This window comes from Callithrix jacchus, chromosome 15 (assembly GCF_049354715.1).
Source record: "Callithrix jacchus isolate 240 chromosome 15, calJac240_pri, whole genome shotgun sequence".
In the NCBI taxonomy this organism is placed as follows: Eukaryota; Metazoa; Chordata; class Mammalia; order Primates; family Cebidae; genus Callithrix; species Callithrix jacchus.
Genome location: NC_133516.1, coordinates 36,489,774 through 36,633,952, shown reverse-complemented (window position 1 = coordinate 36,633,952; position 144,179 = coordinate 36,489,774). Strand labels below are relative to the sequence as shown.

General features: G+C 42.2%; 1 protein-coding gene and 3 long non-coding RNA genes across 36 annotated transcripts in view; 1 reads left to right on the top strand and 3 right to left on the bottom strand.

Annotated features, from left to right (window-relative positions):
• The window catches only part of CACNA2D3 (calcium voltage-gated channel auxiliary subunit alpha2delta 3), a 923,853-nt gene extending 916,362 nt beyond the window's left edge, over positions 1–7,491 (bottom strand). For 24 of the 28 annotated variants that reach the window (XR_008476741.2, XM_078351195.1, XM_078351204.1 and 21 more), the window contains exons 1-2: positions 7,194–7,491; positions 6,438–6,519 (exon numbers count right to left, since the gene is read on the bottom strand). Coding sequence is in view for 11 of the 28 variants with exons in the window: in XM_054245760.2 (XP_054101735.2) it covers positions 6,438–6,519; positions 7,194–7,315 (204 nt within the window). In the remaining 17 variants the exon portion in view is untranslated. Of the gene's footprint in view, positions 1–6,437; positions 6,520–7,113 lie in introns of those variants that run through there. The other 4 variants (XM_078351196.1, XM_078351197.1, XM_078351206.1 and 1 more) reach the window with 2 other exon arrangements.
• LOC144579545 (uncharacterized) lies at positions 6,590–18,381 on the top strand. The gene is made up of 2 exons (XR_013527374.1): positions 6,590–6,972; positions 16,215–18,381. It is a non-coding gene; the product is annotated as an uncharacterized LOC144579545 (long non-coding RNA).
• Positions 18,382–22,950: 4,569 nt separating this feature from the next.
• LOC108588430 (uncharacterized) lies at positions 22,951–65,553 on the bottom strand. Of its 6 annotated transcripts, XR_013527370.1 has the most exons (5): positions 45,550–65,552; positions 37,243–45,375; positions 27,879–27,952; positions 27,307–27,378; positions 22,951–24,995 (listed from the first exon to the last, which is right to left on the bottom strand). It is a non-coding gene; the product is annotated as an uncharacterized LOC108588430 (long non-coding RNA). The 6 variants fall into 6 exon arrangements; XR_013527371.1 differs by lacking the exon at positions 22,951–24,995 and having other exon boundaries at positions 26,574–27,952; positions 45,550–45,745; positions 45,965–65,553; XR_013527369.1 differs by lacking the exon at positions 22,951–24,995 and having other exon boundaries at positions 26,574–27,952; positions 37,243–37,342; positions 37,772–45,375.
• A 16,439-nt stretch (positions 65,554–81,992) lies between these two features.
• LOC144579544 (uncharacterized) lies at positions 81,993–141,578 on the bottom strand. Its single transcript, XR_013527367.1, has 2 exons — positions 113,657–141,578; positions 81,993–113,576 (listed from the first exon to the last, which is right to left on the bottom strand). It is a non-coding gene; the product is annotated as an uncharacterized LOC144579544 (long non-coding RNA).
• Positions 141,579–144,179: the final 2,601 nt, after the last annotated feature.

The following is a 144,179-nucleotide window of genomic DNA, read 5'->3' as shown; positions in this document are numbered from 1 at the left end:
CATTTTGCACTGGGGATCACAAATTACATGGCCAGTTCTGGTCTCAGCAAGTCCTCAGATGCCAACTGCCTACAAAATCCCAGACGTTGAACAAATCCATGCCTGTTGGACTGGATGACTCAGTTCTGTCCTACTGCCCTGGTTCATTCTCTCAAGTCAGCCTCTCTAGCATCCAAGAGGACAAGAACAGTCTTCCCCATCAGCAAGCATTATCTGGCACGTTCCATGATGAGCAGCATTCATTTTTATTGGCACCAGCACACACACATACACACACTTAATAAGTATAATGGTAATGTCATGGGCAGGCCCTGATTATCAACTGGGTTGTTTCACCTAAAATGGAAAACTCGAGGTCTGTTTGTGAACCCACAGCATTTATAGCCTTGCCCACCTTGCCTGTCCAGATCATTTACATGCATAACAGCCCTTTTAACCTTGGAAGGGTACTGTTTTCCAATAACAGGAGCCAAGATGAACACTCTGAGGTACACAAAGTGAAGGAACAGCCATCCATTTCTTGTGAAAAGACAATGCTTTCCTTTCTAATACAGCCTTGAAATGTGCACTAATAGTTTGGCTTCTGAGTTGTTTATTTCCATAATCTTGATTTGGGGTAACTGGGAAGCTATGTAACATATAAATTTAATAAACCTTATAAATTTAATGCCTTATTTAAACAGCCTGGGAATGAGCACCCAATGAGGGCTGTTCAAAGCAAATGGAAGTTGAAATCTTTACCATTTATTAGAAATGAACTGGATTCTTTTCAAAGATGTATTTGTAAAAACAAAAATTCCCTTCTGAAAAGTAGATGTGCTGACTATGCATGCAGAAATCCCCTAAAACACATCAGCTATACAAATGCCTAATCTGCCAAGGGTGAGCTGTAAGCACTGGCCAAAGTTCTGGGCTGTCGAGGGGTCTCAGAGTCCGGCTTCACACTACAGAACCACCACTTCGGACAAGTCTGCTGGTCATTAAATACTCAGTAAAATCATGAAAAATCAAGCATCCTCCTCTTCCTCATATCATTTTCTTCCTTTGAAGGAGAAGCAAAATTTTGTTTAATGTACCAATGATGGCTGATTAAGGATTCTGTAGGTTTTACCAGAAGCCTGACATTAGGAACTTTTCCTTTCACTAAGTGATACACAGAAGCTTCACTGCAGTCACTGGAGATGAAACCTAGGCTGTTATGTCTCAAGTATAAAAAGTACATTAAAAAGGGAGAAAAACCTCATATGCTAATTCATTGGCTGGCATTTTATAATATCTATTTTATTTTTTTCTCAGTCTTGGCCACAGCAAACCTCTAAGTCAAATCACTGTCCCAGGGACACACAGTCTGCTAATACTCCCTGTGTAGAAGATGCTGTGGTCTCGACCCAAAGGCTGTACCAACAAGCACTGTGACCACAAAAGATGGAGGCCCCTCAAATAGCTGCTGCTCACATCCCACAGAGGAGATGCGCTGGAGAGAAGAAAAGGCCCACTTGCTGGCATCATAGGCATCTACAATGGTAAATCAGGATTCATGTCAGGCCTCAAACAAAGGCTCCTCGGTGAAAACTTACACTTCTTTAAGTAGGCCCAACGTACCAGACCATGAATTGATCAACGCAAGTGGGAACACTGAACACCAAGTGGAGATCAATACACGGCTGATAGAGGCTAGAATCCCAAAGCTGCACTTCCAAGAACATGTGCTTCAAACTGTAGGGAAATGAAACACCTGGAAGGGCCACAGGTGCCAGGGGTGATGCTTTCACCTCTCTTTCACTTTTGCTCACGCTGACAAATAGCTATGTCTTCATCAAAAACTGGAAGCACTAACTGTGCCAGCTCAGGCCCAGTGGATTTCAGAATTATCGGGAGGTTTGGTATTCATGTGTTTGCCTAAAATTTGCACTAGTGTTAAATTAATTAATTAAAATCAGCATGAGATCACCATGCTAATCAATCAAAATTATAACCACATGGGAATAAAAATGTGCAGTTTGCCTCCAACCAGAAAACCATGCCTATGTTTTCATTTTCCCTTAATTCTGACTAGCATCTGTCAATCTCCTGAGCAACACAGGCTGCAGAAGCTCCTAGTGGGAGAAAAGGCAAAGTAGAAATGTATCTGGTAGAAAAGAAATTTTAAGGAAGAAAAAAACAAGGAAAGTAAGAAAAAGCAAAAAAATGAACAAAAGGGCTCAGACATAAAGTTAGCAAGTGACTCTACAAGTACAATAAGATGTCTGCATAAGAAGCACAAACTGAATGCTCATTGGTTTGCCCTGCTCTGCTACTGTCTGGGTGATTGTGTCAATGACACCAATAAACTGCCCTGAACGATTAAAACCTGTTATTTCAGAGATTTCAAGACTTTTAAAAATCTCCTCCTATGGAAAAGTCCAGCATTTGAAGCAATGCTATGAATTAAAGCATCAGCAGCATAGGTTAAATGCATTTATCATTGGGGATGGCAAGTAGCTGTGTTTATTCAACAAAAAATGTTAGCAAAACAGCGCCTCCCCCACAAAAGCAATCTGAACAGTGCTGGGCTTCCCAGGAACAGCACAGCGCTGCTACCTAATTCCTGATAAGTGAATACACCTATTTAATTATTTAAACATCCATCGATTTCCACATTGATGAAAAGTCATAATTATAAAAATGGCTTAAAGCACCAACCTTTTACTTTGCTGACTCTGTCCTGTGGAAACAGACATCAACTTTATATATTAAAGCTGCTCTCTCAATAAATAGTTGATAATGCGAAAAACATGTTGTGCATTCCAAGACGTGCGTGTTTGGTAAGTGCTGCATGAGGCGTCCAAGGTAAATGTCAGTTCTTTTCTAGCATTACTGGCAGAAACACACATTACCTGTATTTCCATCGTGTGTTTATCATCATGATTCTGGAAAATGTAACTGTAACCCTTCATTCCTATGAACACCGGTTCCCCCAAAGCAGGTCTAAATAGAATGAAAAACCCAGCTCCTATCCAATTCTCCCTGAGGAGGATGAAATGAGAATCAGCTAAGTTTATTGCCTTTGATTGTGATTGTTAGAGGTGTGGAGACAGTGAGTTTAATAGCCTAGGTTCCCCGACCTACTAGAATGTTTCTCACTGAATCCCAAAATATACAGGTAATGAAACTCTGCCTCCTCAAGAGAAGCAAACAAAGTGCATTCTTTGGGGAAAATGAAGCAAGGTAGAGGCAGCTGAACACTGACGAGCATGGATATGTCAAATCGGAAACTTAATTAAAAGTTGAAGTGAATGGAAACCCCTGCAGTATCTGCCAGCTTAGCAAGGCGGCACACAGGCACACAGTGGCACACCAGCACTGTCCCTCCAGAGGCCTGCTCTTCTCTCACAGCATCTAAAACCCCTCAAGATGAACATACCAATCCCACAATCTTCCATTCTGTACTGAAAACAGACAAATTGGACCTAACAAGTTGCTATTCCTGTGCTCAGTAAAGACAAGCAGAAAGAAAAAAAAAAGGGAATTCTGGCACTGAATACCTAATATATTATAATAGGCTAAAGCAGTGAAAGCCATGGTATTAAACACAGAAACAACTGATAAAACACTCTGATTTCTGAAGCCATGACAACAAGGTACATTGCCAAATGTCTGTGTTTACATTGATGAAGTCAGTAACAATCCTGCTACCTCAAATTATATCACCTGATAAAAACATGTTACCAAAACAGCAGTTTTCCCAGTCTCTAAACACCTTAAAATAGATGCATGGCCAACGATTATTTAACGTATATTTACAATAACTACTTTGCAAAGTGTATGCCTTAGTGCAAAAATGACTAAACTTCCATTCTAAAAATGAACATACTACATTGATCCACAACATGAAGTGTCAATTAGAGACTACATAAAATACATAAAATTATATGGTGGTATACAGCACACCTTACTTAACCGAAAAGCAAGTTTAAAACATCCTAGCCTTAAAAGTGCAATTACACTCTATTATACAACATAGTATTGTCACCTTTGAGTCCCCTTAATACAGCGTTAATGCATTTTCCAACCAAATTTTCTAACTCATTTTGAAAGCACCTTAATTGTTAAGGACACAGTGATATGATGGCAGGTGCACAGAGTTCTGACTTAGAGGAGTAACTCCTCATGCAAATGGCCAGAAACTTGAGACTTAGCAAAAGAGAAGCAATTATCCCCTTGTTTTTCCAAATGGTGTTAAGTCTCCTACACTCTGAGCACTCAAGTCTATTCCCATTCATACTCTGAACTCTCTAAACCAATGTCCTCTGCTAATTTTAAGAACACAGAAACATTTGGGGATAGTGGACCAAGAAGGCCAAAGGGCAGCTGAAAAATGCTCCCCAAGTGGTCTAACATGCCCTTCCCACCACTCACAAAAGTCCCTGCCCAATAACCCAAAGTCATGAGTATTTCAGAACCCCCAGAGCAGACAACTGCAAACCACAGGGCTAGGGTGGACACCCACCCTGGAACTCAATGCCAAGCAACACCTCACCTTTCCCTAGCATCAGATTACAAAATGCCAGGCAGCAGCAAGAAATGATAACAAAGCCATAAACAGCTGGAAATAATTACACAATTGTCAAGCTGCAAACATGACAAAAGCAAAGCAAGGCTAGTGAATTCAATATCAGAAAGGATGCTGATGAGAAGGTAAGAGAAAAATTTTAGCTGTTTCCAATTTACTTTTATAGAGTACCAAATAATAGGGTTGGTGGAGTTTTGTGCAGTGTGAGCATGTGTGTGTGTGTGTGCACGCACGCATGTGTGTGTAACTTCAGAGAGAAAGGAAAAAACATATTTTATGTGTTCCTAGAAAATGTGAGATAAAAGATATGAAAGCACAACCAAAAAAATATTAACAAGCTCTGAAGGGATTCTTTTAGAGTTGCTACAACTACAACGTGCAGATGAGAAATATTTCTTAAAAGTTACACAAAACGTTATCTTCTTTAAAAGCATAAGAAAAATACACAGGCAATGCCACAGTCCAGAATTCATCACATCAAACACCTGACAAGTGGGCAAAATGCCAAAGCAGAAGACAGACTGGTCCAGATTCAAAGAATGCTAGGGAAAGAGGCAATTCCTTTAAGTGCCGAGGTGGGTCACAGGTATGTAAATTCTCTTCTTCCAGAAGGGCATTTCGTAGCCTCAAGTGTTTACCAACTGCCTACAATTCAAAAATGCCTTCCGAGACAACAGGGTCGAGCAAACAATCTTTCCATGGTTTCAATGAATAAGGCTATTGGCGATTTTTAAACCAAAATAACTTCGGTCATTCCATGGTGAGCCAACGCTTTATTACAATATTTGGATTTCATGGGGCAAACTGTTTCATACAATGTCCCCAAAAATGCTACTCTCCGAAGTGGAATGCCATAAATAAAATACGTACTTGGTTACCAGGCAGCATGCATAACACATATGGTACATTGGCCCAAAAATCATATTTTAAAAATGCTTAAAAGTTAATGTAACAATTTAAGCTGTTTCTACCCATTTTTAGAGAATTTTTCCCTGAAGGCCAATTTTATTTCCTATCAAGAGAATATTTGGATTAATCCTGTTGATCTGCTAACTTGAAATTCTTTGAACTCCTCTAATCTCTCCTCCTCGGCTCTTTTTTTTTTTTTTTTTACTTTATTTCCTGAAGGGGAGAATGAAGGACCATATATTTCACAATGTAATTTTAAGCTTATGCTTAAAATGCTGCCTGTTTGAATTAAAATTGATGCAGCTTCTGATAAAAGCCTAATAATCAATTCTCCGTTCTCATTACTCTCCAGAATTACATGGATGCAGACCCATTTCTTAAGTTTGTGGACTACTCTCATAGGTTATTACCCAGCAGTGCAGCTGAGTGGAAAGATAACCACATTCATTCTCCTTATCTGTAATGATGTAATGCATCCCAGCCCTGGGTCTAGATGATTGGGGAATAATGGGATTGTACAACTGCAGGGATGACAAACAATAGTGCAGCCTCTTTCTCTGGTACACTGAACCCCACGCCTCCAATGCAAGGTGAAAGGCATCAAAAATAGGCACCGAGTCTGCCCCTTGGATGAAGTTAGCATTTTTTGGCCCGAGGAGCATCTGCTCTGGCACTGAAACAGCAATACCAACACGGAGACAAGAGCCATGCAAAAACACTCAGTTTCCGAGCCCCAGCCAGGACAGTGCCAGTGAGTATCCTGCTTTTCTTTGTGTTTACAATCAAGTGTCATCTAAAAATAACCGGTTGGTAGGAAGAAGTCACTGCACAGTACCATGCCAAGAAACCCGGGGATCAGAGACTCCTCTGATAACTGATGCTGCTCGGGGCTCACGTTTGTTTGGAAAACTAAATCTGCCTCCATTTTCTGTGCCTGAAAAAAAATCATCGCTTCCTGCTACCACAGAAACCTTACCTTTTGCAGAAGCTGGGAGCCAGAGTACTTAGCAGCTATGGATTTTATCTCCCCACCAAAAGCCGAGGCCCAGAGCTTCACCCTACAGGGAGAAGGGGCACAGGAAGAAATGTAACACCCGTGTTACAGTCAACACGCACGCACACGCACACGCACACACGGGGCTATGGCTGAAGGAGCAGGGCGATGTAACACGTTTTAAAAGAAGAAAAGATAGAAAAAGCGCCTGGGTGGAAACTGCCAGCACCAAACTGCAGAGCGCAGCGCGGGAGGGGACCCGAGGGGGGTCTCGGAGTTGAGAATGGCTCAAAGTCTCCCAGGCTCTCTAAAAAGACCACTGAGTTTCATTTGAATCGTTGCCCGAGGACTCAATCCTCGAAACTGGGCATCACCTGGCAAATAGTCAGAAGAAATCCACCCCTCCCCCCTCCCAAAAAAGAAGTGGGGCGGCAGGGGAGTAAAGAGGGGGGTAATTCAGCGGCCCATGGAAGTTGGATTCGGTAAACAGGCTCCAAAGTTGGTGCCGTAACTTGAGGTGAGCCTCTCCAGATCTCACTCGCCAACCTGCCGCCAGGGGCCAGAGCATCCCACCCCGGCCTCGCAGCCCGCCGCCGGTCCCGAAAGGCAGGTGCCAGCGATAAGGCCGACGCCCGCGGCGGGTCCTGTCCAGCCGCACCTGCAGGCGCTCAAACTTGGGCACAGCGGGTAGCGGACGGCCGGGTCCCCTCCCCGGGCGGCGCAGGAGCCGGCACTTACACGGAGAGCGGTATCTGCTGCTCCGAGCGCACCACGTCCCCCAGCGCGGCGTAGAGAAGCGCGGCGGCGAGGAGCGCCGAGGCCCCCCAGGACGCGCGGCGCGACGAGCCCGGCCAGGCCATGCTGGGCTCCCTCCGACGCGCCCGCTGCGGCGGCGACGAGAGCGGCCACGGGGAGCTGCGCGGAGCGGGCGGTGGGCGAGCGCGCGGGGCTGCCTGCTTCGCTCCGCTCCGCGCCGCGCCGCCCCGCCTGCCTCTCGCGCGCCCGGCTCACTTGGGGAGCAGAAAAAGGAGCGGGTGAGGGGGCGGGGAGGGCGGAGAGGAGGAGGGAGGGAAGAGAGGTGGGGAGGGAGGCGGGCGGGGGAGGAGGCAGCTAGACGCGCCTCTAGCAGCGGCGGCCGCCCAGCCCCGCCTCGGCGGCCCCGGGGAGTCCGGCGGGCCGCGGCGGGAGGGCGGTGGGGCGGGAGGCGCTGCGCGGGCGGGGACTCGCAAACTCCACTGTCCTTGGCCGCGGCGGAGCGCGCCCTGCCCCGCCCGGGCCACTGCGGCCCCTGAGTTCTTTACAACTCCGCAGTCTGCCACCGCGGGCGCGACACTCGGCTGGCAGAGGGCCGGAGCGACCCGAGCGGGAGTGGGGGTTGGGGGCGCGGGAGGGAGGCCGAGGGTAGGGCGGGGCACTCCGCACTTTGCGGGCGGTGGCTCGGATCCGGAGTCAAGCGCGGAGTCCGACCCTGGGCCGGGCGGGGTCAGGGGCCACGGGGTCGACAGCCGCGGACCTAGAGGGGGCGCGCCCTCCACCCCCGCCACGCGATTCTCCTGCCGGGAGGGAAGAAGCCGAACGAAGTCTGAGGAAAAAGCATGGGTTCGCGGCGGCAGGCGGGGTCGCACGCGGGGCGGAGCGGGCCGGGGATGGGACTAGGTGGGAGCTCGGGGACTCTGGCGAGGGCAGCGCTGCGTGACCACCCGCAGCTGCTGTCGCCCGACAGGGGAAGGCGCGGAGGGCGGTGCTGCCACCGCGGCGCGGGCGCACCAGCGCGGGGCTCCCAGCATCCCGCTGCAGCGCTGCCGCCCCCGGCGCGCCCGACCCAGGCCCTGGGGCACCCCAGTGGCCTGAGCTCTGGCTCGCTGCGCTCGGAGTCTGCCCGGCTGCGGCGACTGGCGGGGACTGGGATGTCAGGGCTGGGAGAGAAAGCCAACGAGGCTCCCAGTCGATCCTGACCGGTGGACATCCTGGATTTCGGGATAAAAGATTTCTTCGAGCCTAGGGATTGCCTGCTCGCCTCTCCGGCGCCCACTGCACTGGGCAGGAGGCAGTGAGCACAGGAGGTGGCACCTTTTCGCCCCCCGCAGAGGCAGGAGCTAGGAGAAAGGAAGTCGGGGAAGCCCCTGCGCGTCCGGGGAACCCAGCCTTTCCCCCGCCTCCCTGGCCGCCGCCCCCACCCTTGGATCCAGCTTGCAGAGACCCTCTCCCCCGTGCGAGGTCTGGGGTGTGACTGGGAACTTTGTGGAGCCCTCGCGCAGGCTGGCGGTGAAGACCGACCTGAGTGAGGCTGAGTCATCCTTGCCCGGCGGAGCGCAACTCCGGTGACCCTAGAGAGGAGCGTGCTCCTAATGTCTCCTGGGGCTCCCGGCGCACCAGACGCCTGGGTTCTCATTTGCATGGGGGCTTTGCTTTCTGCCCTGTCACCCGCCCTCGGCCTCAGCACCCACAGGTTGCAGGGAAGTGGGTAAGGATGGGCTCCAGCTTCCGCCAGGTGGTGTCCGGCTAGGATCCAGGCCGGCTCTCCTGCCCAGCAGTCCCTGGAAAAAGTTACCCCTGCAGATGTTGGGCTTGATCTCAGAGTTGGCAGCGAGGGAGAAGGACTGCTACCGAGGGGCCCTTGGTGCTTTTTCCGAGTGCGGGCAGACCTCGAGCTCTCTTGGGGTCTGGCGGGTCGCGCTCCCACCTTGGGGGGCAGCGCGGGGGGCAGCGCAAGGAACAGGCCCCACTCCAGGAGCCCCAGGTGCGCCTCAAGCACGGGCAGTGTCTACGGTCTCTATGGATGACTAACTGGTTATAATGAATTCTCCGCTTCTGTGCATACCCTCCACCTGAGGAAGCGTGCCCGCCCTTTCCAAACCCAGCCAAGCGCGGCCTGAACCCCGAGGCAAGGGGTCCCAGGGCTTGGACCAGGGGGTTAGGAGAAAATTTGTTTCCTGTCAGGAACGCGGGATCATTCTTCCTAAATAAAAGCATAAGTGAATGAACTAGTGAGTGAATGCATACTAGCTCTTAGGAAGACACACGTTTCATTTATGGTATCTATATGATAACAGCCCTTCATGACTTCACTCATTCATGCAGACAATAACTGTCAATCATCTTCTATTGATAGGTACAGTAGGACATGCTAGGCAGCTAGTAGTGAACAAATCAGACGACCTGTCCTCACAGAGTTTACACACTACAAGGACAGGCTTTACTACTAAAACCATAATGGTAAATACACGATTATACACTTTGACAAAGGAAAGAATACTGTGTATGAAAAGTACCTGTGAGAGCCATACTGTTGTTATGCCTATTAATTGATGAGAACATGGAGGCACAGCAAAATCTTACAGCTTAGTCATATTTAAGCAACCGCTTGACTTCTGGACTATACTGAAGGCCACTTGGACATTAAGGTCATGAAGATATTTCATAATAAAGTCACTATGCGTTGCCAGCCTGACACAGGTGAATTTTGCAGTTGTTTCGGGGCAACTAGAGAGCAGGCATGAGAAAGGCCAGGCACAGGAAGTCATAGTCTCAGGTGGACAGTTTTGAGCATGTGTAACACACGCAGACGATCTTGGGCAGAACATTATGCACGGCACATTTCAGATGGATCCCGCTAATCATTTCCTAGTAACTCAAAAATAAAAAATGTTTGAACTATCTGATATTAATAAACTCAGAACTCAAGGTGTCCAAAGATTTGGGGTCTTACCACTTACATATTGTGATATTCTTTCCAGAACCACAAAAATCAGTGCTGAAAGGGGTCTATAAGCTATCTAATACCACAGTCTTATTTTAACCGAGAGGAAAATGAGGCCCAGAAGGATTTAGCCACTTGTCCAAAGACGCATACCCCTTAAAGAGAATGTTCTCACTTTGAACCAGGGAGTTCCAGCAGCTACATGAGGACAAGGGACCAGGAGCACCTTCCAGTAAGCCAAATGTAGTACCAGGGCATTGGGTGCTACTTGCCATTTTCACCCAAAGGCTTGTATTTCAACACCCAACTCTCAGTTGAAGCATGGAATCCAGCCATATAAAACTTTCATTGGTAGACCTATGCACTCCATCCCATCCAGCTGAGGATGTCCCACTTCGTCCTACAACAATGAGGAGTTGCTTGAGGAGTTTGGACAGAAGTGAAAGATGATGAAACAGAAATGAATTTTTTAGAAGCATTCACCTGATCCTGGCATACGGAAGGGATTCTGGAGGAGCCCATAAAGCAGTGGTTCTCGTCAGTGTGTGAGAGGGCATTGCCCCTGGCAGCATTTTGGACAGCTGGGACTTTTTTTTTTTTTAAGACTGAGTCTTGCTCTGTTGCCCAGGCTGATGTGCAGTGGCACATCTAGGCTCACTGGAACCTTCACCTCCTAGGTTGAAGTGATTCTCTTGCCTCAGCCTCCCAAGTAGTTGGGATTCCAGGGGCCCATCACCATGCCTGGCTACCTTTTGTATTTTTAGTAGAGACAGGGTTTCACCATGTTGGCCAGGCTGATCTTGAACTCTTGACTTCAAGCGATGTGCCTGCCTCAGCCTCCCAAAGTGCTGAGATTACAGGTGTGAGCCACTGTGCCCAGCCTAGTTGGGATTTTTTTCTGTTTGTCATAATAACTTGGGGTCCTACTGGCATTTAGTGGATAGGGGCAGAATGGGCCCATAAAAGGACTTTCAAATGCCCCACTGGACATTCAGGTAAGAGGAAAAACCCACTTATAACCATCTGAATCTAGAACTAAAAGCCATTTTACACATAAATTAAGAGAGAGTTTTTGCATGGCTTTAATAAAGACTAAATATTCTAGGAATGCAATCATGATGTCAGTAAAGGCATGGGTGTCTTCTGTTTTGTTCAGAATCTTACCAAGAAGTTGTTTGGTTGCTTCTTGAGGTTTGTTTGATTTGTTGTTTTTCATTTTGGAAAATCTCCAACACCAACTGTGCTCACAGATCCTGAGTTGCCAACACACACACCTGTATCAGTCTGCATCTGGGGTGTGGCATTCAAAGTTCATCTCCATATAGGCACAGACAGCTAATAACATCATTAGATATTGTAGTTAAATCTTGTGCAAGCATTTCACATAGTTAAATAATTCTTATTTTATTATAAATTACTTTTATTTTACTTCTCTTTGCTATTACCAAACAAGGCATCATATTGTCTTTTTAAAATTCTGACTTTAATTAAGTTTTATTGTCTCAAAATTTCATGTCAGGATAGTAAAGTGCATGTTGAGTCTATCTGGGTGAATATCTATTGTGAAAGGAATACCAGCTAAAAGGTTAAGATGTTGCTGATGAGGAAGCAAAATGGTTCAATCAAAAAGAGGAAAATGGCAAATGCTTTCAAGTTTAACCCAGCAATTTCTTTGCTGGAAATTTATCTTACAGTTACTGTATTAGTCCATTCTCATGCTGCTAAGAAGAAATACCCAAGAATTTATAAAGAAAAGAGGTTAATTTGTAAAGAAAATACCCAAGAATTTATAAAGAAAAGAGGTTAATTTGTAAAGAAAAGAGGTTTAATTAATTCACAGTTCCCCATGGCTGGGGAGACCTCAGGAAACTTACAATCATGGCAGAAGACACCTCTTCACAGGGCAGCAGGAGAGAGAATGAGTGCAAGCAGGTGAAATGCCAGATGCTTATAAAACCATCAGGTCTTGTGAGACTCACTCATTATCACAGGAACACCATGGGGAAACCACCTCCATGATCTAATTACCTCCACCTGGTCCTGCCCTTGACAAGTGGGGATTATTATAATACAAAGTAAGGTCTGGGTGAGGACATAAGAGCAAACCACATCATTCTGCCCCGGCCCCTCCGAAATCTCATGTCTTCACAATTCAAAATGCAATCACGCCTTTCCAACATTCCCCCAAAGTCTTAACTCATTCCAGCATTAGCCCGAAAGTTCAAGTCCAAAGTCTCATCTGAGACAAGGCAAGTCCCTTCTGCCTATAAGCCTGTAAAGGAATCAAAAACAAGTTAGCTACTTCCTAGATACAATGGGGGTACAGTCATTGGGTAAATACACATGCTCCAAATTAGAGAAAATGGCCAAAACAAAGAAGTTACAGGCCCCATACAAGTTTGAAATCCAATAGGGCAGTCATTAAACCTTAAAGTTCCAAAATGATATCCTTTGACTCCATGTCTCACGTCCAAGTTTTGCTGATGCAAGAGGTGGGGACTCACAGTCTTGAGCATCTTCACCCCTGTGGCTTTGCAGGGCATATCACCCCTGCTGGCTGCTTTGATGGGCTGGCATTGAGTGTCTGCAGCTTTTCCAGGTGCACAGTGCAAGTTGTCAATGGATCTACCATTCTGGAGTCTGGAGGACAGTGGTCCTCTTCTGACCACTCCACTAGGCAGTGCCCCAGTGGGAACTCTGTGTGGGGGCTCCCATACTACATTTCCCTTTCACACTGCCCTAGCAGAGGTTCTCTATGAGGGCTCTGCCCCTGCAGCAAACTTCTGCCTGCACATCCAGGTATTTCCTCTGAAATCTAGGCAGAGGTTCCCAAACTTCAATTCTTGACTTCTGTGCACCCACAGGCCCAACACCACATGTAAACTGCCAAAGGTTGGGGTTTGAACCGTCTAAAGCAATGGCCCCAAGCTATACATTGGCTCCTTTTAGCCATGGCTGGAGCTGAAGCGGCTGAGACATAGGGCACCATGTCCTGAGACTACATACAGCAGGGGGTCTCTAGGCCTGGCGCACAAAACCATTTTTCCCTCCTTGGCCTCTGGGACTGTGAAGAGAAGAACTGCTGTGACGGTCTGTGATATGCTCTGGAGATATTTTCCCCATTGTCTTGACAATTAACATCCAGCTCCTCATTACTTATACAAATTTCTGCAGCTGGCTTGAATTTCTCCTCAGAAAATGGGTTTTTCTTTTTTATCACATTCTCAGGCTGCAAATTTTCCAAATTTTATGCTCTGCTTCCTCTTAAATGTTTTGCCACTTAGAAATTTCTTCTGCCAGATACCCTAAATTATCTCTAGGTCAGGGGCAAAATGCTGCCAGTCTCTTTGCAAAAGCATACCAAGAGTGACCTTTACTCCAGTTCCAAACAAGTTCCTCATCTCCATCTGATACGACCTCAGCCTAGACTTCATTGTCCATGTCACTATCAACATTTTGGTCAACACAATTCAACAAGTCTCTAGGACATTCCAAACTTTCCTACATTTTCCTATGTTCTTGTGAGCCCTCCAAACTGTTCCAACATCTGCCCATTACCCAGTTCCAAAGTCACTTTCACATTTTTGGGTATCCTTATAGGAGCACCCCACTCCTGCTACCAATTTACTGTATTAGTCTGTTCTCACATGCTATGAAGAAATAGCAAGACTGGGTAATTTATAAAGAAAAGAGGTGTAATTGACTTACAGTTCTGCATGGATAAGAAGGCTTCAGGAAACTTACAATCATAGCAGAAGTCATCTCTTCATAGAGTGGCAGGAGAGAGAATAAGTGCAAGCAGGGGAAATGCCAGATGCTTCTAAAACCATCAGATCTTGTGAGACTCACCCATTATCATGAGAACATCATGGGGAAACTGCCCTCATGATCCAATTACCTCCACCTAGTCCTGCCCTTGACACGTGGAGATTATTACAATTCAAGGTGAAATCTGGGTGGGGACACAGAGCCAGGACTCCCAAAGAACAGAAGACTGGAAACAACCCAACTGACTACCAATATATAATTGGTTAAAGAAACTGATACATCCAGACAATACAATATTATGCAGCTGTTTTTGAAAACTGAGGAGGATTTCTACATATGGAGGTGAAAATATCTGTAGGATATACTAATTTTTTTAGAAGCAAGGCACATAACAGTGTACATGGTGTACTACTTTTGTGTAAGGGGCAAAAAATAGAATACATATGAGTATTTGCTTAAAGAAACAATGGAAGATACAGAAGAAACTGCTAATATTTATTCCCTGTTGAGAGACTGGGGAACAGAGGAGAAGGAGACAGGAGTGAGAGTGAAATTTTACAATGTTCATCTTTTAAATCATTTCGATTTTTTTTTTTTTTGAGGTTAAGTCTCGGTCTGTCACCCAGGCTGGAGTGCAGTGGCGCCATCTCAGCTCACTGCAACCTTCCACCTCCAGGGTTCAGGTCATTCTCCTGCCTCAGCCTCCTGGGTACCTGGGATTACGGGGCTGTGTCACCACACCCAGCTAATTTTTGTATTTTTAGTATACAACTAAATATATTTTAGAGCAACGGGATTTCACCATGTTGCTCAGGCTGCTGTCACACTCCTGACCTCATGATCCACCTGCCTCGGCCTCCCAAAGTGCTGGGATTACAGGCGTGAGCCATCACACTGGCCTCATTTTGATTTTTGAGCCATGTGATTATATTACTTATTGAAAGCGGTAAGAATACAGCTTCTCATAGTATTGGTAACAGTTTAGCTAGTGGGTTAGAGTGGAGGGTGCAGACATTAGAGTGAAGCAGAAGTGTTTCTCAAACCCTGAGAGGTCCTGATTCTGGAAGTCCAAGTTGGGACATGAGGTGCAGGGACATCTATATTTCTAATCAGTTTCCGGGAGGATTCTGATGCCCATACTCATGGAGCACAAGGCTTCCTTTACAGGTGTAGAGCCTATAGCAGTATGGACTTTGGGGTCACACAAACCTAGGTTCAAATTGTGGCTTACCCTCATCGTAGCTGTGTGATGTTGCTCAAGTTACCTAACCTCTCTGAACACCCTTTTCTCAACTGCAAAGGATGGATAACAAAGAACTGACTTCACATGAACATGAGGATGAAATGGGATAATGCAGCTAAGTAGTCAACAAGCATTACTCATTACCTTCATCCTGCAAACACAGCAAGCCTTTCAGCACCCAGGTACTGCTCTAGCTATCACTCTGCCTGGGCGTGCCAAAGCCACAGGGAACCCTTCCCTCTATCCCCCCACTGCTGCCTGGCCCAGACCTTTATCATTTTATTCCTATATTCCTGCGATTGACTCCTACTGGGTTATCCCTCCTCCTTTTGTCCCCTTTCAATACATCTTTCTTCCCACAGTAACCAGAGCCATCTTTTCAAAAACAAAAATCAGACCCTGAGAATTCCCTGCTCAAAATCCTCCAGCGGCTTCTGTTGCAAATTCAAATGCAGACTCCTCACCCAAGGTCCTTAGCTACCCCAGCAGCCTCCCTCTCCCTTGCCTGCTGTGCCTCCTTGCTTAGCTACCCTTGCAGCCTCTCCTCTCTTCCTTGCCTGCTGTGCTCCGGCCTCCTTCTCCTTGGAGTTCCCAGAACAAGCTAAGCTTGTTCCCACCTTGGGTCTGCTTGTGCTGTGCTCTCTGCCTGGATTGCGCTTCCTCCATGTTGCCCCATGGTTATCTCTCACTGAATTTGGATATCTGCTCAGAAGTCCCCTGTGTGGGGAGAACTGCCCTGAACACCCCAGGTTAAAAAGAAACACACACACACACACACACACACACACACCCCTCTGAACTGTTACCTTACTTTATTTTTCTTCCTAGCAATGATCACTACTGATTTATTTGTAATTTGTTTACACTGTGTCTCCCCCACTGGATGGGACGTGGCCACCTTCTTCATCACATGACCATAATGGCTTAGCAAGCCCTTAAATGTTGTGGGAGCTCAATAAATATCAACTGCATGCCAGGTCGGAGTGGGGGAGGATGCCAGCTTGGAATTCCCTTCTGCTCAGGTCCTGCCTCTTCCTATTCTTCCTAGGCTGTGGCTCACCCTAGACATAGGCCCTTTACAAAAAGCACTTGATTTGCCAAGAAAAAGCGAACCTGGGAAACCGTTTCTCTGAAGAGAATTCTCAGTTACATCCCTGTGGGAGGATGCTGGTTGAAGGAAGAGGAGAAGGAGGGATAAGGAAGACACTATAAAAACGCCACATCAAATGCGGTTTTTGAAGCTGTCAGAGGAATCTTTACAAAAAGCATGTAGAGTGGAAGATGGTATGTCTGCAGGTATTAACATGTGAAACATTCAAACAACATAGATGTTTCAAAAGGATGATTTGCATGTGATCACCTGTTTCTAAAATCATAACCTGGTGGGAAAGGAAGACCTATGGAAGCTAAAGAGCAAGGCAGCGGAAGAGGTCACTCCTCAGGGCTGGAGTGAATGTCCCATCAGCAGGAAGTGATACGTGTCTCTTAAATTGAGAAACATGACCACATTCGCAGACCCAAACCATGTAACGAGACCCAGGCAGTGGCCCCTGACCTCCTTACAATGCATGCATTTGCAGCTTTCCCTTCATTGAGTTGTTTTCACTGATAACAACTATTTTTTAAATGCTGAATTTTGGCCGGGTGTGGTGGCTCATGCTTGTAGTCCCAGAACTTTAGGAGGCCAAGCCAGGAGAATCCCTTGAGCCCAGGAGTTCAAGAACAGACTAGACAACATGGTGAAACCCTGTCTCTGTAAAAAATACAAAAATTAGCCGGGCATGGTTGTGCATGGCTATAGTCCCAGCTACTCAAGAGGCTGAGGTGGGAGAATCCTCTAAGCCTGGGAGGTGGAGGCTGCAGTGAGCTGCGATGAGGCACCACACTTTAGCCAGGGTAAATAAATAAATTTATTCTCTAAATAAATTCATTTATTTAGAGACCGAGAGCCTGTCTCTAAATAAACGAATGAGGAATTTCAATAGTGTAAATATCTCTTACTCATTAAAACATTTTTTTAATGGCTGCATTTGGGGATATACAGTATTTAAACTCCTATAATTTTAAAATATTGCCTTCTGCTGTATTACTTTTATAATAAAGATAAGTATAGTACTTAAAATTTTATATGAAATAAGGAGATTTAAAATATATATGAAGACCCTCTGTTTGAAGTCAGCTTTTGGACTCAATCTCTCATCCCAGGCCAGGTTCTCCAATGCTATTCAGCAATCCCTCACGCTATTCAGCAATCCCTCATGCTATTCAATAAGTTACACATGGGAAAACAAACCACTTTTAAAATAAGATAAATACAGTTATTGAGGGTGGTAAATGATCTGTTTAAATGCACATACATTCCAAAGGTGAACAGAAGTTTGCCACTGTTTTTAAGTACTAGTCCATCATTCTCTGTCTCAGTCCTTCTGTCTTTCTGCCTCTCAGCATGGACTGAGGTTGGCAGTAAGAACTGAGTATAGCTTGCTGTTCTGGAAAGAGAACTTTAAATCCTCAGCTTATTTAGAGAGCATGGGTTCCCTTAATTATGTGACCGTTTCATTCCATCATGATATTACCTCTACATCGTTTCCTATTGCATGAGCTGGTGAGAAGTTGACCCATCATCATGTAATAGCCTAGTTATTAAAAAATATTCTAAGTGGTCAAATAAACATGGACTTTTTTTCTATGGTAGATCTTTAGTAATCACATATTTAAGAAGAAATGTTTGAAGTTAAGGAGTACACGGCCTAATCCAAACTCACTGGAATAATTAAAGTTCATTTGACAGACTTGCTCTTTAGAATGTGAATTAAAATGACAATATCATCTAATCAAAAATTTTCTAACCCTTGCAAATTCTTTCTCTCTTGTTTTCTTTCAGGGAATGAAATGCGAGTTCTAATTTTAAGAATTTTACTTAGGGAAATAGAATGAGCATAAAATATTTAGCTGTAATAGTATTTATCATAGTATTGTCTATAATAGAATAAGGAACCACTTAACTGCCTTAAAAATGGGGTATTGTTTAAATTAATCATGGTTGAGTAATGTAATATTGTGCTGCTATAAAAATGATATTTATGATACCTTAACTACAAAAAAAACACAAGGATTTTAAAAATGTATTGATATGTAATATAAATTTATATACTAACCTAATACATTAAAATAGTTATTACCAATAAATACATATGAACAATATAGACATCTCAAATGTCTTTATAATCAGTGAGCTTATGTTTTTCATCTCTCTTTTTATTAATTATTTCTTTTAAATTATAGAAGCAATGTGTTAACATAATTTTTAAAATAGTTCACCTGGGTATGGTGGCTCATACTTGTAATCCCAGCACTTTGTGGGGGCCAAGGCGGGTGGTTCACTTGGGGTCAGGAGTTCAAGACCAGGCTGGCCAATATGGTGAAACCCTGTCTCTACTAAAAATACAAAAAAATTAGCTGGGCCTGGTGGCACATTCCTGTAGTCCCAGCTACCTGCGAGGCTGAGGCAGGAGAATTGCTTGAGCCCTAGAGACAGAGGTTGCAGTAGGCCAAGATCATGCCACTGCCTGCCAGCTTGGGCTATAGAGTAAGATTCCATCTAAAAAATAATAATAATAATCGAGGCCCAAAAGCCACATTTACAATAAGGAACAGGAATGTACTTATGGCAGCCAGTCTCTGTGAAGTAGTAAAGGGTGACTGCAACCACAGAGAACAAACAGACTCTTGGCATGAACATGGCTCTATCCAATCAGCCTTTTTTCCTCTCTCAGAAAAACAACTAAAAAGCAACAAAGATTATCTTTTTAAAAGCCACAAACCCCATTATCATCAAAACTTGAAGGCAGGTATAGTCTGCAGACTACCAAATATAAGTAAAGACTCCCCAAAGGAGCAGGTGATGCAGAAGCTGCACTGAGGATGTGGGGGGAAAAGGGACAGAGAGCTGTGAGGGGTCTGAGCATTAGTAGACTCCAGAAATTACAGCAGCTCCAGCAAAGGCCTCTCCTTAAGTACAGATGCTCTGTCTTTTGTGGCAACAATAGATACAGGACTGAAGTTAAACAAAACTGGAGGCAGAAGCCCTCCAGGACTTGGGGTGGTTCCTTGAAGCAAAAGAGATGGTACCACACAAGGAATCTCATGGCCATATTAAATTGAAGAGACATGCAGTCATGACAGCAGAAAAGGAAAAAGTCTGTGGGTTATGAAGGAAGGCTAGCTCAGCTTGTTCCCCAGTGTGTGGTTCCTATCCATATGCACATACTTAAAGCTCCTGCAAAGTTAGTAACCTAGGAACTCAAGAAGTTCAATGATGAGTAAGACGAGGGAAGGAGGGGAAGAGGAAGGAAGAGGAAAAGAAGGAAGAGGAGGAAGAAGAGAAAGAACAACTGGCCCAGCATCAGTACAGTCAATTTTTTAATGGAAAAAGAACAGCAACACTTAGCGAAGAACAAAGAAGACTCATCAGAAAAAATGTTACTATGGAGCAGACAAAAATCGTAACCATTTATTTCACCAACTTTAAGAGCATAAGAAGCCATCCTCCTCACTGATGAAAGATCACAACACAGAAATGCAGGACCTCAAAGATGGCAACACAGGAGGGAATGATACAGAAGCTGGTGGAATTCTGGGAAGAATTACACATAACTGATAAAACCAGCAAAGAAATAGAGATAAAACTGGAAAGGATGAAAGGGAGAATAACTATAAGAAAAAAAAAACAAGGGAAGTAGAGAATGGAAACTATAAAAGAAAGCAAAATAAAACGGAAATAAAGGAAAAGTTAAAATATTAGCTAGAAAATGAGATATTGAGGAGAGGCCAGGCTGATTTGACATATGCATGATAGTCTTCAAAGAAGGAAACCAAGATAATGAGAATATAGCAAATATTTAAAGATACGATTCAAGAAAATTTCATGGAAATATAAGAAAATGTGAATCTGCATAGAGAAAAGACATGTCGTATATTAAGGCAAGGTTATCCTGAATGGTTACCCTTGAGAAAGAAATTGGATTTTAAAGATAAAGAAAGAATCCTTTGGATAGCTTAGCAAAAGTATCAAGTTGTTTATAAGGGGAAGATCAGTCTGGCCTTCAGATATCTCCGTAACAAAACTGAAGGCCAAAAGATAATGGAGCAATTCCTATAGTATCTTAAAGAAAAAAAAAAAAAAAGTGTGAGATAGGTATTTTATATCCAAGCAAAGGGACTTTTTTTTTTTCTTTTTTTTTTTGAGATGGAGTTTTGCTCTTCTTACCCAGGCTGGAGTGCAATGGCGTGATCTGGGCTCACCACAACCTCCGCCTCCTGGGTTCAGGCAATTCTCCTGCCTCAGCCTCCCGAGTAGCTGGGATTACAGGCACGTGCCACCATGCCCAGCTAATTTTTTGTATTTTTAGTAGAGACAGGGTTTCACCATGTTGACCAGGACGGTCTCGATCTCTTGACCTCGTGATCCACCCACCTTGGCCTCCCAAAGTGCTGGGATTACAGGCTTGAGCCACCACACCCGGCCCAAAGTGACTTTCTACTGTAAAGGCTTCATACAAATAGTGGTAAACAAGGAAAATCTCAAAGAATGCTCTATATGTGAGATCTTGCAAAAGCTATCAAAATATAAATTTTAGCTCAACAAGAGATGCCTGGTGAACAATAGCAAAAGGACTGTAGGTGAGTGATGAATATATTTCACTATACAATTAAGATCAAACAAATGTGAATTATGGGAACACAGTAGAATGTAACTATTAGACAATGTAGAGAGCTAAGGCATCTAAAATACAGAAGAGGAAAAGAAGGTAGGAGCAACAGAAGTTGTTGATTGTCACATCTGAAGTAGCTAAGTGACAAAAGATATCATTTAAAGTCTACAAAGCTTATATTTCACAGCACAATGCTAAAAAAGATGGCATTATTGCCTAAAGTCAGGTATGGGATAGAGAAAAGGAGGGAGAGAGAATTTTAATTTTATCATCGCTCATTATATATTATTAAATAGATACTGCTCGAAGAAATAAAGAACCAAGAGTATTATAGAAATTAACAGTAATTATCAGAACAAAAATCCATACCTTCCTAAATATTGAAAGAATTACAGAGAGGGAAAAAAAGCAAAAAGAAACATAAAATAGCCCAGATACTGAAAGATTTATTTGAAAAAAAATCACATAAACCAAAAGGATGAAAATTTTTTGATGGGTTACTTCTTTGTGTTTTGTTTTGTGACAGTCTTACTGTGTCGCCCAGGCTGGAGTACAGTGGCAAGATCACAGCTCACTGCAGTCTTGACTTCCCAGGCTCAAGCGATCTTCTCACCTCAGCCTCCTGAGTAGCAGGGACTATAGGTGCACACCACCATGACTGACTATTTTATTTTTTATTTTATAGAGACAGAGTCTCACTTAATTCTCCTTTTTACAAAGAATTTCAAATTGAAAGCCAAAAAGTAAAGCCTTATTCTATATTCTATGACAAAGGACAAGATCATTCACAGAGGTTTAATAAAAAGGCGGGGGGGTTGTGGCAAAGAAAAGCGAAATAAATGCAAACAAAAAGAAAGCAGGAATTATAAGTTTAAATAAGAAACAAGGTAAAGTTATTGCCAAAAAGCATTTAAAAGGCAAAGAAAATCATTCTATGAAACTAAAATGGTGCCTGAAACCTAGGTAAGCTTAGGTTAGAAAAAAAATAAACCAAAATGATAGAGTTTACAATGAAGATATAATATTTATAAATACTTGTTTATCACATACTGTAGAACAACAGATATACAAACTAGAGAAATAGAAACACTATTACTGGAAAAGATGAACTCACCATGATAGGCCCAGTGGACAAAAAATATAAGAATATAGAAGTTCTAAGTAACACAATTAATGAGGTAGATCTGAATGATATATTTTTCATACTCTGCCCCATAATAGAGAGCACTTCTTTTCAAATGCTTTTGTAACACTCACAGAAATTGACTGTAAAGAAAACTTCAATAAAGCTCCAAAAATGAACACTATAGACAATATTCTGTGATCAGAATGTGAAAAAGAAATTGCAAATTTCCTAGGGAATAAAAATATTTTAAGAACTAAATAAAAGATTATGGGGATGTAGCTAAGGCAGTATTCAGAGGAAAATTCATCTATTAAATGTTTATAGCAATAAAAATGATAAAATGACAACCAATAAATAGACATTTGACCCCAAAATTCAGAAAAAGGGAAATATAGGAAAGCTCAGAAAGACTAGGTAAAGTTAAAGGCAGAAACTAATTATTAGAAACAGTATAAAAAATTACAAAGGAAGCACACATACATTTACACACAAAACAAAAAACTACAGGCCCATTTCACCTATGGTAATCCAAATCCCCAAATTATATATTAACAAATAGAATGTACAAAACATTGAAAGAATAATTCATCATGACCAAGTAAGACTGATTCAAAAAATTCAAGAATGGTTCAGTAGTAGGAAATCTTTTAATATAATTCATCCTGAAATATTATTAATAACTAACAAAGAAACCTAATAAGATTATCTCCATAAATGCTGAAGAGACAGTTGTCAAAATTCTGCAACTATTCTTTTTTCATTGTTGTTATTGTTTGGTTTTTGCTTTTACAAGTTTGTTTTTTGATTTTTGCTTTTGCAATTTGTGTATTCTGCATTATAATCATCACATAACTCAGTGTATGCATATGTATTTATATAAATTTATATATTTATGTATTACATGTATATAAATATATATAAATACATATGCATACACTGAATTATGTGATGATTATAATGCAACTGAAATTATACATGGAACTGCGTATGTATAATTCATATGATGATGCACATTAATCTTAAATGGCACACTGAATGACAACATCTATCACATCTTCTTTACTAACCACCACTATTTTTTCATTATATCTTAACAGAATATAATACATTATAAATTAAACAATGTGATTTTTGTTATAAAAACAGTACAATGGCTAAATTTTAATATAATTATTATAATGAAACAGAAAGGTCTTATGAGGCTAAGTGGATGGGCAGTTAAAGATTTTTTTTTTTTTGACGGAGTTTCGCTGTTGTTACCCAGACTGGAGTGCAATGGCACGATCTCAGCTCACCGCAACCTCCGCCCACTGGGTTCAAGCAATTCTCCTGCCCCAGCCTCCCGACGAGTAGCTGGGACTACAGGCGCGCACCACCATGTCCAGCTAATTATTGTATTTTTAGTAGAGACGGGGTTTCACCATGTTGACCAGGATGGTCTCGATCTCTTGACCTCGTGATCTACCCGCCTTGGCCTCCCAAAGTGCTGGGATTATAGGCATGAGCCACCATGCCTGGCCTAAAGATTAAATAAGCTTCAACAAATGTAAAATCATAGTTATAAGGAAAATAATCTATATGACCTTCCTAAGGCATAACTCTAAATTATGATTTGCGGTCCAGCAAGGAGATCTTGGATTCTCATCAGTCCCTGAAAGTGTGTCATATTCACTTTAAAGAGACAGCAACTATTCTAGATTCAAAAAAATACATAATATAGGATTCAAAAAAAATATTTTCTTAACATAATAGCATAAATGTATCTCAGCTTGAGATGCTTAATGAGGAAACCCCAGAAGCATTCTGATCAAAATTAAGTGCAAGATAAGGATGCCAACTAGCTCTTCATCATTTAACATAAAATAACCTGCTTCCTTGATGTTCGTACTTAATATACTAGTCAATGTAATTTGATAGCAGGGAAAAAAATAAACTGAAGTCATAAAATTAGAAAGAGAAGATAAAACTATCATTATTTGAAGATGATCTAATTGTGTACCTAGAAAATCAAAAAGAATCAACTGAAAAACTGGTGTGAGAATTTAAAAGGATACTGGGGTACTACCTGACGATGTAGAGGTTAATAGCTTTTATTTATACATATATATACAACTAGTTAGAAGATATAATGGGAAGAAAATACCTCATATACTATAGTAGCAACAAAAAAGACAAAATGCCTAGGGGCAAATTTAAAAGAAATGTGTAAGAAAAATTGTAAACATCATTAAAGGACAGAAGCGATGCCCTGAATGAAAGGAAAGATATCATTATCTTAGATATCTTTAGATAAATAACATCAGTGATCTCCAAGTTAATTTAGACATTTAATATGGTTTAATAAAAAGTATCCATAACTTTGCTTTAGAACACACGATTCTAAAGTTCACATGGAAAAACCAATTAACATACTTGGGAAAATCCTGAAAACAAAATGTAATAATGGAAGACTAGGCCTACTACAAGTTCCACAGTGTCCCCCATGCAGCTCCCCAAAGCACACACATGTTCCTGATCTAGAAACAGAGTGTCTTGACCTCTCTGTGACCTGGCCAGCTACATGTTCCCTGCAGGTTTGAACCCAACCAGGGGCTATGAACATTCTCAGGCACCAATAAAGCTGCTTAGATTGTTGCTGAAAAACACTGAGAACGTAACTCTTTTGGTAAACACGTAGAAATTAGCCAGTGTCACTAACCAAATTCCTTAAACTCTCATATAAAACCCCATAACCTGACCCCCTTAAGGCAGATGTACCTAGGTAGAACATCCCTTGTCTTACCATCTGACTCGATGATCTGCAGCGGACTCCTCTGTACAGGAGTTCCCCTAATGAATGCTCTGGACTGATCATCCTAGTATTCAGTGCTTCTTTCTTTGAAATGCCAACTGGCCCCATCTTAGGAAGATATGGGGAACTCCCTTGTAGGAATTCCTTTACTGCTGCTTTTCGGGTGACTACAGCCGTGGATTTGACTTTATAGAACACCTAACAAGTATTAAAATATAAAGCCTCAATAATTAAACCTTGTGATAGTGAAAAATGAAAAGATAATTAGACCAAAAGACAAAAACAAACAATCAAAAACAGCAGAGAAAATCATGCAATAAACCCAATAATATATGATCAAAGGCAAATCTCAATGAAAACGGAACCGTACTTGGTGTTGAGACAATTAGACAGTTTTCTGGAAAAGTTAAATTTGGGTTTATACCACACCCATGTCAGGGTATATTCATTTGGATATAAGATTTAAATATATAGAAACAATTCCCCTTCTCTAATATACCAAAAATATACTAGAAGAAAACATGAGAGAATTCCTTTTAAAACTTGGAATGAGAAAGACCTACTTAACTATGACCTCAAATCTAGAAGTCATAAAAAAGCTACATTACATAGAGAAGTTTAAATCACACAGCTAAAGGCTGGGGATAAGGCAAAGTTGTTGACAAACATCCCTCTATTGCAAACAGGGTCTTCCTTTATGTGCAAGGCAGAGACTTGCCCCAACTACAAGGCAGCAGTCCACCAAAGGTTGGTGTCAGGGCAGGTAAGAAACACCTTTAAAGCAGTGACCCCCAACCATTTTGCCACTAGGGACCGGTTTCAGGGAAGACAATTTTTTTTCCTGGACTGGCAGTTAGTGGGGTGGTTTTGGGATGAAACTTTTCTACCTTAGATAATCAGGCATTTGTTAGATTCTCATATGGAGCACATAACCTAGATTTCTTGCATGTGCAGTTCACAATAGGGCTCACACTCCTGTGAGAATCTAATGCCACCACTGATCTGACAGGAGGTGGAGCTCAAGCAGTAATGCTCACTCACCCACCACTCACCTCCTGCGGTGTGGCCTGGTTCCTAATAGGCCATAGACAGGGACCTGTCCATGGCCTGGGGATTGGAGACTCCAGGCCTACATTATGAAAACTTCAGCTACTCTCCTAAGTCTGAGGGTAGGATAGAAGGGCTGAGAGAGCTGAGAGCAATCCCCATGAAGCCTATGGACATTGGAAGAATAGTAAGTGTATATTATGAACAACTTTATGCCACCAAATTTGACAACGTAATTTAAATGGACAAATTCCTTGAAAAACACAACTCCATACAAAATAGAAACAAGAAGAAAAAGAAAACATAAAAACCCATCTATGAAATAAATTTTAATAAAACAGACAAAAAAAACCTCTAAGTTAATTCTATCAAAGTAGATAGAATTATCTTCACAGTAAATTCTATCAAAGATTGAAGAAATAAATAATTATAGACACAAACACTTTAAGAAAATGGAGGAAGGAACAATTCCAGCCTCATTTGATGAGACTAGCATAACTCTGATACAAAAACTTGACAAGATCATTAAAAGAAAAAATTATAAATCAATATTCCTTATGAACATAAATGTAAAAACTCTAAATAAAATATTAACAAGTTGAATCAGCAATATTTATAAATTTTATAAATTTTTTTATAAAAATGGTAATACATCATGACCAAGAATGGTTGTATCTTTTGAAAAATAATAGAAACATAAATTGTTTAATCCTATTAAAAAATCACCACATTAACAAAATAAAGGAGAGAGGAGAAAAAAGCATGTTCCTCTTAATGTATGCAAAATAAAATTGAAAAATTCAATGCAAATTTAAGATTTTTAAAAATAGCTTAAAACTAGGAATAGAAGCAAACTTCCTCAGTCTGATAAAGATCATCTGCCAAAAGCACCTACAGATAGCATCATATTAATGGTGAAGCATTGAATAATTTCCCCTACAACTGGGAATAAGGCAATATTCTCACTTGTATTTAACCCTGAACTGGAAATCTTAACCAATTCAGTATGGCAAGGAAAAGATTGGAAAGGAAGAAGCACAATTTTCATTATTGGCAGATGACATGATTGTATACATAGAAAACCCTGTAGAATCTACAAAAAGTAAATTTTTTAAAAATCTCATAAAACTAATAAGTGAACTTAGAAAGGTCACAGATACAAAGTCAATATATAAAAAGCAATGAACTTCTATATATTTGTAACCAATAAAAGTGTATTAGTCTGTTCTCACATTGCTATAAAGAACTGCCTGAAACTGGGTAATTTATAGAGAAAAGAGATTTAATTGACTCACAGTTCTGCAGGCTACACAGGAAGCATGGTTGGGAAGGCAAGAAACTTACAATCATGGCAGAGGGTGAAGGGAAAGCAGGTGTGTCTTACATGGCCAGAGAAGGTGGAGAACAAAAGGGCAGGCGCCACACACTTTTAAACAACCAGATCTGATGAGAATTCACTCACTATCATGAGAACAGCAAGGGGGAAATCCACCCTCGTGATCCAGTCACCTCTGACTCAACCCCTCCTCCAACACTGCGGATTACAATTCGACATGAGATTTGGGCAAACATACAACAAATCCAAATCATACTAAAAAGTGAAATTTAAAAATAGCATAATATTAACAACAGACAGCAAATGGGTAGGAATAAATCTAAGATGTACAAAACTTCTATACTGAAAAAAAAAAGATTCTTGAGAGAAATTAAATAAAACCTAATAAATAGAGGTATATCATCAATATTGTTAAGATGTCCATTTTCCCAAAACTAAACAATTTAATTCACCATAGGCACAAGCAAAATCCCAGAAGAAATTTTTATGCAAGTTGACATGATTCTAAAATGCATAGGGAAATACAAAAACCTAGAGTAGACAAATTTATTTTGAAAAAGAACAAAGTTGGAAGACTTACATCAGTCAATTCTAAAACATATTATAAAGCTACAATAATCAAGACAATGTATTCATTTAGGCATAGATATGAAGATAAATAAAATGAATAAAGACCCCAGAAATAGACCCATACTTACATGGTTAATTGATTTTGAACAAAGAATCCAAGGTAATTCAATGGAGAAGGAATAGTCTTTGTACAATTGTGTATCTGTATTTTTTTAAGAAAAAGACAAACCTCAATCCTTGCATGACACTATCCACAAAAAGTAAATGAAATGGATTATAGATATTAGCTTAAAAGCTAAAACTATAAAACTTCTAGAAGAAAACATAAGAGAAATATCTTCATTACCCTAGTATAGGCAAAGATTTCTCAGATTAGATACAATAAAAACTAACCAGAAAAGAAGGTACTGATAATTTGGACTTCATCAAAATTAAACATATCTGTTCTTTGAAAAACACTTTAAGAAAATAAAAATAAAACAATATTTAATAAAAGACTTGTATCTAGAATATATAAAGAACTCCTACAACTCAATAGTAAGAAAATACACAATTTATAAATAGACAAAATATTTGAACAAACACTTAAATGAAGATCTATGGCCAAAAAACGTGCATGAAATGATGCTCATCATCATTACTTAAGAGGAAAATATGGATTTAAATTCACAATGAGTTATCACTACATACCCCTAGAATAGTTAAAATTAAAAAGCTGGACAATATTAAGTGTTGTGAGGATATAGAGCAACTAGAACTCTCATGTACCACCAATGGGAGTGTAAAAGAGTACAACCATCTTGAGGAACACTAGAGCAATTTCTTATACTCAAATACCTACCTTATAATCCAGAAATTTCTAAGTATATACTGTCTTTGGATAAACAAATTCGACAAGTCTTTGAATAAACAAATAGTGGTATATTCATGCAATGAAATACTATTAAGCACTAAAAATGAACTGTTAACACATGAACAAATGCAACAAACAACAAGAATAAATCTCAAAAACATTACGCTTGAATGAAAGAAGCTGGGTACAAAACAGTATATACTATAATGATTCTAAAATATGTGAAGTCCAAAAATAAAATCATGGCAAATTAGAAAATGCTTGCCCAGTTGGGAGTCATTGGGTAATTGACTAGAAAGGACACTTTCTGGGATTATACAAATGCTCCAAATTTTGTGTTAGGTGGTTTTTGCACAGATGAATACTCCTGCCAACCAAAAACTGAATACTTTAGATATGTGCATTTTATTATGTGAAAATTATGCCTTGATTTTTAAAAATTATGATTAGATTTATCTCTATATATTTGTGCCCAGCAATAATAATATCATTTTCAATACATGCTGGTAGATTCCTTTGCATTGTGATAATTGTCTTATTATAACTATCTGTAATTATATGAAGTCTTCATAAATGTGACCAACTGCAATAATAAAGTTATGAAACACTTAAAAATGATAACTGGCAGACTGGGGAAAATATTTGCAACTCATCTCTTAAAGGGCTAATGACCCTCATATATAAGAATTCATAAAAATATATCTTTAAAATGATATAAATTCAACATCCCTTCATGATAAAAATTTTCAACAAATTAGGAAGAAATGTACTTCAACATAATAAAGGTCATAGATAACAAATGCACAACTAACATCATACTGAATGGTATCAGCTTTCTTTCTAAGATGTGGAACAAGACAAGGATGCCTGCTTTCATTGGTCTCACTCGATGTAGTACTGAAAGTCCTAGCCAGAGCAATCAGGCAAGAGAAATAAATGAAGGACATCCAAATTAGAAAAGAGGAAGTCAAGTCATTCCTTTTTGTCGATGACATAATCTCACATATAGAAAACCCTAAAGATTACACACACACACACACAAAAAAAAAACACTAAACCAATAAACAAATTCAGTAAAGTTACAGGATGCAAAATCAATATTAAAAAATCAGTAGCATTTCTATACACCAATAACAAATTATCTGAAAATCAAGAAAGTAATACCTTTTACAACAGCTATTAAAAAAATTAAATACCTAGGAACAAATTTAACCAAGGAGGTGAAAGAGCTCTACAATGAAAACTAGAAAATATTAATGACAAAAATTGAAGACACAAGAAAGTGAAAATTATCTTATGTTCATAGATGGGAAGAATTAATATGGTTAAAGTTTCCATACTATCCAAAGCAATCCCTGTCAAATACAATCCCTATTGAAATACCTATGACATTCTTCATAGTTATAGAAAAAAAAAAAGTCCTAAAATTCATATGGAGCCACAGAAGACCTCAAAATAGTCAAAGCAATCTTGAGCAAAAAGAACAAACCTGGAGGCACAACAGTATCTGACTTTAAAACATACCACAAAGCTATAGTAACCAAAACAACATGGTACTGGCATAAAAACAGATACATAGACCAATGAACCAGAAGAGAAAGTCCAGAAATAAACCCATGCATCTACAACCAATCAATTTTCAACAATGGTATCAAGTACACACAATGGGGAAAGGACAACCTCTTTAATAAATGGTGCTGGGAAAACTAAATAGGTAGAAGAATAACACTAGACTCTTATCTCTCACCATATGCGAAAATTAACTCAAAATGGATTAAACACTTAAGTGTAAGACCCAACACTGTGAAACTACTGGAAGAAAACATAGGGGAAAAGCTCCATGACATTTGTGCAGGCCAGGATTCTTTGAGCAAAACATCAAAAACACAGGCAACAAAAGCAAATATAGACAAATGGGATTTACCTCCAACTAAAAAGCTTCTGCACAGCAAAGAAAACAATCAACAGAGCAAAAAGACAATCTATAGAATGGGAGAATATATTTCTAAACTGCACATCTGATAATGAGATCATATTCAAAATATATAAGAAACTCAAAAAACTCAACAAAAGAACAGATAAACCAATTTAAAAATGGGTACAAGACCTGAATAGACATTTCTCAAAGAAAGACATACAGATGACCAACAGGTATATGAAAAATTGCTCAGCATCACTAGTCAACAGGGAACTGCAAATCTAAACTATAATGAGACATCACCTTACTCCAATCAGAATGGCTACTATCAAAAAAATCAAAAGCAAGGATCTGGAGAAAAGGGACCCCTTATACACTGCCAGTAGGATCCAGTGTGGAAAGCAATATGGAGGTTCCTCAAAAAATTAAAAATGACAGCAGGGCACAGTGGCATGGGCCTGTAATTCTAGCTACTCAGGTGGCTGAGGCAGGAGGATAGCTTGAACCTAGGAGTTCAAAGCTGTAGTGTACTATGATAGTGACTGTGAATAGCCGCTGCACTCCAGACTGGGCGATAGAGTAAGACTATATCTCTAAGAAAAAAAAATTAAAAATAGAACTACCATATGATCCAGCAATCCCACTAGGGGATATACATCCAAAGGTAATGAAATCAGTATGTTGAAGAGATATCTAAACTCCTTTGTTCATTGCAGCACTATTCATAGTGGTTGAGATACGGAATCTACTGAAATGTTCATCAGCAGAAGAATAGGTAAAGAAACTATAGTACATTTATACATATTATAGTTTACACACACACACACACACACACACACACACACAATGAAATACTATTCAGTTATAATAACAAAATGAAATTCTGTCATTTGTGGCAACATAGACGAACCTGGAAAACATGTTTAAACTAAATAAGCTAGGCATGGAAAACAAGCCCCACAAGGTCTCACTTAAACGCAGAGTCTAAAAACTTGTTCTTACAGAAGAAGAAGGCAGAATAGTGGTTAGCAGAGGATGGGAAGGATGGGGAGAAGTGGGGAAAGGTGAGAGATTGGTCAGTGGGTACAAAGCTCTAGTTACACTGGAGGAATAAGCTGCAGTGTCCTGTTGCATGGAAAGATTACTAGAGTTAACAACATTGCATTGTGTATTTCAAAATAGCTAGAAGAGAGGTTTTTTAATTTCTCATCACAAAGAAATAACACATGTTTAAGACAATGGATTTTTTTTTTAGAAAGAAAGAAAAAGGAATGAAGAAGAGGAAAAAAGAGGAAGAGGAGAGGGGGAGAGAGAACGGGAGTGTTATTTAATTGCCCAGGCTAGAATGCAGTCTAAAAATGGGTATTGAAAACCTCCCTGACAATGGATATGTTAATTAAACTGTGATCATTATACAATTATATATGTATCCAAACATCACATTTTACCCCACAAATATGTACATTTATTATGTGTTAATCATAAATAAAAATAATAAAAATGAAAGTCATAGGACTGTTAAAAGAAAACATAAATTACCAAAGTAAAGACTGCTTTACTCTGGGAGTGCAGTGCTTTCATCACAAGTGGATTTCACTTTTAGGTGTAGTCACTGTTTTCTATTTCTGGTTTGTTTTCACATTTAATGGTGGTGTGAAAAAAGGGAACAGAGGAAGAAGGGAGAAAGGAGGAAAAAAGACAGATACATACCTATGCTCAAAGAAAGTACTTGATAGAACTATACAAACATATTAATAATGGGCTGGAATTATGGAAGTTTTTTCTTCTAATGGATTATGTTTGTTTGTTTGTTTTGTTTGTTTGTTTGTTTGTTGAGATGAGTCTCCCTCTGTCAACAGGCTGGCGAGCAGTGATGCAATCTCAGCTCACTGCAACTTCTCCCTCCCGGGTTCAAGAGATTCTCCTGCCTCAGCCTCTCGAGTAGCTGGGACTATAGGTGCATGCCACCATGCCCAGCTAATTTTAGTATTTTTAGTAGAGACAGGGTTTCACCATGTTGGCCAAAATGGTATGGATCTCTTGACCTTGTGACCCTCCTGCCTCAGCCTCCCAAAGTGCTGGGATTATAGGTGTGAGCCACCATGCCTGGTTGGATTACCTGTATTTTTTTTTTTTTTACAATGGACATATTACCTTCTTCTCATTTATTGGAAACGCTATCATGCAAATAAGAACTATTTCTGGGGAACCTATTACATCTAGAAGTACTTTTAATAATTTTCATGAAGTTCAATTTATGAGTCAAAATTTTATTCCTTCAATAGGCAATGCTTTTATTATTCTTTTATGCCCACCCACAGAACATAGGTGGGGATAAATGAAATAAGAAGCTTCATGAACTTTTTACTTATAAATGCTGCATAATTTTGTATTTTAGTAGCAGATAATATTTTTTAAAGTTCATTTAAATCTATCTAATTTATATTTGGAGTTTTATTCCACAGTTTTCATCAGAGATGGTGCCCACATTGGTTCCTTAAAATAGATGTAGAAGCTGGGGAGGTGGTGCACGCCTATAATCCCAGTCACTTCAGTGGCTAAGGCAGGAGGATTGCTTGAGCCCAGGACAAGTTCAAGTTCAGCCTGGACAACATAGCAAAGCTCTGCCTCTAAAAAAATAAAAAAGAAAAACAAAAGTAGTAAAGGAATCCACTGGCAATTTATATGTCCTTTTCAAAAAGTCTTTGTATTATAAAATCTTTAAATGTGTATAAAAATAGAGGATTGTCTATTTAACTCTGTATAACCATCACGTAGACTTACATTTTGCAATATTTTCTTAGTCTTTTAAAAAACACACAGATTATAATCTCGGGAGTTTGGCTGCAGTGAGCTATGATTATACCACTGCACTCTAGCCTGGGTGACAGAGGGAAACCCCATTGAAAGAAAGGAAAGAAAAGAAAAGAAAAGAGAAAAGGTCCTAATTTCATTTCATCCTAAATACTTTAGTAAGGATTTCTAAAATATAAGGACATCTTATAACCACAAAACCATTTTTTACACTTAACAAAATTAACAATAATTTCTTAGTATCATCTAATTTGTAGACCATATTCAAATTTCCCCCATATATCCCCAAAATGTATTTTACAGTTATTTGTTTGACCTAGGATTCATATAAAGTCTGACTGATCATTTCATTTCTAAAATCTAGTCTTTTAAAAATCTAAAATAGTTTCCATCATTACCACTACTTCTTTCTTTCTTCTTCTTCATTTCTTTTTTAATGTTATCAACTTGTACTTGGTTGTTTCCTGGAAACGTAAAGAATAATTTGACACCACCACCAAAGAACTCATTGTAAAAACAATTGTCTCAAAAGAGAAAATCAGACTCATTTTTTAACATCAAAATCTTGCAAATCTTCATCTTGAACATCAATACTATAGTGTGGGAGGGTGGGGCAAATAGGAATATTAGAAAAATTCCATAAAACTAGCATATTTTAAGAGCTGGGTGCCGTAGCTCCTGCCTGTAATCCCAGTTCCTCTGGAGGCTAAGATGAGAGAATCACTTAAACTCGGGAGTTTGGCTGCAGTGAGCTATGATTATACCACTGTACTACAGCCTGGGTGACAGAGGGAAACCCCATTGAAAGAAAGAAAAGAAAAGAAAAGAGAAAAGGCCATAATTTTAGAAAGCTGCCTTGCCTTTGGAGCCTCTCAACCCTCAAGAGACATCACAATTTCCCTTCTGCCCTGGAGGGACACATGCTTAATGTAGCTTGCAGGAAGCCTGACTTCAGCTAGCTTTAACACCCCCAGGAGGAGTTAAAATGTGAAAGAACTGCACTTCCCCTTTTAGAAGGCTCATCTTATCACAGACAACAGAGGTAAGAGAAAACGTTTTAAGCTAATGACATTTACTGCTAACCAGATCTGGTTGAAGCAATCCACTGGACTCCAGTTTGCAAGTCTCATTTCTTAGAAGATTCACTTATCTTAGAATGCTCAACCAAAAGCACCCACCTTCACATTTCTCTGAGTATTATGCTAGACAATGAATTATTCTCCCAGCTGGTTAACTATCTTTAACCCCCCAGGCTGCTACAATATTGTGTGTATGTTAATTCAACTGCATTGCAAATTCTCTGACATTGAACAACAATAATAAAAGAGACAAATATTAAGCCTAATGGAAGAAATGTTGCTAGGGAGATTTTTATAAGCTAGAACCAAAAAAATCCTTCATGTATATAAGGAAAATTTCTGAAATCATCCAACATGCAAGAATTGAGCATCCGCCAGCTGGGTCAGCTGTTGACCCATTTCTATACTGGTCAGTGAGGTCTAGAAAGGCTGAGGCTTTCCTTGACAGGTTTGGGCCCATACCCACTCCTCAGGTCAGAGGCAAAGTCAACTTCCTCCAAACCTAAATCTAAGAGTCATGAACAAAGCCTTCTCCAAGGAAAATCAAAAGCAACCACCAGCAGAAAGGGGAATGAATCCTGGACAGCAAAGCCAATAGATAAATGGGCATCTATAGAGCCAGAGCTAAGTGAAGTCAGAAATATAGAAAAGGGGCCATGAGTGTGTGTGTCCCCTGTCTATTAGAATGCCTGGGTCCCTAATGCTTTTTACTAGCTCTGTTCCTTCCCCAATCATATCCCAGTCTCTCAGGTCTCTGAGTCCGTTGAGTTTGTTGGCCTATTGCTCAAGCTTCCTAATATATTATCTCTCTTGTCCAGGAAAGTTTTGTCTTCAACTAGATGCATTTTTCTAAAATCCTTAATGGAATGACCTTAATGGAAAGAGTTTTTTCAGTCCCAATCCCTGGAAACATATCACAGTTCAGCTATATAGGCTGTTGAATCCAGCCTTAGTGGGAGAAATTACGCATTTCTTTATTTCGCTCTTCTAGATGTCGAAAGGCAGCATAAAAAGCAATCATTTAATTTTCAGTGGAAGACGAAATGAAGGCAGGGATTTTTCAAATCACTAAACAGATTCCCCTTTCTAGTAAAAAGAGATTCCTCTCAGAGCTTTCCTAGCCCAGAGAGGTTGCTTGGTCCTCCCTTGTGGTTCTTAACTTCTCCTCCCCTCCTGCAAGCAGCTCAGAAACAGAGGGAAAACTTTGAAAACATGGGCACAGGACACCAATCTTCCTCTGGCCCTGCTACAATCACTTACCAGAGCCCTCCAGAGAGGGCCACATGTGTGCTAAAAGATGCATGGCAAATATTATGGATAATACATTAAAAAATAAATGGGAAATGAGTCATGTTTGCAAGTGAATTTATGTTTATACAAAATATTTGTGGAAACATGCCTTTCCACTTTGGAGATTCTCCTAATCCATCACCATGACACTAATGTTGCAAGAAGCAAATCCGTCAGACGGTGACCATTACTTTTTAATAGACCACTCCATTTTCAGCAATCACGCTAACAAAATCAGGACATAGCCCAGTCTGCTTGCATGAGATGAAATACTTGCAAACACTTCACAAATGCTACCCTACACAATGAGAAGGCTTGCTCACAGGTAGTCCAGATGCAGAACAGGAGGGAAGTGCCAAGGGAACTCTGCTATGCAGATTCTTCTAGGGCCTGACCAACATCTGAGTGGTGTCTGCACACCCAGTGCTGAGTTTGTTTTTCAGAAAGCTGTTCTCATTTTGCCCAGAAAGGCTCTGCTTGAGGGCTAGATGTATGGCCTTTGCTTTCAGATTATATAAGATGCAAAAACACATGATCTGGATCACATAGACCAAAGTATGATTTTTTTAAACTGCTTATCAAAGGACACTGAGAAAGAGCCTTAATAAAAACACACACACACACACCTCCCTGATACATTTGTGACTGCACTACACCAGAGCACAATTCATTCATTCACTCTTTGGACAATTATCTCCTAAATGGTGGGAACTGTGCTTGGTGTGATGAAATATGAATATTTATAAGTCATGGTCCTTGCTCTCAAATGAAAGGGAAAGACACAATTGGCCATGCTACATATCAGAACTAATTAAGTACAAATAAGGAGCTATGGGAGCATAAAGAAATAAGTGATTTATGAAACTTCATGTGAATTGAGAAAAACTTCAGGGAGGAAATTTTTGGACCCTGACCTTGAAGGATAGCTAGCAGTTATTTTTTTATGATGATGATGATGATGAGGATTTTCCTTTGTTGCCTTATTTCAAAAACAATATATATGCATTATAGAAAATATACATAAGCTTCCTACTCAAATATAACTACTGATATTCTCAATGTTATTCTAGCAATATGCACTTGTTACAAAAATTATTCATATTTCATGGTTAGACTTGTAGCCTGCTTACCCTAGCATGCATGTGTGTGTGCGAGTGCATGCACATATCTAATACTGTAACAGAAGCACTCTTATCTGATAGAATTGGATGCATTAGATCAATTAAAAAAAAGCAGTCAATGCAAGGAATCCTCAAATAGGATAAAAACCAACCCCTGAAATATCTTATTTTAATTTAAAGCAAAGTCCTGTGCCTTCATTCACCACTCTTCTGCTTTCAGACCAGCACCTTTTCTCTGGGCACAGCACTGCTGAGGGCTGCAGTCTTCAGTAAGCCATCTTCCCCATGCACCATGTGTAAAGTCTAGTTTTGAAGTCTTTAACACAGAGGAAGAACTGAGACAGGCTGGCAGAGTAATGTGACTCCAGAAACATTCTAAATCTTTACAATTCTCTGCTCTTTAGTTGCCTCACCCACCTAATTCCATAGCATTTTTCAGTGATACATCCAGTGTTTCCAAAGTGTTCAGCCTGTGGTAGAAAGATCAGCTCTCTTTATGTTCACTGTCTTACGTCCCCTGTTGACATAGTACCAAAATGCATATAAATAAATGGATAATTATGATAAGCAATAGAATTAGCACCAGCAAGTTTGGAAGCATACCACTCAGCCCACCAAAGCAGAGAGGACAGGAATATGAGTCCCTGGCAACCATATCATTCAGGCTGCCCTGGGCTTCGGTCAGCAGTTGTTACCTGTGAACTCTCTCTCAAGTCCAGCAGGTTGGCTAAAATTAATGTTTATTATATAAGACAAATTTCTTTCTATATCATTGTATCTGTTTTCTGTTGTTGCACTAACAAATTGCCACCAATTTAGCAGCTTAAAACAACATCCTCGTTTACTTCACAGTTGTGTGGGTCAGAAGTCCAAGTGGGCTCAGCTGGGTTCTCTGTGTAAGGTCTCAAAAGGCCTAAGACAAGATGTTGGCCAGCTCAGCCCTTACCTGAAAGCTCCAGGGAAGAATCTGTTTCCACGCTCATTCAGGTTGCTGGCTGACTGCAGCAACAGGTCGAAGTCGCCATTTCCTTGCTGGCTATTAGCTGGGGCTACTCACAGCTCCTGAAGGCTGCCCACATTCCTTGGCACGTGGCCACCTCCATCTCTGAGCCAGCAGTGGCATGCCAAATCCCTCCAAGAGCTTCAAATCTGTGACTTTCCCTCTGCGATCAGAAAAGAAAACTCTGGGCTTTTAAAAGAACTCCTGTGGTGAGGTCAAGTACACCCAGATAATCCTATCTTAGAGTCAACTATGCCATATAACAAAACATAATCATGGGAGTGATAGCTTATCAAACAATGAGTTCTGGGGAGTAGAGCTGGGAATCTTGATTTTAGAATTCTGCCTACCACAGTCATTAAAGTGGGGACAAAAGGAAAGGGTTTTCCAAGCTAAATGGAGAGCATAAGCAAAGACACAGGGAATGACAAGGCACTGGGTGAATGATCTGCAGAACAGTAACACCATATCCCCCTTTCATCCCAGCTGGGACCCCTTCTGCTTCTAACATCCCAACTAGAAGCAGAAAAAAGAAAGTGAGAAGATGAGAAAATAGAAATTAAATCATGCTAAGATTTCTATATAATATTTCCTTGGGTTGTAACCTAATTATTAGTTTATGAAATGATGAGTTAAGGATCTAAAGAAGTGCCGTCACATTCTTTCCCAAGAGAGCGAGAGACAACATTCCTTGGTCTACTGACAACAGTATAATGATGTCAAAATATACCCACTTTCTAACTGTTCAAGTAGAAAAAAATTCAAATGAGAATTCCCAATGCTAACAGATAAAACGGATATTGTCAAAAATTAAGTGTAAATGAGTACAACTCATTAAGAATACCATTTTGTCATATACTAAAAAGAATCAAAATATTCATACCCTTTGATCTCACTCTGAGGACTTTATACCTGACCTCACTTTGAGGACTTTATACCAAGGAGATAACCCAAAAGATTTTTTTTAATTATACAATAAAAATACACTTCACAGCAACATTTATATACTATGATTTTTAATCTAAATGTTCATAAATGAAAAAATGGTTAAATTACAGTCTCACTATTTAATATTACACAGATATAAGCATTTTAATTGTGAAGAATATAATGTAATACTGAAAATGTGTATGGTACCTTACATTTAAAAGTGAAATACAAAATCTTACCTATCTTACCATTACAACTGTGTAAAAAATTCTCCTGTTCATAAAAAAGATTTGGGAGAAAACTTGCAAAATGAAAACAATTTGATTAAGACTGTGGATAAACTTTTTCTTTCACTTTGATTTATATTAATAGTGCCTTACAGTTGTCTGTGCAATAAACAATAATGGTAGTAAGCTTTAGAAAAGTCATATGTGAACTCCTAAAGATTCTGACTACTGTGAATGTCACTGCACTCTCACCAGTTTTAAAAGGACCAGGGACAGTTAATCAAACAAAATATAGATTACAAGTCAAGGCCACTGTAAAATGAGCCCTCAACCTCTGAGCTCAGGCTCAAAGCAGTCCTACAAAAGGGAATCACAAGTACATTTCCCTTCTATGCTGTTTTCATTTTATCTTAAGTAAATAAGCACATGTGATATTGAAAATTGTATCATCTGCTGCCTGAAGCATTGAGGAATGTGAAAAGGTAAGAGAATTGCACCAATTCACAATTCCTAGAAAGAGAAAAAAGTGGCTATTTGTAAGAGTGTGTCACAATGAAGAGAGATTAAAGACTCCTTAATCAATCCTATTATCTAGAGAGTTATTAATTTAAAAGGGCTTTGTTTTTCACTCATTATTTGGTAATTCTGATTAAAAATAGCTCTGAAAAGAATTCACATTCTGAACCTGAACTGGGCAGATATCATACTCAACTGCTGGAAAGTGACTTAAAAAGCAAACAAAACAAAAATCACAGCTTTTAGCCAAAGGACGAGATGAACTAAGCTGTCCCTCCTATTGTGTGGATTTCATTATTTGCAAATACACAATAGCATCTACCTCCTCTAAGAGGAAAATTGTTTTAATTCTGTTTCACGGAGAATTGGCTCATTTTTATAATGCATTGCAGTGCCCTGAATCTCAAGTCCAGAAATCCACTAGAGGACCTGTTATGGTGGAGAAAAGATCACAGTCCCCATTAAGGTCTGTGATTGATCAGGTAGCACTGACCTGCCTCACCTCTGTTGGCTTCTAATTCCCTCTGGTTTTATTTTCATCAAAGAAGCAAACATTGTGAGTAAGCAGTTCTATTATCATACTTAAAATTCCTCCACTAGTCAGCAGTACTCAGAAAAAATTCATGTCTCCTCCAGCTCTAGGGGATCTACTGCAAATCCTTTAAATTGTCATATTATCCTCTCATTTGTTCTATTTTAGCAAAGCAAATGATTAAAAATTAAACTTTCATTTAGAAGTGTAATTATTATAAAGGGTGTCAGAGCTTCATGTTAAACAAATTTACCTCAGCAAATAGAATGAGGCTTTGGAATTTCGATTGGAGAGTTAATGAAATAACCATAATTTGGTTAGGTGAATCAACCTACATCATCCTATTTAAAGAGATTTCTCTCCTTATTTATTCAGTTGTTATGTATGTAGCTGCTACTTACTTTTTCAGTAAATAGCTGTGATTCTGACTGAATCAGAAAAACATTTTTGTTTTAAAACAGGAAGAGAATTTTCTAGATACATGAAATGAAAATTAATTGCTGTGATTTCCCTCAAGAGAGTGGGAATTTATAAGTTTAAAAAGTAGCAGTAGTACTAATCTGAATTTCTAAATACTTAAATATTCCCCACATAATATAAAAATCTGTTCGAGGAAAATTAGTGTTAGGAGTTGGAAAACCAATGCCTGGCCCAGCGCCTGAAAATCTTTAGGTTGAGTGAATGAACACATGAACTGTCAACCTAAATAACAGAGGGAGGCTCTCTAAAAGAAAGTGATATTTATTCAAAATAACTTTGGGAATAGAGGGGCTCTCAGAGAGTCTCTCTGTTTGTTATTTAGGTTGACAATATGCCAATCCAGTCAACTGTCTAAGCAGTTGGGCACCACGGAGCTCATGGAGTCCAGGAGCTTGTGCGGAGGGAGGCCACTGGACATGGCCATGATAAATATGCAATGGAAGTGCCACCTCTTTGTCTCTTCCACCTTAAGATTGTACCCCCACCACCAGCACAATAGGCCTACTAGATTTCATTGCTGGGAGGGAAGGATAAGGAAATGGTGGTAAGTCTACCCCTAAATGTATGGGTATGGACCAAGAATGTTTACCTATCTACACGTGATAACCAGACTACAGGAAGGCACGTGTTTTCATGGAGAGCTCTCCACTCACCCCCACAGCCCCTCTTCCTACGACGCCAAAGGAGCACTCTGTGCTCCAGGGCCAGCCCTTTGTCCTGTAAGCCCTCGCAGGAGCAAAAGTACTCTGGGGCAGGGCAGGTGTGAGCCATGCTTACTTAGTTGTTCCTAGACTGACCCCACAGGGAACAACCTAGTCAAGCTCCCCAGGCAGCTAGCCTGGCAAGGCAACTGGCAATTACTCTTACGCTGAAAGACAGGCCAACGGACGGCTGTCCCACCTTCCTCTCAGGGAGAGAACCATGTAAAGCCTCCAGTAGCCCTCAGCTGAGTAGGGCAGGTTAGAGGAGCTCTGCTCATCCCATGCAATCACCATGCAACCACCGTCAGAATGAGGTCCTCCCATCCAAACTGCTTGGCTTGGAGTAAGGGAAGCAAAGTCCCCAGGGAAAGACCCAAGGGATGATCGCTGGGGAAGCCACAAGCACCACCATCACACTAGGTGTGCGCTGGGGCTACTCTTGATCCCCTGAACCTCAGCCTCTTCACTCTGGCCCCAAAGGGTGATGGCCTCGCCTCTAAGAGGTTTGTGGGGAGGACTCCATGAGACGCCTTCAAGTCAACACGTCCAAGGCCGGCACAGAGAGCTCAGCAGCCCTGAGCCTGGCACGCTGTCTGTACTTGGAAAGAATGCGTTCTGTCCCAGAAGGCAAGAATAGTTTGAGGCTGGCGGAGACCCCTGGCGGAAGCCCCCGATGTGGGGGTAGCGGTGGGGACACCCACAGGAAGGCTCCATGCTGCATCCCAGGGGCCCCAGTGCGTCAGGTCTCCTCCGACCTCCGGCAAGCTCGAGCAGGCGGCGGCCTGGCCCGTGGCCGCTCCCCCACGCATCTGAACGCACCGGGCTCTGCTGGCTGGCAAGGGTGACAGAGAGACAGTCGGGCGATGCCCTCGGGGAGGGGCGGGACTCTCCTGCCGCGGTCCCAGATGAAGCGGGAAGAAAAGCCATCAACCAGGAAATGAAAAAAACAGCAGGTCAATTAGCGGCGGGCCTGTGACGCGAGGGGCCACTGAGGCGGCGGGAGCTCCGTGGGGCCACCCACCCTCAAAGCGTAGCTCGTAGAGGGCGCCGCCAGTTCCGCGATCCCAGGACCCCAGCCCCATGTCCCGGGGACTGGGAGCCCCGCGCGGACACACAGACTCTGGGCTGCAAAGACGCGCCTCCCCTCTGAGCTGCCTGCCCAGAGGTCATGGGCAAAGTAGCTGGGGATCTGGCTCTCGCTCTCTCTCTCTTTTTTTTTTTGAGAACTCAGCAATATGGAGCTGGTCAGTCTGGTGCACAGCTCTTTTTCCCCTTTCTTTTCAATGTTTTTCTCATGGTAGCCTCCTTCACCCCTGCCCCCCTGCTCTCTTAAGTGCTTTTAGTTGGAGGGAAAATTGACCCGCAGAAATCACTGCATTGTACCCAAGACATTATTTGAACTTCCTAATAGCCCTAGAAATCCCCTCAGGGCTCTGTTTCTAATAAACCAAACCTCTAAAGTGGAAGAGAACAGTTATCTCACCCTGCCAGCCTTCTTTATAATTAGCCTCAACTAGAGGGCCCCACTTGGACAGCTGTGCCGCGCAGGCCTGGAAACTGGGCCCTCAACAACTGGGCAGAGAGAACAAAGGGAGAAAGCGGCTGCCACCACAAAGCCTGGGCTGGGGGGTTCTACAAAGCCCTCTGGTGCCTATGGACTAGTAAACCCATTTTACAGGAAGGGAAGGGAAGCTCATGGGGATGACCGATCCTCCCAAGGCCCCTTCCTTTGTAAGCCGTAGAGTTAGGTCTGGAATCCTGGTCTAAGGGTCTCTAAATGTTCTTGTACTTCTTCCTGTGCCACACAAGATTCTCACTGGGTCATCTATTTTAGTCACTGCTTGATTTAGTGAAATCAGCTACAGAGCATCTATGATTTTCACTCAGGGGCTGTGTTAATCATTCACCCTTTATAGGCCACTTGCAGGCACTTAGAGTTTCTGAAAGGCCACTGTAAAGATCATACTTTATTTAGTTGGCTCTCTATAGTAGACGCTATAGCACTGGTAAATTTTCCTCAGACTAATAAATATGGGTGCTGTCTGGCACTCAAGGGGGTGCAACTTTACACAGAAACGCATCTGCCCACCCTGACATCACACCACAGAAAGTTTAACATCATAAAAGCAGGTTTCCTTGCCTACATTTTCTAGTGTAGAAATTTTCTCCTTTTCAATGTCCTGGGTTTAAAGCCTTCATAGAACATAGTAATCTAAAGTCACAATGAAAATGTCTGTTTCCTTTTCAAATGCGAGAAATGAGAAAAGCCGTAATCATAGATTAACACTGCAGAGTTTAAACTGGCGTGCCCTGTCCAAGTGAGATTTACAGCAACATCTTTACCAGTGCTCCGGTCTTTCCCTCAAAGAAAATGTTTCATTCTCCCGGGACCTGCTGATTAAGTCAGAAAAAAAATATATCGCTTACTTCTTCAGCCACATTTCTTCGTTGTTTTGCCTTGATGTTGTGTGTAAAAATGAAATATACTAATAAAGAAATACCAAGGTGTCACAGAAACAAGGGAAAAGAAAGGTTAAAAATTCAATCCAAGGTTAAAAATTCAATTAAATTAAGACCCATAACTTCTAGGCTGTAAGGAACAGAACTTTAACCTCCCCAATGTTTAACAAGCACCTTTCACGTGCCAGGCCCTGTGCTAGATACTGGTGAACAAACCAGTCTGCAACTTCACAAATCACAGAGTAGTGGGAAAGACAGGCCTGCAGCCAGTGGTTACAAGGTATTAATTAAGCCATACAGGGAACTGTGAGGACATGTAACAGGAAGCTCTAAGCTAGCCTGGGGTGAGGGAATTTCCCAAAAGAAGACCAAGTCTTTGCTGAATTGAAAAGGAGATTGCCAGGTAAGACAGGTGTTTTAATCTGGTTTACGTTGCTTATAACAGAACGCCTGAAACTGGGTAATTTATAAAGAAAAGGAACTTATTTCTCACAATTATAAAGCCTGAGAAGTCCTAGGTGCAGGGGCTGTATCTGGTGAGGGTCTTCTTGCTGGTGGAGACTCTCTGCAGCGTCTTGAGGCAGTGCAGGGCATCACATGGTGAGGAACTGAGTGTGCTAGCTAAGGTATCTTTTCCTTCGCTTATAAAGCCACTAGTCCTAATCTCAGGATAACTAATTAATCCACTAATACATTAATGCATTCATTATGAATGGATTAATCCATTTATGAGGGTACAGCCCTTATAAACCAATCACCTTTTAAATGTCCCACCCCAAAATACTGACACCTTGGGGATTAAATTTTAACAAGAGTTTTGGAGGGGACAAATATTCAAACCAAACTACCGGGCACAGTGGCTCATACTTATAATCTCAGCACTTTTGGAGGCTGAGGTGGGAGGATCACTTGAGCCTAGGAGCCCGAGACCAGCCTGAGCAACATGGCAAAACACCATATCCACAAAAAATACAAAATTAGCTGGGCGTAGTGGTGCACACCTGTGATCCCAGCTACTCGAGAGGCTAAGGTGGGAGGATCACCTGAGCCCTGGGAGGTCAAGGCTGCAATGAACCATGATTGTACCACTGCACTCCAGCCTAGGTGAGAGAGCAAGACCCCATCTCAAAAAAAAAAAAAAAAAAAACCATAGCAAAGGGGAAAAGAGCTCTTAGGCAATAAAGAGTATGTGGGCAGCAGGAGACCCTGGCAGGCTGGAAGAACTGAGAAGATTCCAGAATGACTGATGAGAAAAGATAGAGAACAGAGTGGTACGAGGTGAGTTTGCAGACGTCTCAGTCTATCAGTGGACGTGACCTTTGCCTCAGAAACCTAGTCCAGTAGTGTAGACTGCAGAAGGTAAGCTCCTTGAGAACAAGGACCAAGCCTGCTTTTACTTGTTGTACTTGGTACACCTGTTAGCCCAGCATTAGCACGTAGTAGGTGCTCATTAAACAGGGGCTATTTCTGTATTATCATCACATCTTCATTCATTTCTCCCACTTTCTATTTCTTTCCCTATGCTTTAATTAAATGCTGCACCTGTTTCTCTCGTTGTCCTGTTCCTTACTTAAAGGTTATGGATTAATCAGGCTTCTCTTCCTTCAATGTTCTTCCCTGTTCTTTCTTTCCATTTTGCCATATAATGTATTCAGCAATTCCTTGCAATGCCAAATAGAAGGGAGAAATCAGCCAGCCAGATCACTAGGGGGGAAGAAAACCAAGGACACTTGCATCTTAAATCTTAATCCATTCACTCTAGGGTGGATCAAATCTGAACAGGGCTGGTGGGTATTTACACAGCCAATTAACAAAGTGAGGAGGACTTTCTGCTTTAAATGGCAGATAATTTATACCAAAGGGAGTATTTTAACTCACCATTAAGCTCCTCTTCATTGATTATGATGCCAAATCTTGAGGTGGCACATGGAAAATGTGTGCCCTGAGTGCCAAATTGGTCCCTCTGGGACTGGAAAAGCATTTTAGAAACCATGCTTAAGGCTGATGTACATACTATTTTGAGTTGTCAAAGCTTGTTTCTCTACTGTGGCTGAATCACCATTAGTCTTGCCTTCTGAAAAAAAAAAATGTCATTCTTAACTCTCCAGATACTCGTGCGTATGCTCTATTTTGTTTTGTTTTGTTTTCAGGTAGTTTGGATCCCAAGAGACCTTCCTGGAAACCTAATTAATAAGCAAATCATCCTGAGGGTTTATTTCAATTTGTTTATTTGCATTCCTCAGCCTTCTGGGACAGTAACCCTCTGTTTTAATACCCAACTAAAATGACTCACCTCATTGCCCCATGGTTGTTCCCAAGGGGTAAAGATGCAGCTCCTGTTCCCTCTTGCTCTGAGTTTGTGCTCAGAGTTCATCTCCAGCCCTTTTTCCTTAAGCATGAGCAAAGTCTCTCCTGTTTCCTTGCCCAAGCACTACCAATCCAAGATTGTGTGTATAAAAGACATTTATGAATTCTGGAGTGAACAGAGGATAATTACAGCTCAGGACTGGGGGGAATACTTTAAACTTAAAGCTTGACACAAATAGTTAACTGAAAATTTATCACCTATCCTCTGACCATGAGATCTATGACTGTTGTAGTCTCCTTGGGTCACTGGCCCTATCTTTCTACTTTTCCAAGAGCTTTTCTCCCTCTCTCTTGCTGTCTCAATTTTGCTATTCTCTTATAATTTAATAAGCAATGATAGACACTTCATATTCTCAAATAGCAGAAATAATTATTTCTTTCCTTTGCACATTTGCTGGAGATGCTTCAAGAAGAGCCTGTTGGCTGGGCACTGTGACTCATGCCTATAATCCCAAGAGTTTGGGAGGCTGAGGTGGGCAGATCACTTGAGGTCAGGAGTTTTAGATCAGCCTGATCAAGACCAGCCTGGCCAACATGGTGAAACCCCGTCTCTACTAAAAATACAAAAAAGTTAGCCAGGCATGGTGGTGGGTGCTTGTAATCCCAGCTACATGGGAGGCTGAGGCAGGACAATCGCTTGAACCTGGGAGGTGAGGTTGCAGTGAGCTGAGATTTTGCCACTGCACTCCAGCAGTCTGGGCAACAGAGTGAAACTCTGTCTCAAAAAAGAAGAAGAAGAAGAAGAAGAAGAGCCTGTCTTTAAAGGTCAAAACTACTATTTATTCAGAAATTCATCTCCTTAGACTTCAGAGTCTTTCTGCCTCTTGCCCAGGCTGGAGTGCAGTGGTGCGATCATAGATCACTACAATCTTGACCTCCTGGGCTCAAGTGATCCTCCCACCTTAGCCTGGGACTACAGGTATGCACCATCATACACAAGTAATATTTTTGGTAGAGATGGGATCTCACTATGTTGCCCAAACTGGTCTTGAACTCCTGGGTTCAAGTTGTCCTCCTGCCTTGACCTCCCAAAGTGCTGGGATGACAGGCATGAGCCAACACACCTGTCTGAAACTTCTAACATAAAGAAATAGCCCTTAAAACTATTCGATGAGCACTTTCTAGGTACCAGCTATGTAACAAGCCTTATTTCATTTAATCTTTATAACAGCTATATATGATTAGCATTATTCTCTTCATTTTACAGATTATCATCATCACATTGAGTGCTTACTGTGCATCAAGGTCTATGTGAAGCACTTTACATGGTCACCCTGCTGAATCCTCATAATTCTACGTAAAGTTACTATTGCCATGCTGTTTCACGGAGAAAGAAACTGAGGTTGAGAGGAGCAATGATGGGTTAGCAGCATTCAAACAAGAATGGAGCACAGGTCCCCATAATCCCAAGGCCTGTTAATTTCATCCACCATAGAACTTCAGTACGGCTGAGCTCCTGAAATTTTAGGAACTTCCCCTTGGAAGACCACAAGCAATGGTCTTCACAGTCTATCTCTGAGCTAACCCATGGATGGTCTCAGAGAAAGACCTCAGTAATTAGATGTTGAATGAATGAGGGATACTGGTTCTGGATTCTTCTGCAGAGACTTTCAGGAGCACCACTCCCAGCTGAGGGAGCTTGTTCTTCCCACTGGGCCTTCTGTTGGTTATCATTCCACATGGATTCAGCTGATGAAGTGCCCATCAATCAAGGAAAAGCACCCTTGCTGAGAGTGCAGCATTAAACTTTAATGGGGAGAAAGAAGGAAGAATAATAATTGTGGCAAGAATAAAACTAGGCTTTTTTCTTTCTTTTCTTTTCTTTTTTTATTGTACTTTGGGCTCTGGGGTACATGTGCACATCCTGCATCCTGCAGGATTGTTGCATAAGTACATACATGCCATGGTAGTTTGCTATCTCCATCCCCCTGCCCCGCCCCATTGCCTACATCAGGCATTCCTTCTGGTGTTATCCCTCACCATCCTCCCCACCCCATGATGTCCCTCCCCTCCACTCCACCCACCCCACGTACCCCAGTGAGTGTTGTTCCCTAGTTCATCACCCACCTATGAGTCAAAACATGCAGTATTTGGTTTGGTTTTCTGTTTTTGTACCAGTTTTCTGGGAATGATGGTTTCTAGATTCATCCATGTCTCTACAAAGGACACGAACTTGTCATTTTTTATGGCTGCATAGTATTCCATGGTATATATGTGCCACATTTTCCTTGTTCAGTCTATCATGGATGGGCATTTGGGTTGGTACCAGGTCTTTGCTATCGTAAACAGTGCAGTGATGAACATACATGTGCTTGTGTCTTTATAATAGAATGATTTATAATCCTATAATTACTGGGTATATACCCAGTAATGGGATGTTATCTCAATGTGGTTTTGATTTGCATTTCTCTAATGATCAGTGATGATGAGCATTTTCTCATATGTTTGTTGGAAAACTAGACTTTTCTCTAACAAAACCCCTGCCAGTATCATCCCTGATTTCCTAGGACTGTGGCATGATAAAATGACCCTACTGTCATTGAGAAACATAGGAGCTCCCAGTTCTTTCCTAAATCAGCTGACAGGACCTGCAGTTTCATTTTCTCTCTGTTTCTCCACTGTGTCAAGAACCTGGCGTCCTAAGCACTCAGAGGAACACTGACCTGGGATTAAAGGGAAAAGGAGGTAATTTTCCTGAAACATGAGACTGGCAAAGTGATGTTCCTAGCCCCTTCAAACTTAGAGGCAAGGTTCACAGACGGGGTGCCTGTTATTCTGCTCAGATCCATGTCCAGGAGAAAGGTTTGTTTGTCAGAGAGTCTCTCTGGGAAGGGAACAGGAGAAACCAGCATGACTCCTCATCTGACACTCTTAACACAAGTCTGTATGTCCCCATCCTTCAGATGGCCAAAAAAAGAAAAAGAAAAATCGTAACACCCAGTATCGGGGAGAGAAAACAGCAAGAGTCAATCTGGCCACATGTACCACAGAGCTTTAGAAACATGCATCTCAGTTGACCCAGCAATTGCACTTCTAGGAATTTATCTGAAGAAAATTATTTAGAATGGGACTATTTTAGCTATAAGGATGTTCATTCACAGCAGTGGTTTTATAATAGCATGAAACTGGAATAATCCTAAATGCCCAACAACAAAAAATTGGTTCCATTAATTTTAGTTCATCTCTACAATAGAATATTCAGCAGTCATTAAAACAATAATGTACATCTCTATTTGTTGACATGGAAAGACATGACATAACGTTAAAGTGGATTAACTTTAACATCAGAATGTTCTCCTTTTTGTATATGCATGCATGTGTGTGTGTGTGTTTGTATGTGTGTGGGCGTGTTCATTAGAAGTGGTTATTTCTTGGTAATATAATTATAGAATTTGTTTCTTCTTTATGGTTGAATGCATTCCATGAAAATTTTGTAAGCATAGAAAAATTATAGTCAGAAAATAATTAACAATCATATTTCTGTTTCTTCAAAAAGGATTATTTATCAAGAAATCTAAAGACAAAGACAGATCCTAGGAGGTTCCCATTTAACCAAATGGATAGAAATGAGATCACTGCTGAACATCTAGTTGGAACTTATTTTGCTGCTCTATTCAAACGGTGAAGCCTTCCTTCTTCCAACAGACTGTGTGGCAGCATGAATTCTGGGCAGGGATCTATGATTGCTCACCTTTTGCCTGGAGGCATGGCTCAGGGGTTCAGCTGTCCTGCTCCTCAGTGCCACATCTTCCACAAAGCCATTCACCCTTTAAGGATTCACTGAGCACTCATCCTGTGCCAGGTGCTGAGCTGAGCCCCTGGGCTTTGGAGGACAGAAGATGCAGTCTCACATCAGAAAAGAAGCCTTTCTCAAGCCTTCTCTCAGAGTGTGCGCTCCCCTGGGACCCTTTAGCCTATGAGTTGCATCTTTTGGGTACCTTTCCTTTCCACCTGGTTTTACCTTTGTCTTCTTCTTCCAGTCCTCTTCCCACCAGGCCATCTGTCCCTTGAGGGCTGCCTCAGAATTTCCCATAGCAATGTAGCAGAATGAGTGGCAAAAAGCAAAAGTTCCATAAATATTTATGGAACGACTGGCTAAATGTAATTACTACCAGAGAAGCATATTTCCTTTATTTAGATTGACGTGAAAGTGGTGCCTGATATCCTACATCAGTTAGAACTTTTTTCAGATGTAAGTGACAGAAAATGCAACCCTAACCATCTTAAGCAAAAAGGAAGATTTTCTGTCTTCCATAACTGTGAAGTTTATGAGCAAGCCTCAGCAAGATCCAGGGGCTTAAGCAATGCAGAATGTGGTCTCCCTCTATCTCTCTACTTGACTTTTCCATGCCGGCTCCATTCTCAGCTGGCTCTTTCCTTATGAAACGAAGATGCTCACCATAGCTCAAGGCTTTCACAGACCCAAGGCTTGTCAGGGGAAGTCGGGGAGAGAAGAAGGAGTGGAATGCATCTCTTTTGAAATCCAAGCAAAGATCCCCAGATTGGCAAATTGGACCTGACTGCTTGGCATGGGTTTTGTGAGCATCCCGAACCAATCACAGAGCTGGGAGATACTGTGTCCTGACTGGCCAGGGCTGGGTGGTGTGCCTAAGTCTGCAGCAGCTGGTGCACTCATAGTGAGGGAGGGGAGAAGGTTGGCTGACCCAAACACAATCAATGTGCTGTCACCAGAGAGAGAGAGTGAGGATCCGGGGATGTTGAGCTTCCCTGAACAGTCATTTCCCTCACAGCAAGCATATCTTGCCTACATTTCCTGGGCTAAAACTCAACCGATTCCCTTTAAGCAGAAACATCTTAGTTTTTCCCCCTACTTAGACAGCAGAACTGCACCCAAGTCTACTGTGGGGAAGACAGAACCACCTCAAACTAAACCTCCTCACTTTAGCCAAGTGTGGTCCATGGATGTGTGTTTGCATCTCCCAGGGAAGTCATTCTCCACCAACCCCAGCTGCACATGGAGATCATTTGGAAGGAAGAGGGCATTTTAAGAACAGGTGCCTGGGTGTGCCTCCCCCCTTCTTATTCAATGGCAGTCTAGGTGGGAAGCCCCAGATCACACAATCACCTCTGCTGTGAATTGTAGAGCAGCAAAGGGGACACAGCCTTGGTTTGCATTCTGAAAATGCTGAGAGCCAGACCCTGATCTGCCAGGTATTAATCCTAAGACAGTGGGCAAGTTAACTGCCTCGCTGAGCCTCACTTTCCTGTCTATGAAATGGAAGTGATAACCTCTAGGTTGCAGGGATGCTAAGAGGATTAGATGAGATGCGGCAGACAAAATTCTGGTCCCAGTAGGTGCTTAAAGATTCATAGATGCAGGTTCCAAACAAGATTGCCAAGGGGTATCTATCACTTCTCCCTGCAGAAGCAAAGCTTGCTTTGTTCTTGGCTAACTTGTTTTTCAAATGACAGCTACTCATTCCACGCTTTACCAAGGAAGAGCAGTTTGTCAGGATACTTAAATTAAGAAATTCCTCTTAATATTTTTATAATGTGAAAGGATATTTTTAAAAATGTTAGCATGTGCCATGCTCAGATAGCATGAAGTACAAAAGAGACATGCATATGCAAATTAACCTTATTAGAAAGGCTCTCTAAAGACACTTCCTGAATAATGAATGTGAATAATGGCGAGAAGGTTGGTTAGCCAAGCACCAAAACCTGTCTCAGAAACTTCAAACATTTGTTTTCTATATTGTTGACATTATATGAAAGAAAAGGTCACAGGTGAAATGTAAAGAGATTTTACTACTTGAAACTATGTTGCAAGAACAGCCTCCCCCTAGGATAGGAATATCTAGAAGGGTTTAAATGTCACTAACATCCTCAAAATTATTGCAGTAGATTTGCCGGAAAAAGAGATATAAAGGGCCTTTTTCATTAAAAATGTTCTTTGATTTTCAGTTGTAGCTTTGGTGGTGTTATTGGCAAGGGAGCGATTGTAGGAGAATATGGCTCGGATGGCGGTGGGGGCCAAGTTGAGAAGGCACTTGGGGCAATTTACACATGAAAAGAGTTTCCCCTCAAAGAGGAAGTGCAGACCAGTCAGCTGAGCTCAAAAGAAGTCACGTCGTTAATTTCCAGAAAGAAAGGGGATTGAGAATACACTGGAGCACTCTCCTGTGCAAGGAAACCAGCTTTGAAACCATCCCCATCAGGACTGCAGACTCTAGTCTGCTCCTTCATCCCACAAACATTGAGAGATGCTTGTGTGGGTCACACTTAGGCTGGGCTCAGGGATTATATCCCCTGCAGGCGATGAGGCAGGGCACTGTGGGACCTCAAAGTCTGGAGGAGTCTATGAAGCCACGGGATATGCCTCACAGACCCTCAACTACATTAAGAGTAAAGGACACAGGAAACCCATCATGGCATTTGCACTGAGTTTACTCCTTCTGCAGGCAGTGCCAGCCAACTCAGTGCAGCAGGGGTATTGCTAATGCAGGCCCATTCCAGGGAAACCCTGGGAGTCCTCTGTTGCTATTGATGCTGTTGTTTAAAAGGCAGGGTCTCCCTACGTTACCCAGGCTGGCCTCAAGCAATCCTCCTAAAATGGCCTGCTTTGACTTGAGGTCTTTCCTATGGCATGGGGGTCTAAGGGCTTCCACTCAACCTTCCTTCCCTCTTCTTCACTGGCATTGTGGTCCAATGTGTCTCCTGGTCTCCCCCACTTCCCTGACTATGTTTTCTCACTGGTGTCTCCCCTGATAAAATCCCATCTCAACATCTTTTTCTTGGAAAACCCAGAGCAGCACAGGCTCCCACAATCAAGAAACATGATAGAGAAAGTAGAGAAGAAAACATGAGTGTAAGGAAAGCTTTCTGTGTTCCAGGCCCTGTTGAGTGCCCTGGGACAACCTCTAAACATTCCCACATGCTCTAAGGTGGGTCCTGCTGCCATATCTGTTTGATGCAGGAGACGCAACAAGGTACGGGGAGGGCAAGTCACTGCCTGGCTGATAAGCAGTGGCACCAAGGTTTGCCTGCATGGTTAGCTAGTACACCTAGCAAAGCCTTCAGGAGCACTGCACGGCCATGGCCTTCTGCGGCTCTGCCATCTCCAACATGTCCCCGTGGAAACAGACACAAGTCCTCATGACACATAACAAAGACTAGCAAGAACATGCTGGCAGGACGGGGAGGTTCCTAGCTGCCTAGACAGGGTGGACAAAGGTAGTGCTTATGCCTGGGGCCAACCCTGAAGCTAAAAGCTAAACCAAAGCCACCTGATCAAAGAACAACAGATGGAAAGCCGAGGAGGCTCTGGGAATCTATGAGAGAAAAGGGGCACCACATACTGTTAACTCCTGACTTTCTGGGCTGGCCTGTGCAGTGGATGCTGCCATGTTTTCACCTGTTTATCCTTCTCCTGTTGGTGGCACCTCAGTTTCCTTCTGGGAAAGTCTCCCCTCTCCCACTGCAGCCCACATGGTTTTGGGTGGAGTTCAGTCAAACACTGATCAGGCTAACCTGGCATCAAATCCTCCTTGGAGGGATGATTGGTGCAGGAATGGGCTTGGGACCCAATCAAGACAAAGAGATGTGGTGGGACTGGCCAGGCGCGGTGGCTCTCACCTGTCATCCCAGCACTTTGGGAGGCCGAGGTGGGCGGATCACTTTAGGTCAGGAGTTCAAGACCAGCCTGGCCAGCATGGTGAAACCCCATTTCTACTAATAATACAAAAACTAGCCGGGCATGATGGTGCATGCCTGTAATCCCACCTACTCAGGAGGCGGATGCAGGAAAATCACTTTAACCCTGGAGGCAGAGGCTACAGTGAGCGAGACAGCGCCACTTTACTCCAGCCTGGGTGACAGAGCGAGATTCTGTCTCAAAAAAAAAAGAGAGAGAGAGAGAAAGAAAGAGAGAGAGAGAGAAGGAGGGAGGGAGGGAGGAAGAAGGAAAGGAAGGAAAGGAAAGGGCAGGAAGGGAGGGAGGGAAGGAGGGAGGGAGGGAGGGAACCAGGCCCTCCTTTCCCACTGTGTTTGAACCTCCCAGGGTGTTGCCCTGGAGCCACAGGCCATCAGTCACCTTCCCTGAGAAGGAAGCTAACCCACGGAACAGAACTAAGAAATGTTAACATTGCTTGACCGCCTGCATTCAACTAAGCCTGAAACCAGCATGTCTCTGGATTTTTCAGTTACCTAAGTAAGGCAACAATAGCCCATTTATGCTTCAGGCAGGCTGAGAAGGGTTTGCTGTAACATGCAATGGAAAGCCTTTTACCTGTCTAAGCCAGCCCTCCCACACTTTATCTGTGCTTCAAACTTTCCTGCCTCACAGAACTCCCGGAGCTCCCTTTTGTCTTCCTATGCAGGTAACCAGAGTAACTTCACTGCAAGCTTCACTGCAGGTAACCAGAGTCAGGACCAGCTGCAGCTCTGAAGCTTGCCTGCTGACCACCTTCCTGGAACTGGGAGCACTGGAGGCATTGGCCATCCCGCCAAAGGGCCTAGATTCAGCACCAAGGCCAGAGGTTCCCACAAGGACCAGTTGCAGGGCTTCCCCTGCTGAGGACTGGCCCCTTTCTGTAGAAATCCCCCTCCGTACTGGGCTTGAGAAAGGCGAACCTAAGGCTAGAAGAGCAGGCTATCTGCATGGCTCAAGGTTGTGAGCTGGTCACCAATAAGGGGCAGATATACTTCAGAGCAATGACCATATCCCTGGCATAGGGCTAAGCCCTTATCCTCACAAACACCTCAGGACGTTGGTGCCATCATTACCCCATGTTATAAAAGAAAACATGACACTTATAGGAAGATTTGTGGACTTTTCTTGTCCTTTTCACAATCCATTAAAACTGCCCACTGTTATTTTTCTCACCTTTAAAAATGTAGGTAGGAAGTTAAACATTGCATGTTCTCACTCATATGTGAAAGCTAAAAAACTTGATCTCCGCGCCATTGCACTCCAGCCTGGGTAACAAGAGTGAAACTCCATCTCAAAAAAAAAAAAAAAAACTTGATCTCATAGAAGTGAAAAGTAGAAGTCCAGACACAGTGGCTCCTGCCTGTAATCCCAGCACTTTGGGAGACTGAGGTGGGTGGATTGCATGTGCTCAGGAGTTCGAGACCAGCTTGGCCAACATAGCAAAACCCTGTCTCTATTAAACATTCAAAAAAGAAAAAATAAATTACCTGGGCAAGGTGATGGGCACCTATAATCCCAGCAACTCAGAAGGCTGAGGCAGGAGAATCGCTTGAACCTGGGAGGATGCAAAATGACAGCTAGATAGGAGTTTAAATTCTACTATAGGATGACTGGCTAACAAAGTTATATACTAATAGTTTCAAACAGGTAGAAGGATATTGAATGCTCCCAACACAAAGAAAGATGCACATTTAAGATGATGAATGTGCTAATGACCCCGATCTGATCACCATACATTATATGTATCAAAATATCACTGTGTATCCTTGCCTAAGTCTTCAGTGCCCTGGCCACCTGCTGCTAAGTGCAGGTGGCATGTGGACCAAACTGGGCTTTGTGAGGTAGTAATTCCACACTTCTTTTCACCCCACTGAGAAGACAATGCCAAGGTCCCTTCTCTACACTACCAACTGTGAAGTGGAGGGGTGGCAGGATACGATCTGCTGGCCCCTCTGCCCAGAGGGAGAGGATGGAATTGTGCCAATTTGCCAATATTATTGACAAATAATTATTATTTGTCAATTTAAAAGGTATTGACTTCTTAAATTAAAAAGTTTAAAATAGGTGACATAGTCACTTTATCTAAAAATTTCAAGCTGGGTGTGGTAGCTCACACCTGTAATCCCAGCACTTTGAGAGGCCAAGTTGGGAAGATCGCTTGAGCCCAGGAGTTCAAGACCAGCCCTGGCAACACAGAGAGACCTTGTCCCTACAAACAAATTTTTAAAAATTATCTGGATGTGGTGGCACATGCCTATAGTCCCAGCTACTCAGGAGGCTGAGGTGGGAGGGTCACTTGAGCCAGGGGGTCAAGGCTGCAGAGAGCCATGATTGTGCCACTGCATTCCAGCCTGAGTGACAGAGTGAGATCCTGTCTGAAAAAATAATAATAATAACATAAAATGAAATAAAATTTCAAGCAGTATGACAAAGCTTAGTGAGAAATGTCTCTCTCACATTCCTGTCCTGGAGCCCCAGGATTTACTGAGTGTTTGCTAGACCCCAGGCCCTGTGCTAAACTTTTTACATTCTTCATGTAATTCTCCAAATGACTCTATGTGACAAGTGTTACTGTTATTATCCCCAGTTTAAGATGATGGAAGTTAGGCAGGGTGAGACATTAAAAACAGAGCTGGGATGCCAGCTCCACTGTCAGACACCAAAGCCCATGCCCTTGACCTCACCTGCACACTGGAGCCCCTCTCATTTGGGCCAGGACTTTTGTACCACAGATTGTTCACAAAAGACACTCTCAAGCCTCAAGGTCACTTGAGGGCTTATTTCAGAAATAAAAGCAAATTGTCCACTGCAGAAGGAAGATCCCTGTGTAGCTCATGTCATTTCCAGTGCTTCAGTCTAGCCAAGTCTGCCTCTGTCCCTGACCCAGGTCAGCTGATCCAGCTCAGGGTCATGGACCTGAGGCTCCATTGTTCGTTCCTTATAAGAGATAAGGCTCTGCAATGACAATCAGGGCCTTATTTTAAGGCTGCTGGGCACTTTGCTCTCTCTACCCACTCTGCAGCACAGGTATGCATCTGGAAGATTGGAACAGGCCAGCTCCTTAACGTCCCCCATGACATTGGGCACAATTCCATCCTCTCCCTCTGGGCAGAGGGGCCAGCAGATCGTATCCTGCCACCCCTCCACTTCACAGTTGGTAGTGTAGAGAAGGGACCTTGGCATTGTCTTCTCAGTGGGGTGAAAAGAAGTGTGGAATTACTACCTCACAAAGCCCAGTTTGGTCCACATGCCACCTGCACTTAGCAGCAGGTGGCCAGGGCACTGAAGACTTAGGCAAGTGGGAAGAGAGGGAGGAAGGAGCATCCTAGCTGCTCTGTATTCATTACATTGTAGAGTCAAATGAGAATGCAGTGATGATAATAGGTCTGTGGGTGGTGGATCAAGAGTCTCTGCCTCTTAGGAGCAGGCTGAGAAACCTTTGCTGTGAGAAAATTATATTAATAAATGGGTGACAAATACAGAACAGTTTCCAGCCTTTAGCCATGCTGACTTGCTGGTGGAATTGAGCACGGCATGCTGTTCTCCAAAATGCACATGCAGGAAGCCCAGCTTCCCCCAGTGCCTGAAGGCAGCAGTGTGCTGCTAAATGTGCAACCAAGGCTTTCAGAGGGAAAGGAAAGCCTTGGTTTGTAACATTCACTGATTTCTGAGACGTAAATACTCCTACCATGCCTGATTTTGAGCTATCTACATAAAGTCACTAAAACTTCTAGCACACCATTACATAGATAAAAAAGATGTAAATAACCCCAAAGCATAGGGAAGAGTAAAATGTATAAATTTTACATTTATACATGAGGTGAGTTTCAAGTATTTATTAGCTTTGGATGTGACATGTGTCGTCCATTGAGCACCATGGTTGACTCAGCTGACCTTGCTGACTGGGTGGGTGTCCCTTTCCTCCCTCACCACTCAATGTCCTTCCCAAAGCTGCCAGAACCTAAACAAGCTCTCAAGTATTTACCTTTGTTTTTAATATAATTTACTTAATTGCAGGCAGATACATAATTTAATGCGTAGTAAGGGCTGTTCTTAACAACCACCTCACAGAATTCCCCAAAATCTCCCAATTAGTACCTGTGAGCCAGTGAGAGCCAGTCTGACTCATCACTAACCAGTCAGGAAAGGCTATTGTATTTGAGTTGTTGTGATTTAAAAAAGAGTCAGACGTGGATTATCCTGGTGATGGGAGTTTAGCATAATGATGTGCTAGGAAGTGAGGCTGCACCAGACACTACCTCATCTGCTATAGTCTTGCTGGCGTTTCTAGCGCCATCAGGCCTGGTATAGGATTGCAGCAATCAGCTTGACATGGTCTTGGGGACAACTGGAGCTCTCACAGCCCAGCTCTGAACCTCTGACATCAAGGAGCACCCAGGTTGGAAAGCTATGCACCAAGACACCTCAGGGATGAGCTGACCTTCCATAGGACCAACCTGCATCACTAGTCCAATAGACTGTGCCTGGAATCACAGGGTGGGTTCCCAGGTTTGCATACAGCCTGAGTGCTAACAACAGGAAGCAGAGAGAGTCTCTTTGGGCCCCTTCCCTCAGAACGTGCTGTGCGCAAGGCAGGCCCTTGGAGCGTCACAGATCCCTTCTGCAGTGAAGCTCCTTCGTTTCATCCTCCTGGGGAAGAGCTATGGGGTCACTGAAAGATTCTGGCTTGTTTGATTTCAGAACTAAGCCCTTCTTTATGGACGAGTAAATAGCAAGCCAGTTGCTGCTAGACAGACTACTACACCTTGAAGCTCAAGACACATGAAAGTGAATATGCTGTTTTACTTCCACATTCATTATATGAACAGTAGTAACTGTCTCCAGTCTCTATGCTGCTGTGTTTAGGAAAAAAATGTACTCTCTTTCAGGTAGAAAGCAAGCTGCTGCTTCTCATGCTGTCACTGCTGCTTGGAATGTTGCCCTCTCCATCGCTCCTCCTTTCCCGGCTTGCCTCCACGCAGGCTCCTCTTCTCTTTCAGAGTACTTGGCTAAAGTTGAGAAACAAGTGACAACACACTATGCAAACCAAGATTTTCATATTGGGCATGTACTCACATATACCACACAAAGGAAAAGAACATACATGCATCAAAGGATGAGAACATGCATCAAAGTGGGATTTTTTTCTATGCACTTTCCTACATTTTGTATATTTCTTCCACTGAATATATTTAATTTTATAAACATGGAAGGGAGCACTCCTCATTTTCTCCATGAAGGCTTCTCCCACCCCCACAGCCACCAAATCAGTCCATCTTCTGGTCTCTAATTTGTGCATGTACCCTAGTAAGTTGTAACTGGCTTTGTATTTCTTCCTGTTTTCCCATGAGACATGAGTCGTCCCTCAAAGGCAGGGGCTTGGCTTGGCTTCTCCCAGGCACACTCACCTTCAGCTTCTGACCCCATGTCTGGCCTCAGTGAATTAAGAAATTAAACTAGGTCACTGCAAAGCCCAACCTGAAGACTGCTCCAACCTGAATGGAAGGAAATGGTGAACTCTCATCTTCCAGGAATATCCCTGCCAGAATATTAATTACACAATCCTGTCACGGACAGACCTCGTTAATTTCAACCCTTTCATCATTCAACCATTTAGAGATGAGAAAACTGAGACCCAGAGAAGTCTGGCGATTTTCTTAAATCACACATCAAGTAAGTGGTGGAGACAAAGAGGAATCCAACTTCTTCAAGTCTTAACATTTTCTATCTCACTAGGTAAGAGTGCGAAAGACAAAGCATAAGGTGCCAAAGAATGATAATAAGAGTTAGCATTTACTGAATTGAGAACTTTCTGTGTTCCAAGCCCTTTTCTTGGCCTTTCTTGTATTTTATCTCATTTAAGGTATTTAATAGGTACTATCATCATTCACATTTTACTGGTGGGAAAACTGAGGTTCAGAGAGGTTGGGTAACTCTTCCAAGATTGCAAGTCTCTTTCAGCCTCATTTATCCTCAGCCCAAGTCCTTGCACTATTGGCAGCTAATGAAACCAAAGAGCCAGATCTGAGCAACACAGAAGCTGTGCCTGCAAGGGCTGCACAGGACCTGGAGGTTATGTTAGGATTAGGCTGAGGACAATCGGATCCAGGGATAGTTGGGGAGCAAAAAGGCTATGGCACCAAAACAGATGGGTCAGAATCATTTGTTTGTCTGACGAAAAAAGCTGAGGGGAGCCAGTTAAAGCTCAACCCCATCTCACATGCCTTTCTTCCTGGTGTCTCTCTCTGCTTTGTTATTTTGCTTAACTTTCCTTACAGCTTCTCCGTTGGCTTCTCTCCTCTCCCACTAACGCCACAGCAGGTCCTGAGATCTGCAGGACTCTCCTTGCTTCTGTGCTGGGACAGTGGCCTCTTGTACAGTACACCTTCTTAGGGATGAGGCTCTTCTGCCCTCCATCACTCGCTTCTTTGCTTAGCCATGATTCCTTTGTTCTTTTTCTGCTTCTGACTTAAATCCTGACCTGAGGATGCATCACATCACCCCCTGGTATATCTAAGCTCAGCCCCTTTGATGGGGCTCTTCTCTCTTTTGCTAAAATGACCCTTTCTATCTGTGTCATTGGGAGCTCAGGATTCCAACAGCCCTTCTCATCTTGGCTTCAAATCCTTACCATTTGGGAATCTTTGTGATTTGTTATGATGGTCAAAACAGAAGCATGTCTAACCTTTCATATACTAAAATGACTCCAATTTTACTAAAGTTTTAAGAGGGAGAACTATCCCTAGAGTTACTTCCTAGCACAAAAAGAAAACACTTTTCTGTACTTAGGAACTTGTTCAGAACTTGTGTCCTGGACAGAGCAGTCCCCACCCAATGAGGCAGCATGGTGGATTGGCCATTTAACAGACCTGGTTCAAAACCTGGTTCTATTGCTTTCCAGGTATGTGGCCTTAAAAAAAAAAAAAACAGCTTCTCTGTGCTGTAATTTCCTTGTCTATGTAGTAGGGACAATCATAACTACTCTGTATGTGAGGACTTGAGATGATGCCTGGTACACTGTTGGTACTTAAGAAGAGCTGCTCTTGGACAAATCTTATTCCCTAGTGAACCAGAGGCTTATGCTGAGGGTGCTGTTTTGTGTTTACAGAGCATCTTCACTTCCACTCTCTAAAGTAGGCCCATAAGAGTTCAGTTATAAAGTATAGAATATACTCTTGCAACTTTAAGCAGAAGGGGCTTATTTCAGAGTAATAGATGGCTTCCAGAATTATCAGAAAATGATTCTTCTTTAAGTTTTCTAGAATGGCAGAAATAGACTACCAAAAGACTGCTGCCCTTCTATGACAAGGAAGGGGACCACCCTTGTGGACCACCAAAAGACAGCTGCCCCTCCTATGTCTGATCTGGAAACTTGCATTATAACTGTTGGCCTCATGTCCATGCAACCACTACCATGATCAGAGAGCCACCATGATCAGAAAGTCTCCAGGACTGCTGCCAACTGTACGACCTCACTGCCATTATTCTCTATTTAACTCATTCCAGTCAGAGTGCATTGCACTGAATCCACTCTTGTCAAAGTCACCAGTGATCTCCCCCTTAATAAAGCCAAAGATCCATTAGCCGCACTCATCTGACCTGTTCTAGACATGGAATTACCTACCCCCTACCCCACCCAAACACTAACTTCCCTGCCCTGGAGGATGCTGCCCTCACTGCCTAAGCTTATGGAATACTCCAGCCCATTGAGTCACACACACTCACACACACAAGCTCCAGTGGACTCCAGCCCCTTCAGGAGTCCCTGTGATAGGGATAGAGAGAGGGGAGAAAAGTAAGTTCACACTCGCTGGGAGCCTTCCTACCCAGGACATACTACCAAGACCAAGCCAAATGTCACTTTTTTGGCACAGCCACAAAACTATGGATTTTAGAGAGTGGAAACTTCAACAGATTCAATGACTAAAAGCCTAAGGACCATCCAATCTAGCTCTCTCATCTTGCAGCGAAGGCACATATGGCTCTAAAATGTAGGATGTACCCAAAGTCATAGAGAAAAGGCAAGGCAACACTGCTTCAGTGGGAAGGATTCCTCCAGCAAATCAGGCAACATCCTGGGAACTCACTTGGTATAGTGGTTATCTTCAGTCAGGTTCCCTAGAAGTAGCGCGGGAGAGGGGATTTGTAACTTACTAAGGGAGTGATCTCAGGGGAAACTGTATGGGAGGGAGAAAGTAGGCTAGGGGAGAAGAAGTTAAGCAAGGATGTTACTTTAGGTGACATGTGGCTGCAGCATGATCCTGCAGGGAGAGCTCTAGAGCCACACCTTATCACAGAACTTAAGCCACCTTAAACAAGGGAGCTGGTCTTTTATGCTTCTGCATCATATGTTTATTAGTTCCAGGACAGAGGTTGACAGTTACCCCTAGGCACTTCCAGGTAAAATTGCTCTAACAATTTTAGAAGAGGTTTCAGGTGTGAGCTATTAACAGCAACACCCCTAGCAGTTGGGGGATGGGCACATTGAATGATAAAAGGGGTCCTGCTTAGATCTCCTATCGAGGTGGGGCACCAGCATTGTCTACTACAGTGGCTAAGAGAAATTTCTGGACCCTAGCAAAACAACTAGGATTCAATATCAGCTGTGTGACCTTGGACAAGTCACTTAATCTCTCTAAGCTTCAGTTCACAAATCTGAAAATCATGAAAGTACAGCCTGGCACAGTGGCTCACAGCTGTAATCCCAGCATTTTGAAAGGCCGAGGTGGGTGGATCACTTCAGGTCCAGAGTTAGAGACCAGCCTGGCCAATATGGTAAAATCCCATCTCTATTAAAAACACAAAAATTTGCCAGGCATGGTGGCACACTCCTGTAATCCCAGCCACTTAGGAGGCTGAGGCAAGAGAATCACTTGAACCCAGGAAGTGGAGGTTGCAGTGAGCCAAGATTGCACCATTGCACTCCAGCCTCGGTGACAGAGTGAGACTCCACCTCAAAAAAGAAAAAACAACAAAAAAAGAAAATCATGATAGTAATACTGCCTCTTAGGGTCATTATGGGCATCCAGTGAGCTAAGGCAAGGGAGGTGCTTAGCCCAATGACTGCATTCAGTAAGTGTTACTGTAATTATCAGTGGTTATGAATAAGAATTATATTACTTTGGATATACTGATTCAAGATGGTGCGGTAAGAACAACTCAGGATTGCAGCTCTCAGTGAACGTGCAGAGAATGAGTCAAAGCCACATTTCCAGACAGATCTTTGTTGCCCACAGTACGGGGGAATTCCCAGGTGTAGGACAGACACGGGATGCCAGCGCAGCTGTTTTGCCTGGTGCGGCCACTTCGGCCGGCGCCGCAGCACAGCGGCACTCCGCAACACTCCACACAAAACACACGGGTCTGGGTGCCCTGTTAAACCGGCAATCTGAGATTTGGGAGGGCAGATTAGCATATCCATCTGATTAAATGGGACTTGGACAGTGAGCCAGGCCAGGAGATTCCTGGGAAGTGGCGTTTGAGCCAGTGCAGTGTGTCGCTGCATGGGAAATCACAGAGATCCCGGTGCCCTAACAGCAGGTGACTGAAACACCTGGGAGAGAGCCAACCATTCAACTTAAAAAAAAAAAAAGGGGGGGGCTCTGAGGCAGGGAGCCAGGTGAGCAGGCTCGGTGGGTTTCACCCCCACAGGGACAAACAAAACGGTGATTTGAAACGCTCTGGGTGGAGAGTTTCACTGCAGGCACAGCTGAACCCAGGACAGTCCAGCTCGGTGGGGGAGGGGTGTCCGCCATTACCGAGGCAATCCGTCCCTACTGAGGTACACTCCCATTGCTGATGCAGCCTGCTGTTGCCAAGGCAAACCGCCATAACAGAGAGACTCCGCCACAGGGCAGAGCCCAAGGCAGCAGGGCGGAGACCACGGCTGCAGGGCAGAGCCCGCGGCAACAGGGCAGACCCCACGCCAGCAGGGCGGAGCCTTGGCAGACAAATAGTGACTAGACTGCCTCCTAGCTGGGCAGGATAGTGCAACAGACACTCATAAAGAAAGCCCCAACTCCCCGAGACAGAGCATCTGAGGAAAAAAAGGGGTTTTATGAGTTCTGCTGCAGCAGACTTAAACGCAGCAGCCTAACAGCCCTGAATGAACAACAGAGCTCACAGCTCAGCACTTGAGCTCCTATAAAGTACAGACCATCTCCTCAAGCAGCTCTCTGACCCCTGTATATCCAAAGAGTCACCTCAAAAAGGACTGGTCAGACTGACATTTGGCAGGCATCATTCTGGGAAAAAGATAGCAGAAGAAGAAACTGGTAGCATCCCTCACTGTTCCACAGCTGCTACAGGTGTACCCCAGACAAGCAGACCCTGGAATGGACCTCAGCAGTCGTACAGCGGAGGGGCTAGACTAGTAGAAGGAAAACCAAGTAACAGAAATACCTCATCATCAACAATCTGGGCGTCCACACAGAGACCCAATCAAAAAGTCAGCAACTACTCAGACAACAGGTGGATAAATCCACAAAGATGGGAAGAAACCAGCGCAAAAAGGAGGAAAACACCCGAAACCAGAACACGTTGCCTCCTACAAAGGACCAAAACTCTTCACCAGCAAGGGAACAAAGCTGGACGGAGAATGACTGTGAGGAAATGATGGAATTAGACTTCAGAAGGTGGGTAATGAGAAACTTCTGTGAGCTAAAAGAACATGTACTAAATCAATGCAAAGAAACTAAGAATCTTGAAAAAAGATTCGAGGAAATGATAACAAGAATGGATAACTTAGAGAGGAATATGAATGAACTGAAGGAGATGAAAAACACAACACTAGAACTTCACAAAGCATGCGCAAGTTTCAACAGCCGAATTGACCAAGCAGAAAAAAGAATATTGGAAGTCAAAGATCAACTCAATGAAATAAAATGAGAAACCAAGATTAGAGAAAAAAATGCAAAAAGGAATGAACAAAGTCTCCAAGAAATGTGGGACTATGTGAAGAGACCTAACCTACATTTGATAGGTGTACCAGAAGGTGACGAAGAAAACAAATTCAAGCTTGAAAATACTCTTCAGGATATTATCCAGAAAAATTTCCCCAACCTAGCAAGACAGGCCAACACTCAAGGGCAGCCAGAGAAAAAGGTTGGATCACCCACAAAGGGAAGCCCATCAGACTCACAGCAGAGATCTCTCGGCAGAAACTCTACAAGCCAGAAGAGAGTGGTGGCCAATATTCAACATCCTTAAAGAAAAGAACTTTCAACCCAGAATTACATATCCAGCCAAACTGAGCTTCATAAGTGAAGGAAAAATAAAATCCTTGCGAACAAGCAAGTACTCAGAGATTTTGTCACCACCAGGCCTGCTTTACAAGAGCTCCTGAAAGAGGCACTACACATAGAAAGAAACAACCAGTACCAGCCATTCCAAAAACACACGAAATGCTAAACAGCATCAACAAAATGAAGAATCTACATCAACTAATGGGCAAAACAGCCAGCTAGCATCAAAATGGCAGTATTAAATTCACACATAACAATATTAACCCTAAATGTAAATGGGCTAAACGCACCAATCAAAAGACACAGACTGGCAAATTGGATAAAAAACCAAAACCCATCAGTGTGCTGTATCCAGGAAACCCATCTCACATTCAAGGATACACAAAGGCTCAAAATAAAGGGATGGAGGAAGATTTACCAAGCAAATGGAGAGCAAAAAAAAGCAGGAGTTGCAATTCTCATCTCTGATAAAATAGACTTTAAAGCAACAAAGATCAAAAGAGACAAAGAAGGTCATTACATAATGGTAAAAGGATCGATACAACAAGAAGAGTTAACGATCCTAAATATATATGGACCCAATACAGGAGCACCCAGATATATAAGGCAAGTTCTTAATGACTTACAAAGAGACTTAGATTCCCACACAATAATAGTGGGAGACTTTAACACTCCACTGTCAATATTAGACAGATCAACCAGACAGAAAATTAACAAGGATATCCAGGGCTTGAACTCAGACCTGGAACAAGCAAACCTGATATACATTTACAGAACTCTCCACCCCAAATCCACAGAATATACATTCTTCTCAACACCACATCACACCTACTCTAAAATTGACCACATAATTGGAAATAAAGCACTCCTCAGCAAATGCAAAACAATGAAAATCATAACAAACAGTCTCTCAGACCATAGTGCAATCAAGTTAGAACTTAGAATTCAGAAACTAACCCAGAACCGCAGAGCTTCATGAAAACTGAACAACTGGCTCTTGAATGTTGACTGGATAAACAATGAAATGAAGGCAGAAATAAAGAAGTTCTTCGAAACCAACGAGAATGAAGACACAACATACCAGAATCTCTGGGACACATTTAAAGCAGTCTCTAGAGGAAAATATATAGCAATAAGTGCCCATATGAGAAGAGTGGAGAGATCCAAAATTGACACCCTATCATCAAAATTGAAAGAGCTAGAGAAGCAAGATCAAAAAAACTCAAAACCTAGCAGAAGACAACAAATAACTAAGATCAGAGCAACACTGAGGAGATAGAGACACGAAAAACCCTTCAAAAAATGAATAAATCCAAGAGCTGGTTTTTTGAAAATATCAATAAAATAGACAGACCACTAGCCAGATTGATTAAAAAGAAAAGAGAGAACAACCAAATAGATGCAATAAAAAATGATAAAGGGGAAATCACCACAGATTCCACAGAAATTCAAACCATCATCAGAGAATATTACAAACAACTCTATGCACATAAACTAGTAAACCTGGAAGAAATGGATAAATTCCTGGACTCCTGTGTCCTCCCAAGCCTAAACCAGGAGGAATCCGAAACTGTGAATAGACCAATAACAAGGTCTGAAGTCGAGGCAGCAATTAAGAGCCTACCACACAAAAAAAGCCCAGGTCCAGATGGGTTCACAGCCGAATTCTCCCAGACACACAAAGAGGAGCTGGTACCATTCCTTCTGAAACTATTCCACATAATCCAAAAAGAGGGAATCCTTCCCAAATTATTTTATGAGACCAACATCATCCTGTTACCAAAACCTGGCAGAGACCCAACAAGAAAAGAAAACTTCAGGCCAATATCCATGATGAACATAGATGCAAAAATCTTCAATAAAATACTGGCAAGCCAATTGCAACAGCACATCAAAAAACTTATCCATCATGATCAAGTAGGATTCATCCCGGGGATGCAAGGCTGGTTCAACATACGCAAGTCTATCAACGTAATTCACCACATAAACAGAACCAAAAACAGAAACCACATGATTATCTCAATTGACGCAGAGAAGGCCTTTGACAAAATTCAACAGCCCTTTATGCTAAAAACCCTCAATAAACTCGGTATCGATGGAACGTATCTCAAAGTAATAAAAGCTATTTACGACAAACCGAATGGGCAAAAACTGGAAGCATTCCCTTTGAAATCTGGCACTAGACAAGGATGCCCTCTTTCACCACTCCTATTCAATATAGTACTGGAAGTTCTAGCCAGAGCAATCAGGCAAGAAAAAGACATAAAGGGTATTCAAATAGGAAAGGTGGAAGCCAAATTGTCTCTATTTGCAGACAACGTGATAGTATACCTAGAAGACCCCATCACCTCAACCCAAAAACTCCTGAGACTGATAAGCAACTTCAGCAAAGTCTCAGGATATAAAATCAATGTGCAAAAATCACAAGCATTCCTATACACCAATAACAGACTTAAAAAGAGCCAAATCAAAAACGAACTGCCATTCACAATTGCTACAAAAAGAATAAAATACCTAGGAATACAACTCACAAGGAACGTAAGGGACCTCTTCAAGGAAAACTACAAACCACTGCTCAACGAAATAAGAGAGGACACAAACAGATGGAGAAACATTCCATGTTCATGGTTAGGAAGAATTAATATCATGAAAATGGCTATACTGCCCAAAGTAATTTACAGAATCAATGCTATCCCCATGAAGTTGCAATTGACTTTCTTCACAGAACTGGAAAAAACCACCATGAACTTCATATGGAACCAAAAGAGAGCCCGCATAGCCAAGTCAATTCTAAGCAAAAAGAACACAGCGGGTGTGGGGGGTGGCACATCACACTACCGGATTTCAAACTATACTACAAGGCTACAGTAATCAAAACAGCATGGTACTGGTACCAAAACAGAGATATAGACCAATGGAACAAAACAGAGGCATCAGAGGCAACACAACATATCTACAACCATACAATCTTTGATAAACCTGACAAAAATAAGCAATGGGGAAAGGATTCCCTGTTTAATAAATGGTGTTGGGAAAACTGGCTAGCCATGTGCAGAAAGCAGAAACTGGACCCCTTCCTGACACCTTACACTAAAATTAACTCCAGATGGATTAAAGACTTAAACATAAGACATGGCACCATAAAAACCCTAGAAGGAAATCTAGGCAAAACCATTCAGGACATAGGAGTAGGCAAGGACTTCATGACCAAAACACCAAAAGCATTGGCAACAAAAGCCAAAATAGACAAATGGGACCTAATCAAACTCCACAGCTTCTGCACAGCAAAAGAAACAGTCACTAGAGTGAATAGGCAACCAACAGAATGGGAAAAAATTTTTGCAGTTTACCCATCTGACAAAGGGCTGATATCCAGAATTTACAAAGAACTCAAACAGATTTACAGGAAACAAACAAACAAGCCCATTCAAAAATGGGCAAAGGATATGAACAGACACTTTACAAAAGAAGACATACATGAGGCCAACAAACATATGAAAAAATGGTCATCATCACTGGTCATTAGAGAGATGCAAATCAAAACCACATTGAGATACCATCTCACGCCAGTTAGAATGGCGATCATTAAAAAATCTGGAGACGGAGAACGATCCAAGATGGCCGATCGCTAACATCCTGGGATTGCAGCTCTCAGGGAAGGCGCGGAGAACTAGAGGGTGCCACACTTTCAGACAAATTCTGGTCACTCACGGAGCAGAAGATCCCCCAGTGGAGGAAACACACGGGTGGCCAGCGCGACTCTCGTGGCCAGCACAGCAGTTCCACGGGCACCTCGGTGCGGCAGCTCTCGGAGCAGAGTAAACAGGTTCGGAGAACCCGCAAGGGCCCCCAGCACGACACCAGAGCCCAGCGCAGCAGCTGTGATGGCACCTCGGTGCGGCGGTGCTCGGCGCAGAGTAAACAGGACCAGTTCCCCTTCTGACCGAGGTTTGGAGCCCCAGGAAGGCAGAGTCGCCTACTACGGACACAAGAAGGAAGCCAGACAGGAGAATCCTGGGCAGAAAAGCACCATCAGTTTTAACGCCGCCATTCTGGCCCTGGGAACGAACAACCTGGACGCCCACTCAAGAGACCTAATCTGAAAGTTGGTAAATTCAAAGACGGTAGGAGGATAAATTTACAATAATGGGAAGAAACCAGCGTAAAAAAGCTGAGAATACTCAAAGTCAGAACGCCTCTCCCTCTAAAGATGATCACAGTTCCACATCAACAATGGAACAAGGCTTGATGGAGAATGAGCGCATCCTGATGACAGAATCACTCTTCAAGGAATGGATAATAACAAACTTCGGTGAGTTAAAAGAACACGTTGTAGCCCAACGTAAAGAAACTAGGAACTTTGAAAAAAGGTTTGATGAAATCCTATTGAGAATAGACAACTTAGAGAGGAGTATGAGTGAATTAATGGAACTGAAGAATACAATACAGGAACTCCAAGAAGTATGCACATGTTTAAACACTCGAATTGTTCAAGCAGAAGAAGGGATATCAGAGGTCAAAGTCCAACTTAATGAAATAAAACGTGAAGAAAAGATTAGAGAAAAAAGGATAAAAAGGAATGAGCAATGTCTCCAAGAAATGTGGGACTATGTGAAAAGACCAAATTTACGTTTGATAGGTGTACCTGAATGTGACGGAGAGAATGAATCCAAGCTGGAAAATACCCTTCAGGATATTATTCAGCAAAATTTTCCTAAACTAGCAAAGCAGGTCAACATTCAACCCCAGGTAATACAGAGAACACCACAAAGATATTCCTCAAGAAGAGCAACCCCAAGGCACATAATCGTTAGATTCACCAGGGTTGAAACGAAGGAGAAAATACTAAGGGCAGCCAGAGATAAAGGTCAGGTTACCCACAAAGGCAAGCCTATCAGACTTACAGAAGATCTCTCAGCAGAAACTCTACAAGCCAGAAGAGAGTGGGGGCCAATATTCAACATCCTCAAAGAACAGAACCTTCAGCCCAGAATTTCATATCCAGCCAAACTAAGCTTCACAACTGAAGGAAAAATAAAATCTTTTATGAACAAGCAAGTACTCAGAGATTTTATTACCACCAGGCCTGCTTTACAAGAGCTTCTGAAAGAAGCATTACACACAGAAAGAAACAACCAGTATTAGCCTTTCTAAAAATACACCAAAAAGTAAAGAGCACCAACATAAAGAAGAATTTACACCAACGAATGGATAAAACAGCCAGTCAACATCAAATGGCAGTAACCCTAAATTTAAATCGACTAAATCCCTCAATCAAAAAACACAGCCAAAACCCAATGGAATGTTACATCCAGACCTGTTTCACATGCAAGGATACACAAAGACTCAAAACAAAGGGATGGAGAAAGATTTACCAACCAAATGGATAGCAAAAATAAATAATAAATAAATAAAAAGCAGGAGTTGCAATTCTCGTATTGGATAAAATAGATTTTAAAGCAACAAAGATATAGTGGTAAAAGGATCAATGCAACAACAAGAGTTAACGATCCTAACACCCAGATACGAGACTTAGATTCAATGAGACAGAAAATTAATAAGGATATCAAGGACTCGAACTCAGATCCAGAACAAGTAAACTTAATAAATATTTATAGAGCTCTCCACTTCAAATACACAAAATATACATTCTTGTCAATACCACATCACACCTACCCATAAGTTTAAATGAAACATTGATTGGCCATTATTAATACCCAATTTTTTTCAAAATAAAGCAATATTTCCATTTACTCTCCCTCTTTCTCTTCCTCTTTCTTCCTCTCCTTTACTTATTTTTTTTTTTCTTTCCTTCTCTCAAAAAAAAAGAAATCAACTTGTAAACCTCTAGATCCAGGTCGGCAATGTCTCTCTCATTGCATGATTTCCTTCCTTCCCTTCCCTCCCTCCCTCCCCCCGCTTCCTCTCTTCCTTCCTTCCTTCATCCCTTCCTTCCTCCCTACCGTCCTTCTTCCCTCCCTTCCTGCCTTCCTCCCCCCCCCCAAAAAAAAAAATCTGGAGACAACAGATGCTGGAGAGGATGTGGAGAAATAGGAGCACTTTTACACTGTTGGTGGGAGTGTAAATTAGTTCAACCATTGTGGAAGACAGTGTGGCAATTCCTCAAGGCCTTAGAAATAGAAATTCCATTTGACCCAGCAATCCCATTACTGGGTATATATCCAAAGGACTATAAATCGTTCTACTATAAGGACACATGCACACAAATGTTCATTGCAGCACTGTTTACAATAGCAAAGACCTGGAACCGACCCAAATGCCCATCGATGATAGACTGGATTGGGAAAATGTGGCACATATACACCATGGAATATTATGCAGCAATCAAAAATGATGAGTTCGTGTCGTTTGTAGGGACGTGGATGAATCTGGAGAACATCATTCTCAGCAAACTGACACAAGAACAGAAAATGAAATACCGCATATTCTCACTCATAGGCGGGTGATGAAAAATGAGAACACGTGGACACAGGGAAGGGAGTACTAAACACTGGAGTCTATTGGGGGGAATAGGGGAGGGACAGCGGTGGGGAGGAGCTGGGGAGGGATAGCATGGGGAGAAATGCCAAATGTGGGTGAAGGGGAGGAAGGCAGCAAAACACACTGCCATGTGTGTACCTATGCAACTGTCTTGCATGTTCCGCACATGTACCCCAAAACCTAAAATGCAATAAAAAAAAGAATTATATTACTCTATTATTATAAGTAATTATATGATCATAAAAATTGATGATCCCCAAACTGAAGCTATCCAAAGTCATCATCCATCTCTTACTGTCCAAACGAAGTGGATGCACATTATCCACATCTTTACAGCCAAAATTAGGATCATCCAAGAAATGGCATTATTTTTATCCACAATGTGGATGTAAGGTTTGCCTTTGGTGCTCCCAGCTCACCACTGAGATAATTAACCAGAAGCAATTATAGTGTACTTAGCAAATTGCAGCTTTGCCCTCTTTGCAAGGCACAGGTTTTATTTATACTTCCTCCCTTATGGCTTGCTGATTGTTCACATTCCAAGTCTAATATTTAAAGGTGAGCTGCTGACATGGACTTCACCTGGGTTCCCCTTAGGGTTCTGACACTCTGGGGTCTGAACAAGACACTTGCCCATGAATGCAACCATCTCTCTGACAATGTGTATGTCTGGGCAGATCACAATGCCCGCATCCCTGGCACATCCGGAGAGTGCTCCTTGTTGCTGGTAAGCCAGTGCAATGCCCTGAGCTGGATAACTCATCTCCTCTGCCTAGTCTTCTCCTATTTCAGGATCACAGTAAGCCAATACACTTAACAAATACTGAATGCACAGAAGGCTCTTGAAGCTGGGCATTAGAAATGGACATCCCAGTAATTCTATTTCTGGAAATCTGTCTGGAGGACATAACCTGGAATGAGGATTTATGCTGAGATTTATGAGTGAGATGGTCATCTAAGCATTATTCATAGTAGCAAGAGGTGGGGAGAATGACATGTCAATTTCAGGTTAGACACAGTATGCTCGGACAATGAGAAGTAGGTAGATATTAACATAATATAAACAAAGACTGTTTTCTACATCCTCAGGCTTAGGAATATAGGAAAATATTAACCAATGGTTTTTCTGTACAAAATGGATCTATATTCCCTCTCCATGACCATTTGTATTAATATCTCTTTTTTTTTTGAGATGGAGTCTTGTCACATAGGCTGGAATACAGCAGCACAATCAGCTCACTGCAACCTCTGCCTCCCAGGTTCAAGCAATTCTCCTGCCTCAGCCTCCCAAATAGATGGAATTACAGGCATGTGCCACCACACCGGCTAATTTTTGTATTTTTAGTAGAAATGACATTTCACTATATTGGCCAGGCTGGTCTCGAACTTCTGACCTTAAGTGATCTGCCTGCCTCAGCCTCCCACAGTGCTGGGATTACAGGTGTGAGCCACTGTGCCTGACCTGTATTAGTATCTTTATTGGCAGAAGTTTAATATCAATTCTGCAATGCCTCATGAGTTATTAGCATTTTAATAAATAATATTTTTCAATAAATCTTCAAAATATGGAAGGTTTAAAATACATAAACTATTTAATTTCTTAACAGAATGTCTATATTTTCTCATTAAATGAAACAGAAAAATATTACCCAGGAGAAACTCCAAACCTTGACTATATTCTCATTTCTCATAATCTGCATCTATAATTATCCCTTTCTCATAGAGAAAAAGGAGTTTCACCTTCTTAAGGTGACAAAAAAGAAAAGGGACCAGGCACAGTGGCTCATATCTGTAATCTCAGCACTTTGGGAGGCCGAGGCAAGCGGATCACCTGAGGTCAGGAGTTTGAGACCAGCCTGGCCAACATGGTGAAACCCTGTCTCTACTAAAAATACAAAAAAAAAGGAAAAAATTGCCAGATGTGGGGGTACATGCCTGTAATCCCAGCTATGCAGGAGGCTGAGGCTGGAGAATCGTTCATACCTGAGAGGCAGAGGTTGCAGTGAGCCAAGAATCCACCATTGCACTTCAGCCTGGGCAGCTGAGCAAGACTCTGCCTCAAAAAAAGAAAAGAAAAGAAAAGAAAAGGAGCGGGGCACCAGGCCATAAGTTGTCCCAATAAACAAGCAATCAGTCTTATGAGATCTGGCACAATAGGGTGGCACATTACCACTTAACCACATGGTATGGCAAACTTACAATTACCACATCCTCTCCTCCCCTGGCCACCACATTCTCAGGGTCTCTCTATAGAGTCAGCTTTCTCCTACAGGATAATACTTGAAATAAACAGGGATAAATACTTAATTTAAATTTCAAACATTAAATTTCATCTTTATATGCTGGCGACTAACTTCTGCCTAAAATCAATTTCAGTCGCATTTTATTCACCAGTTATTTGTTGCACACCTTACATATTTCAGGCACTGTGTTAGACACAGGAAATAAAATGGTGAGGTAATCTCTGCCCTAAGGGAGGCTAGAATTAATGGGAAATGGAGAAACCTTAGTCAAGAGAGACAAAATTAAGTAAAGACTGAACACTACCAAGTGCCAGAAAGGAGGAGGAATAGGGGATTTGACCTCATCAGGGGACAGGGAGTTCAGCTGACATTTGAAGAATGGGTAGGAATTAATTAGGAAATGAGAGGAAAGGAGGCAAGAGCATCCCAGGAAGAGGAAGTAGCATGGACAGAAGCCCTGAGGTTAAGAACACGACTGTAGAAGCTGGAGTCAAAGAGGTAGGGACCGCAGTGCAAGGTGAGACTGGAGAAGTGGAGAGGGTAGGCAGGAGAGACATTGTAAGGAACCCTTTTACTGGATGATGTTGGATACCCATTCAGCATCACATTCATTCCCACCTTTCCCAGAAGAATTCCAACTCTGTGGAGGTAGGCAGCCCTTCCCCATACAGCTTTGTGATGCAGGAAAAGATGATGCCACCCTCAGCTCTGGGGAGGATTCCAAAAGATCAAAGTCAGTCCTTCTGGATCCCAGGTTTAAGCACTGCATGAGACAGCTGCTAATGGTGCCTAGGTAGGAACGTAACCTAAACTAGACCAATGGGACCCCCAAGTGACAGGAGGACTTCCATGCTATACTTGAGGGACATATCTTTCTGTCTCCCTCTAGGCATACATAAGGAAGCCCATTGACCTAATTGCTGCCATCAGCCCATGGACAAAGCCAATTGGGTGGACAGCAGAGAGGCAATATGGGAAGAACCTTGGTCCTTGAAGATATTGTGCCACTATATCAAGCAACGCTGAAGCCTGAATTACCTCTAGATGCCTAATAATGTGAATAATACATTCCCTTATTGTTTAATTTGAGTCAGGTTTTATGATACTTGCTTCCAAAAGCATCCCATGGGGCACGTCCTTGTGGGTAAGGGTTATTGTTGTTTTTATCCCAAGTAGAACAGTGTTCTGAAATTTGGGAGGAGGTTGCATAATTCTAAGAAAAAAATTATAAAACAAGGACTGGTACATTCTTCACCACCACCACCCAAAATATTCTAACTTTAAATGAAAAATGTAGAAAATGAACTTCCCTACATATGATCCCAACTATAAGCGCATGCACACATGCGCGCGCACACACACACACACACACACACACACATTTTTCAAATGACTGGTAAGAAAAACACAATGCTAAGTGATTGCTCTTAGGTAGTAAAATTATTACTAGTTATTATTTTTTAACCTCTGCTTTATTTGGCTTGGTTCTTTATGTTCTTCAGTACTTCCAGACTTTCTTACAATGAACATGCTTTACTTCTTTAATTAGACATCAAAGACAGTAATTGTTTTCTATCTAAATTTATACTACCAATCACAAAAGAAGTCACTTTGACTTTTGACAAACATAATGGCCAAATGAAAATTAAAAAGTGGCATATTCGATGCAATCTATTGGCAAAAGAAAAATATTTCCAGTTTTTATGTACTGTGTCCAGAGACTTAAAGATTTATCATTGGTCATATATTAGAATAAAATATCTTGAGAGAATCAGTATGTCTAATTTTCATTATAAATCCTCAACTTATAAAAGTTACTATTGCTCATTTTAAATTTCTTTCTTATAAAATAGAGGTACTTGCAAATGTTGAGACCCTCAGGAGATGTCGTTTAGCATCTCTGGGAAACATAACATTTAATTATCATAGCATGAGGTACTTTTAATGCACATTTCAACATCCCGATTGAGGACTGATTTTTGAGAGGCAAATTCAGTGATATTTCCACTCACATGCCTTATTTAAATACAAGCTACATGCATAATTATCATTGATCCCACTGCCACTTAAAATACAAAAGTGAAAATACAAGATACCCATGGAGATTTTTTTCCTCAATAACTACAGTCACCAAAAGAGTAATAATTACCAAATACCCCTAAAAGGTTTGGGGCCCTGTTTGCTTACCAGTATCAACCATGGGATTCAAATTCCAAAGCTAACTTTTTTGCTATCAGAGCCATTTCAGATGAGTTTCGTTCCAGGAAGGAAGATGATATTATTTTTATTCATTACCTCTAAACATAAAATCTGCATTTTTTTATTCAACCTTTGCTCAACCACATACTTCTTCCTTTTGTTTTCTAAAAGTAATAAATAGACCTTCTTATTTCGTATTGCCCATTTGCTCTCTAAGATGGCAGGAGTACTTTTAGAGAGATAAGGCAGGCAGACAACCCAAAAGAAACATCAGAGAGCACTTTTCCCTGAGGGTCCTGCTACTGTACCAAATGAAGGAGGATTAAGGAAGGGCTGGTGGGCACTTGGGCTGTTCACAAATACTTACAGTTCTCCCCTCTGTGAGCACATGATGGGATTGTACTTCTCTCTCTTGAAATCAGGGTGGCCATATAACTGTCTGTGGCCAATGTTTGTGTATAGAAGGTTAAACTTTAGAGAGCCAAGCCATGAGTCCTCACACCTTCTTCACTTGCCAGAGAGATGGTGGGAGCAAACCTCAAGGCCTCCATCAGCTTGAGTCCTCAGGTGACCACATGAGTAGAGGACCCTCCCAACCAGCAGTAGAAAAGGACACTTTTGCTAGGTTAAACAACTAGAATTTGAGGGTTATCTGTTACTGCAGTGTAATCCAGGCAATACTGATTGTATAGAAGAAAAAAAAGGGGGGGAAAGTAGACCTTAAATTCCTTCAAACCTTTTTATATGCCTGTTGAAGTGCCCTTTCAATTTGGTAAGTAATAACTAAGTTAAATGAACTCCTTGGAAATAAAGTACAAAAATCATTCTTAAAACATATAAAGTTCACTGTGTTATAATCAAAACATTTTCATTATAAGCTTGAGGTCAAGGGCTTAACTCTAAATCCATATTTACTATGTTACTGGAATGAGTTTACAGGTACCTGTGAGCTCTCTAAGGAGAGTTTTTAATTTGAGGTTTTTATGTTGATGATAAAATAAATTGATGTAAGCATATTCTACATCACCTGGATGGCCAACCTATACCAGGCAAAGCCCAAGTTTGCATTTGTGTTTACTTTATGTTGGTGCCAATGGTACTACTTTGTCAAAAGCTACTGAGTGAAGAACGGAGTTGCCATATTCTAACATACTGCATTTGTACCAAAGGAGCTCACAAAAAGCCAAGATGGCCAGCACCTTGTTTCAAGCAGTAATTTAGTTCCAAAAAACTGTATCTTTCACAAATATCTTTCTAAAGTTAATGCAGTTAACTTGAATTGTATTGGTTTTATTGTTTGGCTTTAATCTAACCTATAAATTAGTTCTCTAAGAACTACAAACATAAGACATTTATATCCACTTTTCTGTAATATGCGTTTAAGTAATATTATAATTCAAATAGTAAAAGTCTACACTTTGGTGGTGGTAGGGTATGGTTCTGGGATGGTTTTTTTTTTTTAAAGGCCCCAAACATTGTTCATTTCAGATGAGGCTAAAGTAGTTCTGTCTCTTTAAGTGGGTAAATTGTCAAGTTATATGAATTTATTCATTCAAGTTTATCTAAAAGAGTTACCTGAAAACCAAAGAACTAGCTTGACGGCTCTATGAATCTCCACTTCATGCTTGTGATAGAGGATGCCAGAGAGAGAAAGAAGAGAGACAAAATGCTCTGAAAACAAAGAATCAGAAATGATTTTAAAAACAAACAAAAAAAAACAGGGATTAGTGGCTCTTTTTGAAAGCAGAACCTGTTGCAGCAAAATATCTCTTTATTTGTGTTGATATCAGTAGGATGAAAAGGCCGCTCGAACCATTCTCATATATAGTTTTTTGTTATTAAGACAAATAAGAAAGTCATGTGATATTTAAGAATTGGAGCACACTTCACTGAAAACACTGGCCAAAATAGGATCAAAGCAGAATATTTTACATTACTGAAAGCAATGCAACTTTGCTTTTAGTTCCTTTTTCTTTGTTTGAATTATTGATTTTTGTCAAGTGACTTAATGAATTTCTCTTTTACCACAGTAAACACTGGCTTATGTTTCCTCACTGCACCTGAAGCCACCCATTCCTAAAGATGTGCCTGAAGAACGAGGAGAACCAGTAGAACCAGTGGCAGGTGCGCAAGAAGGGCTGATGCTGAGGCTGACCATGAGGAAAATCCTAACCAGGTCAGCCAGAGAACACAAGTGTATACCGCCAACAGAATCATGACTGCGAAAACACTTAGAAATCAGCACAACACTATCCTGAGGGAAACTGAAATCAATGAAGGGGAAGAAAAAGATCATGAAGATAATGAAGGTTGATGATGAAGGAAAATAATAAAGATGATGATAAAGGTGATGAAGATGATGGTGATGAAGATGACAGTGTGGATTCTTTCATGAGTTCAGCATTATTTAGCATCTCATGCCATGCACAAGGTCCTCTTAAACAAGAAAAAACACCAAAACAGTTAAAACGAATGGCTAGGCACAGTGTCCCATGCCTGTAATCCCAGCACTTGGGGAGGCTGAGGCGGGCAGATCACTTGAGGTTAGGAGTTTGAGACCAGCCTGGGCAACATGGTGAACCCTTGTCTCTACTAAAATACAAAAATTAGCTGGGCATGGTGGCACCTGTCTGTAATCCCAGCTACAGAGGAGGCTGAGGCAGGAAAATCACTTGAACCTGGGAGGCAGAGGTTGCAGCGAGCCAAGATTGCACCACTGCACTCCAGCCTGGGCAACAGAGCAAGACTGATCTCAAAAAGAAAAAAAAGAGTTAAGATGAACACTCTGCCCTCAGTGAGCTTCCAGGCCAGGAGGGGGCAAAGCAAGAAAATACATAAAACATAAGAAAAGACTGTCGAAAACACAGGGTTTTCTCCTGCTCAAAACAAAGGTTCTTAGCCTTTGGTTTTCTGGTCTAGTTTGACATTAGATTTCATCCACAGAGCCTAGCCCCTTGGTCACCCTTTGCCACTATGTGACAGGTTCATTCATGCATGCAGGCATTCATTCATTTATAGAACAACGATTTGTTGTTGTCTAGCCCCAGGTGGGGCAATGGGCTCCCAGTGCGGCAGGAAACCCTGCGCTTCCACCTTCATGGAGTTTCCAGTGGAGCTGCGGTATGGGCCTGCTTCCCACCGTGGCCACACTCTTTCATATGGTCATGAAACAAAGTGTTCACACATTCCCCTAATTATGAAATCTTTCTTTGGTGCCAGCTTACTATTAAATTATGCCTTTTACCTCCTTGTAGCAGGTGGTGACAGTGCCACTCAATGTCACATTCTGTCTGCTCAGTGTTGCTGTGTTGGGAATTTCCTTACTGTAAAACAAATTAACTTTATATATTCATCAAAATGTAACAGGTCACCTGTGAAGGACTGAGGCCACACACACCAGTTGAGAAATACTGTCCTGAAGTGTAGAAAAGCGAATTCAATCCATACTTTCAGTGTACTGACTGCCTCTCAGTATTCTGTATTTGAAGAGCACGTTTGCAAAAACACTTCCCCATCATCTTAAATCCATTAAACTCTGTATTTTAACGAGGAAATGTAATTCATCTGATCCTGATTTGTTTGCACTTATCACAGCGTTGTTTTGAAGAAGCTGATATGCAAAAAGCCTTTTCATCAGCTTCTTCAAGAGCTTTTCTCTTCAAAGGGAAGAAGAGAATCAATGTTTATCAAGGGTAAACAAACGAAGGCCTTAAATAAAAATCCAAGTGTATTTCTAAACCCTGAACTCACCAGGAGCCAAGGAGGTTTGAAACAGAGAGGGGAGTACTAAACACTGGGGTCTATTGGGGGGAAAAGGGGAGGGCCAGTGGGAGGGGGAGGTGGGGAGGGATAGCCTGGGGAGAAATGCCAAATGTGGGTGAAGGGGAGAAAGCAAACAAAACACACTGCCATGTGTGTACCTATGCAACTGTATTGCATGCTCTGCACATGTACCCCAAAACCTAAAATGCAATAAAAAATAAAAATAAATTTAAAAATAATAAAAAAAAGAAAAGAAACTTAAGGTCCCTACTCCCTCTCTTGGAAAAGGAATGAGACTCAGGATCAACGGTGCTGCCTTCCTGGGGGAAGCTAGTGAGGCTTGCTCTCATGCTGTCATTGAGCAAACCTTACTGCGTGCTCCAGAGCTGGGATGTGTGTTTGCAGCAGTCAATAAACACTTCTAATGATGCTCTCAACAAAAGCCCATATTTTGAACCTTGTTTTCCCTTTTCATGTTGTTTTGCTCAGTGAAAGGATCAAAGCAAGGAGGCTACTTTTCCTTTGCTCAATCAGACAGGAGTTCTTTGAAGTAAATGTATTATTTTCCTTTTGCTTCTTTTCCTTTTCTCCTTAAGGCAGAGTCTTGATAATCAGAGGCTGACTTTGTAGATTTCATTAATACTACTCCCTTAGCAGGTGCATGTATCTCAGGAAGACAAGTCCGCAATATCTTTTTCCTTGGATTTCCCCTTCTTCTCTTCCACTAGATGAGAGCCATCAGATGGGTTTTAATGTGCCTAGGATGGTTGAGAACATCTAAAGACAATATTATCCATTCATCGAGAACATAAGAAAATGAAGATACAAGAGTTCAGCTGAACAGAAAAACAAATCAGGGAATTTTGAAAAGGCATTTGTAGTTACAGTTCACGGCTGTCTTGTTTTTTGTTGTCTTTTTTTTAAAGTATCAAAATAACTCCATTAATGATCATCTCAGAAGGAAAACGAAGCTGAAAGCTTGTTACTATGGTTCTTGCTTCCACAGGGAATTCAAAATATCTTATAAAAAAATAAAGGGATGGTGAATAAAAACAGATGCAGAAGTCAAGCTGATCACTATGTCTTCAGGAGCCCTTCAGTGGTATATACTGTACAAAACCGGAGTTTCTCAAAGAATGGGTATTTTTCTAATAAGTGATAATAATAACAGCAGCTAATGTGTACCAAACACTACTATGAGCTAGTTATTGTACTCTTTTCATGTATTATCTCTTTCAATCTTTCTATGAACCCTGTCAAGTGCTAGCATGCTGTCAGTCCATTTTGCAGAAGAGAAAACTGAGCCTCAGAATGCCCAAATGAAAGAGAAAGAACCCAACTCCAGATCAATATGATGCCCAAACTCTTGACCACTGCAAATGTGGTTTACCTGTTATGTATATTCATTCTGGATCTAAGAATTGCTCTTGCTACTCAAAGGCTGAAGTCACTTCCGTACTGGTTAAGCAATCATCTGACTTGGACAAAATACTTCTTTCAGTGTTAATTGGCTCAAAGAAAGAGAAATTGTTTTAGAGACGTTTCCAGGCATTCCTTCAACAACCCCTTTTGTATAGTGGTAGTATAGACCTACCTCTCTAGACAATTTCCCTATCAAAACTTGAATAAGATTGTCAAAACCTCTCAAACTATACACCTAAAATCCCAGCCTTTTCTCATATGTAAACTAGACCTTAAAAAAGTTTTTCCAAAAAAAAAAGATCCCAGAACATTCAATGGGAGATGTTCCCAATATATTTTCAGCTTCACCATTTCCTAGATGTTATGCCAAATTGTTATCAAATTGTTATTAAGTCAAACTATGCAAAACTGCGATTTGTGTATGTCTCTGTCAGTTTCATACAGATTTAAGTAGTTTGTTTGTTTGTTTGTTTTTGAGACAGAGTCTCATTCTGTCACCCAGGATGGAGTGCAGTGGCATAATCTTGGTACACTGCAGCCTCTGACTTCTGGGTTTAAGCGATTCTCGTGCCTCAGCCTGTCAGGTAGCTGGGATTACAGGTATGTGCCACTATGCCTGGCTAATTTTTGCATTTTTAGTAGAGATGAATTTTTGTATTTTAGTGTCACTATTTTGACCAGGCTGGATTCAAACTCCTGGCCTCAAGTGATCCACTTTCCTTGGCTTCCCAAAGTGCTGGGATTACAGGCATGAGCCACTGTACCTGGCCTTTTTTAAAGTTTTAAATAGTGTTAACACACTTGTGCAATGTAATCTGCAGTTATTCTCACCTGTTGTCTTAGTAATACATTTTGATTTAGAAAAATGTTTTATTTGCCAGCAAATGCACTAGGGGAATGGAATTTCCTTAATTGTGTTCCTTTCTTTTTTTTTTTTTTTTTTTTTTTTTTTTTTTTGAGACAGTGTCTCACTCTGTGCAGTGGCATGATCCCTGCTCATTGCAACCTCTGCCTGCCAGGTTCAAGTAATTCTTCTGCCTCAGCCTCCTGAGTAGCTGGAATTACAGATGCCTGCCACCACACCCAGCTAATTTTGTATTTTTAATAGAGACAGAGTCTCAAACTTCCGAACTTAGGTGATCTACCCGCCTCAGCCTCCCAAAGTGCTGGGATAGCAGGCGTAAGTCACCACGCCTGGCCGATTGTGTTCCTTTTTCATAGATTTTTTTGTTTATTTCTTTTTTCTAAACACTCAGCAGGACTACATTCCCCAGCCTCCCTTGCAGTTAAGTAACAAGTACTCCTGTGACTGAGTACTGCCCAATAAAAGGTAAGCAGAAGTGATGTGTATCACTTCTATGTATGACCCTCAAGAACCTCCTAAAGATTATGTTCCCCTCTTTTTCCCCATCCATGACCTGGAAGAGGAATATTATGGGCCTTTGACTGAGGCACAAGGCAGAAGAAACTTGGGTCTCAGAATCAGCGTGGAAAACCTGACAGACCAGCATGTGAGAGGAGAACAGAGTTAAACTTCTGTTGTGTTAAGCCACTGAAATATGAGAACTTGCCAGTGAAACTAGTGTTAATTTTACCAATAGTCTTTCTTTACATTTCATCCTTTCAATACCATTCAGTGTACCAAAATCAAGCAAAGGGCTCTTCAAAGAGGTGCTATGGAAATATATTCAAGGTTACTGCAGCATATGCACTTCCTGTTTATAGAAGACATCTGTTACTTGCTGCCCATTATTGATTCACCTGTTCCTGGGAACAATCTCCCTATGTTTCCTTTGGGAAACCATCCTTCCTCCCTACCTAGCCATGTGAAGTTGAAACCACCAACAATGTTTAGGTCCTGATTGGCTTTAGCCAACCTGTATCTCCCGACCACTGGCTCCAGGAATTGGCCAGTGACACACAAGGGATGAGAGGACATCACTGAATCCTGCCAGCAAGGAAAAGATTTCTCATCCTCTGCAAAAGCTAGTGCAAGAAGATCCTCTTTATAAACCCAGAGAATGCATTGCAAGGATGATACAGCCTGAAACTCTGCAACCACCTTGCTGCTGCTAAAGATAAGCTGGTCTGCCAGGACTGTGTGAAGCTGCAGATGAAGACACTGTGGCATGAGGAAAATCTGTGGGTCCTGGAGAACTTCATCTCACAATGTGGATCTGACTTCTGGTCTTCTGGACTTCTCAACTTTATGGGGCTATTACTTTCTTATTGTTCAACCCATTAGAGTTGGGTTTTCAGTTGTAAATTATGTAACTTTGTTATTCATTCATTTATTCATTCAATCATTCCTTCTGAATTTGGCTGAGTAAGGAAGGATGCCAATTTGTATGAACCAAAGAAAACTCAATACTAAAAACTCAATATTGAAATGCACATACTATTTTCTGTTTTATGAAGACTGATTTTCTTCTCTCACAATTACTAAAGCTTCCAAACTGAGCCTAACTATAGTGGTACAATGATTCCTGCAATGATAATTGAGCCTCAGTGTTCAGGAAGAATTCAAGTTAGACCACTGCTGATTGTCAAAGAAATACATCAAGTACTTTATGAGTATCACACTTGTTTGTACATCCTGTATTGTGATACATACTCATTATGTAAGTTAGAGTTACAATAATTTGTTCTAATACATCATGTTTTCAAATGTTATATAGAAAATAACATGTACCTTTAGCTCAGGTGACGTTGTATCCCAAAGACCTTTCACCAACTACTCTTGTATTTTGGCGGAAGCAGAGCTCACTCTCCTTAAGGCACTGGCCTTTGTGGCTTTTGTCATTCACTCATTCTGAAATTTGATGGATAAAGATTGATGACTTATAAAAAATAGAAAATTGACTCCAAAAGGAGCTCATGATACTGAGCATGCCATTGAAACTGCAACTGCTTTTGTTTTGTTTTTATCCAACCCTTCCTCATCTTTACTGCCTATGTAACTCAATACCCTTTTGGTGACAAGTGACAAAAGAAAAAAACCAACCCAAAGGACTTAATCAAAAGTCAGAGAGAATTTATTTGCTCTGGTGACTGAAATATCTGGGATAGATCTGGATTCCGATGTGATTGAACCTAGGGGCTTCTACAGTGACAACAGCCTATCCAGTCTTATTTTCTGTCTCTTGCCTGTTGTCTTCTGTGGCCACTCTCAGGCAGGCTGTCTTCACGTGGTGGCACTCAGCAGCTGAATTCTCATCATAGCTTCAAAGCCAGCAGAACAGCGCCTTCCCTAAAGGTCTGCTTGGCTCAAATGCCCATTGCTAAGCCAATCTCTGTGGCTAAGGGTGGGGGGTATGCAATGCTCTGATTGGCCAGGCTTATAGTACAGTCAGCCCTCTGTATTCGTGGCTCTGCATACATGGATTCAATAAACCGCAGATCTAAAATATTTGTTTAAAAAATATTCCACAAAGGTTCAAAAAGCAAAACTTGAATTTGCCGCGCAACAAGTACTAGGATGAATCCACACAAATGAAGTGATGTGTAGGCATTGTGTTAGGTATTATAAATAATCTAGAAATGATTTAAAGTATATAGAGGATGTGTGTAGGTTATGTGCAAATACTACACCAGGTTATATCAGGGACTTGAGCACCCACGGATTTTGGTATTTGCGAGGGTCCTGGACAAAATCCCCCATGAATACTGAGAGACGATTGTAAATCCTCTGGATGATACAGACTGTAAGTGATGCTCTTTCATTCAGAAAAGAGAATGAAGGAATGCACACTGGATGCCTGTATTAGAGAACTTAACATTAGCTACTATAACAAGCAATCCCACATATCCATGGCTTGGCTCAACAATCAGTTGTATTTTTCACTAATGCAAAGTCAAATGCAGAGATGTTCTGGTTGGGCAGCTCCCTTGGCAGCTCTCCACCAGCACTGACTCAGGAAACCAAGCCTCTTCCATCTTGGGAATGCTGCTACCCACATCACATAGTCTCCAAGGTTGTTGTGGGAGGGGCAAAGTGAACTGGATGAAGCATAACAGCTCTCAGCTGCGTTGGCCTTGAAATGACCCAGCAATCTGCCCTTATATTCACTGGTGAGAACTTAGTCACACGGCCCACACAGATGCAAGCGGGCTGGGAAATACAATTTAGCCATGTGCCTAGAAAGAGGAAACAGATTTGTGGCCACCTGGCTTATCTCTGATACAAAGACAAACACAATCCCTATCAAATACACAGCCAGAACTGCCCACTGGCTCTACTCTGGTCAAACACTGAGTCAGGGCCAGCAGCGTCCGGAGAGGTGATCTGGTTCCACTCTCTAATTGAACAGATGGAAAAGTAAGAAAAGAAGAGCCTTTTCCAGATCATTTGCCACTGATGTAAGGCACATTAATTTAACCAAATGTCTCAAAAAGGAATAAAGAGGCATTCCCTCTCCACACAAATGCCAGAAACTCCTTCCAACTACCAACTTGCGGAATCTTGCTCTTATCAAGCATGGAATAGTAGAAATGTGGTGGGTTTTATAGCCAGATGGCCTTGAGTTCAAATCCTAGTTCCATATCCTTCTAGACTGAATGAATAGTTAAGGTCTCTGAGCCTCAATTTACTCATCTGCCCAACCAAAACATTCAACAAGCATCCAATTTTTACTCCCTTCTTATTTCCTACTGTAATACCAGGGATACCTAGAGTTTTCCGGGAGTGACTGATAGTTAACCTTTTGAAGGGCCCAAGAGCATAATATATTTTCCAACTTTTTTATGATCAGTGCACTAAAATCAAATATACGTCCACAGAAATCTGTAGAAGCTCTAAGGGTGAGTAAGTATCTCTTTGTAGAGGTAAATTAACCTTTGTATAGTAAACATTTTACTCCTAGAATGTACTTTGCTGATTCAATTATCACGGTTCCTCCTAGAACATGGCTAGCTAAGCTGAAAATAGAGCTATATTAGCTTCTCTCCAGGTCTCAAACAAGAATAATCACTTCTTTGGAGGAGGAAGTGGCTCCAATCTTGGAGGTGACCAAATTCTAGGTCCTTTGCAAGCCTGTGCCTGGTAGACTACCATCTAGTAGGAGACCTCAACTCACCATTTGAACAAGACCCTAACTCTTACTCCTCAGGCCAAAAATACATACCATGACTAAACTGTTAAACAAACTATCTGACGCCACGTTTCCATGTTCTTTCTAAGGAAACCAAGCTGTTTGCAAAGTCAAGGCTTTGACCAGTGTCAGTAAGGCCAGACCAGGAGACTAGCTTGGCTTCCAACACCAATAGCCACCCCAGGGCTGTGCGTAGCAGAGGCTCACCCAGCCCAGATGGCCCCCAAACTCAGGATGGTCCTTCTCTTCTTTAACTCATCAAAACTTAAATTTGTTGCATGGCTCATTGCCTCAGATCTTTGCCAAGCTCTCAATCAGCCAACCAAATTGATAATGTGATTCAAGGCTGTTGGTGATAGTGTTTCCCAAAGAACACACGCTCCTTTAAACAGAGGCCTCTTTGAGACAAACCACCTGCTTCCACCCCAGAAAAGTACATCTGAAAATCCTGCTGGAGTAAGTTTGGTTGAGAAGACATCTCTCTGTCCTGGGAATTCTATCAGTTTAGCTTTATCTAAAAGTATGCTGTAGCACAAAAAGTGGCCTCAGGTCTTGAGACATTTGCTGATTCCTCAAGGAACATGACCACAGATACTGTTTGAATTCCCTCCATATTGAATTAAGTTTCTGGGTAGGGGGGCATTATAATTATAACACATTCATCATGTTTTGCATTTGCTTGCCAGGCTACATAAAAGGTCATTATAAAGTTTTAAAAATTTCAATTGGCTATTTCTTAGAGGTCTCCATTGTATCTATCCACACTGTCAGGAACATTGTGGTTTCCTCTTCATAATACCAGCTTTTTTAAAGGCTTTTTTTTTAACTTTATATATATATACATATATATATATTTTTTTAAGATGCAGTTTCACCATGTTAGTCAGGCTGGTCTTGAACTCCCAACCTCAGGTGATCCGCCCACCTTGGCCTCCAAAGTGCTTGGATTACAGGCGTGAGCCACCATGCCCGGCCAAAGGTGTTTCTTTATTTCCTTCTGTTTCCTTTCACCAGCCTTCAGAGACTGGCCCATAAAAGTGTGCCTGAAGTGTGGAAAGTGAAAACTGAGAAAGAAATATATATTCATTCCACTTTGGGTTACTCTGCGACTGACTCCTGCTTTTAAAAGGTACATTGTGGTATTACTGGTATGACAGAGATTTCTGTTCAGGATCCTGTCTGATAGGCTATAATTCAGGGCTTACTTGGAAAACAGTTAAGGGAACACTTCCTGTAGGAGCTCACCACCCTCCCACGGGCCCCAAATCTTAATGATTTGCACCCCAAAATAGATCAACACACATACCTCACTCCTGCCTCATTTCAGTTCCAGTCACACCTGGATCTTACTTGCATTTCATAAGCACTCGAATACTAGGGACCTTTCTTCTTAGTAACAGACCTGCTTACATTTCTATTAGGCAGTCAAGGCACTGAGAGCTGAGGTCACTAACTCAGAGAACTCACCTCTAAATAGAAAGAGTCCTTGTTTTCATCTGGGTTAGGAGGGACAGAATCAATGTCTTTTCAACGCTCTGCCTCCCTGCACGGTGAGACAGCTCATATAGCTGGGGAGTCAGGAGACCTAGGACTCTGCCAAGAACAAGATGTGGTGTGACCTTCTGCAGCTTACTGTCATAGCCTCAGTTTCCTTTCTTGCAAAATGAGGTGGAGTGGGGAGAGTTTGTTGAGGTCAGACCCAAGCTTTCTGTTGCTGGGAGGGTGTGGGGGAGGTTTTCCCTTCCAAGAAACAGAAGAGAGGTTGGATCCTTTCCCTGAGAAAACATGCAGGGACCCAAATGTCACATAAATTGATGGCTTGGGAGTATTAGCTTAATAACCCTCAAGGAAGGTATTCTTAAAACCCTCTCTAGTAAAATGACAACAAAATAGTTGATTCTTCTTTTCAAAAACCTGATGTTCATCCTTGAGTGTTTTTACTCTCACCTCTGCCCACCTCAACATCTAATCCATCTCGATTTTCCCACTGTGTGCTAATGACACAAGACAGACCCAAAGGCCCAGGCACCCCGTCCATACTGCCACAGTATCTCTCACACAGACGCCCCTCCCTCTCATCTCCTATACCCCATCCATGGATCCTCCCTGCCCCCGCAGCTGGAGAGCTGCTCTGCCTGGTGGTTTTCCATGGCCCTGCATGGTTAGGCTCTGGCTTGATCTCCCACCAGATCGCCACCAGCCTCACCCTTCCGCTTTCTGTTTCTTGTATTTGCCAAACTTGTTCCTACCTCAACATCCCTCTTCCTGGACCACTCTGTCCCCAGAGCTTCACATGGCTTTAAGGTTTCCATTCAAATGTCCCCCTCTGGGAGAAGCCCACCTACAGTTACTGGCTTACCCACCTTCCTGCCATGGTGTTGTCACAGCACATATCATTGACTAAAATAATTGCATTTGAATAACCTTTCCTCATTTATCTTGTCTGTCTCTTCCCTCCTTCTTCCACTCCTGTCACCAAAATGTGAGTTCTATCAGAGAAGGGTCCTCCCTTGTCTTGTTCGCTCTGTAGTCTGGCCATGGTGGCTATATACTATATATTTGTCAAACTAATTAAATGAATTATAGTCAAATCATTCCTTTCATATCATGTAATAAAATGAGTAGACTGGCTCCTGTTTTTAAAAATATTTTAATTGATTTTCACAAAGATATCAGTAGAATGCCATTAATATCACCCCTAGGATTTATTTCTCCAGATTACATTTCTCTTATTCCTCTAAGCTTTCTCACCAGCCTTACTCTTATCCTCTTAATCACTTTCCAGGGCCTTCCCTGGAGGCTCTCCAATTTCTCCTTGTCCTCCTGAGGAGCTGAATAACCTTGTTCTTCACGGGACCCACAGTGAACCTACAGAGGGGGCGGGACAATTCTGCATGGCAGAGGGCTTAAAAATGGAGATTTTCTAAGCTGGCATAGATTCAGATGCAACCACTTTCTATCTCAATGACCTTGAGTGTGTCACTTCCTCAGCCTTGGTTTCCTCCTCTGTGAAATGGGGCTGATAAAAACCTCTCAAAGAGCTGTCTGTGGTGAAGCTTCCAGGAGCTTTTTCCAACAAAGCACTTAGCACAAGGCCTGCACACACCAATACCGCAGTAAATTACAACTACTTACTAATAAGTAAGCTAAAACTATAGCCACTTTAACTAAACAGGGGAGCCATGCAATGACACTCTATATGGTTTCAGATGTTGTAGGTAAAACGAAAAGGTAAACAAAGAGAAAGATTATTTATAAAACCCTGAATAAAGCAAAGGGGGCATGAAAGACTGTCTAAAGTCTGTTCCTGAAGCGGCAGGCACGAAACAGACTTCACTAATTGTAGTGTGCACAGGGAAAGAGCCAGCTGAGTGTGCAACAGAAGCAAGTGTAGGGGGCAAAAGGCTCACCTGCCTGAAAGGGAAGAACACCTCCTTTTTATTCCTGGAAGATGAGCTCATAAAGGGATGCCATCCAGGATGTCACACACCTGCCTTTTCAAATGCAGAGCACTCCTCAGCCCTCGGAGGAGTGGCAGAGAGTTGGCTCTGCTTCCTTTGGAGGCCCTAGGACCCGCTCAGAGATCCTTGTTAATGGAAGCCCCATTTGGCAGAGATTCACTGAGAGATACACAAGCACCAAACTCAGAAAGACTATTTTTGGGAGGTTTATGTTTACAGCACACACTGCCACAATGACACAGCACAATGGGACAATTCTGAGGGCCTGCGAGAACTGATGCACTGCAAAAGCAGTGGGTGGGCCTCAGGGTGCTTAGAGCTTAGATCTATCAGGCCAGCAAAGCAGTGGAGTAGTAAGCGGCTACCAACAGGATGGATTGGATCCCTATGCTCTGACATAGAATGATGTCAAAATATATATGGTCTCGCGGCAGAAAGAAGGAAGGTGCAAAAGTATCTATAGGATAAGGGTCAGGGAGAACTGTGCCTATGTCCTCTCCAGGAGGAGCCCTGCAGCAAAGCCTCATTATCTCCTTCCATTCCTGACTCAGCCTCCTCAGAAGAGCTGGCCATGCCCTGCGCCATGTGTTGGGGCAGGGGGGTGGCGCAAGTGCACAAGGCCTCCTAGGTCTCACACTGCCTATTCCAGGCATAGCAGGGCCTCACACTATCTCTCAGACCCTTTCCTGGGCTTCTCGTCTCCAGCAGGGAAGCAGGCATGAGGAGGTGAGCAGACCCACACTTTCTCCCTCAGGCCTAGCTCCTCCTCTGATATCAGGGTGGGTGGGTCAGCCAGATGTGCCATGTAAGCCTGGCTGTCTTCAGTTCAAGGTGCCATGTGGCCTTCTCCTTACCAGAAAGCTGTCAAAAACATAAAAGCTGGGTAGGTGCAGTGGTTCATGCCTGTAATCCCAGCACTTTGGGAGTCTAAGGCAGGAGGATCTCTTGAAGTCAGGAATTCAACACCAGCCTGGGCAACGTAGAAAGACTCCTGTCTCTACAAAAGATAAAATAGGTTATTGGGTGCAGTGGCTTATGCCTATAATCCTAGCACTTTAGGAGGTCAACGCAGGAGGACTGCTTGAGTCAAGGAGTTTGAGGGTTGCAGTGAGCTCTTATGGTACAACTGTACTCCAGCCTGAGCAACAAAGTGAGACAACCTTGTTTCTAAAAAGCAAAAAAGTTAAAAGGATGAGTAGGGGTATAGCGAACAGATCCTAAAAATGATGTGCAATGTGCCCTGGCCCATCTGTGTGTAATTTCCTGCCCTAACTGTGGCCTAGTGACTTGCTTTTAACCTACAGAACATGGCAAAGTGGTGGAATCGCACTGCGTGATTGGTTCCTTCAGAAGGAGTTTACATCTTCTGGCACACTCTCCCTAGCTGGCTGGGAGGAAGCAAATTATGTGTAGAGCTGCCCTATGAAGTTGCCCACATAAAAAGAAATAGAGGGTGGCCTCTAGCGGACAGTCATAAGGATCTGAGGTCTTCAGTCTAAGAGTCCACAAGAAACCAAATCCCACCAACAACTGTGTGAGCTTGGAAGTGAATCCTTCCTCAATGGGTCTCAGATGAGGCTCCCGCCCTGACTGATTCCTTGATTACTGACCTGTGAAACACCCTGAGGCGAAGGATGCCACTAAGTGGTGTCTGGCCCCTGAGATAATAGTATGAGTTCCTCAGTAACTTCATGGTAATTTGTTACATAGCAATAGGCAACAAATAAGGGAGCATTACTTGCCATACTTTCAATGGCAAAAACTGCAATTACTTTTGCACCAACCTAATAAAATGAGAGTTCATATAGCATGGCAGTTAAGAGCCCAGGCTCAGAGCCTGACTGCTTGGATTCAAATCGTGCCTCTCACTTCAACTTCTTTGTATCTAAGTTTCCTTATCCGTAGATAGAGGGGGTACTCATCCCGTGCCATGGCCTAATGGCAAGGATTAAAGGAGTTAATCCCGCCAGAGTGCTTTGAAAAACATTGGCCCCTGGTCAAAGCCCAGGAAAGGCCGGTTCATGCCTGTCTGTGTTCACTCCTTGCTCTCACTCCCAAACTATCGACAGCTATTTTCTCTAAGGAGGATGATTGTGGCCATTTTCACATTCTAAGACGTACATTTCTATGCTCCTTTTTTTTGTATCAGTGAGCATTTTTATCATTTTGTATGTGGAAAAAACAATAGAGTTCTTTTTAAAATTCATAATAGCTTCCCCTTAGTCCCTTATAAGAAGGAGATCTCTCTCAAGTTCCTATTAAAAAAAAAAAAAAAAATTCCATGCAATCCAGTTTAAACAAAATGGGGGTGGTGGTGCAGGGTGGACTCTGAGGTATGGCACAGAATAGAAAGTTAGGAAATGGCCAGGGGTCTTGGAGGAAGCTGGCTCAGGGACTGACAGCACAGCTGAATGCAGGTAGACAAGGCCTTTGGCTCTCTCTTTAGCCATATGATCTCTTTTTGCACCTCTCCTGTAGGCTTCTCTGAGCCCATAGTAGAAGGTGGCAACCCACACTGTTTAGAATGACCAGACATCTAGCAGAAACTGATTAGCTCCTCCATGTCCCAACTCCAAATTCTGAGGAGAGAATCTGAGGGTCAGACGAACATGGCTGGTCCCACTTGCAATCACTGGGGGTAGGGAGTAGGGTTTTCTGATATAAAATGAACTGCTGTAACTACATCAGGTAGTAGCAGTATAGAAAGAGGAGAGGTAAGAAAATGGCCAAACAGTGTTTGTTCCAAGTCCTTTCCTTCTTTTTACCAAATGACAGCAGAAAATTAAGAATTTTGTCCAAGAAGCTTTCAGAGACATTAGATGAGAGATCATGTTTGCCATGAACACCAGAACCCATGAGAAATTTCTCATTTGGAGAGAAATTAAGCAATTTCTTTTACTCAGTTGGATTCACCCTTCTCTCTTTGATATCCTGATCCATACAGGGTTCCTGCTATCCTACTGGGCATAAAACATCAGAGGTATAAGAGGAGGCTCTGCCTAGCTGATACTGTGTCTCAGTGTGGCAAGCCTAACAAGGTTCATGGGACCCCAGAAGTCAGTACTCCCTTAGTGGGCCATATGCATGTCACCCATAACCTAACTCAGGGAAGAATGTGTTCCTCCTCACTCTGTCCTTGTAAAAGTCTCAGTTATAAACAAGGTACAGTATAGACCCAAGTCCACAGCAAACTCCACATCTCATACATGCTAAAGCTAAAAAATACTGTTCAACTTGAAATTACACCTCACTCAGAAGAAACATTATCTCTAATTAGCATAATTATCTAATAAACATTCAAAGGGGAAAAACTAATTACTAGAATCATAGGTTCTCCTGGTTGGAAAGAAACTCACAGGTCAGTGTAAAAGCCTGTTCTCTCCCCTGTCTCTCCTACTCCCCGACAGGTACAGGAATCCCTTTTACTGTGCCCCTGTCAGGTGGGTGCTAATTCTGCTTCACATCTCCATTTCTGGATAATTATGGTTATGCGGAAATCTTGACTATAGTGAAACCAAAAATTGGCTTCCAGGTAACCTACCAATTGGCACATTTGCCCAAATATTGCTTCTGAAACACCATAAACAAACCTTCTGCATACTTCCAGACATCTTGTTTTATGAGATAATCAAGTTTTTATCACCTAACCACTGCTAGTTGAGCTCTCCATAAATTATAATGAATCATGTTTTGGCCAATGACAGGTCACCAGAGATGTGGGAGTCTGGGCTCCCACTCTAAGAATCATGTGACATTTCAAAACCCTACCTCAGCCCCACCTTTCTGACCTCTCTCCTCTATTCAATCTGCTTGTCAAATGTGTGAAGAACACTCAACACAAGCCCCCAGTGAAAGCTGCCAGAACAGAGCTCTACCACCACCCCAAATTTCACATTCTTGGCAGCCGTCTCCCACCTCAAGGCTGCAGTTTACCACAGCACCTGATTCTCTCTCCCAGATTCAAGCTGAGGCCGTTACCTGCCATCCTTGTGCAACTTGCTGTTTGGACTCAAGGGCTGGACTTTGCATTTCTCTGTTATGTTCCAGGTTGCTCTACTTGACCTGGCTTTGCTGACTGTCGGCACTGCTCTGGCTCATTCTTCTTTCATCCAGTCTATTAGCTCTACTTCTGCCCCATGGCGGCATGGAAATGTGATCAGCATGCTATCCATGTGCTCACCCACACAGCTCAAAAAAAAAAAACCAACAAAAAACTGAATAAGACAGCAGCCAGAGATGAAAAGCAAACACAATACTAGCAGTTGGCCTGACAATGATAACAGCCCTACCAGTGTCTCCAAAAATACACCACTTGATACCCATTTGGATTGAACTTTTTCTGGTATTAATGCCAGCATCAGAAGAAGGCAGGATTCATCCCACAGGAGCTAAAATGCTGAGGACAGGATGGTGAAGGGAGGTCAACACATCCCATGGGTCATTATTATAGCCGTTATCAGTCTCTCCATTCTGGGTACCCTATAACTGCAGCTTGTTAGGTCATGTGCAGCAACACACAAGTTGAAAAGAACTCCTGGAGATTTAAGAGCCTTGCTCTGAAAAGACTGCATTTTTATAGAATAAAGGTATTTGTTCCATAACAATAGAACATACTCATGATTTATAAAGCAAAGCAAGATACATGGCCTGCTATTCTAATAATATGTATTTTTATTCTAGACACAATAAGCAGATCCAAAGGAAAGGAACTCCTAGATGAAAGCAGGTATCTGTGATATCAAAAATGTAGGGGATAAAGACAGAAAAAAAAATAACCAAAGAAAAATAAATGCGGGAAAAGTAACCAGAATAACTGCTTTGCACTTCCTAAAATCTGGATTTTGATCTTACCCACCATTTCCAGTTCATATCCAACACTCCCCACTCTTCCACACTGCCACATTACCACCACCACTAACCCCCTACTGTCACTACTACCACCACTAAAACCCTATCTGTGCCGTTACTGCCACCAAGAACTTCACCATTGCCACAATCAGCACTATCAATACCATGACAACAAATGACTATAATAACCCTGTTATAGCCACTAACACCACCATCACCACCAACCACATCATCATTGCCATATCAACATCAACAGTATCACTATTACCAACGATAACACCATCATTATTGCCACTGCTGTCAACAACACCATCACCCCACTGAACCACCATCCCCGCAACAAACCTTATCATCTTCCCTGAGCATTGCCCCAGGTATCTAGAGGAAAAGGAGACCTGGGCTATAGTTCTGACTCTGCTAATTAGCTGGTGACGTTGGGAAAGTCACTTTACTTCTTTGTATCTCAGATCAGTAAATACAAGATGAATGACTGGAAGAATTAATATTATTTTATATCTTCTCTTAAAGCCAACAAAAATATAAAAAATCAACAGAAATATAAAAAGTGCTGTAGAGGCAAGTCAGTCGAAGCATTTGGTCTCCATCTCCAGGACATGCAGCTGCAACTGGGCTGGAACACTCATTTCTCTCTATCTCTGTATTCCTCTAGGATCAGAGGGGTGTGTGTGTGTGTGTGTTTTCTTAGAGATAGGGTCTCACTCTGTTGCCTAGGCTGGAGTGCAGTGGTGCAATCATAGCTCACTGCTTGAACTCCTGGGCTCAAGCAATCCTCCCACCTTCACCTCCTAAGTAGCTGGGACTACAGGCACACACCATCACGCCCAGCTAATTTTTAAATTTTTTTTGTAGAGACAGGGTATCGCTACCTTGTACAGGCTGGTCTTGAACTCCTGGCTTCAAGAAATCCTCCTGCCATGGCCTTCCAAAGTGCTGGGATTACAGACATGAGCCACTGTGCCCAGACTAGGAACTCTTAACCAGAAACAATGAAGTCCTCTAAAACTGTATGCAAAAAAGGGTGTGTCTCAGCAAAGAGCACTCATAACTTTTAGTAGGTTTTCAAAGTTATCCCTCTCCCTAAAAACATTCAGAGCCATTTTTCAGTGCTAACCTTAAAAGACCTGGAAGTCAGGAGGAAAAATCAGGATGGGGAAAAGAAGTTTGATTTTTGAGTGACCAGTTGGAGATTATAGAGGACCATCTAGGTCAAAGATAGATATCTTGAGTCAGATACCTTCTGACTCAAAGATAGTCAGAAATCTTCATTTCCTTCATGGCACTTGAAATTTTAAAGTTGTTTTTCATTTACTTGTTTAATGTCTGTCTTCCCCACTTAGCATGAAGCTCCCTAAAGATGGGGCTTATTTTTGAGTGTTTTTCTAACCCCTGTGTCACCAGGCCCTTGCACAGTTCCTCACAGAAGAAAAACAAAGATTTTAATATGAATCAATGTCAACATGATGTGTTGACATTGCTCAGGGTCTTGTTGTTAATTTTTGACACTGCTTGAACTTAAAATCTAAATAAATGTTTATTAGTCTCATACAACTAGAAACAAATTTTTAAATGATGATAAAATTGAGTGTAGGCAGGCAAATTGACTGCCATTACTAAGAGCCTTTCCAGCACCAGGGACACAGTGAGTGAAGCCTGGTGCTGATGTACTTGCACAGGAAATACCCCAGATCCAGCTGCTCCTCCTGGGCTAGGGCCTTTGCTGCATAGATGGGTTGCTTCACCTGCTTTCATTCTCTCAACTACAAGGGAAGCTGGACTTGAAGGCAACTCTAGCTTAACGTCTGAGAACCTGGCCAAACCAGCCAAACACCTTGGATAAGCCACTGCCCTTCGTGGCCTTGGCATCCTGCTCTGCTGATAGAGAGCTGATGAACTCCCTGGAGTCTTTTGCCTCAAAGGAAGGCCAAACTAGCTGCCAACTACGCCTCTTCTCTCCTCCCTCCATTGGGCATCAATGTCAAGGCCAAATCAGTGGATTTTACTGCTTTACAGAAGTCAAGTGAAAAAGTCAAATTTTGCCTCAAGTGGCCTTCCTTATTGAGGCCCCAAAATGTACTCTCAGGGGGGAATATTCATTTTAAACAAGGTTGGTGAAGGCTTTAGTGCCTCTCTCATTGGACACTGATGACTTCACAAAGTCTTTACCTAAACTACTCATTCTATCTGAACTAAAATGCTAATGGGCCTAGGTTTCTGAAAGACCTGAGTCACTGGTGGACTGTCAGAGAGAGGAAACCACCCACCTTCCTGGCTCCCACGGAAGCAGGATTCAGCCAGCGGGGAGAGCCAGCTTCCAGCCTGCTGCCCAGGTTTACTGCTGAAGGTGGGTTAGCCATCTTCACCTCCCCCAGTAGCCAGACTCTTTCTTGGGACTTCCGGACCAAGGAACCACCTCTTAACCATTTCACACAGAAACTCAGATTCTGTGTCAAAGTCTACAGAAATGATCATCTCCTTCGAGCTGCTCTCATCCCTCTGTCTTTTCTCTCCATTAACCTGATTTCCTACCAGGCTTTTCTCAGTCATGTGGGAGGATGCAGAATTTAATCCTTATTCATTGTTCCTTGAGGATTTACCACATGACAGACACTGTTCTGAGCATTCTGCATGTATTAAGCTCATTTAACGTGGGGTAGGTAGGGATTGTTATTATGCCTATTTGTGTTAAAGGAAACTGAGGCCCAGCAAGGTCTGGGAGTCAATGGTCTGCGCTCTATAAACACAGCGAACAGCCCTGAAGGAGTCCCCCCACTCGAGAAGCTGCTGTTTCTAGAGTGGGGAGGCAGAAAGTGAAAAAGAGAACAAATGAGATAATTTCAGGAATAAATTAGAAGGACGTACATGAAGGAGACTGGCCCCATCTCGTTCTAGGTCACATAGTAGCTACTAAGTGGGGGGGGCACTGGGCCCGGAACCCAGGCTATCTGATGCCAATGGGCAACCTAACATCACACCCCACGTGGTTCTTCTCTAAGGAGTTTATCTGGTATTTCCTACGTGGTTCTTTTGAGGGAATTAAAATGAATTATTACACATAGGACAAGATAGCAAAGAAGAATGTATTAAAAAGTTTCCTCTAAAAAATTCAGCAAATAATAACCAGATGAAGGAAAATCCTCTTAGCTAGGTTATTTGCTTCAGATCTATACCGGATCAAAATGGGCGAAGAGCAGTCAGAGAAGTCGGAAGACTAAGGGAAAGCGCCGAGCTGAGACTGGATGCCCATTCCAAGGGCAGTGTGGCTCATGTGAGACCAAAAGAAGCGTAGCAATGAACACAGGGGTCCTATGAGCAGCGTGTAGCTTTGCTGAGCTCGGTGCTCCTGGAGGACCAGTCACTTTTGTCCCTGCAGCCCGGGGCCACAGTCAGCCCACAGCAGCCCGGGAAGTAAGGGGCGCTCTGTCGCATGTGGGAGGATCTCCGTTGCCAGGGCTTCCTGGACCCGCCCCCGCGTAACTTCCCAGCAGTTCCGGTTCTGCCTGAGGCTCCAGAATGTGAAGGTGGACCGGAGGCCCCTTCCCTTCTCAGCCTAGAACTCCCGAGACCTGAAAGGAAGGACAACTGGCCACCGATATTTCACAGAGCGGCTGAATAAACAACACAGTTGGTTCTGATCAACTTTCCAGTGCTGTCTGGGGTGTGTGGGTGTGTACATCACATTATATAACCTGGGATCCTGAGTCCGTTTAATGTATCTGCACATAATACACCTTGTTTTACATATATATAAAAATCCATACTTCCTTAAGATGCAATCCTCCTAGCTTTGTAACTCCTAGGTTTCTAGTTCAAACATCATTGAAAAAAAAATGCCCTTTAAAAAAAAAAAAGAAAAAGTTATCCAAAAGACATTCTTTTTACTAACTGTTCAATTATTCTCTGCAGAGATTGCACCAATGCAAACTTCTGCCAGCACTACTGACAACACTATTAATCATTGATATGCATCTTAGACAATTTGGTAGGAGAAAAATGGCATCTTGTTGTTGCCTTAATTTGCATTTCTTTGATTATTAATAGAGTTTTAAAAATCCATATTTTAAGTAATGTTTTTCTGACCTTAACAGAGGATTTGTAAACTTGGTGAGGAGAGCATTTGTAAAAGGGTTAAGCACCCCAGATTTCTAACTGAATTACTACACCATTAAAAAGAGCTCCACACATGTCAGCAAATAGGCTTCTGTCTGAGAGACTGAGGTGTATATGGCTTTTTTGCTAAATCAGAGAGCTGAAAACCCAAGCAGAGCTGTGTCCTAGGAGCAGACACTGACCTCCAAAGTCACCTGCCCATCCTGTCAAGCCGCTCATCCCAGCTAATGTGAGTTCCCATCCTAATTCTTTAAAGCACCAAAAAGTTTTTAAAAAGAAAGACACAAGAATTATTTCTCCAGTTTTTTTTCTATGACTAATTTAAGTTGTAGTAACACAATAATGCTTTTCACTTGAATAGTCTTTAAGATTCATTTTGAAAACAGCAGTAGCCACCTTAAGACATATTTATCGTGAGTTTTCAGCACTACACCAGTAGGGGTACAAAGAAAATTTCTAAAATAACTACTTAAAAAGCTTAAATGAATTTAATTAGACTGCTAAAAATGAAAAAAAAAAGCTAAATTATAACCACCCTAGACATGATTAATTACATTTACATTATGCAGAAAGCACAGGAATGAAACCACCCCACAGCTTTTTCTTCCCAGATTCAGAGGTATATACAGTTGCCAGCAAGACAGCTCTTGGGGGAGGCAGACCTAGACCCAGTGTCTGTAGTCAAAACAGTGAGGGTTTGAACAGAAAAGGTCTCTGCCTGCTTCCACAGCCTCACGATCACTGAGCCACCCCTCCAACTTGGGGCCATTTCCTGAAATCCCTTCCTGCCTCTTCCCCAGTGAGAATCCATGGAGCCTCCCATGTCGAGATCCAACCATCCATCATCCCTTGCCCCAGCCCCTTGGTCCCAGGATGCATCATTTTATTGTTTTGTTTTGGTTTGGTTTTTGAGACAGCATCTTGCCCTGTCGCCCAGACTAGAATGCAGTGGCACCATCATGGCTCACTGCAGCCTCGACCTCCTGAACTCAACCAATCCTCCTACCACAGTCTCTTGAGTAGCTGGGACTACAGGCACATGTCACCACACCCAGCTAACTTTTTTTTTTTATTTTTAGAGATCGGGTCTCACCACATTTCCCAGGCTGATCTCAAACTCCTGGGCTCAAGCAGTCTTCCTGTCTTGGCCTGCCAAAGTCCTGGGATTACAGGTGTGAACGACTGTGCCCAGCCTACACCACAGTTTTTTATCTATCTTGCCAATTATCATTACAGTAGGTACCCAGGAAACAAGTGCAGAATGAATGAACAGAGACTGGCAAAGGAGCACTCCAATGGGAGAGTAAGAAGGAACAGACAACGCCTATAATCCCAGCACTTCGAGAGGCCAGGGAGGGAAGATCATGATCAGGATATCAAGACCATCCTGGTCAACATGGTAAAACCCATCCCTACTAAAATACAAAAAGTTAGCTGAGTGTGGTGGCTGTGCACTTGAAATCCCAGCTACTTGGGAGGCTGAGGCAGGGGAATTGCTTGTACCTGGGAGGTGGAGGCTACAGTGAGCTAGTGAGCTGAGCCAGCTCACCACTGCCCTCCAGCCTGGTGACGGGGCAAGACTTCGTCTCAAAAAAAAAAAAATTACAGATAAGTCAAGTGGTCCATGGCACATTAAGTGGAAAAAAGTAGGTATTGCCAGGCGCGGTGGCTCAAGCCTGTAATCCCAGCACTTTGGGAGGCCGAGGCGGGTGGATCACGAGGTCAACAGATCGAGACCATCCTGGTCAACATGGTGAAACCCCGTCTCTACTAAAAATTACAAAAAATTAGCTGGGCACGGTGGCGCGTGCCTGTAGTCCCAGCTACTCGGGAGGCTGAGGCAGGAGAATTGCCTGAACCCAGGGGGCGGAGGTTGCGGTGAGCCGAGATTGCGCCATTGCACTCCAGCCTGGGTAACAAGAGCGAAACTCCATCTCAAAAAAAAAAAAAAAAAAAAAAAGTAGGTATTAAACAGTGTATAGAGAGGATAATCCCATTTAATTTTATCAAATGGTGTGTACATGAAAAGAAAAAAGTCCTGGAAAGTTGTCAGCATTCAAAGGTGGGAAGCACCTGGTAGATATAGACAAGTCACTAAGAGAGAGGTTAGTGTCTTCTTTCCTCTATCAGGGAAGTAAACATTTTACCAGAATCTCCCTGGCAGCCTTTTCCTGAACTGTCCAAAGGGCTATGGCTGAAGGAGAGTGAGAGCCTGGGTTTTTCCATCTCTATCATGGCAGATGAACACAGAAGAAGGGAGCTGACCACTTAGGTTTCCACATCTGTGTCATGGGAACAATAACAGAACCCACCTTCCTGGGCAGTTGTGAGAATCACAGGAGTGAAGGCCTACCACATGCTTAGCACAGAGCCTGGTACACAGTAACAGAGTACTGAATAGGACTGGGTGTCATCAGCATTATCATGATTTGTGTGGTGGTTACTAGCCCAATGCCACCTAATATACAGGATACAGGTCCTAGTTGTGTTTGGAGCATCACTCCCCATGAGATGCTGTCTCCTTTTTCTTTTCTCTCCTTCCTTCTCAACACCTGCAACAAGTTCATTTATTCATTAAACACTCAAGGCCCATCTCTCTCATCTCTCCCGCTGCCTTTATCATGTCTCTCTATTATACCTTCTTTTCATCTCCCTACAGATGTCCCAGGTTTGGCGGCACCCATGAGTCCTGCTTGGAGGTGGAAGTGAGGACAGTCTCTCAGGTCCATGTGGTTATTTAGATCTGACCTCAAGGGTAGAACCTCACTCCCATTAGCATCCCTGGGGCATTCTGGAGAGGAGCTGGCCCTTAGGCTGGTCTCCTGCCTGTGTCCCAGTTAGCAGGACTGATCCCACTCCCCCATCTACTCCTCATCCTCCTCTCTTCTTCCTTTCCTTTCCTCTCAGTACCCAAACACATAACACGTGCAAGTTTGGATGGGCACAAGTTGAGGAGCCTTTTAAACAGCTCATTAAAACTATTAAAAACTGAAAATTGACCTTGGGAAATGACTGCACAATAGCTTTATTAGATTTCTTGGGGGCGGGGGGAGAAAGTCTGGCTGTCTTACTACTGATTTCTCAGGGCTCTCCATACAAGCTTCTAAATTTGGATCTCAAGAATTATTGAGCTTCTACTGGAAAAAAGAAAAAAAAATCTGTAGTCTTGCCAAAGCCCAGAGTAATTCTCCAGTTCTTTCTCCCAGAGCCCTTGGAAAGGGAAGAGGCCCGGCTTTTAGATGGAGGGAGGGGAGATGGTGGTTACTGTGGGGTTCTTGTAGGGGAAGAAGTACGTGGAGGGATTGAGGATTTGCTACCAACTGACCTCCCTCTTTGCAACCCTGTGCTGAATTTTCGCAGGCATTTATGATTGATGGGTAGTAGGAGGTGGACAAAACACCAAAAACCCACCTAGTAAAGAAAAGCAATCGATTCAAAATGTATTTCAAAGACAAAGGCACAGAAGCAGTTATTTGTTCTGTTTTCAAAAAGGGGTTGTGTGTAGGGGGTGAGGCACTTGTGGAAAGGAAATGGGAGCAAACTGAGAACATACAAGTACCAAAGCCCAGGTGTGTTTGTGGGGCCAAGCACTGGCCTGGTCCCATATGGCAATGAGGGCCTGAACCAGGGGTCCAAAGGTTGGGTGCCAGGGCCAACACTGCCCCAAATCAGAGCAAGGCCGTCCTCCCCACCAACTTCTCCCAAAGATGATGAGAAGAATGACCTCCAAGGTCCCTTTGTAATTGCATCACACCAATCTGGTTCAACTTTTATGTAACAAATGGTGAGTTTTCAGTTGCCATGGACCCCCAGGTTGAAAGTCACATAATCTGAGCATGCCCAGGTAAACCAAGTATGCAATCACAGGAGGAACCTAAGTGCTTGGACTGAGGATCAAGGACTAAATTAAGATGTGGACACTACAGAGCAGGATCCAGGATCCAGTCAGATCAAGCTCTGGCATCACTCCATGGCAGGATCCAATCAGATCATGCACCCTGGCATCACCTCATTATAAGATCCAATCAGACCACACCTCATTACCCTGTGCTTATAAACCTGACCCAAACCCCAGCTTGGGAAGAGAGATTTGAGTGTTTTCTCCCGTCTTCTTGCCAGTCAACTCACAATAAAGCTTTTCTTTTCTCAGAAGCTGGTGCCATGGTATTGGCTTCCATGCACATCAGACAGTGAGCCCATCGATTGCTTGGTGACACCTTCACTTCCTAGCACTCCATGGAGTTTACTGGATCAGAGTCAATCCATGTGTCCTAAATGACTACTGTATGCCAGGCACTGCACTGACCACGTCATCAGGCCCTTTGACACTCATGCCATGTAGTCCTCACAGCATCCCATGACAGGATCATTAGTCCCATTTTTCAGAGGAGAGGAGACAACTGAGACTTAAAGGGAGAAAGTGACCTGTCCCACACCACACAGCTATGCAGTGATGATGCCAGAGCTCACACCCACCTTCTCTGAGGCCTGGCCCAGCATGTTTGCGTTGTGCTGCCTAGGCATGCATGTGCACACAAGCAAGTTGACAGGAGGGAGTCACATGGCTCCCTCTTCCACTCCCTCGGCACCTTGAGGGTCAGCCCTGTGCATCAATTCCTATGAGATCCCCAGTAGCCAGCCCAGTTCTGAGGAGTGAAGAAGACAGAGATGAAAAAATTAGAGTTCCTGCTCTCAAGGTGCTAAGGAAAGCAAGTAAGGGCCTCTTTTTCTCTGATATTCAAGTTTGACCAATTCCATCTTGTAGAGGTTCCTGACTAACCTTCCCTAAAGGGACTGGTCCAGTCCTCTTCCTTGGGAGGCAAGGGGCCTTGGAGAGCCCCCGAGATGGCCCATGACTGCTTCCTCCCCTGAAGAATGGCTACAATGACAGTTGTCACACTCCTTAGAGTAATCTTGTAAGGCTAAAACCAGGTCTTTTTTGTGGATAATAAAATGTGCAAAGCAATATCTCAGTAATCAAAAGGTGCTTGACAGAAAGATGTTCATTTAGAAGTCTGAATATGACAGGTTTGTGTTTCTGAGTTGGTTGCTTTTTTCTAAAGTCCATTCTTACCTGATTTTCAACTCTTTTTCAAAGAAAACGGAAGGAAACTATGTTTTTCTAATATTATAAAAATGGGGCACTAGATCTGTATTCAGGTGGATTTTGCCATGTATTCAGGCAAAACCCAGCCCATACTCCTTGGCCCAAGCCCTCCTGCAAGGAAAGGCCTGGGATGTCCCTCCCTTTGCCCTGCAAACCACTAAGACAGATGACTGGCACTACCAGGAGTTCAAGAAATTGGCTCCAAGTAGGAAAGAAGAAAGGGATCTAAGATGCTCACACCCCAGGAGTTCAACACCAGCTGGGGCAACATGGTGCAACCTCATCTCTACAAAGAATACAAAAATGAGCCAGGCATGGTGGTGAATGTCTGTGGTCCCAGATACTTGGGAGCTGAGGTGGGAGGATCATTTGACCAGGCTGGACAACAGAGGGAGACCCCATATTTACCAAAAATAGAAAAAAAAATATTAGTCAGGTGTCATGGGGCACCTGTATGGTCTCACCTAGTTGGAAGGCTGAAGTGAGAGTATCATTGAGCCCAGGAGGCCAAGGCTTCCGTGAGCTGTGACTGAGCTACTGCACTCCAGCCTGGGTGACAGAGGGAGACCCTGTCCCAGAAAAATTAAAAATAAATAAAAAGGTGATATGACACTATGTTCCTTGTAGGATTAAGTGAAATAATATATGTGCTGAATGGTAACTGGCAATATTATTACTTCTACACAAATTGTTTTTTTGTCTACAGACTCAGAATTCTCCCTGAGTCTATTTTCTCTTGAAATTTAATTTAAAGAAATGAAAATGAGATACCCCTTCTCATCTGTCAGATGGGAAAAAATCCAAAATTTTGACAATATAGTCTGTTGGTGAAGCTGTGGGGAAATGGGCACTCTCACCCACTGCCAATGGGAATGCAGAATGCTACAGCCCTGTGGAGGGAAATTTGATAGCATCTAGCAAAATTACACATGCCCTTATCCTTCGACCCAACAAAGTCACTTAAAGTCCTTCAACTCAACAGCGATACATAGGCAAAAATGCACAGAAGACATAAGGACATATCAATCAATTACAATCTGTGGATCTTATTCGAGTCCAGATTTGAGCAAATAAAATGAAATTTTAAGATAGAGAAATATGAACACTGATTGGGTAGTTGATAATCCTAAGGAATTTTAAATATTTTTAGTTGTGATCATGATATTGTGATCATGTTTTTCTTAAAGATTCCTTATCTGTTAGTGAGACTTACTGAAATATTTATGAATGAAATACAATGTCTGGGATGTGCTTAAAAATAATCCAGGAGGAGGGAGTGTGTGGGTGACAGTACTTGGGTGTTTATTACAGTGTCCTATTTTTGTATGTTTGGAAGTTTCCGTAATCTAATTAAGACATTACAGATAAAGCTGAATCTCCCTTGACACCATTTTAACCCCAGGATTCTTTCCTTTCCCCAGGTAACCACTGCTTTCAGTTTGCTCTGAAGTCTTCCACAAATTTCTCTGGGCATTTAAGTGTTATGTATCTACTCACAAGGGGTGGGGGATAGCATTTTTTGAGGACAGCTTTTTTCCCATTTACAGCAATGATATCATCCTGACGTATTATCCTGCCTCATGTTTTCTGCCAAGCCATATGTCTTGGAGAGCTTCCATGTCAGCACACAGAGCAATGGAAGAGTTCTGTTCCTCCATTGCTGCACACGTGTCATGGAAAGGGTGTGACGTAGATTATTTACTCATTCTCATAATGATGGGCACTGATGTTGTTTTCAATTTTTTTCCTACAATTATTGCTGTAATGAACATCCTTGTAATGAAGGCTCAACTCATGAATAAAAGTGTTTCTATAGTGTAGATAACAAGAAATTGAATTGTTAAGCCCTAGGTTATTTTTGGTGCTCTTTGAATATATCCTAATGCTCACCCTGTGTCTCCTTTGCCCTGTCTTCTGTCAGTAAGGTCTCAGTCAAATGGGGCACTCAACAAATGAGAGATGCTATTTTTTATGGTTGTTACCAGCTGATATGGTTTGGCTGTGTGTCCCTACCCAAATCTCATGTTGAATTATAATCCCCAGTGTTGGAGGAGGGGCCTGTGGGAGGTGACTGGCTCATGGGGTGGTTTCTAATGGGTTAGCACCATCCCCCTCCTAAAGTGCTGCTTGTTTAAAAGTGTGTAGCACTTCCCCCTTCTTTCTCTCTCTCTCTCCGGCTGGCCATGTGAAGATGTGTTTGCTTCCCTTTTGCCTTCCACCATCATAAGTTTTCTGAGGCCTCCCCAGAAGCAGAAGCCTGTACAGCCCATGGGACCATGAGCCAACTAAACCTCTTTTCATTATAAATTATCCAGTCTTTAGTAGTTCTTTTTAGCAGTGTGAGATGGACTAATGTACCATCATTACTATCATTTTATAATTTCACCTCATACCCCTCCTTTATCTCTTAGAGTTATTGCTCTAGGCTCACACTTCTATCTCCTGCTTCGTGACCCAATCTGCTCAGCTCTCCCCAACCTCCCCACCTCTCCTCCATGCCCTTGTGGAAGAACTCTCACCATGGACCTTCCCCCGTCTCCAACCTCATCATGTTTCTTCCTGCTACCCCTGATTTCTGTTCTTTAGCCACATGGGCCTGTCTCTCCTCAGATGTACCCTGACTACACCAAAGCATTGCATGCACTGTTCCCTCTGTCTTTCTTGCCTCACCTGGTGACCTTGACTCTTCCTTCTGTTCTCAGCTTCATTTCACTTTCTCAAGGCAGCCATCCCTAACATCCTGCTCTGGAAGTGCTAAACACACTTTTTTTTTTTTTAGATGGAGTTGTGCTCTGTTGCCCAGGCTGGAGTGCAATGGCGCCATCTCAACTCACTACACCTCTGCCTCCTGGGTTAAAGCAATTCTCCTGCCTCAGCCTCTGAGTAGCTGGAATTACAAGTATGCACCTACATGCCCAGCTAATTTTTTGTAATTTTAGTAGAATCAGGGCTTTGCCATGTTGGCCAGGCTGGTCTCAAACTCCTGACCTCAAGTGGTCTGCTCACCTCTGCCTCCCAAAGTGCTAGGATTACAAGCATGAGCCAACATGCCTGGCCAATAACACACCTTTTTTTTTTTTTTTTTTTTTTTGGTGTGGGAGGAGGCAAAGTTTCACTTGTTGCACAGGCTGGGGTGCAATGGCACAATTTCAACTCGCTGCAACCTCCACCTCCTGGGTTCAAGGAATTCTCCTGCTTCAGCTTCCCAAGTAGCTGGGATTACAGGTATGCACCATCATGCCCAGCTAATTGTGTACTTTTACTAGAGATGGGGTTTCACCATGTTGGTCAGGCTGGTCTCAAACTCCTGTCCTCAGGGGATCCACTTGCTTCAGCCTCCCAAAGTGCTGAGATTACAGGCTTGAGCCATCATGCCCAGCCTATAACACACTTTTGAAATTAAACTGACTAATATCTGTCTGCTATTAGATTTCAAGTCCTCAAAGGGCAGAAACTGAGTGTGTTTTGCTCACTCAAGATCTCCCAGAGTCAAGTACATAATAAGGCCTCAATAGATATTCACCAAATAAATGAAGGAACTATGGAATGCCTATTCACATATGGCACTCCCTTTGTTTGCATATTTTACTTGACCCATGCTTCACCACAAGGTCCAGTGGTAGAAGAGAGTCAAGCATCTCCAGGGCCCTCTGGCCAGGATTCCCTTAAATGCCCTTTTGGGATGTGAAGTTCCATGTTTTTATAAAACAGTAGCCCTTTCATGAAACACTCCTCTGGGTAGAAGAGCTGCTTCGCAGTTGTCTCCCAGTTCCTATAACACATCTCAAAGCATGTTGAGTATTTAATCCAGTGTGACATCATACACTGCCTGGCTGCTGGACTGGCGGCCAAGTCTGGATCCTAGTGGTATTGCCTCCCCTTTGCCTGGTAGCCAGCTGCACTTCTAGAAAGTATTCCACAATGACCACTGAGTGAGACAGTAAGTGAGTGCGTGAGTGCAGGAATGATTGTGTGGCACTTAAATGACAATTCCCTTCTAACTGTGGGGTCCCAGATGAATGCTGGTCCACAAGCTAGAAAACACCTCAAAGTGCTTTCAAGAAAAAGAATCCTGGCCCTGCTGCTTCCTCTCTGCAGCTCAGTGCCTGTGGCTGGTTGGAAGGCCATCCCAGAAAGGCTCTTTACTCCCACAATGACATGTGAGCCTGGCTCCTTGCTGCTTGCCTGCCTTTGCCAGCAGGTCAGAGTCCCTGAAGGTGATCTGTCGGGCATCTTCTCCCCACACAGTCCCTCCTTTAATTTGGCTGCCAGCATGCTGAATGCCAAGTTTTTCTGGGCAAGCTGGCAACTTTTGTGGTTGGCATATCTGTTTTCCTCCACTTAGTCACCATTTTTCCCCTTTGAAAACCCTTATTTTATTAATTTTACTGTATGAATTATTTTGGTACTTTGCTTCAAATTCAGTTGAAGGAGAAAAAAAGAATCAGATAAGTAACCTGAATACAATTTTACATCTGAAGTCTCCAATTTCTGGTTCTACTCCATGAATTTGGAAAGAATCTCAAGATTGAGATGACTTCGGGCAACATGTCCACCTTCAGAAAATTGCACCCTCCTTGGGAGAAATGGTTGACTCCAGGGCTCAGGCACAGAAAGTACATGAAGAACTTGGAACATCTTGCTGTGCCAGAAAATAAGAAAAGGCTCACAGAATGATGGGGACATGTCAAATTATGGGCAGGTTTAAAGGGGCCAAATCTGAGACAATTTGAACATTAAAATAAATAATGATAATAAAATAGTATGACCTATTGAGTAAAATAGAACAAATAAGCCTATACTCAATTAATTTGTTAATTAATTAGAGGAGTAGTTGCCTTTCTTAGAGTAGCAAGATAGACAATGAATGTAAAAGGAATGATGGAATTAGAAAATCACCACTGGGCAATCACCAGATCTATAACTTTCAGGCAAGAATCACAATGGATAAAAACACTAGAGGGTGAAAAGTTTGAGGACTAAAAGAATATTTAGACACCTTCCAAACGTCTCCCCACATGATGCATATAAATTACAAAGGAATAAAAGAGAAATGTTACACTGGAAAAAAAAAGAGATCAAAGTTATTATCAATGGTAAGAGGACATTGATAATATGGTAAGAGTAGGTATTGCCTGCTATGATGCACTGAGAAAAATGCAACATCCCTCCTGTATGTTTCTACTAAAGAATCAGTCTGACTCTAATCATGTGGAAACATCAGACAGTCAAAGTGGGGCCATTCTATAAGATAACTGGCTAGACAACTGTACGTCTAAATAGGATGATTTTACTGCATGTGGATTATACCTCAATATACCTGATTAAAAAAAACTGGCCTGCATGTTTTAAAAGTATCAATGTCATGGAAAAGAAAGGCTAAGAACTGTTCCAAATGAAAGGACATGAAATAGACAAAATAAGTGAATGGAACATGTGATACAGGGTTTTCTTTTGCTACAAAGAATATTATTAAAATAATGGGGGAAATCCAAATAAGATTATTAGATTAGACAATAATGTATAAATGTTGATTTTCTGATTTTGATGACTCTACTACGGTTATTTAAGACAATGATCTTGTTTTTGGGAAATAGACTCTTAAGTGTTTAATAGCTGTCTGAGTCAGTTTGGGCTGGTAAAACAAAAATATCATAGACTGGATTAAACAATAGAAATTTATTTCTCACAGTTCTAGAGGCTGAAAGTCCAAGGTCAGGATGCCAGCATGGTTGAGTTTTGGTTAGGTTCCTCTTCCTGGTTCACAGAGGGCCAACTTCTCCTTGTATTGTCAGGTGGCAGAGAACAAAGAAGAAGCAAGCTCTCGAATGTCTTTTTATAAGGGCAGTAATTCCATTCATGAGGACCCCACCCTCATGACCTAATTATCTCCTAAAGGCTACAACTTATTTTTTTTCTTCAACTTTTAAGTTCAGGGGTAATATGGTTTGGTTGTGTCCCCACACAAATCTCACCTTGAACTGTTGCTCCCATAATCCCCATGTGTTATAGGAGGGACCTGGGGGGAGGTAATTGAATCATGGGAGCTGGTTTTTCCTGTGCTGTTCTCATGATAGTGAATACGTCTCATGAGATCTGATAGTTTTATAAAGGCCAGCTCCCCTGCACACATGCTCTTGCCTGCCTCCATGTAAGACACGCCTTTGTTCCTCCTTTGTCTTCTGTCATGATAGTGAGACCTCTCCAGCCCTGAGGAACTGTGAGTCCATTAAGCCTCTCTTGCTTTATAAACTACCAGTCACAGGTATTTCTTCATAGCAGTATGAAAACGGACTAATACAAGCAGTACATGTGCAGGATGTGCAGGTTTGTTACGTAGGGTAAATGTGTGCCATGGTGGTTTTCTGCACAGATCATCCCATGACCTAGGTATTAAGCCAGGCATCCATTAACTATTCTTTTTGATGCTCTTCCCCCTCCTACCTCTACCCCTCACAGGCCCCAATGTATATTGTTTTCCACCATGTGTCCATGTGTTCATGGTTCAGCTCCTACTTATAAGTGAGAACATGTGGTGCTTGGTTTTTGGTTCCTGGATTAGTTTGCTGAGGTTAATGGCTTCCAGCTCCATTCATGCTCCTGCAAAAAACATGACCTTGTTCCTTTTTATGGTTACATAGTATTTCATGGTGTATAGGTACCATATTTTCTTTATCTAGTCTATGACTGATGGACATTTAGGTTGATTCCATGTTTTTGTTATTGTGAACAGTGGTGCAATAAACACAATCTTTATAATAGAATGATTTATATTCCTCTGGGTACATACCCAGTAATGAGATTGTTGGATCAAATGGTATTTCTCCCTCTCGGTCTTTGAGGAATTGCCACACTGTCTTTCACAATGGTTGAGCTAATTTACACTCCCACCAACAGTGTAAAAGTGTTTTATTTTATTCTTGGCAACCTCTGTTGTTTTTTGACTTTTTAATAATAGCCATTCTGACTGGCATAAGATGCTATCTCATTGTGGTTTTGATTTGCATATCTCTAACAATCAGTGATGTTGAGCTTTTCTTTTGATATGTTTCTTGGCCACATAAATGTCTTCTTTTGAGAAGTATGTTCATGTCCTTTGCCACTTATTAATGGGTTTTTTTCTTGTACAGTTTTTCTTGTACAATTTTCTTGGGAATTTAAGTTCCTTACAGACTCTGGATATTAGATCTTTGTTAGATGGATAGACTACAGAAATTTTCTCCCATTCTGTAGTTGTCTGTTCACTCTAATGATAGTTTCTTTTGCTGTGCAGAAACTCTTTAATTAGATTCTATTTGTCAATTTTTGCTTTTGTTGCAATTGCTTTTGGCATTTTTGTCATGCAACTTTTGCCCGTAAAGATCCACATCTTAATAAATCACATTCAGGGTTAGGATTTCAACATAGGAATGGGTGGGGGAGGGGCGCAAATGTTCAGTTCATATCAGCAGTAAAGGGGCATTATACCATGTCTGTAATTAAGATCCAATGGTCGGTCGGTAGGTAGGTATATTGATAGATACCCAGATACACATAAGATAACATGGTAAAATGTTATATCTGAGAAATCTGAATAAAGAACATGTGAGAATATTATTTCAACTTTTTTGTAAGTCTGCAATTATCAAAGTTAAAAGAAAAAACTCAGAGGGAGGAAGGAAGGGAGAGAGAAAAAGATCTGCACGAAAGCACTTGCCTTGACAGGTGGATATTCACAACCTTGAGGGGGAAATGTTGCCATTCTCTCTCAGAAACCTGCCTTAGTCTCCCATGGTACTAATTTTTGATAACTAATGCCCACAATAATTTACATCCCTTTTACTATAATCTTACTTCACCTCCACTATTCTGAATATAGTCAGGCCAAGCCATAGAGCTGTAAAATGATGGCTTATCTTCTCTCCTGGCATTACATAGTTCTACCTCTCCAATATGAAAATGTTGAGCTCAAAGTTGTAATTCTATAGTTACTTGCATCATCCTTGGGTTTCTGTCTGTCTCTCTCACTGCACCATAAGATTCAGGAAAGCAGGGATTGGGTCTGGCTTTGCTGAAGGTTGTACCTTTAGTGCAAGACCCAATGCAACATGAAAATATGGGGCTCCTGGTTCAAGAACAAGTACAAGATCACAACAGCAGATCATTAAACCAAGAGCAAGGTCCTTCTGAGCACACAGCATGTGCATGCCCATGGGATGCACCCAGTGAAGCCAGTCATGGCCAGCACAGCACTGGTACAGAGGAGGAGCTGCTGGTAAATGTGTGCTACATGACTGGAGGAATGAATGAATGAATGAAACTTGTAAAACACATTTCCAGGCTGTATGTAAAGGTGAGGTCTCCAGTAGTCAAAACTTTTATATTGATAATTGATTTGGGCCTTCCTGAATCAACTCCAATAGATTCTGGACTGCAGGGGGTACCAATTCCCATCATGCAGCAAGAACAATGTTGAGCTCCAGCACTCCATACCCACTTCCCCACAGCCACAACCAGGGACAGGCCATTCTGATTCTCCATGCAGGACAGCTCCTGCCAGCCTCCCCTCACAGTCTTCTTACCTTCTGCTTTCCCCCTTCTCCCCTCCCCTGCCCACATATCTCCTCTTTGGACTCAGTCCCAGTACAGAATGTTCTAACCAAGGAGTGTGAGCCCCTCTGGAGGCTGCAGCATTAATAATCCCAGCTGTGTCAAACGGGGCACTGAAGTGAAGCTACCAGACCCCTTTTCACTCATGACCTACATTGTCATTGGTTCCATGGACTGTTCATTCTGCACCTCGAGGAGGAAAATGTTACTATGACAACAGCTCCTAGAGTTACAGGGATGTAAAACAACTACTTTAAAAAAAGTTCACTTTCCCATATGGCAAATGGACTTCGTTAGTTGTTTCTAAATCAAATATCCAAACAAGGTGGGCTGAAAAGAGAATATTTTTAAGGAGGTAATTTAGACTGTAGCACCAGAACTACCCCATGAGATACTGGAGAGTGAAGAGAGAGTACTACAGTTTTTTGGTTTTGTTTTTAAAGGTCGATATTATTAGAAATGATCTGTGTGCTCACTGGCTAATGTGAACTTTTCCATATGAGAAGGAAACAGACGGCTGATTTTCTCTTCTTGGTTGGTTTCTATTACATTGTCCTCTTAGCTGTCTGTTTCTAGCTCTTCCCACTCCACTATCCAGCAAATGCTGTGTGTAACAGAAAGAGAATAAGGCTCTTAGGTCTAAAGTCTCACTTTACTGTTTCTGAGTCTTATGACCGCAAGCAAGTTATTTCTTCTCTGAGTCCCAGTTTCTTCACTGGAGACATGCATTTATTCATTACCAAAATATTCACAAAAGTTTCTTGAGCAATTATTATGGACCAGAAGTCACAATACCTCCCTGAGAAGGTGGTGTGGCCTGAGACCAATGTCAGGTTGAAATCAATGTAGAAATCATAATGACTTGTTATCTCTGCTTCCTCTCCCTGACCCATGCCCCAGTCAAAGTTAGCGACAGCCTCCCCTAACTCTCACAGCCCCAGCCTCCTTTCACAGCTGATGTGTCTTTGTTACCCACTTAGACTCTGAGTGGATTACCCAAGGGCAAGAATTGGCTTCCAACCCACATGATCTCCCCAGGATGTGGCACCAAATCAGGCACATCACCAGTCTCTATAAGTGGTACTGCCCATTTTCTTGTGTTCCTTGTACAAACAATGAACTCAAATTATAATTACCTTCCAATGGTGGCTCCAGAATCCCTACATGGGAATGCTTAAGAGGGGTGCCCAGGCAAGGTGGCTCACACCTATAATCCCAGCACTTTGGGAGGCCGAGCAGAAGGACTTCTTGAGGCCAGGGGTTTGAGACTAGCCTAGACAATATAGAAAGACCCTATCTCAGAAAAAAAAAGAAAAAAGCTGTTTTTAATTAGCTGGGAGTGGTGGTACACACCTGTAGTCCCAGCTAGTCAGGAGGCTGAAGTAGGAGGATCCCTTGAGCCCAGGGGGTTGAGGCTGCAATGAGCTATGGTTGTACCACCTTTGCTTTAGCCTGAGTGACAGAGCAAGACCGCATCTCTAAAGAAAAAAAAAAAAAAGAGGGGCACCTGTTTGAAGGCTGCAGAGATTGTACCAGCATGTCTGTTTGGAGAGCTTGAAGCTGTATTTGCATGGCAAGCAGTCTGTTTTTGCTTGGATTATTTGTACATGGGGTGACTTAGACAGAGTGTGCATGGCAACTATAAATGAGTTTAACCCCCCACCACCTTCCAGAGGAGCACCTCTTATCTGATCTCTTGCCTTTCAGAGTAGCCTGTGACATTCCTCACTACTTCCTCCAGAAGGACATCTCTCTTCCATTTCCCTTCTTAGCTGAAAGCCTAGTCCCAAGGGAGTGCTACAGAGAAGAGAAAGTCATCACAAAACAGGGCATCAAAACCATGGCGACACGAACCTGAAACCACCACATCACCCTTCCTTAATTTCAGTCTCCCTCCCCAGCTGGGCTTGGAGAGAAATGTGGAACATCACTCTGGTAATCCCTTCCAGACACGATTATGTTCTAGTTACTGCCTAGGAGGACCTACTTGGTATTTCTCATCTTACCCTGATTGCATTCAAAACTTGATTAGATTCTATTGATTCTGTCATAAAAAAAATAAAGCCGGTCTGCTTTTCCCCTGTAGTCTCTCACTTGCTTAATGTAAAAATCCCACCTGTGCCTCGTAGGCTTAAAGCTACATTTCTTTGCTTTGCTCGACTTCCAGTTCTTTCTTTTCCCTTCTCAGAGCTGACATCTCTATTCAGTCTTGCACACTGGCTGTAGTTTTTACTGCTGTTATTTGCTGGTCTCTTTTAGGACTATTTACTCTCTTAGCTACCAGAGGGGAAAGCAGAAATATTTCTCTAACTCCCAGATAGTATCATTGGCCAAACTGTTTTTCATTGAATTCATTTATATTTATTACTTACAAGTGTTATTTCTTCCCATTTTAAGTAACTTACCTTATGATGAACGGAAGGCTCACCATGACCTAAAGTTGGGGATCGGCCTCCTGGAAGGGTCCCTGTTCCCACAGATGACAGGCATGAGCCAGCACACCCAGTTCATCCCACCTTTCTACCCTTCTAATCTAACTAAGTGTTTGCCTGTCCTATCTTTTCATAGTGTTCCTCACAGGCCCCTTAAACTAGAGGGGGAAAAAGGAAAGCAAAAACAAGTAAACAAAAACCACTCATGGGGAATCTATGCAGATGCTACTCCCCAGGAAAACCAAGCTTCATATAAGATGTTTTAGGGGGTAGACAATGACTCAACTATAACAATGCCCATTACAAGACCCAAACATGGAAAAAATCCAGACTCCCAGCAATAGGGTTTTGGTTTCACAACCCATGGAACACCAATACAATAGAATTCTATGAGGTCATTATGTTTCAGAAAAAATGTTAACTGACATAGATATTTACACCATAGAAGCAATTCACATAATCTAGTATGGCTATGTAGAATAAATATGACCTAAGACTTAAAATTCAGTCAGCTTCCATGGAGCATTGCATTACTTCCTTGAGTTATAGAAAATAAGGTGGTGAGTACAGTGGCTCACGCCTTTAATCCCAGCACTCTGGAAGGCCAAGAAGGGAGGATCACTTAGGGGCAGGAGTTCAAAACCCAGGGCAACATAGCAAGACCCCATCTCTACAAAAAATAAAGGGCATAATGGCATGCACTTGTAGTCCCAGCTACTTGGGAAGCTGAAGTGTAGAGGAATCCTTAATCCTAGGATATCGAGGGTTGTGGTCAGCTATGTTCATACCACTGCACTCCAGCCTGGGTGACAGACAGAGACCCTACCTCAAAAAAAAAAAAAAGGAAAGAAAAGAAAATAAGAATTTAATGCTCAAGTACATTGTAAAACTCTAGATTAATAACAGTGAGATGAGCTTCTTGTCTTTTAAATTTCTCAAACCTTTTCATATGCCAACGTACATCATGAATCTCCAAGAGGAGGTACTAGGGTGATTCATTTCTAAACTTACTTAACCCTGAGACTAGTGTCCTGGGGACCACACTTTAGAAAAGATGAGTAAATGGATGACTGAATGCATGCCTTGTTGGAGCAATACAGAAGACTAGAAGGCAAGCAAAAATGTCAACAGTGATTTGAGTTGGCTATTAGAAATACAGGTGATTTTTATGTCTTTATTATTATTATCATGTTGCTGATTATTTCACAGTGAACATTTCTGCTTATGTAATTAAAAATAATAAAGGTTTTTATTGTTTTCTTTTTTAAGATGACTGAAGAGGAGATGGGGAGGGAGTTCTTGAAGCCAGCTGTGTGACTGCCTTGTAAACCTTGCCAACACTGATCATTGCTCTTAGACAGCAATAAAGCCGATTCCCTGGAGAACTTTCCCATGGTTCCTATTGGCAATCACAGAAAGCACTCTGTCTACTACTAGAGCCTAGTCATTACTATCTCATTGTATTAGTAATTTATAAAGAAAAAGAGGTTTAATGGACTCATAGTTCCATGTAACTGGGGAGGCCTCATAATCATGGTGGAATGTGAAAGGCATGTCTTATGTAGTGGCAGACGAGAGAACAAGCGTCAAGCGAAAGAGGTTTCCCCTTTAAAACCATCAGATCTGGTGACACTTATTCACTACCATAAGAACACTATAGGGGGAACCACCCCCGTGATTCAATTATATCCCACCAGATTCCTCCCACAACACATGGGAATTATGGAAGTCACAATTCAAAATGAGATTTGGATGGGGACACATCCAAACCATATTAGTTATCATCATCAAAGTCAGTTGATGACTAATAGGCTTTGTTTTCAAAATTTGTGTTAAGGTAAAATTAACCTTACATAAAATTAGCCATTGTAAAGTGTGGCATTTAGTACATTTAAAATATTATGCATCCCCCTTTCCCCTGCTATCTAGTTACAACTGATAGATATTTGACAAGGATGTCCGACACCATGCCTTGAATTTTTGCCTCCCTCCCCATGACATTTTTCCAAAAATAACTGAGGCAGGCTTTCAAAGGAATAGATATCTACTAAGGTTGTAAAGCAGAAAATCAGGGCCATAAAAGGAAAAAGAGATAAATAAACCAATCATGAGTTTAAAATGGTGCTAATGATTGGGCATAAAGAGTATCCCTGAGTTTCCTGGCAGTCAGGGCAAAATGGGAAACACAAGAATAAGTGGTTATTATTAGAAAGGAGAGGGCTTGGTATACGTCAAGTGAGCTAAAGCATTTTTAAGAAACTTAATTCTAAAAGACCTTTTTCACACGGACTTTATACATAGAACATTGATATACATAATAGGCAATACCCTTGACTATGATTTTATAACAAATGCACATAGAAGGATTTTCATATAATTGTTTTTCAATAAATATTTACTAGATGAATTAACAAGTAATGAATACATGAATGAATAAAAGAAAAATCTCTACCCGATCAGTTGCATTCACATCACACAAACCCTTCATAAAGTTGTCTGCATAATAGAACTCAATGCCCAAGGAAGACTGCAATCACTCCTAAACTAATAAAGACATTCTTTCTAAATACACTTAATTAAATACTTGAATCAAATGAAAATATTAGGAATGTCTGGATTATGTCCTGATACCACCGACAATGTAGGAAAACCATAAGTCTTTGAGTACTACCTAATTGCTTTATAATTTTATGGAGCTTTTATGATGATGTGGTTTTTATTTTTTATTCCAGATATGCATAAGGTGTTTGAACGCTTACTTTTTTAGTTAAAGAAGATTTTCAAGTATTCTCGTAATATATCTACTCTCCAAAGCCATTGAAGTGTGAGAATTAGAACAGCCAGTAGGGCACAAAGTTTCCCTTTAGCCTGCCTAATTCTGTCAGTGGGATCAGTGCATTCCATTCAAAACTCCAGTTACTATCAGGTTTCAAAAGAGAAACTTCTTCCACTCAACTGTAATTTCTTAACTTTTCTAGGTTCTAGACTCAAGATTAAGGTTTAAGAATAAGTGGAGGTGGCCATTTGCGGTGGCTCACGCTTGTAATCCCAACACTTCGGGAGGACAAGGCAGGTGGATCACTTAAGGTCAGGAGTTCAAGACCAGACTGGCCAACATGGTGAAAGTACATCTCTAGTAAAATTACAAAACTGAGCCAGGCTTAATGGCACATGCCTGTAATCCCAGCTACTTCAGGAGGCGGAGGCAGGAGAATCACTCAAACCGGGAAGAAGAGGTTGCAGTGAGCCAAGATTACACCACTCCACTCCAGCCTAGGTGATAGAGCAAGATTCCATCTCAAAAATAAAAAAATAAGTGGAGGCAAATGAGAGGAAATGCCTTGGAAGACATGCAACATTCTGGAAGACATGACCAAAGGGTTGACAGTGATTTGTCTCAGGGGGTAAACATTATGGGCTATTTTTTATTTTAAAGTCTCTAATTTTTCTTATGTTTAGATTGCTGGTCCATGAAAAGCTGTTTTATTTTTAATTTAATTGTATATATGTATGTATGTATGTATGTATTTTGAGACAGAGTCTTGCTCTATCACTCAGACTGGAGTGCAGTGGCACGTTCTTGGCTCACTGCAACCTCCATCACCCAGGGTCAAGTAATTTTCCTACTTCAGTCTCCTAAGTAGCTGGGACTACAGGCGCCCACCACCAGGAATGGCTAATTTTTGTATTTTTAGTTGAGACATGGTTTCCCCTGGTTGACCAGGCTGGTCTCGAATTCATGGTCTCGGACGATCTGCCCGCCTCGGCCTCCCAAAGTGGTGGGATTACAGGTCTGAGCCACTGCACCTGGCCTGGTTTTAATAATCAAGCAGCGATTATTGAGTATAGGTTTAGAGAGGTGGAATCTTAGTGTTGTAGAAGGCCCCTCGTGGTTGTGACACTTTGGGTGACTACTCTACTCTCCCATAAACCAGAGGTAAACGTCCCCACCTCACAGTCGTGCTGGAAGATTAAATGAGATAGTACAGAGATCAGTGGCTCAGAAGGAGCATGTGCTTATCATATTATTAATATGATACCATACATGATAACTATTAGTATACTTGATGTTTGTATTTTGCACAATAGCAGTGACATTAACACAACAATAGTAAAAGGAAGAATGAAGTTGTCTATAATCCCATTTCTCCAACAAATCAAGCTATTTTTATTAGTCTATAGCTATTCTATCCTGACCCACATGATTCCTACAGTAATCGTCATACTGTAAATGCAATTTTGCATTCTGATTTTTTCCCTCCAACATTATGTGATACACATTTTCTGGTATATATGAAACATTAACTGATGATTTTTAAAAGCTATGCGTGTTTAGGGATGATAATATGCAGTGGCCCTCTCTATAGCATTCACAGTTGCCTTCATACTTTCTAAATTAGAATTCCTTAAGATGACTGAGGTTGGTCCCTGAAGAAACCAAATTCAGTGTAAAAAAACTGACATCACAAAGAGGCAAGCAAATCGGGGCACTTTGGATGGCAACAGAACATTCACCTTCTGTAAGCTAATGGGTTTCATTTTGCTACAATGTACAAACGTACCTTGGAATCTGATCCCAGGACTTGCTGCCTTTCGGAATGCAAGCGCAGAGACTGACCTTCAGAACTCAGCTGAGAGTACTAGAAGCCTGCCCGTGGCGAAGGCCCACCCAGCTGCATGTGCTTCCTTCCCCTAGGTGCAGAAGCCTGAGCAGGCAGAGGTGGGAGAAGGACAGAGCCACGGAATGGCCAGAGCCTGCCAGAGCCAGGAGGTGAGAGGTCATGGACAGAGTGCCTTTAGGCAAGGACATCAGCTATGGGTAGGGAAGTAGCAGGAAAAATATGTTGTCAAATTTGGCCTGCAAAATGGAAAACTTTGAATTCTGCCAAAGAGCTTGAATGTCATTGTGTGAGAATGCGGGAACCCCTGACAGTTGTTGAATCAGGGAGGGGAGCAGCCAAAGTGCTGAGTTGGAAAGAGACGAGAGCAAAGTGGGGTGGGAGACAAAGGAGAAAACAGCTCTGACAGGGGCGCAGAAGACAAGGGAATTGCAATGTAGGCGGTGGCCGATGGGTTCTAAGGGCTGTGTTCCAGGCTCTGGTCCATGTACTTTGTGCATATTCACAAATCCAACCCTTAGAACGATCCTCTGATTTGGGTCCTATTTGTAATTCCTGTTTGCCAGATGAAAAAATCAAGGTCTGGACTTATTAGGTGACTTGGGTAACTTGCCACAGTCCCAAATGATAAGTCCTAATCACCTCAGGATGGAAATGCAGCCAGGCTGGCCCCTGAGGCTGAGTGCCCAGCTCCACACAGGACTGCCCGTCCAGAAGCGTGAGATCTCTGACTGCAGGCCGAGCGAGAGTTCACCAGATGAGTGGGCAGGCATTCCAGGCAGGGGTGATGACACTTGCAAAGGCTCAGAGATGATAAAACAATCCAGTACTTAAAGAAGACAAACGTGCCGAGGAAGGGAGACACGTGGTAAAGGGTGAAGATGGACGGGCCAGAGAAGGAAATCTCTGCTCTTCAGATCTCTATGACTTGCACTGTGGAGAGAGAAAGGCTCAGAAGATCCTGTGTCCCTCCTTATTCCCTGAGAGAGTTGTCCTCAGCAACTCTCATGACAGCTGCATTTCATGTACTATATAGCTTACAGTCAGTGAGGATTATTTTGGTTGAGGTGCCTCCACTCTGGCTGGTCTCAATACAGCCATTCATTCAGCTAACATTGATTATGCGCTTCTCAATGAAGAACACCAGCTATGCAGAGATTAATAAAATTGGCACGGTGCTAACAAGAACCAATACCTGAGCTGAACTTCCTTCTACTAGCTCAGAACAACCTTGGCAAAGGGTCTCCCTGGACTGCCTAGCAAACTCTTGTTCTTTCTTAGGAAAAGCTCATTCTGTAGAGCAATGAGCTTGCATTGCGGGAGCTTCAGCTTCCTGCTGGAGAAGATCAGGTTTTACTGGTCACTGACGAAATAAACAGCCATGATAAGTAATTTCACCTTGATTATAGCTGCACAGGAACCAGTGATCCAACCTGATGCTTTTCCTGTTGCATTCAGCATCTTCAGCCCAATGCATATCCAGGAAGCCAATCTCCTGGCCCACCCAAGGTCCCTGAGCTATGGGTCACTAATGGTGGTCGCCGCATGAGCTCTGAAGAGGGAGGTGCTGGACACCAGACTCCCATAAGTCTCAAGGGTGTTTACTCTGGGAGAACTTGGGCCTTCTCTCCATGAACTCTAACAGGGTGGACTCTAGACTCTAACAGAGCAAAGATTCAGAACTCAGTAAGTTCCCTGATATTGGACCATTTATTCATGCACAACTTAAAAACAACTTCTCTGAACCTGTTTTGTTCCCTCTTCCCAATGCCCCATGTTGTAAACACCCACCTACCCATTTTTCAAAACCACGGTTCAGTTACAACTTGGCTTAAAACTCTTCAGATGGCAGGCCAGGTGAGGTGGCTCATGCCCATAATCTCAGCACTTTGGGAGATCACAATGGAAGGACTACTTGAGCCCAAGAGTTTGAGACCAGGCTGGGCAACATAGTGAGACCCCCATCCTTACAAAAAATAAAAAAGTAGCCAGGCACGATGACATGTGCCAATAGTCTCAGCAAGTCCAGAAGCAGAGAAGGGAGGTCAAGGCTGCAGTGAGCCATGATCACACCACTGCACCTCAGACTGGGTGACAGAGTGAGAGAATGAGACGTTGTCTCAAAAAAAAAAGCCAGCTGGATGCAGTGATTCTCTTGCCTGTAAACCCAAGGCGGGTGGATCACGTGAGGCCAGGAATTTGAAAACAACCTGACCAATATGGTGAAAACCTGTCTCTACTAAAAATACAAAAATTAGTCAGGTATGGTGGTGGGTGCCTGTAATCCCAGCTACTCAGGAAGCTGAGGCAGGAGAATCACTTGAACCCAGGAGGTGGAGGCTGCAGTGAGCCGAGATGGCGCCACCACACTCCAGCCTGGGTGACACAGATAGACTCCATTTCAAAAAAAAAGCCAACAACTCAAACAAGTCTTCAGATGGCAGCATCAGGACTGGGATGAACTTACCCTGAGTGAGGAGAAGGCTGAGCAGACAAATGGCCCAGATAGAACTCAACACGCCAAGGAGCAATTCTCATGGAAACAGAGGGGCATTTAGAAAAGCAGCAGCAGTAAAGATTTGTCTAGCACAGGTTTGCAAAAGGACCTACATCTCCACTCAAGAAAGACTGCCTTTTATGCAATTAAAATGAATCCTCCATCTGTCTAAAAACCACTTACATAAAGCGCCCCCTTCTCCCCCGCCCCCACAGGTTCCTCATCTATGCACCAGGTCATGCTTTTCGGCCAGCATACACCAGGCCAACAGCGAATGTGTGCAGAGCTGTGTTCTTCCCAGAGCTAACTGCTAAGGAGAGGAGCCCCTTAGTGGATAGCTTGCTTTAAACATACATCAGTGCAATCCTTATGTGGGTAGCATGCTTCCCCCACATCCATTAGCATACTCTTCCATCTGCACCCCCACTGTGAGCTGCTTGGAAGTATGATAAAGTCTGAAAATATTACATATGTGTGTCTCTACACACACTCACCCAGAGCAAGTCTCTGGGCAGAATGAATGAAGAGGTGGCTTTCCTGGAAAGGACTCAAATCCTCCCTCTTGCTACCTATACACAGACACACACTCATTTGTCCCTTTCAAAGATGAGAATACTGACACGTTGTTTCCCAAGATGGACTTTCAGACTCCACAATAATGTTGGTGGCCTGATTGCCACCCACATCCCACAGTCTCTGGAAGTAGCAAAGCAAACTGGTCACAGGAGCAGGAGGGCATGTGTCTCTCACATGCTTCTGATGGTCCACCTCTAGGCTGACCTCAAGGTCCCACTATCCTCTGGCTTCTCTGCTCTTCTGTCTGTGAGAGGCCACAGACCAAGGGTGTGAGTGACAGTGGAGCAACCAACAGCCCAGGTCTGGGCATCAGGCAGATGTGAACTCAGTCCTGGCTCTGCCACTTATGAGCGAATTGACCTGCAGAGAGCTCACTTATTCTCTCCAAACCTCATTTGCATTTGCAAAGCAGGGATAACGATGCCTACCTAATGGTTTGGTTGTGGGCATTAAGTGAGATGATACATGCAGGAAGCTTTGTTCAGGAAGTACACACCACAAGTGGCAGCTCTCGAAGCATTTGGCAGGCTTTGTTGTTAGCTGCTTAATTATCTCTTACTAGTATGTAATTGCTTTGAAGGCAGGATTGACAGCACTGTTAACTGCTATACTCTGACGGACAAACATAGTGCCAGGTAGAAGTAGGCATTCAATAAATATTTGTTGAATTAACAATTAATTATAGGGCTGAGCCCATAGTACCTGTGTTGATTAATTTTGTGCATCAACTTGGCTGGGCCACAGTGCCCGGATATTTGATCAAACATTATTCTGAATGTTTGTGTGAGGGTGTTGAATGAAATTAACATTAAATGGGTCCCTTTTGGGTACAGCAGATTGCCCTCCACAATGTGAGTAGGGCTCATCCAATCAGTGAAAGGCCTGTTAAGAATGAAGATTTACCTCTATGGAGTGAGAAGGAATTCAGTCAGAAATTCTGTCTTTGGTCTTGCCTTTCAACTCTTCCTGAGTTACCTGCTGGCCTGCCCTGTGGGATTTTGGACCCACCAATCACACGAGCCAATTCCTTAAAATAAATTTCTCTATATAAATATACACCCTGTTGATTCTGTCTCCCTGGAGAACCCTAACACAGTATCTCTAATCTTCGAATGAAGAAACCAAAGGTGTATGCATTTACCTCCCTTAGCCTGGAAACATGGTTAATACTAGTTTCACAGCACTTTTATAAGCTTCAACAAGCATGAATGATACCCATCTAATCACATTCTCTTATTTGATCCTCACACACGGTTGATGGCTAGAGATCAGGAGACATTTTCCAAGAGAAGGGAAAAGTGGGGCTTAGAGCTCAGTTAACTTTCCCCAAACCCCAATTTTTTTACCCCTCCATGTTTCCAAGCTCTTTCGCATGTAATGTGTACATCCAGTCCAACTCTGGGTTTGGCCATGTGACTTTCTTTGGTCACTAGGATGTTAGAAAATGTGCTGCAAACAGAGGCTTGAAAAGTGCTTATGTGGCTGGGCCTGTATTAACTGTTAGTTGTGCCATTACATGAGAGCATGCTTGGGCTAGCCTGCTGGAAGATGAGCTATGTAGCCCAGAGTCCAGACACCCATCACCCCCAGATATGTGAGGAAACTCACTCAAGAGCAACAGAGCTGCCTCGCCACCCCTGAAGTGTGAATAACCAATGCTTTGTATGCTGTGGAGGCTCTGATGAGTTTTATTCCATGGCCGTCATGTTCATAATAAATAACCCATACACAGAACTAATGCGACTCCTAACCAAGCCTGTTTAACTCCACAGTCGGGGCTCTTCCCAATACATCAGAAAGTCTCGGGTGTCACCTGAAGGCAGGCCACTTGGTTGGGATAAAACTTATAAAAAGTTGAGAAAAGCTTCCTCTACAGTGTAGCCATGAGAAACCAGCATGCCTGCTGGTCACTGGACTATCCAATAAATAAGGAGGCTAAACACAGGTGCCAGGCATATCCTAGAAAAGCAGGGGCAGCAACAAAAAAAATGAGAAACTTTTTTAAAAACTTGGTATTTCAAAAAATAAGCATTGAAGTAGTCATCACAACTTTTTTAGAATCCCTTATGCTATTTTATGGTTTAGGGTTTTTTTATAAGAGTTACATCTTGGGAGGTGGGTGTGTCCCCAGGATCTGTTGCAGGGGAGGGCCTCTAAAGGGCCTGTGTGCCTCGCTGTTCTACAGGGTTGCTGCCTGGGGGGAGCCTGGGGGCCGCATTTAGCCCCAGTAGTCGCCGGAGGGCATGCAGGGGGCAGCAGATGGAGCAGCTTGGGGGTGGTGGGGGACACCCAAGTAAGAGGAGCCGGGCTTCTGCAATCTGTTTCTAACCGCTCCCGCCTATGAATCATCCACATCCACACTCCCTCACAACCCGCATATTACATAAATAATGTACAAAATGAGCAAAATCGAGCCATCACCACGAGTAAGCTCGACCTTGAATTATCATGGAGGAGCTAGGAGATAGGACTGCATTAGAGAGTCGTGGGGACCTCTCCAGAAGGGCGTGTTTTGCTTGGCTTCTCTACATCACTAATAGATTTTAAAACATCAGTCACCTTCAAGGCCCAAGCCCATAGGAAACTGTCTTTGACGTCAATTTCTCGCCCAGCCCAGTAAAATTTCTTAAAAGGAAAACAAAAGTGGTTTGCATGCCAAGAAGTAAAAGGAGCACAGAGCAATCCCAGAGGACTTGAAATGCTGGTGGAATTCAACTTACGGTGAGAGTGGGTATAGGAGGGGGACAGTCATTAATTAAATGAGCAAAATTGTAAGTACTGGACTCCTTTGGAAAAATCAGGAGATAAGAATCTTTATGTATTTCCTTTCTGAACAGTCAAAGGCATGCAAAGATGTTACTGCCAGGTTTAGCTAAACAGTGGCCTACAGAAAGTTCCCCAATCATTCCCAGACTCTAATTTGCTTCCTGGAGATCAGCTGTGGACATGAGCAAGAGCAATGAGCAATTCCCAGATTAATTAGCAGGAGGGAAAAGAGGAGGAATAGGAAGGAAAGGAAGGGGAGGAGGTGGGGAGCAGAAATCCTTATTGAGCACTTACTTTGTGCCAAGCATTATTCAGTCTTTCCAATAACTCTATGAAGAAGTCATTATTATTATTCCCGTTATATAGATGAGAAAACTCAGAAAGCGTAAGTCACTTAGCCAAGACCACCCAGCCAGCGTGTATCAGAGCCGGGTTTGGAGCCCAGGTTCTCTAACTTAAGTCCCATGGGATAAGTCATGGGACTATGCTGACTCCTAGCAAAAGCTTAGTTACCTTGACACGTATTTAAATATTTCCCATTTTGAGTTATGCATCTAGAGTTGCAAATCACTTCATTCTGTCTCAACACAGGAAAAGGTTTATTCTCACAGCACAACATTTATTTTTGAAGTAAACTTTATTTAACTGAGTCTTCTTTAGCATGCCTTAAATGAATACCATATGAATTTATTTTGGTAGAAGAGGCCTCCTTCTTCACCTTGGAAACGCTGTTAACTTACATGATCCTTCCTTCCTTCACTCATCTTTTATTCATTCATTCATTCAAAAAATATTTATTGAGTACCTACTAAGTGCCAGGCACCATGCTGATTTCTAGGACTTAGCAGATGAAGTGTCTGGCCTAAAGGGGCTCACAAATAGAATGTGACTTCAGGACAAGTCATTCCAGAATTCACAGTCTATTTATGTGTCAAAAACAGATTCACAGCACAAGAAGATAATAAGTAGATTCACTAGATCTGAGATCTTAATACTTGAATGTAGCTGTTCTAAATGACCAAACGATTATCAGACCTCCAACCAAGTTACCCACATTAAAAAAAATTAAACATTAAAAAATAGCATTGTGCTCACAAATTGCTGCTTCCTTATTTGATTCTACCAGTATAGCACACTTCTAAAATAAAATAAAAAGAGTCAAATGTATCAGCTTTCCAAAACTGGACCAAAGCCAGTACACTGGGCTTCTGCTATAGCATAACCAAGACCCTTTCTGTAAACCTATAAATAAATTTCAGCAGATGCTTGGACTCAGAGGGTCTAAGTGGAAAACCAATCCACTGGCCCTCAGAATCATGTGTGCAACCTCCCTTCCTGACTCCTCTCCAGCTTTAAGAAAGCTATGCTTTGAGAAGCTATTCATGCAGAAAATGGTATTTCCAAACTGATGGGTTACCCCAGCAAAACCTATGAGAATAGGTAACCCCACAGAGAAGTGAGTAGTCTCTATGTCCTGATTCCACAAGGTCTCTGCTATTCTGAGGTTCCCAAGGCCAGTAGACAGGCCCCTTTCAAGGTCCTGTGATGAGCTCCATTCTGAGCTGCTCCACCTGTGCCACTGACCACTTAGAATGCCAAATTACGAACTGTGAACGCCAACCTCACTCTACTGCAGGACTCAAATGGACATTGATCCATCAGTTTCCAGCTCTGGCTTTGCAACAGCACAAGGGTGACCAGACATCCAAAAGGTGGCACAGAATTTCCAAAACCAATTCATTTTACTCATTTCATTTGGAAAAGGTGAGGAGCCAGCAGTGCTTTTAGGAGCAGTAGGAACACAAAGAGAGCCTAAAGTGAGAGTGCTAAGCAACCATAATTATCAGAATAAACCAAAACGTAAGGTTCTCAAGGGCAGAGACTTCCTCCATCTGGTTCTTTGCTAAAGCTGCAGTGCCTGAATGTTTGAGTGCTTAATCCATGCCTACTGAGTTAATGAATGGATGATACTAACAGGGAGTGTTCCCCACATCGTCTGTGCTAAACACTTCCTCTTTATTCTCTCATTTAAACCCCTTAACCTAATAATCAGAAATCTGTACCAAGCCCAGTCTGCCATGAAGAAACAGATTCAGAACATGCAGATTATTTTCCAGGGTCATGTAGCTACAGGGCAGATCCAGGTTTTGTGGGGCTTAAAACTTTTATAATTTCAGGATGCCTGCTTTAAGGAAAAGAATATAAAACTATAAATACCTATTTAGGTATAGAATTGAATATCTATTTACAGTGAGGAAAGAAATTGCAACAAATTACAAATGTAAAAGTATTACAAATTCCATAAAATCTGGAAAAATGACAGCGATAACAGTGATTTTTATCATCTACCTGACATATGTCTATCACATTTTTTCCTACATTTGTTGCCTGCATACTTTCTCTATAAAGAAAACAGAAGAATTTCTTTCCTGTAGTGTGATTAATCAAAGTTTTTTATTATTATTTTCAGCTTCATGAGTCATTACAGATGGCAGTAGGTAAATCCTTAGGGTTGTTGTCAAATTGGGGAAAGCTCTATTAAGTTGCTTTCATATCTGAGCTGCAAGATTTTAAGGCATTTCAAGTTGCCTGTCAATGATGAACCATAAATCAACATTGCTGAGTTGACAATATTCATTAAGCTGTTTGTTGTCACGATCTCCTTGCTATAATAATTTAATATGAATTTCATGTTACCTTTATTCTATGTCAAAGGGGCAAGAAATTTGTTTTTTTCCAACGTGTTCATGTGATTCATTCCTCATCACTAACTGGATTATTAAAAACTCCAAGAGCTTCTTCATCATTTTTAGTCACTATTTCTCTCTTGCCATAAATAAATGAATAAAATGTACCTTTCTGTTAATGAATTAGTGAGTTTGGTATGAGCTGAAAAAATTTTGTTATAAGCCTCCTCAGTGTCTAGAGATTTTATTCCTCTCCTCTATTTTATGTTTCTGTCTTCGTGTGAATTTTCTTTTAGTTCTTTAATAAGTTTAAAGATGGCTGTTAAAAATGTACTATTCACCTATGTTCAAATCAGAAGCTGTAATGTTTTCACTTGTTTTATTGACACTTTCAAAATGACTTTCCAAACTGTAGTTAAAGCCACATATTCCCCACTCAACTGCTCTTAAGCCAGGTCCCCAAAATGCTCTTGGGCATTCTAGTGCCACCCTACACAAGGCAGAGAGAGACCAAGAGGAAGTCAGAGTAGAAAGAGACATCAGTTTCAACTGGTTGACTGCACTGGTCACATAGCTAGGGTCCCTCCCACGGCCTTGGAAGGATCCTATGAAGGGAAAGACCCTGGAGTTTAATGGTCATCAGCTTCATGGGAAACTGGCCTCTGCTACAGCTAGTGTGTGACAGGGTGCTACTCCAAAACTGGCCTGGTTCCAGGCCCTAAGTACCTGACCTGTGCTCTATATGCTCCCTGTCTAAGGAATTGACAAAACAGAATGTGCTAACTCCAAGAAAATTAGGTTTCTCTTCGCAGCAATGGTCTTCCATGAAGTGCCAATGAAATGCCCAGAATTCTTTATGTAAAGTCACATACAAAATAAAATTTTCAGAGAATATTTGGGTTCAAAGGGCTAAGCTAAAAACCAAGTGAAGAGTCCTCAGACAAATTCAAATTCATCTAATATCATAAATAAATAAATACAGAAAGGAAATAGGGACCCTCTCATCATTCCTTTGCGCTCCCATTTCCAGCAGTGCAGCAGGAAGGGCCTGCTGGTCAACGAAGGCCACAGCCAGACCTCCCTTCTCCAAGGTGGTTCTGGCCTCTCAGCACCAGCTGACCCCTGCCACCAACCTCATCCCTGAGAGCTATGACCCCCAGCCCTCTGGGAATTGCAAATCTTTGACTCAGTGCTGGAACTGGAGATGCATCCATTCCCCTCCCACAGGGGCGCAGTGGGATGAACTCCACCCCTCCAAGGGTGTATGTGTGTGTGTGTGCATGCCTGTGTGTGTTTTTAAATTTCACATATGCCCCAGGAACAGTCAACAAATATAATAAACTAAGAAAATCATTTCACAGATGAAACATCCATTTTTTTACTCTTACAAATTATTAAAGATATAGATGGAGTCTGTATTCTCCATCTCAGAGTCACCAAAACATACAATCTGTGTGAAAATTCTCATTATAAAATTATTTTAAAAGTCTGTTTTTAAAATCATTGTCTTAAAATAAGAATTCCACCTACTCATGCCACTGGGGAATTCACTGTTGATAAAGCATATGCAAGTATGTGTCTACTCTCAGTAAATTCACAGCCGAGCAGGGGAGTGAAGATATGGACACAAATACCAATAACATCATGTAGTAAGTGACAAATGGCCAAAGAATAAACCTGACATAGAGCCCCGGGGGTGCCACTGGAACATGTTTCCAAAAAGGAAATACCAGGAGTTGAAAAGCATTTAAAGGATTATCAGTCTTCTAAATCAGAAATGTATTAAAAACAAATGAAATGAATACAAGAGAACTTGAAAATAGCCTGAAAACTAGAAACAAAAAGAAAGATGACAAAGCATCATCTTTTTCTTCCCTTGTCTGTGGGTGATTTTCACACAAGAATCGATATTGTATTTATTCCGTGCAATTGTGCTTCACTAATCAGAGATCCTGTTCCACCATCCTCTCGATTATCTTGTTTTCCCGCCTCATTTGCTTTCTGCTTCCAAACTCTGGCAGTATTATCCTACAACATTATCGCAAAGTAAATTTTAACTGAATTTGCAATTTGAAATCATTGATTTTTTTTTTCAAGTTTAAACAAACAGAAGTAACTGCCAGATATTTCATAAGGAAAGTCTTCTGAAAGGCAGTGTCAGATTGTTTCGTGGAATTCTAATCTGGAAGGAGAGATGCTAAAGATAGGAAATGAAATGTTTAAATTGATGTAAAAAAATGAACACCAAGCAGAGGGATATGCAGTAGGGAACTGTCCCATAGCTGTAGGAATCTGAGAGGACCCTCTTTAATTGTCAGTGGGAAGAGAAATTTTTCACGACACACTTTTGCAAAGCCATTCACATGCAACCCTGCTTGGCAGTAACTTGTCCTTAAGTTGTTTAAGTGCGAAGGCTGAAAGAAGATTATGGAGCAAAAGATATTTTAAGGAACCAAATAAAAGTTTAACTCTGATGGAAAGAGGGCACCCTACCTTGGCAGGGTGGCTTGGGCACCAATATCTACAATGGTAAGAGAAGCACCAACATCAGTGTGACAAAGTAGAGTTGGTGCCAATGGAAAAGAAGATGGTGGAATCTTAGCAGCATCAAACAGTGTAGAAAGCAGGGGAACTGCACTGAGAAAGAGCAGCCCTGGAAAGGCAAGCAGGAGATTTTAATGACAGAGAGAATTTAAGAAAGGGAAAGGGAGGTGAGGGAAGGGAAGGGAAGGGGAGGGAAGGGAAGAGCTTGAGGGTATTGGATTCTAAAGATGACAGTGGCTGAGACTCAAAGCCAGAGACTGCTACCATGGCCACTGTCCCCACACTTTTTGGTTGCTCTTCCCTGAGTTGGGAAAGGAAGAGATTTCCAAATATAGCCCCTCTTCCCAGGCACTGTGCAAGTGATACTAATAGGACCCAAAATTCACTGGCTCTTGTTCCACTCAAAGTCCTACCCAGTCACTGCAGAGGGACCCTAGGGTGGCTTACCTACACCATCAACAGCCTTCTGATGCTCTTCTACTCAGGTCCTTAGTTGATGTCAACTCTCTACAAAGTCCAGTGACAACTGGGACTCATCCCTAGCCCTGGCAATCTCCATGGGAATGCTGGTGGCCACACCTGGGGTGTTGGCTACAGATATTCCTAGGGAGATACTCCTCTGGGTACCACGGCAGGGCTAGGTTCCCTGGAGTCTCGGCCGCATCAATGCAGCTCTCGGAGGCACTCCTCTGTCCAGCTCTGCTGCCCTGAGTCTCCTAGGCCCTGGGGCACTGCCTGCACTGTCACAGGCCACAATCCTGATGAAAACTACTGTTAAGCTTGGGCTTGCAGCCCTCTCCAAGGACCTGCTGGGAGAGCTCACGGTTGAAGCATACAACCTGATATTTTCCTATTGCTCACTGTCTGCATGTCTTCCTGGGTGCACAACTTCCTCTTGGAGCAAGGCTTTCCTCCCATGTAAATTACCTCCTACAGAGAGACACAGGCCAGACACTGCCACCCCACCACTGACACATCAGACACACCCTGAACTGTCAGAATCCTATCCACAGGCCCAGCTGGGGACTTCCAGGTCTCAGTTAACAGCCATCAATGTTAATTGAGGAGGGATGGTTTCAGAGACCCCTCTCTGAAATGTAGTGTGAAAGTGAACTGTGGGCTGTTTCTAAGAGCTGTTTACTTTCTATATTCCAAAACTAGAGGGGCTAGGGACACTATATCAAATATCAAAGACTAGTTGGCTTATAAACAACAGAAATTTATTTATCACAGATCTAGATACTGGAAAGTCCAAGATCAAGGCACCAGCAGATTTAGTGAGGGGGCCACTTTCTGGTTTGTATTATAGAGGACAGCTTCTTGCTGTGTCTTCACATGGTGGAAGGGGTAAGGCATCCCCGAGGCCATTTTTGGAGGGGCACTAATCCTATTCATGAAAGCTCTACTTTCATCACCTAATCACCCCAAAGGCACTACCTGTTAGTACCATCACATTGGAGATTAGGTTTTAAGTCACAAATTTTCAGGAGACACAAACATTCCAACCATACCCGGGGGCTTAGAGTCAGGATGAACTGAACCAACTAAACTCCTTGGCCATTCCAAAGAGTTGAAGGGGCCAAGCAAATTCTGCCAATGTCAAAATAATTTTTGTTCATTCTAAGTTTACTGATAAATTTTGGGGTAAAATTTCTGTTTTCTAGCATGTGCCACAATCTACCCACTTGACACACAAACATGCATTATATGAACTTCCCGGAGAGGAAACAAAAGTGCCAGATCAGTGAATCCCAGAGATGAAATGATTAAAGCTGCGTAGCTTGTAAACTCATGAAACCTGCCAGGCCCAGATGGATAATTGGTAATTGATGTTTATAAACAATACTCTCCACAGCTGAGGGAACAGGGCTGGCACATGGTGAGTCACCCGCTCATAACAGGTCTCATGTCCATGCTCCCTCCATGCCCATCCCTTCTGTAAGAGCCCTGTGAAAGGTTTTCCTGAGTCTCATGGCTGTTGAACAGCCCATTTGCTTGAAAGCCAAAGGGGACACTGGGGCCTGAGCCGTTCACCACAAGTTCCTGTTCCACTCCGCATCACCCAGATTCTGTTGATGCTTGTCAAAATCTTAATTCACAGGAACACCCTGCACCAGATTCTTTGGAGATCTCAGAGATCTGAGATGGAGAGTCAGCTCTGCTGCCAAGACCTCAGAAATAGCACAGAATGAAATCTGCCAGCTTGAGGCTTAAAGAAGTCAGATCACCTTTTGCAAGACAAATTAGCACATAACAAATGAAAATCGCTAATGTTCCTATTCATCCGGCATATTATTCCCTTGGATATAAAATGGCTCTTCTCCAGGCCCCAGCTAATGATCATCTTGACCTCTAATGCTCAAGCTTCTGAGCGACTAACCATGTCTGGTCATCAGCTCTGAAGGACTTGGAGGGCAAGTTGGGAAGCCTGGAGCTGGTTTCAGCTCAACCTACTGACCGCACTATTTTACCAAAGTCCTTTCTTTCTTTCTCCAAGTCTTAGTTTCTCTAGGCCCAGCACAAGCATAAATGAAGACTCCTCACCCTCCCCTCCGCAAGGATCTTAAGATTCTATATAGTCTAAGACAATTTGCATCGTAAAGGGTTTCTTAGTACAAAAGAAACTATCAGACACCATACACTTAAACTCTTGTTTCTGGGCAGATTGGAGAAACATCTGCTGGTTGCCTCCGTCTCCATGAGCTAATTATGGTGCTAGGTGCTTTCATGATTAGTATCTCCTTTAATCCTGCAAATCAACCAGACAAACTGAGGCCCATCTAGGTCATATAAGTGACCTAAAGTCCTGTAAGTAATACATGCTGGTAGGGTTTAACTCAGGTTGTTTCACCTGAAGGCTCATGTTTGTCTCACAATTCCACATTGCTCCTCAGAGACAAGGAAGCTCGATTTGATTTAATAAATATTTAGGAGTCCAGCTTGTGAAAAATCTCCCTAAAGTTAGACATAATGTCAATTAAAGGAAAATAGGATTCTAGGCTTTGTGCAGTGGCTCACACCTGTATTTCCAATGCTTTGGGAGGCTAAGTCAGGAGGATTGCTTAGGACCAGGAGTTTGAGACCAGCCTGTTCAACATAGTGAGACCTCATCTTTACAAAAAATAAAATAATAAAAAAGATAATAATGATAAAAAGAAAACAGAATTCTAGTAAAACAAATACTTCGTTTACATACCAATTGTCAGAAACCTGTTTCAGAAAATGATGCTCGCCTGTACTGTTTTCTTTTCAAAATATGTTGATTTCGTCCTGTCAAATAATCAGCACACAGCTTTGTGCTGATGAGTAAAGAAAGATTATTTCTTCAACAAACTGCCTGTTTTACTATGGCTGGCTCTCAACACGAAGACTTTAATTCCAAAGCCAACACAGAACTTTTTAATTTTCACCTAGAAAATAGAAATATATATATTTTTTCTTTTAAGTGTTACCATTCACACCAAATGGGAAGCCTTGAAAGGAAAAGATAGATTTGAGTGCATAAAGTTTAAAATTTTTGCATGATGAACACTGTAAAACGAAAAGTGTAAACTTGAACAAATATTAGAACATATGGCAATCAGCTGGGTGCTGTGGCTCACGCCTATAATCCAGCACTTTGGGAGGCTGAGGTGTCAGATCACCTGAGGCCAGGAGTTCAAGACCAGCCTGGACAACATGGTGAAAACTTGTCTCTAAAAAAATACAAAATTTAGCTGGGCATGATGGTGGGTGCCTATAATCCCAGCTATTCAGGAGGTTGAGGTGGGAGAATCACTTAAACCTGGGAGGCAGGCTAAGTACGGTGGCTCATGCCTGTAATCCCAGCACTTTGGGAGGCCAAGGTGGGTAGATCATGAGGTCAAAAGATTGAGACCATCCTGGCCAACATGGTGAAACCCCATCTCTATTAAAATACAAAAAATTAGCCAGGCATGGTGGTGTGCGCCTGTAGTCTCAGCTACTCAGGAGGCTGAGGCAGGGGAATTGCTTGAACCCTGAGAGCGGAGGTTGTAGTGAGCCGAGATCATACCACTGCACTGCAGCCTGGATAACAGAGTGAGACTTCATTTCAAAAAAAAAAGAACATATGGCAATCATCAGGTAAATATCAAATATAGGCTGAGGCAGGCAAATCACTTGAGGTCTGTTATCCCAGCTACTCAGGGGGCTGAGGCAGGAGAATCACTTGAGCCCAGGAGGTGGGGATTGCAGTGAGCTGAGATTGTGCCACTGCATTCCAGCCTGGGCAACAGAGCGAGGCTTTGTTTCAAAAGAAAGAATTTAAAATATACACACACACACACATATATATTATTTTTTAAAAGTATCCCAATAGAAAATGGGGAAAGGACCTCAACAGACAACTGGTGAGTATTCAAAGAAATACAAATTAACATTTTTTTTACTTATCAGACTGGTTAATAAGGCAACAGGGCAAAAGGGAATAGGAAGAATACAGTATAATTGACACCTTTGTATACTACTGAATAACATGAATTGGCACACGTTTCAGAGTAAAAAATTTGTTTTTCACGTTTATAGATCTGCTATGTTTGAATTGTTTTCAATAGCATACATTACCTTTTCAATAACAAAAATAGATATTTTACATGTTCTCACCCTTGACCTGGCACAATTACTGCCTCAGCATAAACCATAAGGAAATAATCATGAATGTGTAAAAGATTCAGCTAGAAGAGATACATGATAACATTGATTACAAGGGGAAAGACAGGTGTGGCAGAAACCACTAATTGCTACAAAATAGCAATTCTTCTCCTTTTCCTTAGCAATAGAACTCTTTTGACATCTCTTTTACCCTCCTTTGCAGATGAGCTTGGCTAACTATAGGTAAGCAGAAGTGTTGTAGGGGACTTCCGGGGAAGCTACTTAAAAGCAGCTGATTTGGCTGGGGAGGAACACTTTGGACCCTTTCTTACTTTCTCCTCTGCATTATCTGGAACTTAGATATGATGTCCAGCTATTTAGAGCCAAGAAGTGACCCTGGGGATTGAAACTGCCATGGTTTGCTTAGTCCCCAGCAAAACTCATGTTGAAATTTGATCCCCAATGTGGCAGTGTTGGCAGGTGTAGCATGGTGGGAGATCTCTGGGTCTTGAGAGAGGATCCATCATGAATAGATTAATGCCTCCCTCAGGGGTGGGCAAGTTCTCACTCTCATGGGAATAGATTCATTCTCAAGAGAGTAAGTTGTTATGAAGAGCCTGGCTTCCTTGGTTTCTCTCTCTTGCTTCCTTTCTCACCATGTGATCTGTTTGCACACATCTGCTCCTCTGCCACTTTCTGCCATGAGTTGAAGCAGCTTGAGGACCTCATTAGATGCAGCTGCCCAGACTTGACCCTGCCAGCCACCAGAATCATAAGTCAAACAAACCTCTTTTCTTTATAAACCACCTAACCTCAGATACTCTGTTACAGCAACACAAAGCAAACTAAGACAGAAGCTATCCAGAAAAATGATGGAACAAAAAGGTAGAAGAATCCCGAGTCCTTGATAGCTGCCATATCAACCCTAGACTGCCCACCTCTGGGCTATCTTACATTCAATATTCATCTTGTTTAAGCCACTATTCTTTGGAGTTTTCTATGAATAAATCTGAACCTGAATTAGGTTCAGATTTAAGTCAATATGTCATCAGGTTAACAATCTAAAACTTAAACAGTCGAGACCAGACTGGCCAACATGGCAAAACTCAATCCTTATTAAAAACACAAAAATTTGTCAGGCATGGTGGCACATGCCCATAATCCCAACTACTCAGGAGGCTGAGGCATGATAATTGTTTCAACCAGGGAGGTGGAGGTTGCAGTGAGCTGAGACTGGGCCACTGCCTGGATGACAAAGTGAGACTCTGTCTCAAAAACTAAAAGGAAAAAAAAGTCAAACAATAGCAAACTAGTTAAATATTATAAGTTATTTGGAATCCAGATGGTAAGACCTAAGCAACCATTTAACATATTATATGGAATGATGTTCACAATGTATTGGCATTTGATAAAGGTAGGTTTTAAAACTATATGCCATATGATCCCATTTTTACAAAAAAAAAAAGAAAATTAATATTCACACATTGAAATAAGTCTGAAGAGTTATATGCCAAAATATAACAACAATTATCTGTGAGTGGTTGGACTCTCATGAATAGTATTCTTTCTCATACAAAGCATCCAATTAATTTCAGCAAGTGTGATGCATATGGTATGTGTGAGACACTAAGTACCACCTGAAAACCTATTTACTTACAGTTCCACAGGAAATTAAGAAAAGGATAGTTTAGCCACTATTCAAGGCAGTACTGTCCCATGACACACAGGGGACAGGAAGTGCTAAGGCTTACTTTTAGAGGTGTAGTCACTCTTGCAGTTCATCGGGGAATCACTAAATAAATTAAAGCTCAGCTCCACCAAATGGTTCCTTTAAAGAACCAAGGGTTAAATATGAAGACACATTATTTTTCATGGCCAGATGTGTCTCAAGCAAAGGAAGAAGCCTGCAGAGATGCTTCCAAATGTTCAAAGAACAAATTTCCAGGTCTACAGCTGTGCTTTATTAGGGGACTGCAGCCAAAACCTATGAGAATTTGGCATAACTTATTCAAGAAAATGTTCACGTGTGTTGAAAGCAGATTAAATATACATGGGGTGGGGGAGCTGATCATCCACTCTATGGAGCACAGAAATTAGTCTACTAAGTAAGTGTATTTAAATGCCTTTTGTGAGTCTTTTGAAACTTGGTAGTTATCTTCCAATTCTTTCAACATATAACTCCATCCACTTCCTGATACATGAGGCAATGGATGTTCAAAGGAATTGCCGGAGAGCCCTGTAATTAGCATGTCACCTCAGCAATGCCGAAATTAAAGGCCACTAAAGAGGCTTCTATCACAAGCCTCCTATTTTCAAGGCTTATGAATTTTTGCTCTAATATCTTGTCTTTTCCCAAATAGTAGCAATGAGCTGGCAGCAAGAACGTGTCACAGCTCCTCTGTAATGTGGTCAAATCATTTTTCAGTCATGTGAAAATCAACAAGAAAAGACCTTGGGGTTTCAGACATCTTTATGCTCCCATCTGGAGTCCAAAAAAGTCTCATTTAACTTAACACAGCCACATTTTCAAACACCTGGTTCTTCACTGGCATTCCGTTTAAAAAAGTTCTTCCAAAACAAGAGCAGAATCTCGGTTATTGTTTAAGCAGTCATCAGTGTGTGTGGGGAGACATACTCACTCTCGGTGTGTTTAAACCTTCCTGGTACAGGCTTTCAAAACTAACAAAAATAATAATTTACTACCACTACTACCGCCTCCACCATCAGCACTACACAGTGAGTGCTTACACTTTGTGCTCAGTACTGGCTAGATAATTTATGTCATACAGCAACCTAGCAAACTAGCCATCATCATCTTCATTTTTAAAATGAGAAAACAGATTAAGAGATGCTAAGTTGCTTGCTCAATTTATACAGGTAGTAGGAGTCCCAACTAGTCTGTTTCACTCTTTTCATCATGCCAGGCTTTTAAATAAATTGTGGTAAAATACATACAATATGAACTTCACCATTTCAACCATTTTTAAGTGTACAATCTAGGATCATTTACATTCACAATACTGTGTAAGCACTACCACTATCTATTCTCAAATGTTTTTTATCACCCAAGACAGAAACTTCCTCACTTCCCTTCCCCCAGGCCCTGGTAACCTCTATTCTATTTTCTATCTCTATGAATTTTCCTTTTCTAGGTACCTCATATAAGTGAAACCATGCAATATTTGTCTTTTTGTGTCTGGATTCTTTCACTGAGATAATGTTTGCAAAGTTCATCCATGTGGTAGCATAAATCAGAACATCATTCTTTTTTATGGCCATAATATTCCATTGCATATATATGTCACACTGTTTATCCATTCATCAGTTGATAGACACTTGTGTTGTTTCCACCTTTGGCCACTGTGAATAATGCTGCAATAATATTGGTGTACAAGTATCTGAGTCCCTGTTTTGAATTCTTTGGGGTATATACCTAGGAGAGAAATTGGTGCATCATATGGTAATTCTATGTTTAACTTTTATGGAACCCAGACTTTCTCCATATATAAAGTATGGTCCCAATTTCATGCAGATATAAATACAGACTTTTGTCTCTCTCTCTCTCTTTCTCTCTCACATACACACAGACACACACACACATACAGACACACACGCCAGTCTCTTGTTGATTCAGAGCAAAAAGAGAATGAATCAGACAGACCAGGGTTTAAACCCTGTCTGTACCATTTACATAATGCTGGGCAGGTCACTTCACCTCTCTGAGGTTAAGTGTCCTCATGTGTAAGATGGAAATAATAAAATCTGCCATGAGGATGTGAAGATTTGAGTTCAAATGGGCAAACTGACTACTAGCGTATGCCTGGCCAGAATGGGCAGTGGATGTATAGTAACTACTTTCTCCCATTTTAGGAAACAGAAGGAGATGCCTGTACTTTTGACATGTAAAACATAATGCCTCCTTGGGTCCAATTCCTAGGTGACCAGCAAAAGCAAAGGCACATCAGGACAAGTCTGGGGACTTTGGAGCCCTCTGGGAAAGGGAGACTCATAGCCCACCGGTCTCTGCCCAGGGCTTGATGAGTGGAAGGGACACACTGGGACCATCATTAGCTTTCCCTTGTGCCTTTTCTACAGCCAAGGGACTATAAATCAATAAACTGATTATCCAATAAAGCTCCCTGACTGCACATGGCTCAAAGCACTAAACAATTTAATTCAATTTGCCTGGAACACAAGGACATGCTACATCTCCCAAATTAGAATAAAAGTCCATCGATACAGAAATTATTTTTTAATATATTTGTGGGTCCAAATTGGTTGGAGTCAGTGGAGCCACTGATGTCTTGAGCAACATAAATGGAGCAAGTGGAATCCATGGATCCAAGGATCCTCTTCTCTTTCCTTCTCTCCCCTCAGCCCCAACGAAGGTCCAGAGCAGCTTCCTACTCTGAATCTGTTGCCCTTGAAGAGATGAGCAGTCAACGTCCAAAAGCAGTGATAACTTGCACCCAGAGGGCACTTCAAGAAATGTGACTTGATGAGGGTGATTAATTCTTCTGATCAATTTTGCTTTGGGCCTATATGCATATAACAGCTTTTTATTCCATTTATTACTGACAAGGCTGCTTAACGCAATCTCTTGTTCCTCAATGTCAATTTTGTAATTTTGATCTTGCTGTCAGTGTCTTTTGAACTTCCTAGAAGAAAGGCTGCTATGGATGGGTCTTCACTTTCTTTTGGTAAAATATGAATGCATATTGAGAGATGAAAAATATACTTGGGATGTAAAATTGACTGCAATCCAAGAATATTCAATTCACTAACTACAGCCACAGAGAGGAACCATCTTTGAAGAGTGCAATCCTCACCTGAAACCTAAAGGACTTTTTGATGTTGTTTACATTTGAAATTATAGCACTAACCAGACACTCTGATTGTTAATTGCCTCAGTAACTTCCTCCATACTCAGAATCTCTGTCTTGCCTGCTCCTCCTCAGTGGGGCCAAGACAGGAATGCAGGCATGCTAACTGAAGCTAGATCCCCATATTTTGGATACCATAACAAGGTTCATTGCATCATGTTTTGTCTTTTCTGCTTTCCACTAGGTCTAAAGATGAAGGCTGACATTTAGAGCTTGTGAATACAACTTCTACCTCCATCTGTAAGCAGAAAATAATTCATTAAATAAATGTCTGTCAGTAGTACAGCTTGAACACAAAGTCTGGTGTTTTATTCGGCCCTGAAGTTTTCTAAAATGATAATGAGCTGGTTCATGAGCACCCTCATTATGTTAATCCAGATTCCTTCAGGAGCAACTAGGATAAAAGCTGGAGCTGACAGAACCTACTGGTGGATGAACGGGAGTCCCTGCCCTCACATGTCTGAAGCACATGTTCGTGTGACCAAAATGCTTTGTTCCTAATCTTTTGAGCTGTTCCTTCATTAGACATTTAAAGCTCGCCCTGTCTTAATTTGGCTGGAAACAGCATGCATATAGTTTGTATTTTAGGAAGGACGATGAGCACCCACGAAAGTGACTGAAATGTTATTGCTGTGCTTCTTAGAAAAGTTACAGAGCTGCCGCCTGTGTCTGTATATTAGTTCATTCTTATATTGCTATAAAGAAATACCTGAGACTGTGTAATTTATTTTAAAAAGAGGTTTATTTGGCTCATGGTTCTGCAGGCTACACAGGAAGCATGGCAGCACCTGCTTCTGGGGAGGCCTGAGGGAGTTTTGACTTATACAAAGTGGAAGCAAGTATCTTACCTGGCAGGTGCAGTACCAAGAGAGAAAGAGGAGGTGTCACACACTTTTAAATGACCAGAAGTCATGAAAACCCAGTCACTATCACCAGAAGAGCACCAAGCTGGAAATCCAGCCCCATGATTCAATCACCTCCCACGAGGCCCATGCTCCAATATTGGGGATTACAATTCGACATGAGATTTGGGCAGGGACAGACCCAAACCATACCAGTCTGCTTAGGACATTTTTACATGGTGATCACTCTCCTGCTAGATGCACCACACAGTCGGTAAGCATGAAGAAGAGGACTGGAGCATGTTCAGCACCTCGATCATAATGTCCCTACCCATATAGGCTTTTAAGTACAATGCCAAGTAAATATTGTTATCCGAGAGGGGGTTGATTGCTGAAGTTCTGTAAAAAAGTTAGAATGGCGATCATTAAAAAATCTGGAGACAACAGATGCTGGAGAGGATGTGGAGAAAAAGGAACACTTTTACACTGTTGGTGGGAGTGTAAATTAGTTCAACCATTGTGGAAGACAGTGTGGCGATTCCTCAAGGCCTTAGAAATAGAAATTCCATTTGACCCAGCAATCCCATTACTGGGTATATATCCAAAAGACTATAAATCGTTCTACTATAAGGACACATGTACACGAATGTTCATTGCAGCACTGTTTACAATAGCAAAGACCTGGAATCAACCCAAATGCCCAATGATAATAGACTGGATTGGAAAAATGTGGCACATATACACCATGGAATATTATGCAGCAATCAGAAATGATGAGTTTGTGTCGTTTGTAGGGACATGGATGAATCTGGAAAACATCATCCTCAGCAAACTGACACAAGAACAGAAAATGAAACACCGCATATTCTCACTCATAGGTGGGTGATGAAAAATGAGAACACATGGACACAGAAAGGGGAGTACTAAACAGTGGGGTCTATTGGGGGGAAAAGGGGAGGGCCAGTGGGAGGGGGAGGTGGGGAGGGATAGCCTGGGGAGAAATGCCAAATGTGGGTGAAGGGGAGAAGAAAAGCAAAGCACACTGCCATGTGTGTACCTACGCAACTGTCTTGCATGCTCTGCTCATGTACCCCAAAACCTATAATCCAATAAAAAATTAAAAAAAAAAAAAAAAAGTATAATGTTTTCAAGTTCCTCAATTTGAGAATTTTATTCTGCAAGTAAGTGCAAACCAAACTAATATGTGAGGTCTTTTCATTCATATACTTACTGGGTAAATATTATTTCACTTCAAAAATTATAAACACTTAAGATGTGGCAAGCACCATGTTGGGTTCTAAGAATAAAACAATAAGAAGGTCACGTCCTCTAGCCACAGAGCAATTACAGTTTCGTGGGTGGGAAAGATAAGTAAACACCTACAATAGTCACAAGCACTGTGACAGAGGGGTGTACACACAGGAGGTAATGAGGCACTGAAGATGCACTAACCCAATGTGTGGACTGAGAGACAGAGGTGGAGATAGGGAAAGGCCAGAAAAGGCTTCCAGAATTGGGTGACAGCTACACTGAATCTTGAGGGAAGAGCATGATTGGCTCTGGACTCTGCAGGGATGGCAGCGGAAAACCTGAGAGAGAAGGATATATGCAGGACCTTGAGGCCTGTGGGACACAGTGAGTGGTGCACAAGGCCAGAGATACCTTGACACCTTGTTAGGGACTTGGCCTTCATTATGAAGACTCAGGAGATTCACTGACAAGATCAGCATTTTTGAGAGAGTACCTTGACCATTCTGGGGAGAAGAGCTAAAATCAAAATCTAAGTCTCTGGGCAGCCAAACTATTAATAGATGCCATAAAGTCTGTGCAATAATGTTTATCCATTACACCTTAGGAGAGCTCCTGGGGAGTCTTACTTCAGTCTAACTTGCATGGCAATACAATTTTCTATTCCATAGACTATTTTTGATAGAGAAGAGGAGGAAAAGTCAAGCCTCTAGCCACAGTGGCAATAATAGCTACCACATATGGAACAGTGATAGTGTATTCACTGCGATCCTTTAGCACTCACCACAATCGCATGGAGTAGGTATTATTATTCTGCCCATCAGAGAGATGAACAAACTGAATTCTGATAGCTGAAGTAATTTGTCCAAGGTCAAAGAGCTGGCAAGAGAGATCAGTGGGGCTGAAATCCAACAGCTACTCCCTCAACTATTATGTTACCTGGTTGAAGGGAATGTACAGCTGGCAATCTGAGAACAATAGGAAGCAGACACCAGGTACTGGGGGACAATGGCAGACTGACACGTATTTAATTTTGCTCCCTTCTGCAACCCCACTAAAATTACTATAAAAAGGCATAAATCCACTGGGGTGGGAGAGGAGGCAATCATGCATCATTTTGGTAGCTCAAAGGGCAGATGACTTAACAGCCTGGAGAATGCTGATTCCTAAGTCAGCAGAGGGGAAAGTGAAGAACCAAATCCATTTACTCAGAGGATCCTTATGTGAGAGACCAATCTAGCAGGTCAACTTGTAAACAATAGTACTTCCAGGAAGAGAAAATGAAAGACTGAGAATAAAAGAAATTGTTTAAGAATATTTCTGAGAATTAAAAGTGCCCACAATAAAGGATGAAAAAGAAATCCACAGGATATAAAATGTAGAATACTGGTGTCAAAGGAAAAACCTTGTAAGATTCTAAAAATAAAAATAAGTTCTGGAACCAGAATGGCCTTAAACTTCTCAGCAGCAACACTGGAAGCCAGAAGACAATCCAACATTCTGAAGAAAAGTTAGTTCCAACCAAGAATTCTATACTCAGGTAAATAAGCAGACAAGAGACTAAAATAAAGACATTTTCATTTTTTGACATTCAAAAAATTTATTTTCCACACATACTTTTCGAGGATATGCCCATGCAAAAGAAGGGCCTACTCATGAATAAGGAAGGCATAGGATGAAGGAACCAGGATAAGAGGAAAGCAGAAAGAAGCCCAAGGCTGAAGGAAAGGGAAAATCTGACCCAGGAAACAGTCATGCACTTGGTTTTTTGAAGGCAACCAATCCATACTGGCACATCAAAAGGCTCCAAAGAGGCTTCCTCAAGAAGACAAAACTGAGAGAACACCCAGTGTGTTTAGATGCACTGAAAGAAAACTTTGGCCAGGCATGGTGGCTCACACCTATAATCCCAACACTTTGGAAGGCCGAGGCAGGTGGATCACAAGGTCAGAAGTTCAAGACCAGCCAGGCCAAGATGGTGAAACCCCATCTATACTAAAAATAGAAAAACTAGCTGGGTGTGGTGACAGGCACCTGTAATCCCAGCCACTCAGGAGGCTAAGGCAGAGAATTGCTTGAACCTGGGAGGCAGAGGTTGCAGTGAGCCGAGATCATGCCACTGTACTCCAGCCTGGGCAACAGAATGAAACTCTGTCTCAAAAAAAAAAAAA